At 45.4% G+C, this 138,401-nt stretch overlaps 3 protein-coding genes, 1 non-coding gene and 3 pseudogenes across 7 annotated transcripts; 3 read left to right on the forward strand and 4 right to left on the reverse strand.

Moving 5' to 3' along the window:
- Positions 1 to 591: 591 nt before the first annotated feature.
- Positions 592 to 26,596, reverse strand: Ppp1r8 (protein phosphatase 1 regulatory subunit 8). 2 transcript variants are annotated; one of them, XM_075946390.1, is made up of 7 exons: positions 26,490 to 26,596; positions 24,332 to 24,392; positions 15,458 to 15,611; positions 13,755 to 13,975; positions 11,217 to 11,361; positions 6,530 to 6,594; positions 592 to 1,927 (listed from the first exon to the last, which is right to left on the reverse strand). In XM_075946390.1, exons 1-7 carry the CDS (start codon positions 26,543 to 26,545, stop codon positions 1,574 to 1,576), a joined length of 1,056 nt encoding a protein of 351 aa, XP_075802505.1. In that variant the 5' UTR covers positions 26,546 to 26,596; the 3' UTR covers positions 592 to 1,573. The 2 variants fall into 2 exon arrangements, with proteins under 2 accessions (XP_075802505.1, XP_075802506.1); XM_075946391.1 differs by lacking the exons at positions 24,332 to 24,392; positions 26,490 to 26,596 and adding an exon at positions 20,470 to 21,654.
- LOC142834529 (small Cajal body-specific RNA 1) lies at positions 21,490 to 21,654 on the reverse strand. The gene has a single exon (XR_012907620.1).
- A 4,365-nt stretch (positions 26,597 to 30,961) lies between the features above and the next one.
- Stx12 (syntaxin 12) lies at positions 30,962 to 60,693 on the reverse strand. Its single transcript, XM_075946392.1, has 9 exons — positions 60,319 to 60,693; positions 46,318 to 46,387; positions 43,507 to 43,606; positions 39,512 to 39,649; positions 39,149 to 39,192; positions 37,257 to 37,362; positions 35,205 to 35,277; positions 34,158 to 34,240; positions 30,962 to 32,464 (listed from the first exon to the last, which is right to left on the reverse strand). The coding sequence occupies exons 1-9, from the start codon at positions 60,434 to 60,436 to the stop codon at positions 32,372 to 32,374; spliced, it is 825 nt and encodes a 274-aa protein (XP_075802507.1). The 5' UTR covers positions 60,437 to 60,693; the 3' UTR covers positions 30,962 to 32,371.
- Positions 60,694 to 60,822: 129 nt separating this feature from the next.
- On the forward strand, positions 60,823 to 61,342 carry LOC142833332 (prostaglandin G/H synthase 2 pseudogene; annotated as a pseudogene).
- Positions 61,343 to 61,352: 10 nt separating this feature from the next.
- On the forward strand, positions 61,353 to 62,137 carry LOC142833333 (prostaglandin G/H synthase 2 pseudogene; annotated as a pseudogene).
- A 12,220-nt stretch (positions 62,138 to 74,357) lies between these two features.
- Positions 74,358 to 101,669, reverse strand: Fam76a (family with sequence similarity 76 member A). 3 transcript variants are annotated; one of them, XM_075946273.1, is made up of 10 exons: positions 101,484 to 101,669; positions 100,056 to 100,120; positions 97,215 to 97,269; positions 96,122 to 96,274; positions 90,684 to 90,841; positions 87,561 to 87,647; positions 86,736 to 86,864; positions 81,521 to 81,656; positions 77,143 to 77,244; positions 74,358 to 76,395 (listed from the first exon to the last, which is right to left on the reverse strand). In XM_075946273.1, the coding sequence occupies exons 1-10, from the start codon at positions 101,562 to 101,564 to the stop codon at positions 76,309 to 76,311; spliced, it is 1,053 nt and encodes a 350-aa protein (XP_075802388.1). In that variant the 5' UTR covers positions 101,565 to 101,669; the 3' UTR covers positions 74,358 to 76,308. The 3 variants fall into 3 exon arrangements, with proteins under 3 accessions (XP_075802388.1, XP_075802389.1, XP_075802391.1); XM_075946274.1 differs by lacking the exon at positions 86,736 to 86,864; XM_075946276.1 differs by lacking the exons at positions 86,736 to 86,864; positions 87,561 to 87,647.
- Positions 85,018 to 85,117, forward strand: LOC142834561 (U6 spliceosomal RNA; annotated as a pseudogene).
- Positions 101,670 to 138,401: the final 36,732 nt, after the last annotated feature.

The raw sequence follows: 138,401 nt of genomic DNA on the forward strand, positions 1-138,401 counted from the left end.
GCCTCAGGGGATGACTAGTCGTTAGACTCTGAAAAGTATCATGAGATGAGGACTCACCTGTACAGACTGGAGACATCTGCCTTCTGCACTATGGTTTCATCTATCTCTACTCCTTCGCGGCTGCTTCTGCTGTAAGCTCAATCCTCTTAACAGGGGGTTATGTTGCTGAGGTTTGAGTTGCCCAGGCAGGCCCTAAACTCATTATGCAGCTACGGATGACTCTGAGTCCCTGGTCCTACCATCCTTGCTTCTCAAATGCTGAGTTAACCTGTGTGACTGGAATTTGGTCCCTTCCTAGAAAGCCCTGTCTCTGCAGTGAATGAGACTCCAGGACACACCAGCCTTAAGCCTTGCCCACACCCCTTGCTTGGAAGTACCTGTTCTATGTTCTGACCAAGAGCAGCAGCTACCTCTTCAACCCTGAACCCTGGGGTCTCAGTCTGGGGGTTACAATCTGTAATGAGAATTTTCACATTCTTTGGGGGCTACTTTTATTTGTGGTAATTACAGGGGGCAGAGCACCAACTCCCAGGACAACAGTCATGCCCCCTGACAAGTGTCTCCAGGCAACAAGACTCAAGACCACCCAAATGACAAAAGTTACATTTAATTTACAATGTAATAAAGGTTACAGGTAAAAAGCTACACTTAAAGCAGAAAAGGCCCTATTACACAAATGTACAAATCTGTACAAAGCTCATACAATGGTTCCTACCTTGTCTCCTGTTAGCCAGGTCTAGCCTGGAGCTCTGAATAACCACAATGCTCCACTTGGGAAGGGGGATTTCAGGGGGGAGCCTCCAAACCAAGAGCTGGGCACTGTCCTCCTGATACAAACCTGGCCTTTGCAAAGTACAGTCTTTTCCTGTTCATCGTGAGCCACCCTAACTGGTCATATTCTTAAGAAACTGCCTCATGGCACACACAAAAGTTGATGCCACAGGAGGGCAGCACAGGAACTAAATGCCAACTAGCAAGTGGAGTGTTCCGAGTGGACAAGGAAAACAGGTCAAGTCTAACAATACCGTAAAAACCCATAAACCTGTGCCCATGACACTGGCCACAAAGGGAACTCAATGGTCTCACTCCAGCAGGAAGGACAGAGGAGAAAGGCCTAACTACTGGACCTCAAAACCATGGACCTAAGAGAACACTTGAGTTTACACCTTGGTTTAATAAATGAAGAATGCCAACCAACCTGGGATCCATGGCAACCATTTTGCTACCTGGGACTCACAAGGGAAATGAATTTAAATGAGGCTACCGCCTCCTCCACAGCTCTGGATTCCACCTGGCCATGTGTGCCGAAAACGGCCCTAGGTGGAGGCGGAGGGAGAGCACCAGGGCAGTCTGCTTAGGGCCTGGGGAGCCTTTCTCCACACTTCCGTGTTCTGACTCAGGTCTCTAACTGGCACTTCAGCCCCACCCCTAGTCTCAATATTACGAATTAGGGGCCCAGGAGACTTTCTGAAAGACGATACCGCACACACAGAAAGTTTCCTCCCTAGTTCATTAGCCCCTTTGCCAGCCTCCACCCATCCCACCCATCCCACCCGCTCCATAGCCAAAAATATCAAATCAGTAAGGAAGGTGTGGGCTTCTTGCCAGGCCAAGCCTCTTTTGCGTATTTCTTCTTCTTGGGTTCGTTTACAGCTTCAGGGTTATAGACTGCAGGGTTTGGTGTGGGGTTTATGGTCACTGCCGACGGCACAACAGGAGTCAAGTCCACATCAGGGGCGAGGTTCGGGTATGGCATGGGCAAGCCACCGATGAGTGCTGTCCCATGGATGCCATGAGGTTGGGAACCTGTTTCATTATGTGTGGGAGGCAGGCCCCCGTATAGTCCTCCGCTGAAGGCAAAGTTCTGTATGCGCCTGCTTCCTGTCTCCTCCAGGCCCAGGGAGCCAGAGCCCTCCATCCGTTTCTTCTGTAGTTTGCCATAGGAGAGGGGAAAAAACAGAAAGGAGATATGAGGTGAAGCCCTAATTTCTTTCCATTCTAGCCTTAGAAAGCTAACACTTGGGAAAAGTTCCACTTTGTAGCCCATTGTTCCTGAACTCTCTCTCAGGGTCTGATGCCAGCTAAGCAATGGCTCTTTTTATGTCTTTTGAGACAAGTATCTCTCTTACACAGTCCTGGAACATTTTTTGGGTTTTTGTTTTGTTTTGTTTTGGGGACAGGGTTTCTCTGTGTAGCTTTGGCTATCCTAGAACTCACTCTGGAGACCAGGCTGGCCTTAAACTTGAGAGATCCACCTACCTCTGCCTTCCAAGTGCTGAAATTAAAGGTGCACATCACCACTACCAGCTAACAGCAATGCTTGATTATCCAAATCAAGCTGAGAGAGAGGACACTGCTGTGTTACCAAAGCCACCTTTACCTTCAGCTCTATGGAACCCCACACCTGCGACCTCCAAGGGTACACACTCACTAATGTGCACATTCCCACATAGATACATACACACAACTCACAATAAAATGAGCAAATGACTACCCCCTGTTTTGGTTTTTCAACAAAGGGTTTCTCTGTGTAGTCTTGGCTCTCCTGGAACTCACTTTATAAACCAAGCTGGCCTCAAACTCACAGAGATCCACCTGCCTCTGCCTCCCACGTGCCAGGGTGTGTACTACCAGAATTGACTAGGACCATTCTTTATTTGAAGGGCAAAACCCATCCTCTCTTAGGTTGATGCTAAGTAAGAAATTAAAGTGATAATTTGCTTATTTTGGGGGCAGGGGACATAAGAAGTGCTAAGTCCATGTTGGGTGCCCAGTTCCTTTGGAAACTTATTTCTAAGATGTAGGGCAGAGGCTCACTGTTACCGTACAGCAGAGCCTGTTCACAGTCACCCAGCTAATCAGTTCTGACTCTAACTAGGGCTGGTTTACTTCCCCTCAGGCAACGTGGTCTCTGCACCAAGGAAGACACCATGTTCACTCAACTGGCACTATGTACTATATATAGCTTTGAACTTCTGGACCAAAGCAATCCTCTTGCCTCAGCCTTCTAACTAGATGGGAACAACAAGCATGCACCACCCAGTTAGGTGCCCCCTTTTTTGTTTGTTTGCTTTGTTTTTACAAGACAGGGTTTCTCTGTATAGCTCTGTCTTGGAACTCACTCTAGACCAGGTTGGCTGCAAACTTAAGAAATCTACCTGCCTACATTTTGAGTGCTGGGATTAAAGGTGTGCACCACCACACCTGCCTGGCCTTGGGTGCCCAATTTTTAAACAGTTCGAGAGTAATCAAATTTGTGTCAAGAATGTGTGTGGTTCACTAGGGACCCAGAGCCAAGGGGAGAAGACTAGTTTTAAAGGGTTGGGGAACACCCTATCTCAAATGAGGTGGTGGTCAAACACACACATCTGGGTGTCAAAACTCAAACTACAAATACAAGCTGTTGGGATAACAGACACGCATGCGTTTTACCACAGTAACAGCGACACAGAGGCGCCTGCTGGCTTTGTATGGTAACAGAGCATACGGAAAGATGGAGAGAGGAGCTCAGGAGAGTGTCAGGGTTACGGCATCCTGCAGAGACTCTATCACACGGCATCACTTATGTGGAACAGTTGCCCTGTCCAGGACTCTTGCTTGTTGTATCTAAAAATTTATTTATTAAGCCAGGTGGTGGTAGCAGCACACCTTTAATCCCAGCACTCAGGAGGTAGAGGCCAGCCTGGTAAACAAAGTGAGTTCCAGGACAGCCAGGGCTGCAGAGAAACCCTGTCTCGTATCCCCTCCCCACATAAAGTGCACATGTGTATGTCTGTCACAATACACTTATGGGAGCAGAGGACACCCTGCAGGAGCCAGTCCTCTCCTACCCTGTGGACACTAGGGTTTGAACTCAGGTCAGCAGGCTCGGTGTCAAGGACCTTTATCCACGGGCTGTCAGCTGTTTTTGATAAAGAATCTAAATGGAGCCAGGCTGGTGTTGAATTTGATTATGCAGTTGAGATGACTTTGAACTTTTTATTTATTTATTTTTTTTTAAATATTTATTTATTATGTATACAATATTCTGTCTGTGTGTATGCCTGCAGGCCAGAAGAGGGCACCAGACCTCATTACAGATGGTTGTGAGCCACCATGTGGTTGCTGGGAATTGAACTCAGGACCTTTGGAAGAGCAGGCAATGCTCTTAACCGCTGAGCCATCTCTCCAGCCCAACTTTGAACTTTTTAAAAAAGTTTTCAAGATAAGGTTTCTCCGTATCGACCAGGCTGTCCTTGAACTCAGAGATCCACCCGCCTCTGCCTCCCGAGTGGTGGAATTGAAGGCAGGTGTTGTTACTGTCCAGCGACTTTGAACTCTTGATCATCCTGCTTCCACTTCCCAAGCACTGCAATGATAGGCACCATCAAGTCCCCACTCCTAGAGTTTTGTTATTATTAACTTAAAGATGAAGCAGGAACTCTGACATAACTTGTCAATTTACTTTAATGTAAATGGGTTCCACAAGTGTGGATTTAAAAAACCAGATGGAAGACATTTGGGGAAAAGAAATCATCTCTCCTGGGAATATGTAGTCTTTTTTCCCTTTCTGGCTCATTATTACTCATACAATAAAGTGTAACAACCATTTATTTTTGTACTGCTGGATTGAGCCTAGATGCTCTACCATTATGCTATTCCTCTCGTCTAGCCTAACAGCTCTTACCATGTAGTACGTATTAAGAGCAATTTAGCTAGATGGTGGTAGCGTACGTCTTTAATTTCAACATTCAGGAGGCAGAGGCAGATCTTTGTTGAGTTTGAGGCCAGCCTGGTCTACAGAGCGAGTTCCAGGACAGGCTATGAAAAACCCTGTCTCGAAAACAGAGTAACTTAGATATTTAAAGTGTGAAGAGCTGGGAACGGTGCCAGTCAGAGAGCTCCACCCTCAGCACCAATGCAGAGAAGTGTGCAGGAACCAGCAGATAACACATTTTCTGTACCTGACCTGGGCACCTGGCTGAGACTGTGAGTAGTCTAGAATCCATTCCTTACAGGGGTCAAAGACGACTGCCTTCTAAAGACCGAACAACTCAAACCTCCTTCAGCAATGCTGATTCACTTCTTGCCAGCACTTTGGGCACCTATGTAGCAGGTATTTTGTCAGGGTAAGGGGCAATGTGTATCCTTTAGGCAGTTCTACCCACCAAGGAGCTCAACAATCTGAGAATGAGGGCATTTTGGTAAGCTCTACCACTCCATTCCTAAACACACCGATCTGTAAACCTAACATGAGATCTAGACAGGGTCCTCAATTTGTGCCATTCCTGTGCATACCGTAAGGTCATGGCTGGGGTAGAAGAGGGAGCTCAGTAGCTATGAGCACCTGTTGCTTTTGTAAAGGACCCAGGTTCAATTTCCAGCACCAACATGACAGCTCAAATCATCCGGAACAATAGTTCCAAGGGACCAGACAGTCAGTCTCTTCTGACATCTGAAGGCATCAGGCACACACATACAAATTCATGTAGGCAAACATTTATATACATAAAAACAATAAATATATAAATCTTTAAAAAGCCATAATAACTTTTTTTGGTTCTGTTTTTCTGAGACAGGGCTTCTCTGAGTAATGGCCTTAGCTGTCCTGGAACTCACTTTGTAGACCAGGCTGGCCTCAGACTCACAGAGATTCACCTGCCTCTGCCACCCGAGTGCTGGGATTAAAGGTGCATGCCACTAGACTGGCAAAATAAGTTGGTTTTTTTTTTTTTTTTTTTTTTTTTTTTTTTTTTTTGGTTTTTCGAGACAGGGTTTCTCTGTGGTTTTGGAGCCTGTCCTGGAACTAGCTCTTGTAGACCAGGCTGGTCTTGAACTCAGAGATCCACCTGCCTCTGCCTCCCGAGTGCTGGGATTAAAGGCTTGCGCCACCACCGCCCGACCAAAACAAGTTTTAAACCACATCAATGTTTCTCTTTCAACTTGAGCAAGCAGAGAAGACAAAAGGAAGGTAGAGCCATCTGCCTGCTGAGGGAAGATGACTACCCTTCCAGAGAAAACTGTTAGTACACTATTCTGGCTGGCCACCTCAAGTCCTTGTACGGGGACTCCAGGATTTTTGAGACACAGGGTGAGGGTCTCCCTGAAAATGGGAGGAGGAGGGCTGGAGAGATGGCTTAGCAACTGAGAGCACTGGCTGCTCTTGCTGAGAGCCCAGGTTCAGTTCCCAGCATTAATATAACAGCTCACAACTGTCTTTAACTCTAGTTCCAGGGAATCCAATGCTCCCTCAGGCTTTCTAGGGCACCAGGCATGCATGTGATATATATATATAAAATAAATTAAAGAGATCTTTTTTTTAAAGGGAGAGAAGCACCAGATGTTTTAAAATTACACAGATAAACAATCATCTATATAGGACAGTCCCTCCCCCCTTTTCTCTTCCTTTCTCCTTTTTTTTTGGGGGGGGGGGGGTTGTTGCAGAGTCAGGATTCTGCTAAGCATATGCACTACAACAGAGTTCTATCCTGAAGGTGGTTTGAGCCCAGACTACTTAGTATTTCACACACTCTCAATAGGTGTTTCCTACCTTGACCGGGACCACTGCAGTCTGCACCATGTTCCGGAAGCGACCGACAGAGGGATCCACATCCTCTGCAAAAGGATATGAGAGCAGGGTTGGAAGAAAAAAGGATTCTGTACACCAAACCATCAGCTTGTTCAAACGGGAAAATACAGCTAAGCTAATACTAAGTACTAACACGTTAAACACATTAATACTAACGTGTTAAGTCTTCCCAACACCCCATGAGGCAGGGACTGCTGAACCACCTTGAGTAGGTAAGAAACAGACCAAGGTTTGGAAGAGACAATGCACTAGGTCGGTCCGGTTGCCCGAGACAGGAGGGGCCAGGACTTGAACACAAGCAAGCAGAACCAGGCCTGTGTGATGCACTGCCTTCCCAGAAGCTTTTTTCTTTCCTTTTCTATATATTTCTCTTTTGAGGGCTGATAAAACAGCAGACCATTTTAGTGACAAATGTAATGACAAGTGGCCATAACCACGTATACTGCCATGTCTGTTCACCAGCAAAGAACAGGTTTAGGAGTTCCCAACTCTCACTAGAGGGTCTGAGCAGCCTGTCAAAGCAGTTCCTTTTCTTGGCTTAAGACACACCCCACTACCCTACAGAGCTTCTGGACTCACTCAAGAGAGGTACGGAACCCACTTTCAGTCACTCTTTCAGCCTCAAGCACTGGCTACCATGCAGAGAAGAGTGTGGTACTACCCTGCCTTTGAAGAATTCATAGTACCAAACCACAGGCTACAACACATCACAGGTGGATCTCTCTGAGTTCAAGGCTGGCCTACATACACTTCCAAGCCAGCTGGGGCTACATAGTGATACCCCGTCTGAAAATGGAAAACTCTGGATTTTCAGTTTTGCACAAGTGTGGATAAGTGTGTGAGTGCATGTGTCCATGGAGTACAGTGATGTGGGAGTGTCATATATCAATCTGTTGATTTCATTGGTTAAGCAATAAAGAAACTGCTTGGCCCTCATAGGTTAAAACATAGGTGGGAGGAGTAAACAGAACAGAATGCTGGAGAAAGAAGCTGAGTCAGTGAGTCGCCATGATTCTCCCACTCCAGACAGACGCAGGTTAAGATCATTCCTGGTAAGCCAGCTCTTGGGCTACATAGTTTATTAGAAATGGGCTCATCCAGGTGCGAGAGTTAGCTGAGAAAAGGCTAGATATAATGGGCCAAGCGGTGTTTAAAAGAATACAGTTTCCGTGTAATTATTTCGGGTAAAGCTAGCCGTGCGGGCGGCCGGGTGCCGGGGACACAGCCCCGCCACTCCTACTACAACAGCACAGAAGACAACGTCAGATCCCTGGAGCTGGAGTTACAGGTGGTTTGGAGTTGCCCAAAATAGGTACTAGGAATGGAACCTGGGTCCTCTGCTGAGTCATCGTTCCAGCCCCAACACCACAGTGTCAAGTACTCTCCAAGCAGAGAGGTGGCTGGGCTGCTCCACAATGAATATAAAGGTGGCATCACCAAAGGCTGAGTGAGTAGAAGAAGGCACATAAAAACTTTAAGCAACCATTAGCTTAATATCATCACAGAAAATGAGTGCTGTTTCTCAGGTGCCACCACCTTAAACTTTTAACACATGACATTAAGTCAGGCACTGTGGCACACACACTCAGAAAGCAGAGGCAGGAGAAATCAGCAATTCAGCACTGAGTTTGGCTACATGAGATTCTGTCAGGGGCATGAAACAAGAAATAGTTCAGTCAAATCTAAGAGCACTGGCTAGAGCACCCAGACCCCATTCCTAGCACCTACATGGCGATTCATAACATAGAACAGTTGCATAGTCCCTGGCTACTGCAGGCATGCATGTGGTACAGACACATTTGCTGGCAAAACACCCACACACACATATAAGTTAACACATACATTAAATATATAAATAAATAAATAAATAGCTATACAAATTAAAATAAAGAAAACAAGGGAACTGGAGGGATGGCTCAGAGGTTAAGAGCACTGCCTGCTCTTCCAGAAGTTCTGAGTTCAATTCCCAGCACCCACATGGTGGCTCACAAGCATCTGTAATGAGATCTGTTGCCCTCTTCTGGTCTGGTGGCATACATGCAGACTGTATACATAAGATTTTAAATCTTAAAACAAAAAACAAACAAACAAACAAAACCCCACAATGGTCTTTAAAAAAAAGGAACATTTGCTGCTCTTGAAGAGGATACGGGTTAATTTCCTAGTACCTATACCAGGTAGCTCACAACCACTTTAACTCAAATTCCAGGAGATCCAATGCCCTCTTCTGGCTTCTGCAGGTACACGGTCCACATACAACACATCTGTGTGTGTATATATATATGTACACATGCATGAGAGTGCACGCACACACCAAAACCAAAACCTTGCCATGGTGGTATGTGAGCTAGGTAGCCTAGCTTAATCAGTTTCTAGGTTGGTGAGAACAAACTCCTCGGGGCTGGAGAGATGCCTCAGTAAGCAGGTAAGCACTATGATGCCTTGCCTAACTAACACACTGTGTGGTAAGGCTCCATGGTGCTGATTTCTGACTTCTTTTTTCAAGCTAGCCTAGAACATACAGCACTTTGGTTTCCGTCCCTGGTACTGAAAACTATGAGGACCCCTGAGCAAGCTTCTCAGATTGGACATCTAGTCTGCCTGAGCATTTCCTTTAACACCACTGCTCTGGGAAGGATCCACTCCATGCACTATCAACATGTACCTGCCACTGGACAGATGCCCCAGGTTCGTCACAGGTCCCCCTCTCCTAAAGGCTTTTCTTAAGCACCTATGCATGCATTAATATATGTATCTCTCTGTGTGCAGAAGTGTGTGTCTATGGAATTCTTTTCTTCTAATACAGAGGTTCTGGTGACCAAACTCAAATGCAAATGCCTTTACCTGGCAAGCTATTTTACAGACGGAGGATTTCTTTTAATTGTTTTTATGGTTTTTTGTTTGTTTGTTTGTTTGTTTTTTTCGAAACTAGCTTTGGGGCCTGTCCTGGAATTCACTCTGTAGACCAGGCTGGACTTGAGCTCACAGAGACCCGCATGCTGCCTGGTCGTCTTTCTAAACATAACCCACAGGCTCTGGTTTTGTCCTACTGGAGCTGGGCTTCCCTTTGTTCCCTTATAGCCCCAGCATCCAGAGGATTGGACAGATGACTGAGAACCAGGACTCAGGAGCTCACTAAGGACTGCACAAGGGTGACTGTCACAACCTTCTCTTACTGCAGTTCTGAATTGCACTTGATGAGTCCCAATATACCCTGAACCCAGGCTGTTCTAATTGAAGGAAAACCCCCTACGTCACTGGTCATTCCTGGCCCCACACCCCACCATGGGCTGTCAGTGAAGCAGAGGTCCCGTTTAAATAACTGATATTTTTTTTTTTTTTTTGGTTTTTCGAGATAGGGTTTCTCTGTGGCTTTGGAGCCTGTCCTGGAACTAGCTCTGTAGACCAGGCTGGTCTCGAACTCACAGAGATCCGCCTGTCTCTGCCTCCCGAGTGCTGGGATTAAAGGCGTGCGCCACCACCGCCCGGCTAAATAACTGATATTTTGAACTTGAATGTAGAACTTGCAAGTCATTCTCTCAGCATCTGAGCACACTATGCACGTGCTGCCACTCGGCACCGCCCATCTGTCAGTCACATGAGATGCAACAAACCGGCAAACTCAGGGGTCTGTGGTGGTCTGGATAAAAATTGGTCCCCATAGGCCCACAGGGAGTGGCACTAGCAGGAAGTTTGGCCTTGTTGGAGTGGGTGTGCCACTAGGGGGTGGGCTCTAAAAAGCTCAAGCCTGGTCAGTGTGTCACTGTCATTTCCTGCTGCCTACGGTGAAGATGCAGAACTCTCAGCTACCTCTCCAGCACCCACCACGTCTGCCTGCATTCTTGGCATGCTTCCCGCCATGGCTGTAAGGGAGGAAGCCTCTGAACTGTAAGCCAGCCCCAGTTAAATGTTTTCCTTTATAAGGGTTGCCCTGCCACGGTGTCTCTGCACAGCAGAAGAATCGTAAGGCAGCACCCTTCCCTACAAACTGATGCCCTCACCTTGCTGTCATCTCCACACAGACTGCAGGGGACAGAGAGGAGTTTCTAATGTAAGTCATGGTGGTAAGATGGCACTCCAACCTTAGAGCTACCAAACCCATTCAGAACCGGAGACAAGAATGCTGTTTTGAGTGAAGGTAGCAAAAGCCATACCTCACTTAAACCTTCATGTACCATGACATACTGGGTGAGTAGAGAATGAGCTTGTTTATATACTATACAGTTCATAGCCAATCCTTTAGTCCCATCTTTTAAATGGTAACTAGATAATGCCTGGATGCCCACAGTACTGCGCTAGTGAACTGCAGAGATCATCTCTCACAGGAGAGCACCTTCTAGCTAATTTCAGTCAGGAACATCCCCAATGCCCACAGACTGTGCTTGCTACTGAGACCTTAACCTTTCCATCAAAAGAAACTAGGGGGCTGCTGGAGAGATGGCTCAGCAGTTAAGAGACTGGCTGGCTACTCTTTCCAAAGGACCTGGGTTCAATTCCCAATTCCCAGCACTCACATGGCCGCTCATAACTGCCCATAACTCCAATTTCAGGGAATACGACACCTTCACACAGACATACATGCAGGCAAATCATGAATGTACATGAAATAAAATAATTACTAAAAAAAGAAATTAGGGAGCATTCTTACCTGGGTTGATAATCTCATCGTCTTCACTGAAAGTCACCCGTGAGTTCTTCCTCTTCCTCTTTGGTCTCTGAATGTCCAGATTTCCCTCCTCAATAGTGAGAGTTGAAATCCGTTTGTTGTGGGCAGTGTTGAACTCTGTCAAGTTCTAAGCCAAGGTTCACAAAGGAAAGGCTAGAATTAGCACATAGGGAGTTTTACAGAGAAAATACTAAATAAAAGGCGATAAAGCATCTGGGGCTTCCACTGACCTCCCAAGGCCAGCGAGACTGCCTTCTGCCCTCAGAGGATTCACACTGTCCTAATTACAACTATTAATAGAGAACACGGAGCATCCTCACTGACCATGGGAGAGTGCCATTTAAACGGAGGGGAAAGGCTGGGATGGTACAGGGTGCCTCTGAAATGAGGTATGGTGGTTTACTTTCCTGGTCTTGAAGGAGCGCTACCATGACTTTATGCCAAGAATTAAAACTTCAAACAATCCTCCTGCCTCACCTCTGTGTGATGAAGTGCTGAAATCACAAGAATGAGTCATCATACCTGACTTTCTTCGTTAAAATTCTTAAGGACACTGGCAGTGCATTTAATTTTTGGCATTACCATCTTGCCAGTCTTCTTCCTGCACCTGGCCTCAGCTCTACTGACAATTACCCATCCATCTATCTCATGATTAATTTGGCCGTAGCACTGCTTCCTGCTTCTTTTCACTTCACTGGACTTTCTCTAACCTGTACTGCAGCCTGAGGTATTTCAAAAATTCACGGAGGACCTAACACACTGAACTGAAAGACAGAGACACACAAGAGCCTGGAGGGGAACAGACAAGAGTGACTAGCAAGCACCAAGGCCCCTAGACATGAGGCTACTTCATAAGAAAATGACTTCTCCATTGTTATTTGCCACTGTTTTCTTCTGGAAGCTGGGAAGCTGCTGTAATGTATAGGAACAGTAAATGTACAGGGCCGGTTAAAACTGTATTTGTACCAGGCAGTGGTGGCGCACACTTTTAATCCCAGCACTCGAGAGACAGAGACAGGCGGATCTCTGTGAGTTCGAGGCCAGCTTGGTTTACAACAGCTAGTCCAGGACAGACTCCAAAGCTACAGAGAAACCCTGTCTCGAAAAACCAAAACCAACCAAACAAAAAAACCCCATGTGAACAGACAAACCACACCACTATAGTAACAGACACATGAAATCACAAATTCCTGGGGTCAGTCTCTTGAAAACAGGCTGGAGATACAGATGGTTGTAGAGTGCTTAGCATGCACCTGACCCTGAGCTTAATCCCCAGTACCAAAATAAAGTGAAAGATTGAAAGAAGAAAATTTTTATCACTTTGAAATTAAATTTTATAAAATGCTTGGCCATATAGGCATCCTTAACTATAAAAGCAAAAATAGCCTCGTCTTTAATTTTTTTAAAATTTATTTTATTGTTTATCTTTATTTTATGTATGTGGATGTTTTACCTGTATGCATGTCTATGCACCATGTGCATGCCCACAACTCTGCAACTGGAGTTACAGATGTTGTTAGACACCATGTGGGTGCTGAGAATCAACCAGGATCCTCTGGAACAATTAACAGCCTGTGAACTTAACCACTGAGCCATCTCTCCAGTCCAAAAGCAATCTAGTCCATTCATTCATTCATTTATTTATTATGTATACAATATTCTGCCTGTGTATGTATGCCTGCAGGCCAGAAGAGGGCACCAGACCTCATTACAGATGGTTGTGAGCCACCATGTGGTTGCTGGGAATTGAACTCAGGACCTTTGGAAGAGCAGGTAGTGCTCTTAACCTCTGAGCCATCTCTCCAGCCCAGCAATCTAGTTCTTAAAGATTCCTGAGCTGTCTGGTCAGTACGAAAAGGGCCAAATGAAGGCAAGTGTTGGCTTTGCTAAGCTAGTGTTGTTCAACAGAACTTTTTGTGATGACAGAGATTACAGTCTTCCATGCGTATACAAGGTGTGTTTGTCTTCCCACGGATAGCAAAACATGCAGATTCTCAGGGGTCTACGCAGGCTCCCACAAACTTTCTATCAACTCTAGATCATACTTAATGAGACCCTTCAACTTTGTATAAAGTTATGTTGTTTACAGACTCATGACAGAGTTGACTGAATTCTAAACATGTTACCCAAAAGTATGTGAAGACAGAATACATGAAATGTGGTTAGCGACTACTGCACTGGACAATGTAGCTCTATGTAGGCATAAGAACAGAGAAAACAGGGGCTGCAGATATAGCTAAGCAATTAAGAGCACTGTCTACTCTTCCAGAAGACCTGTGTTGGATTCCTAGCACTCACATGGTAGCTCTGTAATTCCAGTTCCCGGGGAGCCAACTCCATATTCTGAACTCAGTGGCATGCACACATGTGCAGAGAACCTGGTCACAGCTGGCCAAAAGCACTGTCAAGGGCTCATGACCACACTGAAAGAACCTCCTGCTACTGTCATTCTGAATTAGGAAGAATGGCTACACACTGCAAAAACAAGGGTCCCAAAGACAAAAAATAACAAGGAATTACATCAAGCTCGGTCTCCTCTTCTGGAAGTCCCAGTAAGCCCTTGAGCTCATCATCCTCTCCACCCATCTTCTCGTCTCCTTTAACAGCTGATGGCAACGTCTGAGGTTTCTCTCGCAGAGTGTATGCCCTTGTGGATGCACCAAACGAGACCGTGGAGTCAATAGGAATCTGTTGAGGCTTGTGAGGTTCCAACCGAATGTGACCCAAGAAAGTGCCATGAGCTGGGAATAACCACATCAGAAACGTAAGGAGAGAAGGAAAAAGCAGCTAGTGTTTTTGAAGGAAAGCATCATCTTTGACTTTCTTAGGAAGTCAGCCCACCACTGACCTACCACCCGGGTCCTTGTTTTTTTTTTTTTAATTGGTTTCTTTTTATTTTATATGTGTTGGTGATTTGCCTGTATATATGTCTATGTGAGGGTGTTCTGTCCCCTGGAACTAGAGTTACAGACACTTGGTAGCTGCCATGTGGGTGCTGGGGATTGAATCCACATCCTCTGGAAGAACAGCCAGGGCTCTTAACTGCTGAGCCATCTCTCCAGCCCCCAGCCCTTGGTTTTTGAGACAGGGACTCACTATGTAGTTAGGGCTAGGTTTCAACTTACTATGTAGTCAGTTTGGACTCAAGTGAATTATGTCAACCAAACTGACTTTGAATTCATAATTCTCCTGCCTCATCGAGTGCTGGGAACATAGACATGTGCCACTATGGCTGCAGAAAGAAAACCTTTTCAAGATGAAGTCATTGGGTTCACTCCATCTTGTCCTGGGTTAGGAAGCTCTGCCTCTCTTCAGTGGATCTCTCACACACCTTCAAATCTGTTCATCTCCACAATGAACACCACTGCCTGGTCTCTGATGCCAGAAAGGCTGGCTCCATTCTGGGTCCAATCTAGCAGAAGCCATGCTCAAGGCACAAGGCGAGTACTGGTGTGATCTGCCCTCTCTGGCTACAACTCTAAGAACATGAAAACTGGTGGCATCGTGAGCTTTCCCCAGCACAAGAGAGGAGCCAAATCCTACCAGAGTCTGAATTTTTCCATGGCAGCACTCTACATGCTATGAAATGGAAAGAAAAGATAAGTACTTCTAAGACAAAGCTCATGGAGTCCTTATGTAAGGAGACTGGGAGATGTTTGTCTGTGGGTGCTCGGATGGGTGGGAGGGTCAATCTGATGAGCAGAGAAGTACAACTTTGCACATTTTATTCTATTTATCATGGCAAACAAGCAGACTTTAGCAGTCTACACCAGCAAGTCTCAACTGCATCTCTGTAGACTATTTAAAGCAAAGCTTAAAATCTTATTAAATACAGTGTAATTATGAAATTAAAATTGTTTTAATTCAGTTAAAGCAAAATATACCTGGGATAAAGAACCTATTGTAAATAATAAAGGTTGCTCAAAACAAGCATTTTGTAAACATGCTACACTGCTGCATACCAGTGACACTATTCATGATTTCAGCTTCAGCTGATCAGAATTCACCATAGTCTCACAAGCACTTCAACATCACCATTCTGAGTTCCTTCATGCCATTTTTATTTTCTCCACTATCTTTTCTCCTCAGTCAATGATTTAAAAAAAAAAAACAGGAGAATCTCAGAAATAAAGAAGAGCCGGATTAAAAAAAAAGTTTTCCAGCCCAAGACCTGGAACAGCATTTCAGTCCCCACAGGGAGTGGGGAAGGGGCAAGCACTTACTGCTGTTGAGATCTATCAAGAAAACTCTCTTCAGGTGCTTGTGGTAAACCAGGGCCGCGTGGACTCGAGAGCAAGACTGGTGATCGATGGTGAAGTCACACAAATCAGGGTTTCTCCCAAATAAGTAATACTTCTTCTCATCAATAATCAGTTTCTAAATAAATATGAAATTGCATTATTACTTCAGTCTTACTGCAACTAAGTTTAGCAGAAACTTCCAAACATCTAAGTGAAGGGTCTTGAATAGGTAAAACTTCCAGCAGTTGAGAAAAGCATCTCCCATTGTTAAGTCTAGGGTCTCATGAGATCAGTGCAGGGGCTTTCCCATGCAAGCTTCTGACCATCATAAGATCCAAACTGGGAACATCTTCCACAGGCACACTAGCTCCAAACTGGCCAGCATGCATTCTTCTCTCACTTTTAGCTAATATAAAAACATACTGACTAGGCAGTGGTGGCACACGCCTTTAATCCCATCATTTGGGAGGCAGAGGCAGTGAGATTGAGGCTAGTCTGATCTACAAAGAGTTTCGGACAGCTAGGGCAGTTACAGAGAGATTCTCTGTCTTCAAAAACAAACCAAAACAAAACAAAAAAAAACCCAAATAAAACACCCAAAGGTTCAGTGGTTAAGAGTACTGGTTGTTCTTCCAGAGAATCTGGGTTCAATTCTCAGTACCCACATGGCAGCCTACAACTGCCTGTAACTCCAGGGGATCCCACATCTTCACAAAGACACTTGCAGGCAAAAGACCATTGCACAAAAAATAAAAATAAGTAAGTCATTAAAAAAAAAAAAACAACCAGCTGGGTGATGGTGGCGCACGCCTTTAATCCCAGCACTCGAGAGGCAGAGGCAGGCGGATCTCTGTGAGTTTGAGACCAGCCTGGTCTACAGAGCTAGTTCCAGGACAGGCTCCAAAGCCACAGAGAAACCCTGTCTCAAAAAACGAAAAAAAAAAACCAACCAGAAAACATATTATTCCATTAGTTCATTCTGTCCCCTGCAGACATTATTCACCCACTCCATGATTGCCACTGAATTTCCAAACAACAGGCTTCTTCCCCAAGGTAAGGGACTCATTCAAGTTCAGCAAAAATGTCTTCAGGGCAGGACTGCTAGCTGAAGAATAGGGATCTGGGCTTTTGAGCAGCAAAAATAAATGTCTTTACCTATTTCTAAATACTTCTTTCAAGTCAGTGGCACAAACTTACCTCAAGAATGTTCTATGAGCCAGGCAGTGGTGGCACGTGCCATTAATCCCAGTACTCAAGAGGCAGAGGCAGGTGGATCTCTGTGAGTTCAAGACCAGCCTGATAACTGAGCGAGTTCCAGGAGAGCTAAAGCTACAGAAAAAGCCTGTCTGGAACCCTCCACCCCCATGCTTTCTGTACAGGCCCACCTCTATGCACTCAAAGCAGTTTACTAGGCTAAGACTTTTTGACAGAGGATTACATTTCATCTTGCCAAACACAATTCTCCACAGTATAGAACTGGTATAAAAAAAAAACTGTTCTTAATTCTATTAAATGTAAGTGGCCTCTCCCTGTGAGATAAGAATTCTTGTATCCATTTTCTTTTTCAAATGTAACTCTGGGGACTGAAGAGATGGCTCAATGATTAAGAGTAGTGACCGCTCTTCCAGGTGATGTGGGATTTCCCTCTCTCTGTATGCTGTGATTACCATTAATGAATAAAGAAACTGCTTTGGACCTATAGCAGGGCAGAACTTAGCTAGGTGGGGAAAACTAAGCTGAATGCTGGGAGAAAGAAGGGCAGAATCAGAGAAGCCCCCCACCCCTACCCCACAGACAGACACTGGGAACTTTACCCGGTAAGCCTCAACCACACGGCAATATACAGATTAATAGAAATGGGTTAAAATTAATATAAGAGTTAGTCAATAAGGAGCTATAGCTAATGGGCCAAACCATTAAGTCTGTATGCCTGAAGGCCAGAAGAGGGCACCAGACCTCATTACAGATGGTTGTGAACCACCATGTGGTTGCTGGAAATTGAACTCAGGACCTTTGGAAGAGCAGGCAATGCTCTTAACCACTGAGCCATCTCTCCAGCCCCCTAAAACAAGAATTTAATTAATACAGTTTCTGTGTGATTATTTCGGGTCTAGGCTAGCTGGGTGGCCAGGAACCAACAAGCAACCTTTGTTCAACACAGAGGACCTAGGTTCAATTCCCAGCAACCACATGGCAGCTCACAGCTGGCTCTAACTCTAGTTCCAGAGGACCCAACACCCTCACAAAGACATACATGCAGTCAAAACACTAATGCTCATAAAATAAAAATAAGCCTCTACATGGACTAGGCTAGCCTCAGACTCAGAGAGATCTCCTTGCCTTTATCTCCTAAGAATTGGGATTAAAGGTTTAAAGACACCATATGTCGCTAAAACAAGAATTTTTTAATTTTTATTTATTTATTATGTATACAATATTCTGTCTGTATGCCTGAAGGCCAGAAGAGGGCACCAGACCTCATTACAGATGGTTGTGAACCACCATGTGGTTACTGGGAATTGAACTCAGGACCTTTGGAAGAGCAGGCAATGCTCTTAACCGCTGAGCCATCTCTCCAGCCCCCTAAAACAAGAATTTTACTAAGGGCCAGAGTGATAGCTGAATGCCTTTAACACCAGCAATCAGGAGGTAGACAGGGGAGATCTCAAGAGTTAGAGGCCAGCCTGGGCTATATAGTAAGCTCCAGTACAGCCAAGGTCATTATATAGTAAAACCCTGTTTCAAAGGAGTAGAAATAAATAGGGTTGAAAAGATGACACAGGGGTTGAGAACACTGGCTGCTTTTACAGAGGACCCAGATTTGGATGCCCAGAACCCACATGATGGATCCTAACTCTAACTCCACTTCCAGGGAATGTGACTTCTGGCCTCCACAGGCATCAGGCATGCACACAGTGCAAATAAATGTAGGCAAAGTACTCACATACATACAGCACAAATACCTTTTCCCTTAAAAAAAAAGATAGTTTGATCAGTAAATGAGTTGGAAGGGCAGAAAAAGGAAGTGCATCCTCTGAGCTGAATCACGCGCTACAGTCGCAGGATGAAGGACACAGGAATTACTATTGACGCATTCTTATTTCTAGCCTGACACTAGTGGTCTAGTAATGTAGAATGAGCACTGGATGACCATCATTTAATATGCTGTCTTTTTCATTTAAATACAAGGTCTCATTACGTTCTGGAGCCATTCCACCCTATGTTCCTAAAATCTCCGAGATGCCAGGATACCTATTACCTTAAAACTTCAAGCCAGGCAATGTGGGGTACACTTTTAATCCCAGCACCTGGGAGGCAGAGACAGGGGGATCCCCAAGTATGAGGCCAGCCTGGTCTACAGAGTTAGTTCCAGGTTAGTCAGGGCCACACAGAAAAACCCTGCATCAGAAAACAAAAAGAACTTCAGAGGTTAAGGCAAGTTCAAGGTCAGCCTAGGCCCTATTCTCATTCTCTCTTACACACAACAACAAAACAAACCTGAGAAAAGCCAGCAGAAAGCTTAGAAGAGATGCACAATGAGGTAGAAAGCCAGAAACCAAGATTATCTATTCACCCTTGACTAAGCCCTTGAACTCAAAGTAGGTAATGTCCCAGGAAGGGGTCTCACCATTCAGGACGCAGGCATTAGTGTCCCCACATCTCAGGCAAAAAAAGACTTCTGGCATCGTTAGCAGCAACAACTGCTATGCTCTCACCTGTCATATGTTTTATAACGTATGATCGGTGATGACAATCCCCTAGAGCTGACATCCTTTCCATTCTAGAGATGCAATATTGAGACATACCAACCCCCTTACATTTAAAAAAATAAGATAAAATAAAATAAAGAAGCTGGAGAGACAGCTCAGTGATTAAGAGCACTGGCTGCTCTTCCAGAGGACTGGGGTTCAATTCCCAGCACCTACATGGCAGCTCACAGCTGTCAGTAACTCCAGAGTCCAATACCCTCAGACAGGCATACATGCAGGCAAAACACCAATGATCATATAATAAAGAATAAATTATTAAAAAGTAAAATAAATAAATAAAATTCAAATCTACTTAATTTTACAACTTACTATTTTTTCTTTCCTTTTTAAAAAACAAGATTTCATATATTCCAGGCTGGCCTCAAACTTGCTGTATAATTCAGAATGATCTCGGCCTGGAGAGATGACTCAGTGGTTAAGAGCATTGCCTGCTCTTCCAAAGGTCCTGAGTTCGATTCCCAGCAACCACATGGTGGCTCACAACCAACTGTAATGAGGTCTGGTGCCCTCTTCTGGCCTGCAGACATACACACAGACAGAATATTGTATACATAATAAATAAATAAATATATTTAAAAAAAATCAGAATGATCTTGAACTTCCGACCCTCCTGCTTCTACCTCCTAGGTGCTAAGATTACATACATATACCACAAACCCATTTAAATTTGAGCATTTAAAAATGCCAGCCATGTGGTAAATGCCTTCACTTCTAAGTAGAGGCAAGTCTCTGCGAGTTTCAGGCCAGAGCTACATAGTGGGACCCACCTTAAAATAAGGTTATTTTTACTTTATGAGTTTGTGTGCAACATATGTCATGTGTGCAGGTGGAAGCCAGAAGAAGGCATTCATCCCCTAGATACAGATTTATAGATGGTTGCAAGCTGCCCAACCTTAATATAAGGAATTGAACTCAAGTCCTTTGAAACGACAGAGATTCTCAATGGCTTGAGCCACCTCTCCAGATCCCAGTTTGAGCATTTAAAACCTAACCTCTACATTATATAATTTCCTTAATCCATTAGTATTAAAGTATAAACCAGCTATGAATGTTTTAAAGAGTAAATAAAGCTGGGAGGGAGGGAGGCAGAGGCAGGCGGATCCTTGGGAATTCGAGGCCAAGCCTGTACCCCAGTGGAACATGATTAATAAAAACCCAGAGACAGAAATATTGGGGTTCAACCTGAAGGTCAGAAAAGCAAAACAGCCAGCCCCTGGCTCTTACCTTTACTTCGGTCCGAAAATGGCGATCCTGCCTTCAGGAATCTCAGAATGAGACTGTGTGAGAGCTGTCTCCTCCCATCCTCTCTAGTGCTGGGATTAAAGGCTTGCACCATTACCACAGGGTTTCTATGGCATGTTAGTATGGCTATTGGGATTACAGACATTGCCTGGTCTGTAAGGCTGATCAGTGCAGCTGTTTTATTCTCTGAATTTCAGGCAAGCTTTATTTATTAAAATACAAATGAAACATCACTACATCCCAGCATTAAGGAAGCAGAGGCAGTAGGATCACAATAAATCAAAGGCCAGCCTGGTCTACATAGTGAGTTCCAGGAAACTCATGGGGTAGCTCCTGGGACTTTGACTCAAAACCACACACATGCTGCCCCCTCCAGAAAAAAAAAAGTTACTATTAAGACAATGGAAGCCTGGTATAGTGGCTCCGGCCTAAACTCCCTGCAGTTTGGAGGCTGAGACAGGAGGACTACTATAGATTCAAGGTCTGCCTGGGCTACATAGTAAGTTCTAGAACTGCCTAAAAGACTCTGTCTCAAAATGGTGATTGGGGAATGCACTCATTATTCAGAGGCAGAGGCAGAGCTCTGTGAGTGTGAGGCTAGCCTGATCTACATAGCGAGTTACAAGCTGTAATGGAGAGTTCTGAAACATTAACACCGTCTTCTAAGGTAGCATTTATGAAGGTTGAATCTCACTGTATTTCTCACTCATGTTTTTATGTATGAAGATTGTGTCCTCACTAACTTGTCTGCTAATAAACCAGTGTTCACAGTGGGTTACAAGCAATGATTCTAGGCTGCAAAAGACATTAGAGATTGAGTTGGGGGGGGTTCTCATATTACAGGCACACACATTCACAATCAATAGCATACCAACCACAGAAATGTTAAAAGGGAATATTAATGAAAAACACTTCTTATAATTAAGAAAGTATGTTAAAAAGTGACTCAATCATGCAATGCTCTTGCTCTAATTTTTGGCTAGCTATGGCTGACCACTATCCAGATGTGCCTCTGAGTTATAACTCAGAGTGTGTCTTTACACACTGGGCCTAAAAGACTCATGGCTTTTACTTTAATATTGCACTTCTTCAACCCAACTACCACGATATATCACAAGCCTTGAAACAAGACTAGGATATAGATAGCTCGGTTAGTATCAAGTGCTGGTCAAATCTAAATCCTTAAAATAAATACACCTAGGCTAAGGGGTACAGTTGAGCAGTAGAACACTGCCTAGAATGCACGAGACCCTTGTCTAATCACTAACTAGCCTGGGAAAACACACACACACACATCTCAGGTCTATTCTTTTAATTGCTATCTATGGATTATAATTTCACAATAGTGTGCAACTCAGCGCATGTAGAACTGAAAGATAAGAACAATACCAGCAGCCGGGTGGTGGTGGCACACGCCTTTAATCCCAGCACTCGGGAGGCAGAGGCAGGCGGATCTCTGGGAGTTCGAGGCCAGCCTGGTCTACAAGAGCTAGTTCCGAGACAGGCACCAAAGCTACAGAGAAACCCTGTCTCGAAAAACCATAAAAAAAAAAAAAAGAACAATACCAGCAGATGGAGACCAATAATCATAGGGTGTTGAATAAGGTAAAGGCCCTTTGAAAGACTTATTCATTATGTATAGTGTTCTGCCTGCATGTATGTCTGTGTGCGTGAATTGGGCATCATATCTAACTATAGATGGTTGTGAGCCACCGTGTAGGTGCTGGGAATTGAACTCAGGACTTCTGGAAGAACCTCTGATGGTTAACCTCTGAACCATCTCTCCAGTCCCTTACATGCTTATTCTTATTGCAAACTAAAGATTTACTGAGTTTTAGTAACAAAATAAATCTTATCTTTAAATTTATTATTATTATTTCTCTGTTTCTGTGTATACTGGAGGAAACAGGCAGTGTAGGAGGTCAGAGGATAACTTTGTGTAGTTGGTTCTTTTCTTCCACATTTAGATGAGTTCCAGGGATCCAACTCAAGCTGTTGGGCTTGTATAGCAAGCCTTTTACATGTTGAGACAGCTCTCCAGCACACAAAGCAGATTTCTATGTCTTCAAATTTCACACTAGTCTACATAGCAACAAAAATTTTTCCTATGGAACCACCTGGAGTAAAAGAGGTTTCCAGATATTTTTAATTAAACTAGTTCCTAGAATATCCATTTGAGATGCCCCCTTCCATGAAAGATCTTTTCCATAAAAGAACTCAAAAGGGCTGTAGGAGACAGGCCATTTCTCCTGCTATGCCACCCCACCCCACTTCTAAGACTCCTCACTTTTCAAGCTAGCATCTGTATGTTTATTATATACACCAAGAAAAAAAGAATTACATTTAGAGCCGGGCGGTGGTGGCGCACGCCTTTAATCACAGCACTCGGGAGGCAGAGGCAGGCGGATCTCTGTGAGTTCGAGCCAACCTGGTCTATGAGAGCTAGTTCCAGGACAGGCTCCAAAGCTACAGAGAAACCCTGCCGGGGGGTGGGGGAGCAATTACTTTTAATAATAGAACTTTGAAACTAATGTCTAATTATGAAACCAGTGGACTTACCTCTCTTTCTTGGTACATAACTACATATGTTAACACAAATAAGCCTGATATGATGACTCACACAATCCCAGCACTTGGGAGACTGGGGTAGGACTGACGACCTAGGACTCTGAAACCGGCCAGGTTACACAGTGAGTTCCAGGCCACTATGGGCTATAGGAGTGGAACTTTATCTCAAATACAGAAGAATAACATCCTAGTCCTTGAGAAGCAGAGGCAGGCAGATCTCTGTAAGTTCCAGGTCAACCAGGGCTACATAGCAAGGTCTTGTCTCAACACCAATCAAACAACAAAACCCTAATACAACCTAACAGCTAATCATTGCACTTTAGAGTTTGGTGTGATAGAGACTCTAAAAACCTGTGCAGAAACTGTAATTCCAACAAAAATTTCCTTTATAGTATTTAACTATAATTGTATTTATGTGTCTCTCTCTCTCTGTGTGTGTGGGTAGAGAAAGAGAGAGAGAGAGAGATTGATTCTGTCTCTCCCGTTTTTTCCCAGTCAGGGACCCAATGTATAGTCCTTCAACTCCCAGAGACCTGCCTCTTTTGCCTCCCAAGTGCTGAGCTTAAAGGTGTCTGCCAGCGTACTTTGCTTCTACCCTTAGTTTTAAACGAACAGATTTCAGTTCCATTTCGTTTTCTTTTTTGACAAGTGTCCTACCTAACCACACCATCCCAAAGGAACTAACCCTTAATCTCATAGAAGCAGCTTCAATTTTAAACTCAATTTATATCATAAATTTCCTCAGTTATTGTAAACTATGTATCCCAGTTTGTCTGGGCCCTGCAGGCCCATGACCTGTTAAAAGCTATCTCCATTTGCAAGGTGAGAGAAATAATGAAACACTGAGTGTCGTGGGAGAGGAGAGTGTTGAGTGCTGGAGACGGAATCTAAAAAGGTTGTTCAAACGTTAGACAGCCACTCTATTACAGACACACCCCCAGTCCCATGAGCTTTTAACAGGGGGACCAAAGAATAAACCAAAAAAAAAAAAAAAAAAAAAAAAGCAAACAAACAAACCAAGCTGGTGTGGTGGCACACACTTAATTAGCACTGGATGGCAGGGACAGGCAAATCTCTGTGAGTTCAAGGCCAGCCTGGTCTACACAGGGAGCTCCAGGATAGCCAGGACTACAGAAAGACCCTGTCTTAAAACAAACAAAAAACCTTAAAAAACAAAAACAAAGAAGAAAATAGCATTGCTGAAAACAAGCAAAGGAGAAGGGTGGGAAAGTGAGTCACTGGTGAAAACCTCTAGAACGGGGGTGTATTTCAATACCTCGATTAGCTTGTCTCCTTTCACTACATCCAGATGCAAGCCAGGTGGGGGCTTGCCTGCCCTGGAAAAGAAGAGGAAAAAGAAGCATTTTTCAGGATGAGTCCATAAATGCCTTTTACAGTCCCTACCCCATTCAACATCGTGGCTTTCCTGCCAGCCTATAATTAGCTCGTGTTCGAACAGAAGTGTCACGTACTTCACTGTGAGATCTTCTTTCTATCTACCTTTGACACTTTCTTCCCAAGTGATTCAATTGTTCCAGAGGAGATTTTGGTGGATCTGAATTTAGAGCAGACCAAAAAAATAAAAATAAAAAAAAAATCGCTGCATTTTAACACTGGCTATGCACTTCAGAGAGAAAGCAGCTCAGGGTATAAGTATGTCTCTTCACCTAGAGAGGTTTCTTCTTTTTGCTTGTTTTTTTTTGAGGCAGGGTCTCATATATCCCAGGCTAGCCTCAAACCCTAGTGGGTTTGTATCTGAGAATGACCTTGAACATCTGAGCCTCCTACCTTCACCTTCTCTGTGCTGGGATTAGAGCATACACCACTCTGCCTGGTTTAACCTGGGGTTTTACTCTAAGACAGGGTACACCAGGTGTTTTGCTGGGCACAGAAGCACACATCTGAATTCCCATCAGGAGGATCACTAAGTTCAAGGCCATCCTAGTTTATATAGCAAGTTCCAGACCAGCCAGGATCTTGCCCCCAAATAAACAAATGTTAAACCAACAAAACAATAACAAAAATTAGTTTGGGGGCTGATCGATATTAGTCTCACCACAAAACTAAGCAGAATCTATTACCCCATGAACTCTTGAGACCAAATCAGATGTGTAATAGGGGAACTAGGGCAAATCAAACTCATGCCCCCTAAATCAAGTATCTTGAACAGGTCTTTCTACAAAAACACAATTAACCGAACTTTTCTCTATACTTCGCTTTATCATCCAAAGGCGATGTGTGCATGTCAAGTCACCTGACAATTAATGACAGGTGATCTCAAAGAGTCTCTTTATATTTGGCTGGCCCAAATCTGAAATCAGTGCAGCCAGGGACCGGTGTGGATAAAGAATTTGTAGGCTGAAGCAAATGCATATATATATATTTTTTTTAAAGCTTAAAGAAATCCAGAAAACAGCCAAACATTCATTTGCTTCCAGAGCCCTTACATTTGCACAGAAGAAACATACCGTATCTGTCTAATTGAAGATTCCACCGTCATCTCACGGTTCTGCTCCAACATTTTATGGCACTAGCTGAAAGGGCAGTGCATTGGACAAAAGCCCATTTTGTTGAGAAACAGGTTACAATGAACATTAAAGCCAAAATGTATTTTCTGGATATCCTATGATGTGCGTGACTCGGGCCTAGGAGCTGAGAAGGACGCGTGGGTTTTGCCCTTGAAGGTCTCAATGTAACAGAAGACCGACAAGTAACATGTTAACAACCGCGAGGAGCCGCAACAGCAGAAAGGGCTCTAACTCGGGGGACATCCTCGTGCAAAGCAATGCGTATTTATCCATCCTGCACCCTACTCAAACCACCTCACTACTCCTATCAACTTCCCGTGGGATGAAAAGGATGTATTCCAGCAACTCCTGGTGTCTTTTGTACCGAGCTTCGTGCTGGTCTGGTCACCGAGAACAAGGGGCTAGTTCCGCGCCATCCCTGCCCTCGGGGAGCTCCCCAGTCCGCGGGAGGAGGGTCAGCACCGCCTTGAGGATGCAGCAGCCACGGAGGGATGCAGCATCAGGTAGGGCCCGGCTAGGGAAGCCTGCTCGTGCGCGCCCGGGACGTTCACCACGGGGCCCAGGTATGATGCTCCCGGAGAGCACCAGGCTCTCAATGAGTTGGGGCAAGTTAGGGGCCAAGGCCTGAAGCACCTCGGCGAGCGGCTGATCTCCCAAGGGCTGCCTCAAGTGAACGCCTTCGAGCCCCCCAACCTCGGGATTCTTCGGAGCCTGGGCCCCGGTTCCTCCACACGTCGCCCGGCCCCTCGCAGCGGACAGTTTTCCCTCAATCATTCCAGGCTCCTTTGGAGCCGTTCGTTTACTTAGAAAAAAAAAAGAAACAAACGAACAAAAAAACCCAGCCTCCCTTCCTGCCCCGGTTAGCCCACGCCAAGCCGCTCCAACCCCAGCAGCCCCGGCACTCACCAAGTCGGGCAGTCGAACAGCGGGAGGCTGGAGCCGGAGTTCGCGGCTGCCGCCATCTTGCGTCTCCCCCTCCCATTTGGCGGGCCCGAAGCACGCCGGGAAACTGAGAGGCCGAAAGGGAAGAGGCGGCCTCCCAGCAGCCTGTGCGCACGCAGGCACGCACTCACGCACAACGCAAGCGCGCTCTCGGGGGCGCCTCTGGTGGTGATTTTTATTTTGAAGTGTGCGCCTTTTGCTGTGTTCTCCTTGGTCTCTGAGTCTGAAGCGGCTTGTCGGTTTCTCGCCCGCTTCTCCTCCAAAAGCTCTTGAGTTTTGTAATCTGAATTAACTCTCAGCACCCAGCCTTTCGTGCTTCCAGAAGCTAGAGATAAGCAAGTGATCGCTAGAGAGAGAAGTGATTGCTCATTCCGTTTTTGTTCCAGCCCTCCTCCGGAAAGCTGCATCCGAAAGCCGCATCCTTACTCATTTGTCCTTTCTCATCCAAGTCCGGAGTGTTATAGCTCAATGGTAAGAATGCTCAACATGCACGAATGAGATCATTGGTTCATTCTCCAGCACCAGTAGTTTCAGAGGCTTGAGGGCATGATTAGGTTACTAGGAGTCTGTGTCAGAGATTATGTAGGCTGTTTATGAAAACTTTGGACAAACTGCAGCCAGGCGCAAGCCCAAACAGAAAAAGACGTTCTAAGTTACATTGAGCATAGATCAAATGGTTAATAAAAGCCCCTTAGGATTTTTCTACTTGGGTCATAGTGACCATACTATACAAGGAAGCATTAGTGTTGCCATCTTCCTCTAAGCCCCTCCCTTGCTGGTTGTAATGGCTTTGTCTTTGGAGTGCTAACGGAAAGTATATATTTCATATGATCGTCTCACATGGTATTCCCAATATTCAAGATGCATTAATTCCAGGAGAGGCTGAGTGCGCTATCCAGCCTCACGCTAAAACAAGGATGGGATTCAAACCTGAGTCTACATAAAGTCAAAGGCCAGGCTGTCACTATTCTCATGGGTTCCTCACAGACTTACATTGCTAGTATGCAGCTGATGTCCCTTTTACACTTCCGCAGAAACCTGGCATGATGACCTGGCAGTTTTCTTTTTTAGGAAACAAATTGTGGAAGGGTGTGGTAGCACATGCCTGAAATCCCAGCACTAGGGAGGTAGAGGTAGCACGATTAGGAATTCCAGAAGACAGACTCAGCTACACAGTCTAAGCTTCTTGAGATCCTATCTCAAAAATTCTGGAAAATTATTAAGAAAAGGTCTGCTAGACAGTTAAAAAAAATTAAATAAGCCTATTTAAGAGACTTTCCTCTGGATCAGTTTCCAAGTTTCAAGATGTAACTGCAACGTTACATCAGGCTGGATTTTTTTTTTAAGATTTATTTATTATGTATACATCATTCCTTCCATGTTTGCTTGCATGCCAGAAGAGGGCACCAGATCTCATTATAGATGTCTGTGAGCCACCATGTGGTTGCTGGGAATTGAACTCAAGACCTCTGAAAGAGCAGTCAGTGCTCTTAACCTTTGAGCCATCTCTCCAGGCCCCTGGATTTAAAAAAAAAAGTTTATTTATTTTATGTATATGAGTGCTCTATCTCCATGTACGTCTTTATGCCAGAAGAGGGCATCAGATCCTATTACAGATGGCCGTGAGCCACCATGTGGTTCTTGTGAATGGAACTCAGGTCCTCTGGAAGAGCAGCCAGTGCTTGAGGTCAAGTTTGGAATTGGGATTTCCCCCCCATCAGCTCGGTCTTTGGGTCACAAAGCAGAATGGGGGTATTAATAATTTTTTTTGTATTTCATTTTGTCTTACTTTACTTTTTGAGACAGGGTCTCTCTACATAGTCCTACCTATCCTGACTTGGGGCCTGGAGAGGTGGCTCAGTGGTTAAGAGGACTGGCTGCTCTTCCAGAGGACCTGGATGCGACTTGAGCTGAACAGTCTGCACTAAGTGACCAAAAGCAGAAGCTTCGTTCCCACGACTGGGGCAGTCTCTGAAGGGAAAATAAAAGACAAACAAAATAGTGGAATGTGAGGGGCTCAGTGATTTATTTTGCCGACTGAATGGTAATTTAGCTTCTTTTCCTTCCTTAAAAAAACAAAACACGGGCTGGAGAGATGGCTCAGTGGTTAAGAGCATCGCCTGCTCTTCCAAAGGTCATGAGTTCAATTCCCAGCAACCACATGGTGGCTCACAACCATCTGTGATGAGGTCTGGTGCCCTCTTCTGGCCTGTAGACATACACACAGACAGAATATTGTATACATAATAAATAAATAAATATTTTAGAAAAAAAACACACATACACACACACACACTGACAAAACAAAAACAGGGTCTTTCTATGTAGCCCTACTGTATAGGCCAGGACGGCCTTGAATTCATGGTCATCCATCTGCTTCGGTGTCCTAGCATTCATTTCCTATATTACCATGCCTGCCTGGTAACTTCACTTTGAAGTCTCTGCCCAATGGTACAAAGCAGTACAAGTTTATCACAGACTGCACACTGAGTGGTTGGCACTCTCCAAAGTCTTATGTGCATGTGGGTATGCACACATGGACACATATGCCTGCACCCCTGCTCTGAGAGCACCAGTCTAATATTTATCAAATTCTTACTGTGAAACATTACCAATGAGGTGGCCAGAATACTTTTATTTACTCCATGTAGCACTAAGAGACTACTAGAGGGGCTGAAAAGTTGGCTCAGCAGCTAAGAGTGTTTTCTGCTTATGCAGAGAATCAAGGTTCAGTTCCTAGCACCCATATGGTGGCTCACAATCGTCTGTAATATCAGTTCCAGAGATCTGACCCTTGCTCTAAACTCTAAGGGTACCAGCATGCACATGGTACATAGCCATACATGCAGGCAAAACATTCATATACATAAGATAACATTTATTTTTCGTTTTAAGAAAGTGTCAGAGTACCCAGCAATCCTAGAACATTCCAATTTCAATACAGGAAGCTGAACAGGAGGTGCAAAATAGAAAGGAATACAGGAATAAATCTATAAATTGTATGTTCAGGCTATACATCTGTTGTCTTAGGGATTTTAGAGTGAAAAAGAAGACTGGACTGATCACTCAGTCCCCACCCAAGCCCATATCCAGTGCTTTGAATTGGCCCACCCCAACATCTACCCCATCTATGACCTGTTGAAACGCGTGAAGAGACTTGTCCTGTGGAACCATAGCCACAGGATCTCCATGACTCTGGGCAACAGCACGATGTCTGAGAGGACTTTAGGTGGGGGTCCAGTGTTGATGGTGTACCAAAAGCCAGAAGGCTTGAACCAGACCAACAACTCATTACAATGAACATTTGCAAGTAAAGCTGTTTGGACAAAAGGGTCAATAGCATGCCACATCACAGCTCTCGATGCCACTAAATGAACAAAGATGATGGAGAGACAGGAAAGACAGAGGAGTGAAGTATTTTATTGTTGCTGTTTGTTTTGAATTATTTTATCTTTTAATTTTCTTTTGGGTGGGGGACACTGTAAGGGTGATGAGTAGATATGGAGGGAATAGGAAATGAGTGGGTTTGGGGAGGTGTTGTAAAATTCCCAAAGAATCAATAAATAATTCTATTTTTTAAAAAAAAGACCAGTTGAGAAAACATGGGGCTCATGGGCTAAGCGATGTGTCTAAATACCGTCAACAAGTTACTGGTGGGGAATTCTTCAGGTCTTTCCCGCCCCACTCTAGTTTTGGACTTGCAAACAATGGTTCTCTCCCTGGCTACACACAGTACACATGTGGAGCTTTAACAGATTCCTGTGTCTAGGAAATATACCAAACTAATGAAAACGGAATCTCTGGTAGGGAGACCACAGCTTCGCCACCCTTTAACCGTGGTGCCTCCAGAGATCATCAGGCACAAAGCAGGATTCTAGGAACAGGTTTATTAGAGCTTTTTGACAACTGCCACAAACTCTAGAGCAAGTTCCTATTTGTTCCCATGGCCATCATGATAACCATCACTCAGTAGATGACACGGTATTATGAAATTACAGCCACTTCATTGTTCTCAATAGTTTGCCACAAGAGATCTCCTTTTTTATTTCTTGGATTGTCACAAATGATGTATCCAAGACCAGATTTGAGAACAGGGGCTTCTCTGCAGCTGCCATGTGGGTCACTGGTTATGCAGACAGCAGTCTTCTCTTCCTCTCCCTCTCTTTCTTAAACACAGAGCCTGATCTCAAACCTTCTAGGTACCCCAGCCTGGCCTTGAACTCACAACCTTCCTGTCTTGTCCCCTCAGGTTCTTGGATTAGAAGTATGTGCAAACCACAGTTTGCTCTCTGTCCTGGTTTTCAAAGAAAGGCAGCAATGCCTGTTCCGCTGCCGAGCCAATCCTTACCTGTTCTCCAGTCTCCTTGCTGGGCTGCGTTCTCATGGCAGCACATTACCTACATCATTAGGACGTTAACTCAAAAAATAACTACAAAAGCTTTTAAATGTTTATTTGTATGAAGTAGGCGGGATGGTGCAAAAGTGCAAAGAAACTTACGCATTTGGGCCCTTATTTCCCTACCAATCACATTAGTGTAGAACAAGATTAAGTAACATTAAGAGGAATAGAAGAAATGAACATAAATATACCAACAGTAGCCAAGTCCTCCAATGCACTGAAGGATGAGCTGACGTTTTCGGCCTCGATTCACATTTATCTGAACACCTAAACCAATTACACTCTCTCTACTGTTCTAGGCCTGTGAAAAAGGGCAGTGGACAACATTTATATTACAAGACCTTTTATTAAAACTGTTTTTGTCTAAAACTATGCAGAGTTTGTTCTCTTGTTCATAAATTAGGCTAAGTCTAACATCACTAAACCAGTATTATTTACAAAAATGAACCTTTTCTATGCTTTATCAGTAGGTTCACAGACCTAAGTTTTAAACCCCACTTCAGTCTGAATTTTAAAATCTTGCCATCAAAGCCAGGTAACACTTACCAGGCTTGGGTCAGCCTCTAACAGCAGCATTTATCACTAACCGGAATGTAAGCCACAAGTGAACGACAGGACAGAGTCATTCCAAACAATTCCCATCGGCTGCCAAAATCATGCTGTGCCTAATTCTCCCTCTCTGTGCAGACAGGCGGAAGAGGGCCCGACTGCTTATAACAGTGTTAATGAAACGAATCTTTTTACAACTGGAGTGGGTGACTTAGTGTGCGGGAATGGACTCTGTAAATGACACCAGCAGACAATGAAGTCAATTTAACTTAAACCCAGACTTTCATCCGCGCCCTGACAATGGGCCCACTCTGACAGACAGGCTCTTTCCATTTCATCTGCAGTCACAGGTGCAGGGTTCTTATTCCCCAGTTACACATAGTGCCAAAATCTTGCAAAACAGAGATCAGATCCCCCCAGAAACTCAAATCAAAATGTTAAATAAAAATTGCTGGCATATTGTACAGTTTCTCAGATCTCAATAGGCTGGCTCCAGAAAAAAAATTATCTCAAGATGCTCATAAAAAGGTAAAGTTTGTATATGTACAAAAAAAAACCCAATATTATAAGATTGTAGTGTCACCTGTCAAAAAGAACATCCACAATGGAACTGTCAATAAACACTTGGGATACAGGGCAATCAAAATACAAGAGAAAGGAAACTACACATAGTTAATTCCTTATCTGAGAAATCAATAGGATGTATGCATAAATTGATAAATACTGTCTCCATGGGTCACTAATTCCAAGGACTAGTTAGTAGTTAGTTTCTAGCTAAATTATCACAGGACACTCTGGTTCACGCTCTCTTCTGTGGTCAGTTTGTTCTGGCAAGATTCCCTCGAGCACTTGCTCTTGAAAACAACTCAGCAGGAGAAGGCTCTGAGGCAAGCACACCTCACTTAGAAGCAAACCAGATAACCACTCCCAAGACTGTAAGAATTACTGACAGGACAAGCGCGAGGATACACATCTTCTTGCGAGATTTTTTCTGAGGAAAGAAATATTTAAAGACACTCATGAAACAAGTAAAAATTTTTATACCTAAGATTCCAAGAGTGCATCATAATCTGCCTCCTTGAATTCATAATAACATTTTCCTATTTCCCTGCTAGGACTGAACCCAGGTCCTTGTACACACTAGGTATGTATGTGCTCTACTACCGAGCCACATCCCCAGCCTATAATTAACTCTTACCATGCAAAAATATGCAAACATCTTCCAAACCCCAAGCCATCAGTTCTCAACAATAAGTACAAGTTAAATTGTTCGCAGAGGAGCTACACCTCTGTTCTCGGTGTCATTGCTGATCTGCCTTGTCTCACACTGGCTAGCTTGCTCCTAGATCCCCCTCTACCGTCCATGGCTGGAATTACAAGGGTCTGAGGATTTGAAAGTCAGGACCACTGAGCCTTCTTCCTAGGCCCTTAGTATTATAGTAACTATTTTACACCTAGTACAAATAGGATGTTCACTGTAAAACATACAAGCAGTAGAAAAAAAGATTTTTTTCTTTAGATAAGACTGTTAACATGATTCTATTTCTTTCTGTTCTCTGGTGTTTTATTTGTTTTTGAGATAGGGTCTTACTATGTAGGCTTGGCTGGCTGGAGCTGTCTCTACAGGCTATGTTAACTTAATCTACAGAGATCTACTGCCTCTGCCTCTTGATGCTGGGTTAAAGGCTTGTGTTCCTTCTGGTCACTCATCCATGCACACTGTTGGTTTGTTATATGTTTGTTATAACTGGATCATACTGTACATTTGAAGTTTTTCTCATTTAACATTTAGCACAAACTCTCCTTTTCTGCTATAGCCTCACTAACCTCTCTTAATTCCCACATAACACAACACTGAGTAGAAGTGATTACTCAATTACTGCTGTAAACTAAAGTTATCGCTTTTCAAGGAAATATTATTACAAAACACAACTCCTCAAGCATATTAACAGATAAAATACAGCTGCCCCAGAATAGCCCAGGAATACAGAAATGACTAAAATGCAAACTACTTTTAAAGAGCCATGCAACACCAGATGAGAGAGAATAAGGACTTCCTTTTCTATAACTAAAACCTGAGTTGCAGACTCCAAGAAAGAGCTGTGTGCAGTGTCACATGACTTTAACCCCAGCACTTGGGAAGCTGAAGCAGGAGGATCTCTGCAAGTTCCAGGCCAGTCAGGACTACACAGTGAGACCCTAACTCATAAAACAAACAAGCAAACAAAAAACCCAAAATGATTCATGAAGTCCTAAAGACAGAAGAATCCCCTTCATGGTTAAGCCTGTTTACAAAGAGCTGCCACAGTTGATTCTAAGCCGTCCATGCTCGGAGCCAGCAGTCAGCGTAAGGTGTCTCTGAAGCTCCACTTTCCCTGTAGCTCTTACTCCCCCAACAACAGCCCAGATGTTTACAATGTAAGATTAGCATCATGCTAGATTTAGGCATCAAGCTAACTCATGAGACTAATTTTGCATTCACACAACTTCTGTATAAGTTATTCAAGCTTTGATAGTGTTGGTACAAAGATAAATACTAAAAATGGGACTGGGGCTACAAATTATGACTGCCTGCCTCCAGCTTAAACCCAGGCAAAGGGCTGCAACTGCCTGCAGTGTCAACACAGCCTAGTTGTTCACTGAGTCTACAGTACAGAGGGGCTTTCTTGGGTGTTGACTTTTACCTGATAATAAGCAGCTCTTTGCAGCTGATCAGTGGCTCTTTCCACATGCACCTCTGAGCTTTCCACATTGGCTTCTATGCTATCTGTAAAAAATACAGTGCACATTTCAGCACATTCAGAAATTTCAATACTGCAAACAAAACAATTCCCTTCTTTTTTAAAAATGTATGCAGGTGTTTTATCTGCATGTATGTCTGTGTGCTGTGTGCATGTCTGGAGCCTGGAAGAGGGCCTGAACCCCTTAGAACTGAACTTGCAGATGAGCGTGAGCTGCTGTGTAGGTGCTGGGCACAAACCTGAGTCCTCTGGAAGAGCAGCTACTGTTCTTAGCTACTGCACCATCTCTCCAGCCCCTCGGAACAGATTTGATGCCAAGATCTTAATTTCACTACTACCACCCAATCATGAAATTAAAATTTACTTCTTTTCATTTAATTTTCTGAGATAGGCTCTCATGTAGCCTAAGCTGGTCTCAACAGTCTCAGCAATATGCCACGCAGCTGGCGCTGGCCTTGAAGTCCTGACCCTCCACCTGAGTGCTGAGGTTACAGGTAACTTGATAAGAGAACATCCCCATTCTTCATAAATACTGAAATATTTAATAGCAAGAGGTTACTAAGAATGCGATTCACCTATACAGGGTTTAACCTGTCTCAAAAAACCAAAAAAAAAAAAAAAGCTTTTAAAAATTACTAACCCCGCTGGGCAGTGGTGGTACACACCTTTAATCCCATCACTCAGGAGGCAGAGGCAGGCGGATCTTTGTGAGTTTGAGGCCAGCCTGCTCTACAGAGTGAGTTCCAGGACAGGCTCCAAAGTTACAGAGAAACTCTGCCTCAAAAGTTGCTAACCCCATAATCCTGCAAGAGTTTGGAGCTAAAAGCTGGGGTGCTGACAGATCTTTGACCTATACAGTTAACTCTATAAGAAAATGAATTCAGTAACCTTAAAAAAGAGAGAGAGAGATTACTAAATTTAAGTCCATAGGTGACCCACCTTATTGACCTTTGTACTCACCCAAGGTTAGAGGGATTAATTAGTACGTACCAATCAGGTCACCTTGGTCATGGATCATCATGGCTAAATCTTTAAATATCTGATTGACATCCAAAATGTCAGCCTAAGGAAGACGAAAAAAATTAACTCACATTAAGCAACATGCTAGAAGATTTCTTTTCTTCCCTAAAGATTAACATATCAATGTGTTTACAGCTTTCCCACTAACAGAAAACTCTATTGCTGCTTAATACTGTAGAACAGATGGCATGAGACCCACCTGTCAAGCAGTATTATTGCACGCGTTACCTGAGAACTAGTAAGATCCTACTCTGGATCAAGCCTAGACTGGAGTGCTGACGTGGACACACTCTCAGTGTGACAGCTCTACATGGGGCACGCCAATGTCATGACCACTAGAGAACTCAAATGGCTTCTATAGGACCGCTGCCTGGGAACAAGTGGAAGACAAACAGTCCAGGAGCTGGTTTCCCCCAGGGCTGAAGCTGGGTCTATGTGAGGAACTACAGGATGGTCACAGCTGGGAGGGTGACAGGATGACATGGTTTGCAGGCCTGCTGTTCTGACTGAGAGTCTAATGGCAAGTCAGCTTGGTGGTCTACACTGCACACTTTCCCTGGCTGTGCTGGAAATAAGATTATTCTCCACAGTCAGGTTTTTGCTTATTCACAGGTAATACTCCATGGCCTGCCACACGTCAGGCAGAAGAGCAATGGATTAGCCTGTTAAGGGTATGCTAACTGCCGTGGTTTGAATAAGCACTGCCCCAGTTGGTGGACTATCTGGGAAGGATTAGGAGGTGTTTCACTGGGGGATGACCTTCGAAGTTTCAAATGTCCACACCAGGCCCGCTCTCTCCTTGCCTTCAACTCGTGGATCAGATATAAGCGCTCAGCTACTGTCACAACTCCATGCCTCCCTGCCTATCACCATGCTCCCGCCATGATGCTTATCGACTCACCATTTGACACTGTAACCAAGCGCCAATTAAATGCTTTCTTTTAGGGCCTGGAGAGAAGGATCAGCAATAAAGAACACTTGTTGCTCCTGCAGAGGACCCAGGTTCAGTTCCCAGCACACACATGGCAGCTCACAACCACCCAGAACTCTAATCCTGGGGATCTGACCTCTTCTTCTGATCCCTAAGAGCACTCATAAACATAAAAGGTAAACTAAATTTTAAAAATTTAAAAGTTTAAACCACATCTCCTAATCCTTCCTACACATTCCAACAACAGACAATACGCTTTCAAACCACCACTCCTTAGGAGCATACCTTTAACAGCATTTAAGAAAAATGTTTTTATATGTTGCCTTGTTCATGATGGAGTTCAAGGAGCCAAGAACAGTCTACAGAACTCTCCTCAACCACCACATCAAAAATGGCTCCAACTGTGACCCACTGAAGTGACAAGAGCTATACTTGGAAATGGAATTCTTTCTTTCTTTCTTTCTTTCTTTCTTTCTTTCTTTCTTTCTTTCTTTCTTTCCTTCCTCCCTCCCTCCCTCTCTCCCTCCTTCCTTCCCCGCACTGGTGTTTTGCCTGCATGCATGTCTGTATGAGGGTGTCAGGTACACTGGAACTGGAGTTACAGACAGTTGTAAGCTGCCATGTAGGTGCTGAGAATTGAATTTGGGTCCTCTGGAAAAACAATCAGTGTTCATAACCACTGAGCCATCTCTTCAGCCTCAGAATTGGACTTCATAATGTAAAAAACAGAGCAACAGCTTTGGCCCGCCTTTCTGTTGGGCCATTCAGACCACGGCAAGGAGTGTCCCACAGAACCCTGGTTAACTGAAAGACTGCTGCAGAGATGGGGAAAGTTCCAGGAAGTAACACAGTATTGTCTGCCTTGCTGTTTTCTATGCATGTGTCTCTCCTGGAGACCATGCATGAAGTGAAGTTTGAGGAAGCATTGAGTGCTCCTGAGAGCCCAGGCCAGCAGCACACAGCAGTAGTTCAATTTTGATAATATAAAGTACACAAAGACTCAATCCAGCCCTTTTCATACTAATCCAGCAAAAAATCTCCAAACATCTGCAGATGCCCAAGCCAAACAAAAGCCACACCCTGCCTCTTACCTCCAGCTGCCGAATCGCCGTCTCCCTCTCTTTAATAAGTTCCAGGTCTTGTTCAGTGATGGCTGCCTCATCCTCCTGGCTCTGCATCTGGTTCCACTCCTCATGGCTACAGAGAGACAAGTACTCCAGTTGGTTCCTTCTCTCTAAGGTACGAGGAGTCATAACTACATCTCTGCTGACAGCAGGACCTAGACAGACATTACCCAGGAGCCAACTCTTCTGCTAGCAATGCAAAATCTCTGAGGGCCATATTTCCTCTCCAGAGACAAGGATGCGATACAAAAGAAAATAAAATTGCCACAGAATTATGGAGGACAGGCCTCCTTGCCTTTCTCACTTAGGGGCATTTTTTGCAGTCTTGCTAGGACTTACTAGACGAGGAAAGTATCCACGGGTTTAAACTCGAGGTGCACTGACCTAGCTCTCCAGGGCACACCCAGAGCACAAGCTGAGTCCAGGGGCAGTAAATGAATGGAGGAAAAGTGGAGGACAGTAGGCTCCGCCATCAAACAGGGCTTCAGCAACTCACCTGTGAGGAGCACATCTGGCAGGAAGTTCCTTGAGACTCTTTTAGGACAGACTCTACTTCACAGAAAACCAAACTAAAGGCTAATGGAAATGTTTGCAACTTGATTTTTTCAAGTACTTAGAAGAAAAGTATGCTACTTATTAAAAATTACTTGGAAAATTCACTATTATATAGTTTCTGACTCTTTAAAAAGTATCATTATGGTCTGGAGGGATGACTCAGTGGTTAAGAGCACTGGCTGCTCTACCAGAGGACATAGGTTCAATTCCCAGCACTCACATGGCAGCTCACAAATGTCTGTAAAGGTAACTACACTTCCAAGAGATCCAACACTCTCATGCACAATACATACAGACAAAACCAAGGCACATAAAATAAAAATAAATTTTAAAAAATCATTACATGTATAGGCTGGGTGTGGTGGTACATGCCTTTAATTCCAGAACTCAGGAGGTAGAGACAGGAGGATCTCCTTGATTTAAGGGCCAGCCTGGTTTGCAAAGCAAGCTTCAGGCCAGTCTTAACCACTGAGTGGTCTCTCTAACTCTATCTATTTACTCATTTACTCCCTTGAGTGTCAAGCGCTGTAGTGTAGGCTATCCTCCAACTCTCTTGATCCTCCTGCCTCATCCCTAAAGTGCTGGGGTTATAGGAATGCATTACTGTGCCTGGCTCAACTCCCTGGCCTTTTTTTTTTTTTAAAGATTTATTTATTTATTTATACAGTATCCTGCCTGTAAGCCAGAAGAGGGCACCAGATCTCATTATAGGTAGTTGTGAGCCACCATGTGGTTGCTGGGAATTGAACTCTAGACTTCTAGAAGAGCAGCCAGTGCTCTTAACTGCTGAGCCATCTCTCTGGCCCCTCCCTGACCTTTTTAACTTTTTAATTTAATTTAATTTTATTTTGAGACAGGGTCTCACTGTGTAGCCCTAGCTGTCTTGGAACTCACCCTGTAGACCAGGCTGGCCTCAAACTCACAGAGATCCGCCTGCCTCTGCCTCCTAAGTGCTGGGATTAAAGGAGTTGTGCACCACTATGCGCAGCTCTGATTTTTTAAAAAGTGAAAACAGTCACAAAGAGGCTGGAGAGAGATGGCTCAACTGTCAAGAGCACTGGTTGCATGTGTTGAGGACCAGGTTTGACTCAGCACCTACATGGTAGCTCACAACCATCTGAAACTCCAGTTCCAAGGGATCCGAAGCTCTCTTCTGGCCTCTATAGTTACCAGGCATTCACAAGGTGCATAAAATTACATGTAAGCGATAGCTCCATAAACATAAAAAAATGATGATAATAATAATAGGTAAAAGGTGTGGACTGGCAGTAACTACCCAGCAGGCTGAATGAATGACTCTTTACCTGTCAAATGAGACGAGCTGCTCTTCTCTTTGCCTGTCTTCTGCCTAGAAAGCAGATGGCATTATTGCTGCTGTTATCCAAAACCATGCCAGAGACACAAAACACGGGGAGCCTTAGCTATAGGACCAAAGAGTGACATCCCTCCACTCTAACATCTATAAGATGACACAGGACTCTGAAAATATGTCGGGTCTTGAGTAGGAAATGGATGCATGCAAGTCTGCCTCAGTGCAGACCCAAGGACAAAGCATTCTGCTGGTGACTCTCATTTGGTACGGAGTGAACAGGGCCAGTGGTTGGAAAGGGAGAACACCTGGGGGAGACTCTGGGCTTGCAACGGCCTTCTCTTGGGAATGAACTCACAGAAAGACGAGATCCAGCTCTTGCTCTGGCGATACTTTCTTTCTCCTTCTCAGACACCCTTCTCTGCACGGCCTGGAAATTGTTCAAGGCCGACGAGAAGTCATTCATGAGACGCTCCTTCTGAAGTCTCTGCTGGCGCTGAAGAAATCAAGCAAGAACTTGAAATTTCAAACAACTTGGAATCACTTGGTTTTAATACCCATTAAAAGCGCAATTATACAGCTAAGAGATTTCAAAGTATAAAAATTATTACAAAATAGGCTCTTCCTTAAGTTAGTAAACTTGCTCCTTCCTAACCCAAATCCCGGGTTAACCCTACGGACTGGGTCAAAGCACACTGATGAACCTGAGAACAAGGTGTCATTGATCTCATAACCCAAAAGGAACTGCAGTTTGGAATACTTGTTGCCTGGAGAATCTAAATGCAAAGTAAAGGCCTTTGTACTCAGACTGGACTAAAGGGACTATTTTTTGTGAAACTCTACTCCTTTATACTGAGTTACGAGCTTTCCTGGAAACCATTGCTATTTTCTTTTACAGCTTTTCTTTTTTGAGTTTCAAATTTTTCAAGAACTTGGGGCTGGAGAGATGGCTCAGTGGTTAAGAGCATTGCCTGCTCTTTCAAAGGTCCTGAGTTCAATTCCCGGCAACCACATGGTGGCTCACAACCATCTGTAATGAGGTCTGGTGCCCTCCTCTGGCCTGCAGACATACATGCAGACAGAATATTGTATACATAATAAATAAACAAATATTTTGAAAATTTTTTTTCAAGAACTTAAAAACTACCTCATTTACCCTCAGGCGACCTTCACTAAGCATACTCATATCTCTCAAAATGTACAAATAAAGAGGCCTGCGCTGGGCCAGACCTGGACAGGGAACAGCGTCCCAGTCTTCCCCCACGGTACAAGGACACAGAAAGTTGTGGCAGTGACACGGTGCTGGGGTTAAAGGTGTGCACCGCGAGCCTGACTTAAATATTGTATTTTTAAAATAGCTTATTTTCCCACATCATAATGGTAGAAAATAGCAAAACTTAAAAAAAAAAGGTAGTTTGGTAGGATCCAAAGCTGTACAAATAAGAGAGGCTAAGACTGGAAAAGCAGGAAAGACTAACTAGCCAGTTCCAAATGTCAACCAAGTGCATTCAGGAGTCACCTCTAAGGAACAGAGCAATGGCAACTGAGCAGGGAACACAACCTAGTAACTTGGAGAAATTAGACTGTGATGGCAGCTGGAACAGGAAGAAGTAAAAAAACTTACTGCAACAATCTAGGTTTAGTGGGTAGGAGGATATAATGGCAGTAATTGGATCACAAAGAGGAATTTAAGAAACATTATGACTTAGTATCTAGAGATGGAGGAAGAGGGGTAAAATCAAGAATGACTCAGATTTCAGACCTGAGAAAGCGGTGGCAACACTTGAAAGCAAGTTTAGGTGAGGATTTTTTTCTTCTTTCTGGGATTTTAATCTTTGCATTAAAAACAGTATAACCAGCACAGTGGCCCACGCCTTTAACCCCAGCACTTGGGAGGCAGAGGCAGGTGAACCTCTGTGAGTGCAAGGCCAGTCTGGTCTACAAAGTGAGTTCCAGGTCAACTAGAGTTACATAGTGAGACTTTGTCTCAAACAAACAAACAAGTGTCCCACCCCATCCCCAAAATTCTGTGGGCTGTAATCCCAGTACTCAGGAGGCAAAGATGAGAAGACTGCTGTAAGAAGGGACGGAATATCACCCCCAACCTTACCAGCTAAAATTACTGAAGCCAGGGATGATAATACATGCCTTTGATCCCAGCACTCAGGAGGAAAAGGCAAGAGGATCTCTGTGAGTTCAAGGCCAGCCTGGTCTATACAATGAGTTTCCCAGGACACCAGGACTACACAGAGAGACCAATGAACAAACAAATAAATAAAAACTCACTGGGTCAAACACAGGGCCTTATACATACCAAGCAACCACCCTAGCACTAAGTTACCCTCAGTGCCAAACACTATTTTTAAGATATATCATAAATACCTTCTGCTTTACTATACTCTTTATAATTATAATTATTACATACATTTTATGAACTTGTTTTTAGTACATTTTATGTAAACATTCGTTCCACTGTTGCCAGTTTTAAATCACTATAAATAAAGCTAAAGTGAGTCCCATTATAATGGTAATTTATACTTGATTCTAAAACAGACACATCTTTTTCCCCTTCAGAATTTTTTTCCCTTAGGGATTAGATCAAAAGGCACATTTTTTTTTTCTTCCTGTGCTACGGATAGAACCAAAGACCGTGCACATGCCAGCTAAGTGCTCTACCACTGAGCTATATGCACCCAGTCCTTGCATGTAAACTATTTCTATGATGACAGGTAGAGCCAATCAACTCATCTCCTAGGTTTGAATGAGGAATTCAGAAGACCACTATCACCACACTTTACAGGGAGGAAGTATATTCAAGAGGAGATGCCAAGGGTTGGAGATATAGCTCAGTGGTTGATCAGGTATCTAATATACGCAAGGCTCTGGATTCCATTCCCAGTACCATACATAAGTTGGAGACAACAAAAGAGGTATTGTCAACAACAGCTGGCAATACAATCAAATGCCTGAAGGCTTTGGAGCTAAATTTGGGGAACTATCTGGGTGCCACAATTACAAAAGGCAGTACTGAAGTCTGTAAATGAGGCTCCTGAGGAAGAACGAATGGGGTGAAGAAATCAGAGTCAACAGCAGAACTTTGGAGTGTGCCAGCTTCGAGGATGAAACAGTGAAGAAGGCTGAAATCATCTTGGGCACCATTAGCGTTGGGGGACAGAACTAAAGAGTATGATGGAAGAGCAGGTTTCAGAAGAGACAGGGTGATGAGAGGACCAGAGAAAACAAAAAAGCCAGGTGCTCTTAGAAGCCAGCAATGGGAAGGCAGAGATGAAGGATTGCCACAAATTCTAGAGCAAACGGGCTACATAGTGAAATACTGACTTGAAAGAAGGGAGCTCAAAAACAAAAAACAAAACAAAACAAACAAACAAACCCAAACCAGGAGCTGGCCACTGATAGAAAGCGGGTGTATGGGCTAGCATATAGGGCACTGGGGAAAAGATGAGTGATGGGGCCGACAAAGAGAAGTCAGCACAACAGGAGAGAAACAGAATTGTATTTCACTGAGGAGAGCATGTTTGCAGCGCTATTTTGTATTCTTAATGATTCAGGCTAATGGAAGGGAGTAACAGCATTCATAATCCAAAAATATATTTGTCTTTGGCTTTGTCTTTGGAACACATTAGCTGAAGTTTTTGGTAGCAGACCTAACTTTCTATTTATACTTTTCTGGAGTACTTATAATACTCCGCCTGCACTAGGCCTTTAGACTCCTTTTGCACACACTAAGGACATGCTGAATGCCAGGCACCCTGCTACACCTCATATACATCATTGCCACAAGAGTCATGCTGCCTCTGTGTACAGGTAGTGTAGTAACTTTGATGGTCATTGTTACACAACCTGTAATTACTTGGAAAGAGTCTCAATGAGGGATTGTTTGCACTGGGTTGGCTGTCAGCATGTCTATGGGAGACTGCCTTAATTAGTGCAGGAGGATCCAGCCACGTAGGCAGCACCATTCCCTAGGCAGGAGATCATGAACTGTGTAATAGCGGTGAAACGGAGCTGAGCGCAGCATGCAGAAAAGAGCAAGCACGCATGCACTCATTTCTCTCTCCTCTGACCATGGATGAGATGCGGCTAGCTGCTTCAGGCTACCTTGATTTTCCCATAATAATAGACTGTAAGTTGGAATTGTGAACTTAAAAAAAAAAGCCTCTTCTAGGCTGCTTTTTGTTGTAGTATTTTATCACGGCAACAGAAAAGAAACTACGGCATGTGGTAAGAAAATCACGGTTCAAAACAAAAGCCCTTCTTGCTTTTGTTCCACACACAACTACTCTATCAGAGCAAAGTCCTTTTCTATCAACAAACAAAACAGAAAATACCAACCTGCTCTGATGCAGACAAGGGTAGGGGCAAGGACCCTAATTCCTTCAGCAACTCATTTGTCTCCTTGGCGAGCTGATTTGTGGAGTGCTGCAGCTGTTGCCTGAGAGAGAAAAGACAGGAGTCAGGGCGCCATGGCTTCCTCAGAGCTGTCTACTACTATTCCTTTACGCTCGGGGGGCTCCCAGTGCAAGGAGCGAAGGGCCATTCAAACAGGTGCTTCAAGGCCTGTGCTCACAAACCCACTTCAAGGCCTTCCCCATTACTGAAGCAGTTCCACTGAGCAGAAAGATGCTTAATGATACCTGCTTCAATGATACCTGGAGGAAGCACAGATAAGGAATCTCAGCATTTGGGAAGAAAAGTGTGACAGTATTCTGATACAAACATAGGAGTAATCACTACCTACACCCAAACCTAACAGCTTTAACACACTGAGCTCACTTAAAATCCCCACTGATTTCCCAGGAGCTCTGCATTGTCAGTACCTACACAGTCCACGGACTAGGGCTACCGGTTAGATGAAACATGCACCTAGAAAAAAAAATTCCAAAGATCTATTTCTAAGCTCTTGCTTAAAAGCTGATTCTTTTGCAGATTTATCCTTAGATTCCCTCCCTTGTTATGCCTGACTTTCTAGCTCTTCCCTCCAAAACATAGCCCTATGCCATTTAGAGCACTTGCCTCTTGTGCAAGATACTGGGCTCAATCTCTAGCACCATAAAAAGTAACAACCAAAATCCACCCAGAGAGAAGCTGGGTGCTGGGCACAGTGGCCTTCACCACTAGTCCCAGCTCCTCTGAGGCTGGTATAGGAGGAACATTTGAGTCCAACAGTTTGAGGCCAGCCTCTGCATAGTGGGATGGGTGGATGGAAGGAAGGAAAAAGAAATTCAAGAGGGAAGAACATGAAATGTAAAAGTGATACTATAGAAATAAAAAATAGATAAATAAAAAGTTCTTCCCTATGAAGGTTTTATGAGGTGACAGAGAAGCCACATGCTATAGTCTAAACTCATGTTGAAATCCTAGCCCCCAAGTGATGTTATTAGGAGATAGGACTAGAAAGGGATGAGCTTCTATGGGCCTTTCGTGAACGGATTAATGCCTCCTTCGCCTCCTACGAGGCACCAGAGAACTGCCGGCCTTACCGCTTCCACCAAGTGAGGACATAATGAGAAAGCATCAGTTGCCTAGCACAGGGCATACTCATTTAATCCCAGCACTCAGGTGGCAGAGGCAGGTATATCTCCAGGACAATAGCCTGACCTACACAGTAAGTTCCTGATCTACACAGGACAGCTGGGGGTATAGTGAGACCATTTCAAAAGGATAACAAACACTAAACGTTATCTGTGAAAAAGAGGGACCTCATTAGACACCATATCTGCCAGAGTCTTGATCTTCAACCCCTCAGCCTGGAGAACTATGAGAGAAACAAATTTTGCTTGTTTATGAACTATTTTGTCTATGATCTACTGCTGTAGCAGCCTTACTGACTAGGCCAGCACATCATCTTTTTCACCGCAAGCAGACAACAAGAGAGACAGAAGGAGTCCATCAGAAGCCAGACCGTCCCAGAAATGCTAGCAGATGCAGACATGTCACCTCTCCCTAGAATAGCATCCTGTGAGAGCAGTCACTCCCTCCCTCACTTCACAACATTGAGAGGAAACAAACAAGGCTGCTCAGCAGACTTTAAAGAATCTGGTGGTGCGCTCCTTTAATCCCAGCACTAAGGAGGCAAAGGGAGGCGGATCTCTGTTGAGTTTGAGGCTAGTCTGAGATCTTGTCTTGGGGGGAGTGCGAGGGGCATGTATGCATCTGTGTGTATATATATCTGTACCCACATGCACATATATACATATATATACACACACACACATGCATACACACACATATACAAGAATACCAGAACTTTTAAAAAAATGACATTTTATTTGGTGTGTGTGTGTGTGCATGTGGGTACAGGTGTGCCAAGATGCATGTGGGACAAGCTGACATTAGAAAACAACTTTCCAGAGTTAAAGAGTTCTCCTTCCACTATGTAAATAACAATCAAACTCAGATCCCCGGCTTGACGGCAAGCTCTTTTCTTTACTTGCTGAACCATCCTGTTGGCCCTAAAGAATAAAGTTTTACTTCATTATTTTATGTAAATGGGTGACTTGCCTGCATGTATACCTCTGCACTACACGCAAGCAGTGCCCACAGAGGCCAGAAAACAGAGCTGGATCCTGTGGAAATGAAGCTATAGACAGTTGTGAGCCACAATGTCAGTGCTGGGATTTGAACCGTGTCCTCTGGAAGAGCAACCAGTGCTCTTAACCACAGAGCCATCTCTCCAGCCCCAAGACTAGAAGCAAACATAAAGTCAAGAAAAATGCGATCTTTAAAAACATTCAGTTTCCCCACCAGACCATTTCTTTTCCCTTGCACAGTTTCTCGCCATCACTGAGAATGAACTTTTTTCATTTAGAGCTGGAAATCACCTAGACTAAATCATCAGGAGTCTTGTGTCAACAGAGGGTCATCAACACAGGGACACGATATGGCTCATTGAAACAACTGAAGAGTGGAGGAGTTCCTTCTCTAACTCCCTAAATAACTCTGCGAACCTGGCCAAGGGAAGAAAAGATGCAGTTCAAGGCAGGAGAAATCTGGATCCATTAATAAACTTTGGTCCCCTCTCCCAGATTCAGCTATTACCACCTGACCCACTGCCTCCTGTTCTGACCTCACAGACCTGAAGTGGGCAGACACTATGTCCTCAAAGGCCAGCACAAAACTCAGGCTTGTTGGGAAGCTACTCACAAATTTTCCTGGAGCTTGCTTGAGTCTTGCTTAGTTCCAAGTTGGCTCATCAAATTCTTTATCTGAGCAGCTAGAAAGAAGGGAGGAAATTTATTTTAAAAAATAAACACATTCATCGTGAGCATCCAACTTCTCAGAGCACTCCTCGCCCCATAACCCACACGCATGCAACTAACAGGAACCAGGCTAAGACCAGAATCCTGACAGACACAATCCTCCAGAGTGCTTCCCAGGAGCACCCTTCTCCTCCCGCGTATGACGCTAAGCAGAGGTAGTTTGGTTTGTTGTCTCCAAAGAACTGATCAATTCTTCTCAATGTCCCATGACACTAACTGTTCAACCCCCTTAGGACTGGGAAAGCAGTGGATTGGAAGTGCATGTACCAAAGCCCGGGGTTCCATCCCAGTAGCACAAGAAAGAGAAGGAAACACTCACTACCTCTGAAAGAGCCTCAGAGCTACAGCAATCTGCAACGTCTTCTGACTTGTTTTTTTGAGACAGTCTCAACCTGCAGCTTAGGCTGGCCGCAAGCTTCCTATCTTCCTGCCTTAACAGCCTATGAGTCAGACTCCTGATGATTTTGTCTAGTTGGATTTCCAACCATAAATAAAGAAAAATGATTTGCAGTGATCCAAAGGGATCATGAGGGAGAGAATACATGGTCTGGTGGGAGGACTCCTGATTCTTTTTTTTTTCAAAAATCACATTTTTCTTGACATTCCAAGTGTGAGTCACTACAGCATCCTGCAACAAGCAATTTTAATCCATGGGGCTGGGGATGTAGTTTACTTGGTAGGGAGCTTGTCTAGCTTGTATGAAGTCCTGGGTTCAATCCTCAGCACATCATTAAAAAAAAAAAACCAAGCCAAGAGTGGTGCATGACTTTAAGTTCAGAGGTACCCAAGGGTATGTAGGAAGTTCAAACACAGTCTGGAATACATCAGATCCTGGCTCAAAAACAACAACAATGAAAATGTATCTAACAATATAAACTAGCTTTTAAGAAAAAACGGAAAATGTTTCTAAGAAAGACAATGAACGTTTATTTTAGCAGCAGGTGAACACTTATTAAGTTCTTCTCGTGTCAATACTTGATCAAGTTGTGTGCACACCCTCTAACTTCTATAGCAATGGTGTGAAATAGATATACAAGGCAGGCAATACACATATCTTATCTGTGCACACACAGTACGTGACACAGTAAATTATTCAATCCCAGGCACATAGACTCCAATGGAGAGCATTCTTTCCTAGATGGCATCACAGTCAAATACACAGTTTTGCTCAGCCCCTTCCTTTTTCTAGGTATCTGGTAGCCTGGGAATGCTCATGTTTTAATCCTCCACCTCCAATCTCCTGGCCTGGCCCAGGCCTAGCAAGAGGGCCTGTGTCAGTACTGGTCTGCAGAAACCTTACTGTTCTGTCCCTCACTAGTCTCTGCAAGAGACAGAGCCCTTGATTTCTTCTTGCCTTGCTTTCTATTTTCTTTGGTTGTCACGGAAGGTCGGGGAAGATTTACTAAGTTGGAGGATAGCTGCATGTTGTGTGTGTATGTGTAGTGTGTGTGTCTGTCTGTCTGTCTCCTTGGGAACCCAGGACCTTGCACATGCTGACTCATCTAAAGAACTATCTAAAGAACAGAACTTATTAACTGACTACTCTTGTTGGTTCACGTGAAGTAGTGTTTACAACTAATTTTGTTTGTTTGGTTTTTCAAGACAGGGTTTCTCTGGTAGCTCTGGCTATCCTGGAATTCACTCTGTAGACCAGGCTGCCTTGAACTCGAGATTCACCTGCCTCTGCCTTCTAAATGCCGGGATTAAAGGCATGCACCACCACGCCAGCTGGTGTTTACAATTGATCGATCACAGATGCCTGGGACGGAACTTACGCAGATTAATAGAAATGGGTTAATTCAAAATATAAGAATTATCCAGAAATATGCTTAAGCTATTGACCTAACAGTATTGCAAATAATATGGTTTCTGAGTGATTATTTCAGGTCCAGGCGGCTGGGAAGGAACGAGCACCCTCCGCCAACAAACGCTCAAAAGTAGACTACCACTGACTTGTTCATCCAGAGGACAGCACCTGCTCCACACTGTCCTATACCCCAGACGGCACTTACTTCAGGAAGTTTAAGTTCTCAAGGGTGGATAAAAAACACACATCAGGAGGGGAGATTCCTACCAAAACAAATAAATTCAAGTGAAGGGGAAGCAGTAGGCAAGGGGAAGTCACTCACACCTGCTGGCCGGATAAGCAGACAATGATCACAGATCTAAAAAAATGCAAGAGGAAGCAAGAAGCCTATGGAGAGGAGGTATTCCAGGCAAAGAGAGTAACTAGGGCAAAGTCCTCAAAACAAGAGCCAGTGGTGTGGTATGGCCAGAGCTGAGTGAGCAAGAGATAAAAGTGTTCGCCAAAGAGGTAGTGGGAAGCCAGGTTATGGAGGACCTTGTGCAATTATGATGAGATTTTAATTAAATGGCAAGCCCCCAATGGGTTATGAACAGCATGCCGTAACCAGAATTCAAATGCAGGGCTGGTTCCGATGGCTGTATGCTTTGAGTCACACAGAGTGGCACTCAAAGAGCTGACTCCTAAAGGAAATAGAATGCAGTCACACAGGGTTGGTCTGGATTTTCTAGGGTTCCACTTTGCCCTACCCTGCTTATCTGACAGTGCCCTAACCTAACTGCAGATAGGCTGGTGTCCTTGCTCTAACCTGCTCCCCTCCCCAGTGCCCTCCCACTTCCGGGACTATGCCTCTGTACTCACTGGAGACCAGCAGAGTACCAGGCGCTTGGTGGGTACAAGGATGCCGGCTGAGTCGGTCACTTCCCTTCAACTTTATGGCATTCACATTAAGGTGGAAGATGTGAATTAAGGACTCAGGACTAAGGAGACTTGGCCATTAACCAGACGTGCAGAACTTGGCATGGTGCTTTGTTCTGCTGGGCCCCTTTCTCACCACTTCAGGTTATATCCAGATTTAACTAATTTTTATTAAATACTTACTATGTGTGTAGAGTTTCACTTTTTCTCATTAAATCTTGTAGTTTGCTCTACTTAGCCAAGACTGGCTTCCATACATAACTGAGGACAATCTTGAACTTCTGATCTTCCTGTCTCCACGTGGAGTGCTGGGGTCCTCACGGGCATGGGCCACCATGCCCAAATTTTTGTGTTGCCAGAGATTAAACCTGAGGATCTGCGCATATGGGGCAAGTACTGTGCCAGCGGAGTCACACCCTCAACCCTCCCATTAGACATTGCTACTACTGACGACTAAATGATCACCAAAGTCAGCAACAATGGAACAGCTTTAGTCCCAGAAGGACGGTGGGTAACCATGGGGTTTGTCTGCAACCCAAATATGTGGCTCAGAGATGGTCTACCTGTGCTTTGCTTATTCGAGACAGAGTTTCTCTGTGTAACCTTGGCTGTCCTAGAACTCACTCTGTAGACCAGGTTAGCCTTGAACTCCGAGACCCACCTGCCTCTGCCTTCCAAGTACGGGGATTAAAGGTGTGCGAAACCACCCAGCCCTGTGACTTTCTCAGTCTTGTCAAATGCAAGGTACAAGCTGGGCATATCGGCACAAACTTAATCTCAGGAGGCAGAGGCAGGCAGACCTCTGTGTGTTCAAGGTGAGCCTGGTCTACAGAGTGAGTTCAGGCCAGCCAGGGTCACACAATCAAGACTCTGTTTCAGAAAAACAAATAATTAAATAAAACTAAACAAAAAGTGGAGCAGCTGAGCACGGCTGTGAGCCAGCACTCAGAGGGTGGGGGAGGAGCTGAACCTCAAGGCCAATTTGGACTACAGAGTGAGATTCTGTTTAGAAAGCAAGCCAATGCCGGACAGAGGGGCTGCACACCCTTAATCCTAGCACTCAGGAGGCAGAGGCAGACAGATCTCTGAGTTCAAGGCCAGTCTCCTCTATACTGCAGTTCCTGGACAGCTAGGGCTACACCGAGAAAGTGGGGGAGGGGTAAGCTGAGAATATCTAAAAGTGTATCAAAGTATGTAACTAGGTTTTCATTACCTTTCAAAACATTAAATACTGGGCTGGAGAAATGGCTCAGAGGTTAAGAGCACTGGGTGCTCTTCTAGAGGTCCGGAGTTCAATTCCCAGCAACCACATTGGCAACTCACAACCATCTGTAATGAGATCTGGTGTCCTCTTCTGGCCTGCAGGCATACATGCAAGCAGAATACTGTATGTGTAATTAAATAAATCTTTAAAAAAAAAAAATTAAATACTTTTAAGGAAGCTGTGGAGATTTCACAGACTCTGGAAAAAGGCAATAACTAGTTGTTTTCTGTGTACTTTCAGATGACATAGAACTTTTCTTCCCATCTAGACTTTTCTGATTTCCTTTGTTGAAATCATCTGGACTTCCGAGTTTAGAAGTTTGGGGAAGCAGGGCTGGGAACTTGGAAGTCACTTGCTTAGTAAGCACCGGAATGAATGTAAGCCTTCGTTGGCTCTGTCTTTCTGAACACTAAGATACCTTCCTACAAGTTTCCATCCAGACGCATCAGATGTCCTAAAATCCAAACCATGATGGTGACAGGGTCTTCCACTTCCCAGACCAGGCAGAGTTGTTCTTGCAGACTGCCCTCTGTGAGCACAGCATGAGGAACTGTGACTAGTGACCACTGGTCCACACAGTTGACACCCAAGAGCTGCAGCCCTCCCAAAACTTAAAGCACAAAACAGGAATGTTTACACATACATTTATTTTCATTTGTGTGTGCCTAAAATATCAAAATGATACATTTTGAAAGTATTTTTAATCAAAATGAGTTCAATCTAAAAGAATCCTTTGTCATTTGGTTAACATGAACAATCCTTTCCTTTGAAAACTTTAAAATTTTTTTTATGTAAATGGGTATTTCACCTGCAGGTATGTCTGCACATCACTTGTGTGCTTGGTGCCTGAGGATGCCAGAAGAGGGCATCAGTCTCCTGGAACTGAAGTCCAGGGTCAGCCACCATGTGAGCTGTGGGAATTGAGCCCACGTCCTCTAGAAGGGCAGCAAGTGCTCTTAACCCTTGAGCTAACTCTCGAGACATGAGCACTCCTTTTCTAAGAATTCTAGCAAATCAAAGTTTTGTTTTGGGGGGAGGTGGGGTGAGCAGAATGGTGTGGGAGTGTGTGGGTCAGAGGACAACCTTGGGTGTCATTCCTCAGGGGCCACAAACCTTGGCTGGCCTTTGACCTCAAAGGCTCCATCTGCCTTGGTCTCCCTGGCACTTGAAGTAGCACATCTGGGTTCTGGAGACCAAACAGAGACGCTGAAATAAGCTAGCTCTTTACCCCTCTGTGACATGTTACTTCTAGGAATGTGGTTTAGTGGTCGGATGCTTACCTGCCATGCACTTGTATAGCCTTGAGCTCAGTCCCCAGCACATGAAGTAGGTAGACATTTATAACATTTATAATATGATTTTGCATGTGTAGACTGGCCGGGAGTGAGCCAAGGGTCTTACTGGCTGAGCATGTGCTCTACCACTGAGCTACACGCCCAGCCTTTGTTAAAATACTATGGATAAGGGTTGGACTGATGGCTCAGTAGGATACAGCATTGCTGCTCTTCAGAGGACCCAGGCTCAGTTCTCAGCACCTACATGGCAGCTCACAGCTGTCTGTAACTCCAGTTATAGGCACCCAGTACCCTGCCCTTCTTGGTCTCTTTAGGCACCAGGCGTGCACATAGCACACACATACAGACAAATGCTCATACACGTAAAATAAATAAATAAAAAATACTTTAGATAAAGACAATTAGTACCTCCTATGAAATGTTACCTAATACTAAAAACTATGTTTATGCCAAATGTAAAGGCAAACCCTTCTGTTTTGTGTAAACATTTTATAATTTTATAACAACGCCCAGGTCTAGCATGGTAACACAAGTCTGTCATCCCAACACTTGGGACACAAAGCAGAAGGATCAGTTAAAGGTCAATCTCAGATATCTATACAGTTTCTAGGGAAAAAGAAACCACTAGACCTTAACCTCTCCTATCTCTGACTTCTCATTTTTAAAAGTGTGCCCTGGGGCTGGAGAGATGGCTCAGTGGTTAAGAGCATTGCCTGCTCTTCCAGGGGTCCTGAGTTCAATTCCCAGCAACCGCATCAACCACATTGTGGTTCACAACCATCTGTAGTGAGGTCTGGTGCCCTCTTCTGGCCTGCAGACATACACACAAACAGAATATTGTATACATAATAAATAAATATTTAAAAAAAATAAAATAAAATAAAAGTGTGCCCTGGCAAAAATTATTTAAGAAACAAGGGCTGGAGAGATGGCTCAGAGGTTAAGAGCACTGACTGCTCTTCCAGAAGACCCGGGTTCAATTCCCAGGACACACATGGCAGCTCAGACCTGTCTGCAACTCCGGGGTCTAACACCCTCACACAAAATATACATTCAGGCAAAACAATGATACGAATAATAACTAATTTTAAAAAAAGAAACAAAAAAAGAATACGAAGTAAATCAATTTACTGTATATTATCGCTAACATCAACACCAAGAATTATTCTAATTTGAATACTCCTGATGTATTTTTTAGCAGATATCAGCAGAATCTAAATGTCCCCATGAACCACAATCCAAATCTATTTAATCATATTGAAAGCAACTTCCCATCACAGATGGGACAAAATTCTTCTTATTTGAGACAATCTAATGTTCTAAATCAATATACTAAAAAATATTCAGCTGTTAAAGACTAGGCTCACAACCAAAAAATAAAAAAAAAAATTCATAAGATGGAGAGATGACTCAGTTAAGTTAAGAGCATTTGTTTTTGGGTTTGTTTTTTTTTTTTGTTTTTGTTTTTGTTTTTCAAAACAGGGTTTCTCTGTAGCTTTTGGGGCCTGTCCTGGAACTTATTCTGTAGACCAGGCTGGCCTCAAACTCACAGAGATCCACCTGCCTCTGCCTCCCAAGTGCTGGGATAAAAAGTGTAAGCCATCACTGCAGGGCACATCTGTTGTTCTTGCAGAGGACCTGGATTAAATTCCTAGCACACATGTAAGCTTATAACTATCTGTAACTCCGATTCCAGGGGACCCTGACTCCCCTCTTCTAACCTATGAGTCATACACACAGGTGAACACTCATAAATAAACATATTCAACGAAAAAAAACATTACTTATACTACAACATAAAGCAAGGCCAGGTGTGATGTCACATGTGTTTAATCCCAGCACTCAAGAGGCAGAGGCAGGCAGAACTCTATCCAGACCACCCAAGATACATAGTGAAATCCTGTTTCATTTTTAAAAATAAATAAATAGGGGGCTGGAGAGATGGCTCAGTGGTTAAGAGTATTGCCTGCTCTTCCAAAGGTCCTGAGTTCAATTCCCAGCAACCACATGGTGGCTCACAACCATCTGTAATAGGGTTTGCTGCCCTCTTCCGGCCTGCAGACATACAGACAGAATATTGTATACATAATAAATAAATAAATATTTTTAAAAAAAAAATTAATAAATAAATAGAAAATAAAACAAAAGAAATCCACCAACTCAAAACCTATGAAAAGGCTTTTGTACTGGTTATGACAGTGAAGCCAACTCAGGGCTCTCTGCACAAAATGAGGCTTATCCTCTGACGTCACAGAGGCAGTAAAAACTACCTATCACACTAACACACACACACCATATACACACTCATTTATTAAGACTGAGCTACACCCTCAACCCTCCTTATAGAGACAGGGTCTTTAAAAATAGAACAAGTTATTTATTCTCAGGCGAGCTACAAACTCCTGATCCTCCGGCCTCAGCTCCTTGAAAGCTGCGATTTACCTTTTACAAAAACAGCTTGTCACGAGTGGTGGCGCACCTACAATTCTAGCACTTGAGAGGCAGAGACAAGAAAAGCAGAGATTAAAGGCTAGCCTAGGCTACACGAGACCTTGTATCTCCGCTCCCCCACACAAACCAACCAACCAAAGATCTAGTCACTAAACTAAACAGTAAATCTCTGAGGGGTGAGTGGAATGTAAAATAAAATTATAAATAAATGGGAAAAAAGTAAACATCTAAACTAAACTAAAAATTAGTACTGACAGTTACAGACATAATATTCCATTTCATAAAGGAATGGCATGTTGTTAAGACTTCCTCTTGTTTTTAAGACAGGCTCTTGATATGTAGTCCTGCATAGCCTGGAACTAGCTCTGTAGCCCAGGCTGGCCTTGCAACTCAATGTGGTGATCCTCTGGACTATGCCCCTCAAGTGACAGAATTGCAGGTATGGACCACTATGTTCAGCAAGACTGCCAATGTTTGGTTCTTGGTTCCGCCACTTCCTAGCTGAGTGGTCCAGAGGAAATGACCACAGTCTTCTGTTCCTGCTTCCTCCCCTAAGAAGCAGGGGCACCAAGAGAAGCTTCACGTGGCTGATGCGGGATGAGATAACAGAGGCTAACTTTAGAATACTGACTGGCACATAAGAACACTCAACTAAGGATTGCTATTAATATCAAACTCAAGACCAAGAAAAATGTACTTAGCAATGATAAAAATCAATTAAGTACCTACTGAATGCCAACACACCCACTGCTGAGCCAGGCACTGTCTACAGAGAAATGTATAATGCATATCCTTCATCCCACAGAAGTAGTATTGCTCTAGTGACAAGGTCAAAAAGCTTGGCTTAGTTAAGGAATACAGACTACAAGTAGATAGTGAGGGAAAATTGCTTGTTATGTCTAAGGAAAAGGAACCAAATGATAACAAACATATTAGTATTCACTAGGTGGGGAGCAGGTACTGTTTGTCATCTTGAGACAGGGTTTCATGTAGCCAGGCTGAGGTTGGCCTTGAACTCCTGACTCCAAGGGTGAGGATTATAGATGCCCACTTTGTAGGAGACACTGGTTTAGTACTTTACATGGTTGTCTCAGTCAGTCCTCAAACCCTACGAAATCAATAAGACCCTGAGTGAGGAAACCACTTACAAAAGTGGTAAGAAGGGGCTGGAGAGATGGCTCAGTGGTTAAGAGCATTGCCTGCTCTTCCAAAGGTCCTGAGTTCAATTCCCGGCAACCACATGGTGGCTCACAACCATCTGTAAAGAGGTCTGGTTCCCTCTTCCGGCCTGCAGACATACACACAGACAGAATATTGTATACATAATAAATAAATAAATATTTAAAAAAAAGTGGTAAGAAGCCAAGGGAAAAGCCAAACTTAGTGCACAAACATTTAAATACTCAAAGGTTTCTTAGTTTTTCAGTAAACAAAACAGAGCCTGGCATGGTGGCACACCCCTTTATTCCCACCACTCGGGAACAGATCTCTGAGTTCCAGGCCAGCCAGAGTTACATACCCTGCCTCAAAAAAAAGTGTCAGGCAGTCAGGCAGGGATGGCCTGTGCCTTTAATCCTAGCACTCGGGAGGCAGAGGCAGGTCAATCTCTTAGTTCAAGGCCAGCCTGTTCCACAGAGCAGGTACCAGGACAGCCAGGGCTACAAAAAGAAATTGTCTTGAAAAAAATGAAACAAAACAAAACAAAAAAGCATGTCAGAGTTGAGGTCAGTGCCTCTATCTATGATTCTCGTGCTCAGGAAGCTGACGCTGGAAGACATCCAGGAGGATAGCAGGAGCTACAAAGTGACAGGCTACCTCTAATAATAACAATGGTTTGGTTTTTTTTACAATTTCTCTTTTTAATATTTAACTATATGATTATTCTGCCTACATGTATGACTGTGTACCATCTGTGTGCTTGGTGGCTGTGGGTGCTGGGAACTGGACCCAGGTCTTCTATAAGAACAACAAATGCTCTTAACCAATGAGGCATCTTTCCAGCCCCAATTTTAATAATTTTCTTTAAAAAGTTTAGGCATGCATAAATAAATAAATAGATAATAAACAAACAAAAATACAAATAAGTAAAGTTCAGGCTGAGTGTAGTGGTGCATGACTTTAGTCCCAGCACTGGGGAGTGTCTGTGAGTTCCAGGCCAGCCTGGTCTACATAGACATTATCTTAAAACAAATAAATAAAAGAAATCAGCCACATAAGGAAAGAAATGCTGTTCTTCGAGAGTTGACTGTAAAGCTCTTTGGGTTTTTTCCTACCTTTGCCTCAGAAACATCTGTCTTGACCCTTCAGAGGAGGTGGAGTCAGGGTTCTCACCCCACACCCAGCATGTGCTGGGCGGCCATCCTGAGCTGCACCTTTATCCCACCATGCAGGCTGCCCTGTTTTAGGCTGATGTGCTCCACAACCCCAAACTCAAATCTGTGGTTGAACAGTTCAGAAAAAGAGGAACAGCCACTCTCAGGTTTCCATGGGCGAGTGGGTATGTGCTTTTGAGCACCCATTCTCAGAGAGTGCTTGGGTGTGTTGGCCGTGACTTTCACCTACATTCAGGAAGCTTCAAGATTCTATGTGGCCCAATTCCTGCCTACCTCTCTGACTTCTTTTCCTACTTTGCTCCCTCTCTTTAACCCAGCCACACCTGCCTCCTTGCTAGTCTTTGTCACATCAAAGTCCTTGGATTTGCCCTCAGCACACACGACCTTCTTCCACTGCTCACAGTGCTCTCTCCAATCTGGTTATCTGCTCACGCCAACATCTCCTCAGAGGCCGTCCTCACCAGCTTACCACCCATCCCTTCTCCCTTCTCTGCTCTTTCTTTCCTCCAAGCACCTGCTACTACTTGATATTATTTATAAGCACACACATGGATGCATGCAAGCATCCACACAGCACCGGCAGCACCTCGCTCTCTGCTCCCTCGCCAATCAACAGCAGCGCTCAAAGAATGCTTGCTGGGCCCTGAATGAACGAACCCATCCTATGTTTCCGACTGCAGTAATTAGTAGAAAAATAGAATGAATAGCCTGATTCCTACCTCAAACGAGCTAACACTCTAGCAGGGAAGAGGAACATATTACAAGAAAAGAATCCACAGCTTCAGGGTGCACACACACAACACACACACAATCCGCTGTGCAATTTTTTAACCTTTCTCAGTCTGTTTCCTAACCCATAGGCTAGGAATATTTGTAATTATTTCGCAGGATTGTCATAAATTAAGATATCATATGTATCTTCTGGGTAGTAGTGACACAAGCCTTTCATCTCCGCACTCAGGAGGCAGAGGAAGACAAATCTCTGAGTTCAAGGCCAGCCTGGTCTGCAGAGTGAGTTCCAGAACAGCTAGGGTTACTCAGAGAAACTCCGTCTTGAAGAAAAAGAAAAAAAAAGATATCACATGCAGAGTACTTTTCATGCCGACTAGTACACTACGTACTTAAACAGTAGCTACTAACATATTAATTGTTGACTCTAATGATCCCCTTGAGTCCAATGCCTAATCCACAGTAAATCAGTATCTACCACAACGACACCATTTCTATTCCCCCGACACACACCTTTTTTTGTTGTTTGGTTTTAAGACTCACTCTATAGCTCAGGCTGGCCTTGAACTCTTGGAAACCGTCACGCCTCAGCTTCCTGAGAGCTGGGATTACAGGCTTGACTCATCACACCTAAATTTTGGCTTTTCCCTGTTCCCCCTTCCCTCTCTCCCTTTTTCCTTTTGAAAAGGGTCTCACTATGTGGCCCAGGCTTGTCTTAAACTCACAATACAGTTTAGATGTGCCTCTAAGTCATGGCAATCCTCCTATCTCACCTTCTCAAATGCTATAAGTATGTACCACTAAGCAGAGCTTCAAATCTAATTTAAGTAAACACAAATTTGCTGTTAAAAGGATCTATGTCAGGGCTGGAGAGATGGCTCAGAGGTTAAGAGCACTGGATGTTCTTCCAGAGGTCCTGAGTTCAATTCCCAGCAACCACATGGTGGCTCACAACCATCTGTAATGAGATCTGGCACCCTCCTCTGGCATTTGGGCATACATGGAGGGAGAATGTTGTATACATAATAAATAAATCTTTTTTGGGGGGGCTTTTTTTTGAGACAGGGTTTCTCTGTGGCTTTGGAGCCTGTCCTGGAACTAGCTCTGTAGACCAGGCTGGTCTCGAACTCACTGAGATCCGCCTGCCTCTGCCTCCCGAGTGCTGGGATTAAAGGCATGCACCACCACCGCCCGGCCCATAATAAATAAATCTTTAAAAAAAAAAGAATCTATGCCAGTTCCTATGCCTACTACTCAGTTCAATACTCAAATACAGAATATTCCATAGAAAGACATTTAAATTAGGTTTAGTCTTTATGAGAAAACTTCAGTTTTGAAACAAATTTTCTTTCTTTTTTTTCTTTTTTTGATTTGTTTTTTGTTTGTTTTTCAAGACAAGGTTTCTCTGTGAAGCCCCGGCTGACCTGCAACTCACTCTGAAGACCAGGCTGGCCTCGAACTCAGATCTGCTTGCCTCTGCCTCCTGAGTGTTGAGATTAAAGGGTATATACCCACTACCACCTGGCACAGAATTTTCTTTGACAGTTTTATATTTATTCTTATTGTTTGTACACTATGTGGAACATACATACAAACTAATGGAAACACACACATTGTGCATGTAAGGGAAGAGTGTGTGGAGATCAGAGTACAACTTTGCCCCTTCCACCTTTCCATGCGCTCTGGGACACAAAGCAGGCCATCAGGCTCGCACAGCAAGCACGTACCCCTGAGCCTTCTTGTCTGCCCCTTGAACCAGGATTTGCTGATCTAACCTGTAGTACGGCTCCTTGACAAAAGGGAACTGGAAGACCAAGTACCACATTTTTCTAATGATCGATCACATTAATTGTGTTTCTAATATCTGGGTTTAACAAGCCAAATATTCTTCCTACCTCCAAACACCCAGTCCTAACCCTTCCCACTGAAACCCCACCTCTCAAATTCTACAATTTACATTTAGATCTAAAAGCAAAGGGACAAGCTGGATTTGGTGGTGCACATCTTTAATCCCCCGCTCTCAGAAGGCAGAAGGATCTCTGAGTTCAAGGCCAGCCTGGAACAGAGTGAGTTCCAGGACAGCCAGAGCTACAGAGAAAATTCTGTCTCAAAAACAAAATAAAATAAAAGCAAAGCGATAGCTTATGCTTTAAAGTTTAGGACATATGTAATTCAGAACTGACCCTACCTATTAACAAGGTATAGCTAAACTCACAAAAACACAATAATAACACGGATGGTCGTCACCATTTTTTAAAGCAAAAGCTGCTTCTGTTCTGTTTACGAGGCTCTAGGCCGATTCTGAGTCCCCTGAGACAGCCTGTATTTGTCTCTCAGCTACAACCTTAGGCTCCGATGGTGCAGAATGAGGTTCAAGGAAAGCAGCGCTCAGTAAGCACTTGGAGCCAAGCATCTCTGTGTACCATATCCGAGACAGAAAATGAAATCCTCATGCTCAAATTTTTAAAAACTTCTTTGCTACAAAAGACAACGTGAGTTAAAAATGTTCCCGGTGCATCCTCTGTAATAAAACAGGAGTCCTCCCACCCCTTAAATACCAGTCATTGACTCTGATTTCCAAATTAATTACAGGAAGCACAGTGTATTAAACACACGCATTCGCCACTTCCCTGAATTGAAAGTTGCTGATGTCTGACGACCCGACCGCTGAGCAGAATAGGAACCCAAAGTCTCAACCAGCAAGCAAGCCCTGATCCAAACTGTGGAAAGCGAGGTGGGTGGGGAGGTGGCGATGACAGGAAAAATTCAGCTGACCACTGCGCCAAGTCAAGACTGTTGTTCACAGTCCTGGAGATGACACACGCTCCCTCCCACCCTCGGGCTGTCAAGTCAGCTCTGTTGACCCAACACGGTGAACTCACAACGCTCAAGATAGGGGTGTGGACCTCAAGGGCCCGAGCCTGACCCACCCGAGGAAGCAGCTCGCCGTACCCGGAGTGGAGGCTCACGGCGGCCCCGGCTGTGGCCTTGGCTGCCGCCGGGACCGGGCTCCGCGTCTTGGCAACCTCACCCAGGCCTGTCCCTCTGGTCGCCACCCCCCCAACCCCCCCAGCTGGGTCCCCTCGCTCACTGGCTTGACTGATCCGCTGGATGTTGCCACTGCACGTCTGGATGATGCTGTTGAAGTCCCGGAGCTGGGGCCCCGAGGGCCCGGGATTCCGATACATGTCTAAGGGACCGTAGGACATGACAAGGAGCAGAGACCGGGTCGCGCTTCACGGCGCTCCTACCGGAAGCTGCCACTAGCCGGGCCCCGCAGCTGAGAAGAAAACCGGGAAGAGAAAGGGCGGGGGTAAGGAGCCACGACTGCGTGCGCACTGACCCCGCCCACTGACGGTGCGCACGCGCAAACTCTGCCCTTGGTGCGCGTGCGCTGCTGTCATTTGCGAGTTTTTCAAACTGCTTGCAGCGAACGTCGTCGCCGCAGGACCGAACTTCTCCAGCTGCGCAGCTAGCAGCCTGCAGACGGCTCGCCCTACGCTCTGCCGCGTGCCGGCCTCCAACTTGCCTATCCGCACCCTACTGCTCGGTGCGGCACTGGCGCTCGGCCACCCTGCAAAACCGAGGTGAATGTATGAGCGTGGGATTGGACCCGTACAAATGCGATTGTAGCCGGACAGGATTCTATGTTGAAAAATGTTCAACACCTACATTCTTTGACGAGAATAAAGTTACTGCTGAAGCCTACCGCCAGCACGGTGTACTCCATGCTCACCCACTTCAAGGGATTCTGGAACATTATCAATAGCATTCCCTTCCTGCGGAATTCAGTCAAGAGATACGTGTTGCCAACCAGATCGCATTTGATTGACAGCCCACCCACTTACAAGATACACACCGTACCTACAAAACTGGGAAGCCTTTTCCACCTCTCTTACTACACCAGAGCCCCTCCTCCTCTAGCAGATGCCTGCCCAACTCCCAAGGTGCGAAAAGGGAAAAAGGGCTTCCTGATTCAAAAGGTTCTGGGAAAAGTTCTAAGAAGAAAGTTCACCCCTGGTCCCCAGAGCATGAATATGATGTTTACATTTTTCGCCTAGCACTTCACCCACCGCTATTTCAATACAGACCAGAAATGAAGACCTCCGTTCACCAGAGGATTGCACAAAGAAGGAACACCCAGAGTGGGTTGATGAGCGGCTCTCCAGAAAAGCAGGTTCATACTGATGGGAGAGACCCTCAAGATTGTGATCGAACAGCCCTTGAGTGGCATTACTTCAAACTGAAGTTTGACCCGACTTTTCAATCAACGGTTGCACTATCAGAACCGCATCGCTGTTGAGTTCTAACACACTCTGTCCTTGGCATCCTCTGTTGCCGACACTTTTCAAATTAAAGACCAGAGGTATACCTTTGATTAGTTGCTTTACAATGACTCTATTACTCATAGAACATGGACCGAACCAGTTCACTGACTTGTTCACCTTGCTATCTGCTGGCAGGGTTCCTATCAGTAGGAATGTCCCACTCAGTAGAACTAGCCACCACAACCTCAATAAACCACAGCAGACAGGCGAAATACCAAACTCTGAACAGGCACTGCAAACGCTTCTTCCTGAAGCCCAACAAATCATCTCAAGAACTCGGGAGAGAAAGACACTGCTGGGTTGAAAGCTCATATATGGTGACATTGATATCATGGAGCTATTGCCCTACTGATAGAAAAACTTAGTCCAGATGCTGTTTCGGGGGATACCCTATTGGAAATCGGGGGCACCATTCTCCTTGGAAGGACTTATGTCTAATCTTGTCTGTTCCATACTATAGGAAGCCAAGCACTTTTGGAGGAGAAGATCATCAACACTGCCTCAATTTAATGTCTCCTCCGCAATAACGTGAGGGGCTGTCCCTTCGCTCCACTCGGTGTTCCAAGTCCGCTGCCTCCCTGAACAGCCACTGTTAGTGCAAGTTCTTTGGCATCAGACAGTGACTTAGATATCAGATCCCTCCAGATTTGGGGGAACGCTAGATGGGGCAAATGACAGCAAATAGTTGGAGACCTCATTGAATAAATTTCCCCAGCCATATTATGTCTCCCCGGAATCCACTGACAGCTTGCAAGAATTTTCGATCTGCATAAAAGTGTATGAGATTACCTCAACCCTTACTTCCTACTCTGTTCTATTCTGAGAACCCAAGCTCAAATAAGGGAGAATTAAGCAATCTTGAGATTCAGATCTGTAGCCAATCAGTGGCTCTTATGGGTTTCAAGCTATTTTTCTTTCTCCCTCCACTCATAATCTAAGCAATAAAGCAATAATATTTGTTGGGAACACACTGTGCGTGAATCCTCACTTTAGGGCACTGATTTGTAAACATTTCACAGCAAGGAAGCACCCCCGTTTTTATCTTTAAAGTAGATTTTAAAAATTAATTTTTTTATATACATTGATGTTTTGCCTGTATGTATATCTGGGTGAGGGTGTTGGATCCCCTAGAACTGGAATTACAGACAGCGGTGAGCCACCATGTGGATGCTGGAAATTGAACTCGGGTCCTCTGGAAGGGCAGTCAGTGCCCCCAATGGCTGAGCCATCTCTCTAGCCCATGAAGTAGATTTTTTTTTAGTGCAACAAAAGTTAACACAGAAAAGTAAGCATTATTTTCCCTTTTACAGGTGAGAAAATTAGGACATAGAATATTGATCACTTTGAGGTTTGATTGGAAACCCAAACACTAAACTAACTCTCTCACTGCTTCCCTAAACCCATTCCCAGGGGAGATGACTCAGCAAGCAAAGGCACGTGCTGTCAAGCCTGAAGACCTGAGTTCAAGCCCAAGGATCCCCATAGTAGAAGGAGACAGTCGGCAAATTTTCCTCTGACCTCCTATACCTTTTGTGGCAAGCAACAGACACGCACGCACGCACACACACAAATCTAGTTTCTAAATGTTTTTAAAAACCTCATTTCCCGGGACTGGAGAGATGGCTCAGAGGTTAAGAGCACTTGCTGCTCTTCCACAGGAAATGGAAATGATATTTATGCCCTGGCAATGCGGAAGCATGCGTGGGCAGCCCGTGTATGGCGGTTCTGTTGAACTTGTCCATATCGGGTTCCGTGGTCTAAGCTGATGAGGACTTCCAGGTCACTTCCTCCAGAGGGCACCAGATCTCATTAATTACAGATGATCGTGAGTCACTGTGTGGTTGCTGGAAATTGAACGCAGAACCTTTGGAAAAGCAGGCAGTGCTCTTAACTGCTGAGATATCGCTCCAGGAACTGAGTTCAATTCCCAGCACCCAGATGGTGGCTCACAAACATCTATAATGAGATCTGGTGCCCTCCATGCCAGCAGCACATTGTATGCATAATAAATAAATTTTAAAAAATCTAATCCAATTTTACAAAACTCATTATCTGTCGAAGTTTCTCCAAAGAATCTGCTTATTTCTATCAAATGTGTGTGGTCTTGGCTGGCCTGGAACTCCTTATGTAGACCAGGCTGTCCTCAGGCTCATAGATCTCTACCTGCCACTGCCTCCTAGATGCCAAACAAGAATTTCTCAGCTATTTCCTGAAAATCTGAGCACTCTGGAATCTAGCTGCAAAATGATTTTATAGAATGTTGCATTTTGTGGGCATGTGGCAAAAGGGAAAACATGGACAGGACGGGACGTTGCACTGGAGGGCTACGGATGGCCATGAAGGGAGCTGTAGTTGCCTGCATCCTACACCCCACCAACCCCAGCATTCATAACTAGGAATAAGCCTCTCTGTGTGATTTATTTGGGGGCTGGGTGGTGGACCCCCCAAAATGAGAAAAGAGTAAAACATCACTCAAAACTGGTTGTTAATATTCTAATAAAATCTGAATATGGTGGCATGTGCCTTTAATCCACCAGCACTTGGGAGGCAGAGGCAGGGAGAGCTCTGTGGGTTCAAGGCCAAGGCAAACTGGGTCTACACAGCAAGTTCTGGGCCATCCAGGAAAATACAGTGAGACCCTTTCTCAAAAAAAAAACAAAACAAAGCCAGGCGGTGATGGCGCACGCCTTTAATCCCAGCACTTGGGAGGCAGAGGCAGGCGGATCTCTGGGAGTTCGAGACCAGCCTGGTCTACAAGAGCTAGTTCCAGGACAGGCTCCAAAACCAAAGAGAAACCCTGTCTCGAAAAACCAAAAAAAAAAAAAAATAGTAAGGGGCTCACTGGGTGAGAGCCCTGAGTTTGAATACCAGTAGCACCCAGGTAAAAAGCTGAACATGGTGGCTGGGGAGACGGCCTAGCAGTCAAGAGTGATGTCCTTGGGTTCGGTTGGTTCCCAGCACCCGTTTGGTGGTTCATAACCACCCATAACTCTAGTTTCAGAAGGTCTGATGCCCTCTTCAGGTACCAAGACACACATGGTACATGGAGGCAAAACCCTCATATACGTAAAATAAATGTCTTAAAAAAAAAAGAAAAGAAAAAAACCTAGCTGGGCAGTGATGGCATATGCTTTTAATCCCAGCACTCTGGAGGCAGAGGCAGGTGGATTTCTGTAAGTTTGAGGCTAGCCTGGTCTACAGAGCAAGTTCAGGACAGTCAGGGCTACACAAAGAAACCTTGTCTCAAAAGAAAAAAAAGAAAGAAAAAGCTGGACATAGATGCACATGCCTGTAACCAATCAATGAGGAGCAGATACATATGGGTCCCCAGAATTCACTACTCAGCCAGCCTAGGCAAAGAGGGGAGATTCCAGTTCAGCGAGAGAGCCTGCCTCAAGGCATTAGCGCAGAGAACAAGAGAAGAAATCCTACATCCTCTGAATGTGCACACTCACGCTCAGGCACCTGTATATTTATGTGCACACACCATTCACACACACAGCACAACACAAAGAAAAACATCTAATAGTCCTTATGATTCACAGTTTTATGTCAAAATCTATGGTTTGTTGCACAGCTTTAATGCATTAGAGATTCCTAACATAAGGCACTGAAATGTATCAGTTTGAATGCATTAATAATAAACATAAAGTCCCCATTAACAGACTGATGTCACATTAAGGACAGAACTGAAACACTTCCTTCCTCTTTGTATCATTTAACCTACAGCAAGCTGCCTGAATTCTCTCCTTTGCTCTCCGTGTCTTCCATTGTCTGTCACAAAGGCCTTCTGCTCTGTATTTACCGAACAGCACAGAGAGCAGGGGGCAAGGAACGAGGGACACCTTACAGAAATCTTTAACAGGTTTTTACAAAGGATTAAGTCCCTGACTCCAGCTGACCCCAGCTGACCAGATAACAAACACTATCCAGCGCTCACGGTAGATAGTCGTTTTCTAAGGCCACTTTCAGCCAGTTTTTTATTTCCAGCTACTGATTATCATAACATACATGCATTCCTCTAGGCCGGGGGCATGGGGAAGTACATAATTTAGGACTGTGGCTATGCATTAGCTTACGCTGTAAAAGATGATTACATTGAAAATCCAGGACAAACAAGGTTGGCTCTTTGTTCTTAGGGAGAGGTTAAACAAATAGGCTGGAAACACCCAAGCTAGCAAGTCTTTTTTTTTTAATTTATTTATTTATTGTGTATATTCTTTCTGTGTGTATGCCTGAAGGCCAGAAGAGGGCACCAGATCTCATTACAGATGGCTGTGAGCCACCATGTGGTTGCTGGGAATTGAACTCAGGACCTTTAGTAGAGCAGGCAATGCTCTTAACCGCTGAGCCATCTCTCCAGCCCCCAGCAAGTCTTTTTTTAAATTATTGTTGTTTTTTTGAGACAGATTCTCACTATGTAGATCTGGATGTCTCGGAACTCACTATGTAGAGCAGGCTGGTCTGAAACTCACAGAGATCCACCTGCCTCTGCCTCCCAAGTGCTGTTGTTATGGCAAAACAAAAAAAAAACAAAAAAAACCCTCCATTTCACGCTAGGCATCCACCTAGGTAACCATTAGCTGTTTACCTCTAACTCCAGTCCCTGGAAAGTAAGTTCCTAGTAACCCTGACTCCGTGACCTCGCCCACCTACCCAGAAATGTACAGCCATGACCATCTCCTTGTTCTGTTTTCACTAACTGCTTTCTGGTTTCTGTAACCTGCTTACACAGACATTCAGGTTGCCTTGACTACCTAATCTTGGCAGAGCTAAATAGCTCTTGGCTTGTTTGTGCAGATACGCAAGGTCTACTTGGGGTTTTCCCCTTTCAAAAGTCTTCCCTCCCCCCCTTTGCACAGCAGTCTCAAGTCTGCCTCAGAAATTGTGGTTCTACTAGCGGTAATCAATAAATCTTTGAATTATAATTGGATTGAGTCTATGGTCTTTTCCCAGGGGTCAGGAATTCCAAAACACTGGGATCCAAGGCAGGTACCACTGTGACCAGCAACACTGTTAAAGTTTTTGGTTGTCTTTGTTATTGTTATTTTTGGTTTTTTGAGACAGAGTTTCTTCCCACCCACCCCATTCCACCTCACCTCCACTCTGAGTCAGGGTTTCTCTGTGAAACAGTCCTGGCAGTCCTGGAACTCACTCTGTAGACCAGGCTGACCTCAAACTCACAGGAATCCCTGTGCCTCTGCCTCCCAATTGCTGGAATTAAAGACTTGCGCCACCACCCCCAGCAAGACTGGGTTTCTTTATGTTGCCTGGGCTCTACTGGAACTCGCTCTGTAGACCAGGCTGGTGTCAAACTCAGAGATCCACCTGCCTCTGCCTCCCGAGTGCTGGACTAAAGGAGTGTACCATCACCACCTGGCTACTCTTAAATCCCAAGTGGGTTTTAACTTTGGTGGTGTAGTCAGTCTAGTGAAAGTTCCAGTCTCTTAGAATGAAAGAAATATTTTCATCATACTGCATTGCTACAGAAAATTTTAGTAGGTTTCATTTTTCTTTTTTCATTTTCATGTGTGTATGGATGGTGTGCATATGTGTGTACGCATGGTTGCAAGTGTGTGGGTGCACATGTGTATTCCTGCATGTGGAGGTCCAAAGCTGATGTCAGGAGTCCTCCTCAGTCACTCTTCCACCTTATTCACGGAGGCAGTCTCTTCATCAAACCCAGAACTTCCTGTTGACATCCTCGGTCTCCACGGTCACAGGCTGAAATCACAGGTGAATGAGCCACCATGCTCATGAGCATGATGGGGAACCTCCCTCAGCCAATAGCCTTTGAGAGGCTGGACTAGGTTGGGCGTGGCCTTGAATACCAAAAAGCCTGTGGGCTCATCACCACACCTGGATGTTGGATTCCGTTCCTGTTCGTTGTTGTGATCCGTGCATTCTTCTTTTATAAAGAAGACTTTATTATAACCTATTCGGAGCTAGTGTGGGATTATTTAATTTGTGTTCCTCTTCCTCTGAGGCGTTCCTCTTCATCTGGAGCCCAACATGGGGCTGACTATATCCACATAAAACCTGGAAAAGCTTAGAAAGGAACTCTAGACACAAAGGAACAGAGTTAAGCATGGGCTTCTTGGTATCCAGCATTATTTTTTTCCCCAGATGGGCTCTGTTTGCTGGTGGTGAACACGGGTGTCACAGCTCCTGTAAGAGAAGTCTTCCCAATTCAGTGGTAGCAGAAAAAAAACCAAAACAAACAAAAACCATGCAGTTTCAAAATGGTGGCTTCCTGGTTCAGGCTAGTTGCACGAATGAACAGCTCTGGCTCTTTCAGGAGGCCGAGCACTTATATGGTGTCTGTGAGCAGCGTGTTACAAATTGCTTAATGGTGACACAGACTCATTGCAATGCTGGAACTGGAGCAATATGTGTAGCCTCAAAGGCAGTGAACATGCATGAACTGGGCCACACAGTTGGTCCTAGCCATGCCTGCTTACATTTTTTTTTTTTTTAGAGAAGCGTTCCTGGTCAAAAAATAACTACGGATACACACACAATAAAGACAAATCCAGATGGAAAAGACCTCTAAATGGGTCACAGTGTTGGAAAAACGTACGTAGGCTTGGGAGAGAGAAGAAAAAGAGTATAGAGAGTTATAAAAAGAAGTAAATTGTTTAAAAATCATAATAAAACAAAGCCTTTAAAGAGACAGAGTACAGACAGTCATAGATTAAAGGAGTAAAGGAAAATAAGCTGCATAAAGATGGATAATACACAGAGAGTCTGGATTATGTATATGATTATGTTTTCTTTGAATTTTTTGACTGTGAATGAGCTAAGTTCAGAGAGATATTTCATTGTATGGGCTGTTAAGATAAATGAACATGTATACTTTAAAGGTATCTTGATTCAAACTTTGGATCTAAGGATATGTTGCTTTGTAAAAGAAGTTCTCCTTTTGTTTCCACAGATGATGGGAACCTGTGGATTCTTTCCAGGCTAATATGGTTTGATGGGCCAAGATTCTCCATAAAACCCCCAAAACACTTCACCCAACAAAAAACAGGAAGCAGTTTTGAGAAAACTACGCCCAAATACCCTAAATGATTGTTTATAAATGTTTGTTTACATTTAAAGGGAGATATGCTTTGCATTGCTATGGATCTTGGTTTATAGATACAAATTTAAGGTCAATTTTGTTGTATGTATATTTCTGCTCTTGATTAAGGTATTGTGTTAGTGTAGACCATTTAAAAATGTAATGTATAAGCCAGGCAGTGGAGGCCCAAAGAAAAATCTCTCTGCAAGTATGACTAGTAGACACTACTTATTGACTTATCGAGATTTTAATGTGAAATTTTAATTAGTGTGTTTTAAAATTTTTATGTTTTAAAAATCTATTGTTATTCTAAATAATGTGTATATATGTGTCTGTCTGTCTGTCTATCTATCTGTGGGTATGTGCACCTGAGCACAGCTGCCCTCAAAGTCCAGAAGAGGGCATCAGATGCCCTGGAGCTGGAGTTACCAGCAGTGTGAGTTGTACAACGTAGCTGCTGTCCTCTGCAAGAGTAATGCTGCTCTTACCACTGAGTTATCTCCCCGGTCCCATATATGTGTTTTACATTCATAACTGTATGGTGCACCACTTGAAATACTATATCTAATTCTTTTGGAATGATAAGAGTGTAAGAAGATTAAACAAACTCTGTTTCCGAGCCAGGTCATTTCTTGAAATATATAAATTTACCTCAATAAACTATTAACCTGTGGTTTTGTTTTACTTATTTTTATTTCATGTACATTGGTATTTTGCCTGCAGGCATGTCTGTGTGAGGGTGTCAGATCCCCTGGAACTGGAGTTACAGACAGTTCTGAGCTGCCATGTGGGTGCTGGGAGTTGAACTAGAATTGAGCACTGAGGGGCTGGAGAGATGGCTCAGTGGTTAAGAGCATTGCCTGCTCTTCCAAAGGTCCTGAGTTCAATTCCCAGCAACCACATGGTGGCTCACAACCATCTGTAAAGAGGTCTGGCGCCCTCTTCTGGCCTTCAGGCATACACACAGAATATTGTATACATAATAAATAAATAAATATTTAAAAAAAAAAAAAAGAATTGAGCACTGAGCCAACTCTCCAGCCCTTGTGTACTGTTTTGTGGGGGTGGGGGAGAGTGTTTGCGATTTGAGACAAGCAAGGTCTCACTCTGCTCAGGCTGACATCCCATCCACCACAATCCTCCTGTCACAGCCTCCCCAGGGAAGAGATTACAGATGCCCCCAAGCCTGGATAATTCTACTGTGTATGTGTGTGTTTCTGTGCGGGTATGTGTGCGTAAGTGTGCACACGCCTGTGGAGGGCAGGCCTTCAGTATCACTCCTCCAATGCTGATCATCTTGATTTCTCTAATATGTGTGTGTGTGTGCATGCGTGTGTGCATGTTTGTGAACTCACGTGTGCATGTGTGTGAGTGTGGAGACTAGAGATTGACATTATGTCTCTTCTTCAGTCACTCTCTATTTTGGGACAGGGTCTCTCACTGAACCTGGAGCCACCAACTCAGGCTAAACTAGCTGTCCAGTGAGCCCCAGGGACCCTGTCTGCTAGCACTGAGATTACAGGTAAGTGGGCCACACCCTTCCTTTATGTGGACGCTGGGGATCCCAATTCAGTTCCTCATGCTTGGGCATCAATCACGCTGGACAGTCTGCCTGGTCAGCCAAGGGATCTGCCTGTCTCTGCCTCCCCAGCTCTAGGATTGGAAGTGTGTGCTCATTACTCCTGGCTTTTTAGTACACCTGGCTTTTGTTGTTGCTGTTGTTTTTGGTTTTTTCCCCAAGACAGGGTTTCCCTGTATAGCCCTGTCACCTGGCTTTTTAAAGGAGGGCGCTAAGGCTCAAACTCCAGTCCTCCTACTAGCAAGGCAAACACTTTACCAACTGAACTATTCTCCCACCCTGGCCCTAACTTTATCATTCCTTAAGAGCTTTTTAAACCGGGCGGTGGTGGCGCATGCCTTTAATCCCAGCACTCGGGAGGCAGAGGCAGGCAGATCTCTGGGAGTTCGAGGCCAGCCTGGTCTACAAGAGCTAGTTCCGGGACAGGCACCAAAGCTACAGAGAAACCCTGTCTCAAAAAACAAAAAAAAAAAATTAAATAAAAAAAAGAGCTTTTTAGACACCAAGCATTGGAAATGCATTTTATATTCACAATCAGCGATCTCCAAGACAGCGTGCACCTGATGAAGACTACGACTACCAGCCATCTGAGAAAGGTACCTTCACTGACTAGATGTTGCAAGGGAAACCATACCCTGGAGGAACCATGGGCTATGTCACCAGATACCAGATGAAGGGAAGTTTGTGGGGGCAGAGAAACAGCCTTGGGCTTCACCTCTGTTTCTGCTTGGTTTCTGCAGTACGGAGGATTAGCCCTTAGGGTGAGCCTGCCAGGTGAGCACTGAGCCACGTCTCCCGGCCAGAAGCTGCGTTTTGATCGCTTCAGAGCGCACGGGGCTGTGTAAAGGGATTATCAGCAGGCCTGAGTTATCAAGAGGGCTCAGGATCCTGTTTCCTTGGAAACCACCACGTGAAAATAGATGTGGGATGCTGTAGTTGGAAACCTTATCTGGAGCTCTGCACCTGTCTTAGACACTAGGACATTCCCCTGTGTCCAAATACCCACACCTTTCAGTAAATGGTAAAACGTGACATTCGTACAGACATCCCAAACAGCAAAACTCCTTACAACTGGGACTCTAGAGAGTAAGATCTCCCGGCATTAGTCCTTTTGTTAATTAACAAAAAAACAATCTTCCCAGGATTCCCTTAAGAAAGATTTGCGTCTTTGTACAGATAAGAGAATTGGCGTGCTCTGAGATTCTGGGTGCTTGCTCCCCGTCACGCAGCTGTTGAGTGGCAGCCAGGATTCATACGTCCTCTGTAGCCCAGGAGTACCACCCCTGCCCAAAAGATGCATGCACGTGGTCTTAAGCCAGCTGTGCTCACAGCAGCGTCTTCTCGGACTAAGCAGCATCTCTCAGTACCTTGTTTTATTGACTTAGATGGGCTTTGCAACGGAATGCATAAAGTGTTCAGAGTTCAGTGTGTCGCGTTGCTCACTGATGTAAACACCAGACGACCCGAGACAGAATCCTCATCACCCGGGAAAGTTTCGGCTTATGTTCCTTTCAACCAATTGTCCACCACCACCAGATATCACTTTCGGATTTTTATAGCTTCGTGTTGCCATTATTGTAATACATCTGGTGGCTCACTCCAGGCAGTTTCTTTTCTATTTTGACAATTGGGTTTTTTGGTTTACGTTTTTTGTTGTTTTGAGACAGCATCTCTCTATGTAGCCCTAAAATTTGCTATGCAGACAAGATGGCTTCAAATGCAGAAGCTTCTAGAAGAGCTAGTTCCAGGACAGGCTCCAAAGCTACAGAGAAACCCTGTCTCAATGAAAAGGAAAAAAAAGAGACAATATTTTTTATACCCAATGAGGACTGAGAGTTTCCAATAGGTCCAAGGGGAAAACAGTTATAATTATTTGAAAAATTAATTGGCTATAAAGAATTAGCTAAAATGAAAAAAAAAACAGAAAGTAAAGTTCTGTTTTGTTAGATTTTATTTTATTTTTCCTTGAGACAGGGTTTCTCTGTATAGCCCTGGCTGTCCTAGAACCTGCTCTGTAGACCAGGCTGGCCTCAAACTCACAGAGATCCGCCTACCTCTGCCTCCTGAGTGCTGGGATTAAAGACATGCACCACCACATCTGGTTTAGATTATAACTTTCAACAGGAAGGTTGAACTGCAATTCGTATTTTTCTTTTTTTGAGTCAGGTCTCATTATATATTCCTGGTTATCCTAGAACTTGTAATGTAGACCAGCCTGACCTCAAACTTACCAGCCTCTGCTGGGTTATAGGCGAGTACCATCATGCCAGGCTGAAAGTCTCAGTCTTAAGCCCAGAGTAAGTTCAAATTTCACCTAGTCATGTCTCTGACTCCCAAGAGCTGGGATTACAGGCTTGAGCCACCTAGTTCAGATGGTGGTAAAAATTTAATTTACCGGAAGCAAAAAAGTGGCCAGAGCTGGAGCTGTGTCTTGATGGCAGAGCGGTGGCCTGGGAAACACAAAGCCCAGTGCAGAGGAGACAGAGGAAGGTTCATTCTAACGTGTCCATCACCTTCCCTCTCAAGTAACAAAAAGAGGCGGGGCTGGAGAGATGGCTCTGTGTTAGACCATTGGCTGCTCTCCCAGAAGACCCAGGTTCCAGTCTCGGCACCACAGGGCCTGTGATTCCAATTCTGGGGGATCTGATGCCCTCTTCTGGCCTCTCTAAGCACCACACATGCCTGTAGTGCACAGATATACATGCAGGCAAAGCATCTATATACATTAAATGCTTTTCTAAAAAAGAAATAGAAGATAGGATGTGGTGGCACACTCTTTAACTCAGTACTTGGCAAGCAGAGACGGGGGACCTCAGAGTTCCAAACCAGCCAGGGCTATACTGCGGGACCCTGAACAGAAAGCATTGCTTCTAAGGAAGCACGGATACTGACAGCTTACACCACTGCACGGACGCAGGGTAGAGCACGGGCTTACAGTTTCCATGAATGCTACTTCATCCTCACTACAACCTTAAGACAGAGACAAGAGCTGGCAGCGATGTTGCATTCCAGGAGGCAGAGGTGCCCTCAGAGGTCAGATGACGGGGTCAGGTCCCCTGGGCTGGAATTATAGATGATTGTGAACTATCATATGGATACTGGGAACTGAACCTGGGCCCTCTGGAAGAATAGCCTATGCTCTTAACCAGTGAGCCATCTCTCCACCTCAACCCTAGTGATTCTTGCTCCTGGAGTGAACATGTGGGTTTTCCTTCCCCCTGCTGGAATGTTGGTAATTTTGCCTCTGCAACCATTAGGATGGTGGAGAAATTACGGAACCGTCTTGTCTGAAGGCAGGACATAAAGTACACTGCAGCTTCTGCCTTGCTCTTGGGTCCGTTTTAGTTCCAGAAGCTACTCCGTGTGACAGATTCTAAGATCGTCATAACAGCTCCCACCCCGCATGCACTTCTACTGTCATTAAGCCAGGAGGAAAGATCTGTGTCCTCTCCTTGAGTCTGCACGGGTTTCTGACTACTTTAACGAGTATACAGTGGCCATGAGGGCATGTGACCTCTAGAGCAGGTAACAGAACACAGCTACTGCCTTATTCACGATAACATTGCTGCTTGGGGTCTCAATATACGGCCTAAGTCTGATTACCTTGAGGCCACCATGCCAGGGAAGGCTACGTTACATAGAAGGGACCCAAGTGACCCAAGTGACCAGTTAGAACTCTTCTGCTTCCACTCACACAGCCCAAGTACAGCAGTGAGGGGGCCAACTCCAGCCCCATGATCTTTCAGTCTTCCTAGCTGAGAACCTAGCTGTGGAACAGAAACCAATTCTTGTCCTTGCCCTATTGAAATTATCCAACAGAGCCTGCAGGCATTTGACAACTGTTGAGTCATTAAAATCTAGCGATTTGTCTCACAGTAATGGTAACAAGAACCCTGCTACTCTGGACAGGTTTCAAATTCCCCGTTAGTTTACAAACAGGATAATCTATCTTTAGGGTGCCAGGGAGACAGGATATGTCTACAGGTGAATCAAAAAGATATAAACACATGGGCCAGGTGCAGCTCAGTGGTGCACTGTTGGCCTCGCCTGAGCAGCCCTGGGTTCCACCCCCAGCACAGAAAAGAAAAAAAAACAGGTGAGAGCAAGGGAGGGAGAGGAGAAAGGGGAGGAAGACAGAACCCAGCAACTGAGTCAAAATGTTTATCTGAGTCAATATGAATTTTATTAACACGCATTTGCCAAAGTCTGTACAAACCAAAACATTCCTATGTTTTAAAATGTCCATTATTACAAACATACAAAGAAACGGAAGGTGTTACCAAAAGTTACTCAATTTCATGGTAAAATGCTGTCATGATTTAAAAAAAAAATCAACATTTCAAGACTGAGGTTTCCCTTTTACCTTTCAGGAGCTCATGATAGTTTAGAAACTGTGTAGGTTTGCTGAATATTAAATGCTAAGACCTTAAAAAAAGATTTAGTATAAAACTAAATGAGCGTCTGTATGCTGTCACACTTCACAGCCACAACTTCTCAGTTTGATGTTTTGTTTAAGAAACCACGACTGTCGTTCTTTTCTACCATCTTTCCCCAGCTAGCACAATCGCATCTGAAAACACTGTATGACAGACAGTAGTTATCTTTGCTTACAAGCTTCTCCTTCAGAAAGGTACGAAGTGACTCTCAGCAGTTCTCCCGCACTCTCTACCCGGTGACATGATAACACTCCGAGTCTCCTCCCGGAGGAGACGGCCCTCATGTCCTCATGTCCACAGCTGTCCATCTGTGAGGATGCAATCGCTATCTACAGAACCTGCGGGGAACAGCAAACTCCACTGCCCAACGCTGGGGATGCGGGACAAGTGTTACCTGTCTTCATGATCCGTTCTGACTCCAGCACACCTGCACTGATCCCAGGGCTGGTTCTGGGTCATGGCACACACTACCCTCCCCCTTCCCGCCTGCCTGCCTGCTGTGTGAAGACAAGAGAAGAGCCCACTCAGGGAGGCCCAGCTGCTCCCTGGAGTACTTGTTTTCTAACATCGTCATTAAGAAGGGGGGGCGCAGAGGATGGGGTGAGAGGAGGGGAGGTGCAGTGAGATTCTCCCCATCACACAGCCCACGTCTAAGCAGCCCTGCTGACCCCAGAAACACTCAAGTTCAAATCTTATCCCACTTGAATCTGCTCATGGTAAATAAAAAAAAAAAAAAAGTTCTGTTAACAGCCTGGTATGACAGCTGACACAAGCAAGAAACAGGTGTTTTTAAAAAAGAAGTGGCAGTGTGGGAATTGGAAATTATGTAAAAGGAGAGGAGGGGTAGATAGAGGAGGGAGTGTCCAGTATAACCTGGACAACCGTTCTTTCTGCCCTTACTTAAAGACAGACTGGTCAGTTCTCTGCACCCTTAAGCATCTCCTCAAATGCTCTTCCACAGAGTCCTCCGAAGGCACTTAGCTCCACACTTAGCCTCCAGCATTACCTTAGCATTGGAACTCTAAGGTAACGAGAAAGAAAAGATTGGATTCTTTTACTAAAAACTAGCAAACGAGACTGCATTATTTTTCTTTTTTTCAAAGAGGCATTGCTTTTACAAGAACTAGCTAGGCTACCATCATTCCTTTATCAAGAAAAGGTTTCCTTTTTAAAAAATAAATAAAACTCTGTCTATACATAGTACAAAGGTCATACATAATATACCTGGAAAAACCCAAGAGTATACCCTGAAGCAAAGGTTTATTGGCGAGAGAAAGCTCTCCCTGCACGAAGTCTCAAGGTGGCAGTTTTCAAGGCTGGGGGTGGCAGTGATGCACAGTGACGACAGACTACTTGCTCGTGAGGATGGCAGGTGTAACGGTGGACAGAAACTCTGCACATAACACCGAGCAGTGACCACTATAGAAACAGAGAGAGAGGAGCACAGGGGAGCAGAGGAGGAATAGGAGGAAGAGGTCTGAAACTCCAACCGCTGAGCATGCAGTCGTAACAGCACAAACCAGGTGTTTCCACTCAGCCTGCTACATTCGCACAAAGAAGGGTAACGGTAAGAAAATAGAGATTCTGTAAGAAAGCACAGTTCCCAGAGAACAGCCGGGTGGCCAACCCTGACCCAGGAGCAGCGGCTGTTGTTGTGGGAGCCTTCTCGTGGTCTTCATGGAGATGTCATGGTGCCTGACTTCTCAGACTTCTTGCTCTTGGACAAAGCAGCTGCCTGTTTCAGAAGCTCCCGGTTTTTGGCCTAAAAATAATAAAAATAAAAAGTCAGTGCAAGAAGAGTTTTCACAGGCTAGTTGGTACATGGCTTCTGTGCAGAGTGAATTTAATGGGCAATAATAACAATAGGAAGGGCAGCTGTCTGTGTAGACGTAAAGGAGGGAACACTACGAGGCAGACACTGGTCCAGAGAGGAGAAATCAACAGCAAGTTCTGGGCCTGACACCTGGCTAAGTAACAGTTTCCGGTAGAAGTGCACTTGTGAGCTTGAGCCCTTGGGGCTGCTGCACAAAAAGATGGTGTGTGTAACACAACCAACCAGGAAGCTTTAATGAGCAAGATAGGGAGATCTATAATTCAGACATCTGGACTCACATCTGGTGAATTAAAAAAATAAAAAAGCATATTTTAAAATTTCAGTTCTTGAGAGAAAAAGATGAAAACACAGGGCTGGAGAGATGGCTCAGAGGCTAAGAGCACTAGCTGCTCTTCCAGAGGAACTGGGTTCAATTTTCAGCAACCATATAGTGGCTCACAGCCATCTACAATGTGATCTGGTGTCCTGTTCTGGCCTGTGGGCAAACATGCAGACAGAACACAGATACATAAGAAATAAATCTTTTAAAAATAAAAAGATGAAAGCACGCCCAATTCAAATAAAAAATGAAAGCTGTCTGAAGGCGTTCCGCGTACTCTGTAAACACTCAGAGAGAAAGCCATCTAAGGGATGGTTATCAGACAGTCCTGAGCACACTACTCCCGACTCACTCACCTGCAATTGCTCTGTGACTTCTTTGTGGGTTTTCTCCATTTGGTTCATTTTGGCCCGAGTCTGAGACTCCTGATACTGAAAATCAGCCTTCAGCTCCGTAATCTGAAGGAAAAAGTCCGAGTGACTTAAACTCCTTTATAATGGTGAACGTTTTGGTAGCAGAGATCTAAAAGGACACTCTTCCAACTTACTGAAGCCCACTTCCACCAACAGCCACACGGCATTCTTTTTCCTTAAGGCTTCTCTGAGGATCCCCAAACTCCTGAGCTCACTACCTTTCTCCCTTCCCTTTTCCTTGCCCTCTCCCCTCCAACCTCTCCTTTCTTCCCTTTTGGGTTTTGTCACCCTGGCTATCTTCAAAGTCCTAGGGTCAAGAATTCTCCAGTCTCAGTCTCCCAAGTGGCTATGGTTACAGCTGCACACACACCCCCCACTAGTGCCGAAGGCAACCTTGAGTTCAAGGCCGGTCTAGGCTTAAGTAGTAAGACTACCTCAAAAAACAAATAAAACAAACACACACCCAAACAACAACAGCAAAAACCTTTAGATACTTAAACTACTAATCATTTTAAGATTTGATTCTCTGACAACAGAAGTAAAAGCTGACAGGGTTTGAGAGGAGTTGAGAGTAATCATTGCTTTCAATTCCAAAATAAATGGTTTTATTATTTTATTCAATCTTCACTTATAATTTAAAAATTTTTTATTCTATTATTATTTATGCATGGTATGTGTGTGCACAAAAGTCACACAGCACACATGGAGTCAGGGGACAACTATGTGGCACTGACTCTCTCCTTTCACCTACAGATGGATTCCAGGGATCCAGTTCAGGCTGTCAGGCTTCGGAAGCCAGCACTGTACCAACTGAGCCACCTCACTGTACCTATTGTTTTGTTTATTAAAAGATTTGTAAGTTACACTTGCTTATCTATTTACATGTGAGGGTCTGTATGCAACAGCGTGCATGCAGTGATCAGAGAGGGAGTCAGTTCTATCTACCATGTAAATCCTGGGGATCAAATTCAGACCACTGGGTTTGAAGGCAATCACCTGTACTTGCTGAGTCATCTAACTGGCCCTATTTGTTTTAAAAATTAACTCAGGCTGTCTGATCTTTATAGCAGCCATGAGGACCAGCAGTGTTAATGTTGTGCTGATCTCCAACTCCGGACTCATGCCTACTGGTTTAGAGGAGGGCAGCTAACAGTGATTAGCGAGCTGAGTGGAGACAAAATAACAGGCATGGAAGCAGAACAATATGGATAAAGGCACAAAGATACGCCACCAAGGGCCGTTATTTCAAGGGCTGACGACTTTACAGTCGCAGCAGACAGGACTACAGATAGGCAGGCACAACGAGGGAGACGGTGTCCTAACCAGGCAGTTGATTTTCATCCTGGAAGGAACAGGACACAAGAGCTATTTGGCTTTTTTCTTTTCAAGCCTTTAGCTCTGCAAGGAGGAAGCAAATGCTCTTCTGGTCCCTACTGTGCAGAAGTCCTGTCTGTGCCATTCTCATCTGGTCCAAGAACTGTGGGTGTCTGCCATCTGTCCATCATATGGCAGAGTGGAAAAGATACAGGTACTGGGGGCTGAGGTGAAGTGTGTTTAACGTGCACAAGGCCTTAGGATCCCCCACCCCCACAGCCAAATGCATGAAAACACAGGAACGTCTATAAAATTTAAACCATGCATGGTGGTACATGCCTGTAATCCCAGAACCAGGGAAACAGAAGATCAGAAGTTCAAAGTCATCCTGAGCAGCACATGAGCTCAAGCCCAGCCTGGGCTATATTATATATATATTAATCCTAGCATGTATCTAGAATCCCAGTACATACATACATACATACATACATACATATATATATAAATCCTAGCATGTATCTAGAATCCCAGTACTTTATTATATATATATATATATATATATATATATATTAATCCTAGCATGTATCTAGAATCCCAGTACTTGGGAAGCAAAAGCAGGACTGCCACAAGTTCAAGGATAGTTTGGTCTCTAGGGCAAGCTCCAGGAAGTGAGGACTGTACGGCACACCTGTCTCAAAAACAGGACAAGGGTCAGGGAGGTGGCTCTGTGAGTACAAATCAGCAGTTTCAATCTGTGGGCTGAGACCCCATTGGCAAACCTCTATCTCCAAAAATATTTACAACATGATTCATACTATTAGGTGTTTGTTTTGTTTTGGATACAGGGTTTCTCTATGTAACCCTGACTGTCCTGGAACTTGCTCTGTAGATCAGGCTGGTCTTGAACTCAAGAGATCCCCTGCTTCTGCCTCTGGAGTGCTGAGATTAAAGGAGTGTACCACCACCATCCAGCTACATAACACAGTTAACAAGTAGCAACAAAAATAATCTTATGGTTGAGGGTCACTACAACATGTGAATCGTATTAAGGGGTTGCAGCATTAGGAAGGTTGAGAACCACTGGTATAGAAGCTGGGTCCGATTCCCAGGATCCAGCGAGTAGGAAAGAAAGAGGACTCAAGTTGTCCCGACCCCCCCCCCACATTTATGTGCACATACCTCGCCTGCCTCAACATGCACAAATACACAGAAAAAAATAAAAAAAAAAAAAAACAAAAAAAAACAAGGGCTAGAGAGATGGCCCAGTGGTTAAGAGCACTTGTTGCTTTTGAAGAGGTTACAGGTTTGATTCCCAGCACTCACAAGGTGGCCCACAACCATCTCTAACTCCAATTCCAGAGGACTGACGCCCTCTTCTGGACTCTGTGGGCACTGCACGCACATGGTGCACAGACATGCATACAAACACCTATACACATAAACAAGCTCTGCTTCCTGGCTACAGGTACACTGGGCTTGCCTCACCTCTTGCCAGGTCTTCCCTGCACAGACAATCCCTCCAACTACAGACAAAAGTAAACTCTTCTTCTCTTTAAAACACAAGACAACACAGCTAGGCGATAGTAGTGCACACCTTTAATGCACCCAGGAGGCAGGTGCAGGAGGCTAAGTTCAATCCACCCTGGTCTATAAAATAACCACTATCAATAACAACAAAAAAACCCAGCTGGGTTGTAGTGTGTAGTGGCACATGCCTTTAATCCCAGCCTGGTCTATAGAGAGTTCCGGGACAGCCAGAGATACACAGAGAAACCATATTTTGGAAAAAAAACAAAAACAAAACAACAACAAAACAAACAAACAAAAAAATATGCAAAAGGCCAGTGAGTTGACTCAGCGGGGAAAAAAGCACTCGTTGCCTTTGCAGAGGACCCTGGTTTGGTTCCCATCACCCACATAGTGGCTCACAACCACCTGTAACTCCAGACGCAGTGGCTCTAAGGCCATCATCTGACCTCCAAGGATGCCATGCATACTGTGGTATACATATGCACATGCAGGCAAATACTCATACACGTAAGAAATAAATCTAAGATGGGCATTGATGGTACACGCCTTTAATCCCATCGCTCAGGAGGTAGGGCAGGCAGAACTCTGAGTTTGAGGACAGTCTGGTCTATAGAGTGAGTTCCAGGCTGGGTCAAAAAATTACAAAATTTAAAAAAAGAGCAATCAAATCATCCAGGAAGAAGCAAGAAATGGGCATCAGGTTGTTTTAGCCTGAGGGTATTAAACATTTCTCTTATAATGCCGTTTTATATCCCAATTCTACACTTACTCAGTACCTTCTTTCCTTTTCTCTCTCTCTTTCTTGACAGGATCCAGGCTGGTTTAGAAGACATCAACCTGTATAACTTCCTAATTGCTGGAATTACAGGTTTGTGCCAGCATACCCAGCTTTTATTCAATATAATGAGATGGCAACCTTCTATGTCAGCTCACACTAAGTAGTATGTTAGCTAAGAATGTAGCCTAGTGGCACAGCATTTCCTAACACACACAGGACCCTGGGTTTCGTACCCAGGAACCTGCCCCCTCCTCACCACCCATATGTGTGCACAAGTGAGCACACACACACACACACAGAGTGTACTGTTATATGCCCTTTGCTGGAGACTGAACTCTGGGTCTGTCTGGTGCATACTAGACAAGTACTTTGAAGCTGAGCTACAACCTCAGTCTTACACGTTATTTTTATATCCTATTGTTAGTTTCATTAACTAGTCCTGTCTGAGAAGTAGGAGTTCCTTGGAAATGCTGAAAAAATCAGATTTTTGAACCCCTCGGCTGAGGTGGCTGGCCAACCTAATGCCATCCCGAGTCAACTTGGCAAACAGATACCCTCTTCTCAGGGAATCCCAAGCTGACCACAGACTCTCTTTTAAGCCACCAATGGTAAGTACCCAACAGAGAGGAAGCATCACACCCATCGCATGGACCTTCATTTTGTCAATCTCTGGCCTGAAAGGCTTCAGTGACATCATACCTTCTTCTCTTTCTCTAAGATCATCTGATCCTTCTGATGCAGCATCTTCTTCAGAGTGGCCACCTCTTCCTTCAGCTGGGCAATGATGACGAAGTGGTCAGTGCCAGGAGAATCCAGAGCCAGGTCTGGGGAAAAGCTGGGTGGAAAATGGAGACAGAAATTCCATAACTTGAATGGAAAACTTTTCTCTACGTAAGAACATACACCAGGTCACCTGATGGTGAACTTGGGGGCTTCAGTAACTATCTAAATTCCCACCAAAAAGCACATTGCTCTGTCTACATCAGACTCACCAGGATCTGCTGGACTTGAACTAAACACAAGAAAAGTAGTCATCAGAAAATGATGCCAACCCAAACCACAACCCCACAACCTCTCATATGTGGGACCAATAGAATACGACATCCTAAAAGTCATATACTACATCATATACTACTTCAAGCTCACTGAAGGTCTCTGGGGTTTCTGGTGATACAGCCATGCTTGTGATTAGAGAACTTTTCCTAGAGTCCTGGATAGACTATCAATTATGAGCCCATGCCCAGCCCTAAGTCCTGTGATGGGTTTCAGCGCCTAAGAAACTGAAGCACCAGCTGGCTGGGGCTGGCGCACGCCTTTACTCCTAGCACTCAGGAGCCAGAGGCAGGTGGATCTCTGTGAGTTTGAGGCCAGGCTAGGCTATATAGTGAATTTCAGGGCAGTTGGAACTATAGTATGAGACCTGGTCTCAAACAACAACAAAAGAATTTGAGATGGGCAGTGGTGGTGCACGCCTGTAATCCCAGCACTCCGGAGGCAGACGCAAGCGGATCTGTGTGTTCAAGGCCAGTGTGGTCTACACGAGCTAGTTCCAGGACAGCTAGAACTGTTACTCGGAGAAACTCTGCTTAGAAGAAGAAAAAAAAAAAAGAATTTGTGTTGTGTAGTGGTAAAGGGGTCAAAGGTGAAACTCCAGTCACATCACATGCTTCCTACAACTCTCCACTTTGTCAACACCGGTGATGCTCACGTCCTTTTAGCAGACCTTCCCACTTTCTCCCATTACAGGGAATCTGTAAGGCCCTGAAATTTGCTTTTTGTCCATGCAAAATCTTTTCTGGATGAGATCCAAAGTTTTCAGTTGTATCAAAGGTACCTCAGAAAACAAGCAATCACTGCCAAACGGTCACTTCCTGTGTTTCTCCAAGGAATCCTCAAAGGAAGTTCTTTACTTTCTTGACAATCTTTAAAGCAACACACAAATCTGGACACCGATCTCAATCCTCTGCCAACAGAGCAACAGCTCACAGCCCCCTTGCATTTGCTCCTTCCTGAATCTTACATGGCAGCTAAGAAGAACCCCAACAGCCTTTCTACTGCATATGCTCCCTCACAGTTGGCAAGTCAGATACTCCTATGTGGGGGGCTGGAGGATACCAACCACTGACCCCAGCAACGCCCTCACCCCGCCCACATGAAGCATCTGAGCAGAGCACTGGAGGAAGATGAGACTGACGTTCTCCTAATTGATGAAAGTGCACAAGGGCAAGTGAGGGACAAGTAAAAGCCAATGCAAAATAACAAAATAGGGATTCAGGATAAGGGCCCATCAGTCTTCTCCAAGTTCAGTTCCGGGCATTTCCTTGTATCCCCACAGAGCCTATTTAAATTCATAACTCTAGCAAGGAAGGGCAGAGTACTTGCTGACCTAGGGTAACTTTTCATTGTCTCCAAAGTCCCGAAAGCTCAGCTCCACTCTTACCTGCTTCTTAGGGAATTATCTCTGTTGTTGCTGTTGGCACTGCTGGGGATTGAAGCTAGGGCCTCATGCACACCTGTATCAGAGCCCGATTCTCTGACTCTAGCTCCCGTCTCACTCAACGACTAGCTGCCAAGGCAGAAAGCTAGTTCCTCCAAATCCCTCCACACACAGGGAACTTACTGCTGCTCCAGGATGTTTCCTGCCTTTTCTGAAAGCTTTTAGCACAGAACAGGTTCCCTGTTAAGAGGCTGAGGCAGGGAGATAGGAGATTCAAGGCCAGCTAGTGCTGAACAGCAAAGCCCAGCCTCAAGACAAACAACTCTTTTCCTGGTTGAATCAAAACAAAGCAAAGGCCACAGGAAGCCCAATATTGCAGGCACAGCTCAAAGGCAGAGGATAAACTGAAATTTAAAAGGTTCTTTGGAGGGGCTGGAGAGATGGTTCAGTGGTTAAGAGCATTGCCTGCTCTTCCAAAGGTCCTGAGTTCAAGTCCCAGCAACCACATGGTGGCTCACAACCATCTGTAAAGAGGTCTAGCGCCCTCTTCTGGCCTTCAGGCATACAGACAAAAATATTGTATACATATTAAATAAATAAATATTTTTAAAAAAAGGTTCTTTGGAAATGACAAGCTGTAGATGCCTGGCTGCCAACCACTGCTAAGTTGATTTTGGACCACCTATGGAGCACTTCGCAGTATGACAAGAGTGACAGGTCTGCCTTCTCAAGGAAGGAACGCTGTCTAACTCATACTCCTCAAATCAGAAAGTTTGGGTCACAATTTTAACTATCGATTAGAAAATACAGAGTGGGGGCTGCGACTTTTGTAGATTACTGGAAAACAATTAAGTACACCTTCTGGGTATCAAAACATCAAAGAAAGCTAAGATAATGTGTTCTGTCTACAACATGAAAAGCCAAGGGACAATGAGTGAGAGGGGAGGCAGGGCACAGTGGTGCACACTATTAATCCTATCATTTGGGAGGCAGAGATGGATGCAGGCAGATCCCTGGTGCTAAGCTAAGAAAGTTCTGGAACTGCTTCTTAGATATTTGGCAAAGACCAGGTATAGTAATATTCTTATCAATTTAACAGAAAGTTCCAGTTCAGCCAGGTCTATATAGTGAGACCCTATCTCAAATGAGAGACACAGAGAGAATGTTAATCAACATGCCTCAATATTAAATAAGAGAATATGGCAGTATAAGATCACCATAGAACTGTCATAAAGCAACATACATACAGAAGGCATAAAGAATAAAATTTAAAGAGCAAAAGCATAAATTAAAAAAATTAGTGCTAGAGATTGAAACTAAAGGCCTAATGCTAAGGAAGCACTCAGCAGTTACTCAAAAGCTGCTCCCATCCTGAGTATATGAGTATATGTCATACGTCAGGGCTAGGGATGTACCTCAGCAGATAGTACTTGTCCAGCACGCACAAGGCTCTGGGCTGGATCCCTAGTAATACAGAAACCTGGCAAAAGTGGTCCATGCTTGTAATCCCAGTACTCAGGAGATAGAGAAGAGACCAATCAGAAGTTCAAGGTCATTCTCTACTACACAGAGAATGAGACCAGCCTGGGATACAGGAGACCCTCTCTTATTTATACACATACACATTTATATACTCCCCCATTTATACAGATACACATACTCTCTCTGTCTCTATCTATCTATCTATCTATCTATCTATCTATCTATCTATCTATCTATCTATCATCTATCTATCTACACACACATATATATGAAGAGCTTGCTTTGGCAGCACATATACTAAAATTGGAACAATACAAAGATCAGCATAGCTGCTATGTAAGGATGACAAGTAAACTCCTGAAGCATTTCATAGTTATAAATAAAGTATTTGTTAGAATATTTAAGAAGTATCAAAATTTGTAGAAATGCCTCTTTTGTTACTGTTTTTTGAAGCACTGTTTCATGTACTCCAGATTGATTTGAGTTCCTTCAACTCTTGACCTTGAACTCTTGATTCTCCTGCCTCCACCTCCTGAGTGCTGGGATGACAGGTGGGTGACACCAGCCCAGCTTCAGAATGCTTTTTTCAAAACAAAGAAAAAGAGAAGGAAAACCCCCACAAAATGTAAAAAGGACAACAAAATATAAGTTATAAAAACAAGTAGACTAAATTATTAAGAGCACTAACAACGTAGAAACACTCAAAAGAAATCTGTTTACGGATGAACATCTCTGTGGAGCAGAAATAATCACTACATTTTCAAGTTATAGGATAAACTTGGTGGCACATCCTGTAATCAGTGGGCTGGGGTAAGAGGGCTTGCCTCAAGTCTGAGGACCAAAACTGCACAGGGAGACTATCGCTAATCCTCCCCTCCCCACACAGATAAATTAAAAACAAGAACTTTTTAAATTAGTATGAGGTTAGGGATACAGCCTAGTGGTAGAGCACTTTCCTAATAGGTGGGAAGTCCTAGGTACAATTCCCAGTATCACATACACACAAAAACAGTACGGGAAAAATGATCTTTTAATGTCTTCTCTGGAGGGCATAAAAAAGACCAAGTACCTAGGCAAGGACTAGCATCATCCCGCTGAGCAAAACCATCCTTACTTGTGGCCGGATGTGATTCAACAATCTGTAGGACCAGCCTAGGTTTTAGTTTGGTGCCTCTAAGGCAACAGACAGGCTGGCGGCAACACCTCCAGACAAACAAGCTGGCAAGAGGTAAAGCCGCTAAAGACTGGGCTGGCAGAACTGCAGCTATGAACAGGCTTCCTAGGACCATTAGCACGGCCTGGGGATAAGTAAGCAGATGGGAATGGTGGGTCTGGAAGTACAGGGCTGGGCTTTAGTGGCCTGCTTCCTAGGGGTTCAAAAACTCCTTCCTTGAAGCAGTTTTCACAGGATCATGCAAAGATGATGGGCATATCTGTTTTCTTCAGAACAGCCCAACTAGGTGCTCAAAAGAATGCGGAAACATGGGCTGGAGAGATGGCTCAGGGGTTAAGAGCACTGACTGCTCTTCCAGAGGTCCTGAGTTCAATTCCCAGCAACTACATGGTAGCTCACAGCCATCATAATGAGATCTGGCGTCCTCTTCTGGAGTGCGGTTATACATGGAAGTTATGCTGTCTACATAATAAATAAATAAGTCTTTAAAAAAAAAAAGAATGCGGAAAGACTACAGAAAGTTGGCCTGCTTGGTTCTTTCCCACATACAACCTGAAAAACCTAGGCATTTCCAGAAGACTCAAGAAGTTGAAAACCAATTAAACTAATGTCAACAGGCACTACCTTGGTAGGAGCTGAAATCAAGTAAATAAAAATGCAACAGGGGAGAGGAGATCCACAGACAATTTACACCTGTGAGATAAAGCAACAGCCACCCTGAGAAGGCCCTCCCTTCGGCTGCTGGGAGAGAGAGCGGCAAAGGCGAGTTCTCAGAATGGAGAAGATTCCAAGGACTTTGGGGAAGTGTCAGGTGATCTCACTTCAGGATGCCTGGGCCTGGAGGAACAGGAAAATGGATGGCTCCAAGACTCTGTTGGGAAGCAGCCCACTGCACCAACACAGACGGGCTCTGGGTATTAGGACAAAGCAGCTCATGAGAGGAAGCATCGCTGAGAAGGAGAAAGGAAAGCGAGCAATGAAAATATGCATTTAGGCAGGCCAAAAAACGAAACAAAACCATTGAACTGTCTCTTACTCTGTCTGTCCCAGCATCTGTATTGGAAGACTCTGAAGAAGCGTATAGCATCCTGCAGACATGCAGCCCTGCCTTCAACCCCACCTCTGCTCTCTCTCTAACCAACTCTTCCTGGAGGCTACAGGCACAGACCACACAGAAAAACATTCACCTCCTCACTTCTTAGACTTTCTTAACGGACTGAAGAATTTAACTACAGTTAATATAGTTACTAGTTCTAAATAGGTATTTTTTATTTTTGAACTGGGTTTCACTATGTAGCCCTGGCTGACCTTTAACTCACAGAGATCTATCTGCCTCAGCCTCCCAAGTGCTGGGATTGCACACCCAACTATCCTGTTCTGTGGCCTGGCCTTGAACTCAAGATCACCTATCTGACTCAACCTCCCAAGTTCCAAGGCTACAAGCAGGGGCCAGCAAGCCTACTGCGTTCTTATATTCAGATGATAAACAGCTCTCAGTAGTGCTGATCTACAGCTATCAAGTGACTAGCACAGCACCCATAAAAGGTCCACTCAGGACCCGGACTAGCTCCGAGGTACACCCTCAAGTGTAGTCAAGAACTATGTATGCATTTCAAGTGCATGTACTCAAACTCCATCTGGCTCACCTGTCTCCGTTAGCTGTGATTGACTCAAACTTGGATTTTTTCTTTGGGATTTCATTTTGAATTGAAGATGTAGAAAGTGTTTTCTGGCTTTTGATGGCAAAAAGAGAGAGACACACATTAGAAATCAAAGATTAATAAAACACTCCAAGGAAAGTCTGTCAAATGAACCAACAATGTTCTGGGCAACAGCTTATTATCTGATTAGTAAAACCTACCAAGGTGGTTTATAGGGTGCTTGGATGCATGAATAGCCAGCTTCCACAGGATCAAAAACCATTTTGACCTTAATCACTTACTACCTGACTGATTAATAGGCATGAAAACAGAGCTTCTCAAACTGTAAGGAGAATGTCTCTGGTTTAGAGATTCTCTTCCATTTCCTATCCTTCTCAAACTGTAAGGAGAATGTCTCTGGTTTAGAGATTCTTTTCCATCTCCTATCCTTCTCAAACTGTAAGGAGAATGTCTCTGGTTTAGAGAGCCTTTTCCATCTCCAACCCCATGCAGCTCCCATCCTGTAGCTCTGGGAAGTACAGACAAGCTAGGCTCTGACCTAGCCAAGGACATCCAGCAGGGAAGCTGTAACAAGAGCCAAGCGGGCACATTTGAACCCCTCGCCTTCCTAATCACATCTCTATGAACTCACTCGGGACCTCAGTGCCACCATAAAACTAGCTTTAAGTCTAGTACAGTCACCCAAAACTGGCCGTAACACCAAAGCTGGGAGTATGCAGCAGGCATGAAAGCCCTTTATATTGACAGATGTCCCAATGGCACACCCAAGGGTGTTCCACGCTTTTTTAAAAAATAATTTTATCTTGTGTGGGTATTTTGTCTGCATTGTACATCTGCACACTGTGTGCATGACTAGTGTCTTCAAAGGCCAGAAGAGGACATCAGATCTCCTATAACTAGAGCTGCAGATGGCTGGGAGCCACCATGCAGGTGCTGGGAATTGATTTCAGATCCTCTGGAAGATCAATGAGTGCTCTTGACTGCTGAGCCACCTCCCCAGTCACTAGACCTCTTATTACTTGACCTCTCCTCAGTATGTGATTCCAGGGATTGCTCTATCCTAGGAACTCTTGATCACTCCGACTTCCTATTTCGGGGATGTCTTCTTCCTGATTCTTGAATACCGAATGCTTCCAACTTCTGTTCTCAGGGCCTCCTCTGAGTTCTACCATCCAAACTCACAGTTCTAACGGGATGGCCTCCATTAGAGTCACGATGCAGACTCTAGACACTATGTGACATCCGACTGAATTAAGCTCGACTGAGGCTGCAGGGCCCTTGATGTAAAATCATCTCCACACTTAGTAATTTTTTTTTTAAATGAGTTACTACTGGCTTGTGTCTGAATCTTCTCAGATCCAGGCTCGGCAGCTATAAACAATTTTGCTACAAGCATTTCAAAAACTGAACTTTTTTCTCCCCTTCCTGGTTTATGCTCCATCTGTTCATCCCCATGAGAAAGCAGAGAACTATCCTTTACTCACCCAGCAACTGCCTGTATGTATTGACTGACCCACATATCTAATTTTCTGATAATCTTCACTCCAAAGAACTTTGTCTGTCTGTCTCTATGCAGTGCCTCAGAGTGGTTCTTTGTATGTGTGTAGTAGGGGTGAGGGTGGGAGAAGCTGGGGTATGTGAAGATGAGACAGGGTTTCATGTAGCTCAGCTGGCCTAGAACTCCTTAGGAAGATGTGGCTGGCCTAGAACTCCCTATGTAGCTCAGGCTGGCCTAGAACTCCCTATTTATCTGTGGCTGGCCTAGAACTCCCTAGGTAGCTGTGGCTGGACTAGAACTCCCTATATAGCTCAGATTGTCCTTGAACTCCCGATCTTTCTGCTTCTACCTCCAGAGTGCTGGGATTACAGGCATGCACCACCACCTCCAGGCTGAGATGGAAGTTCCTGTTCTTAGCTTACCTATACTTGCATAAAGAGAGCAGCCCCAATGGGAAGAGCTAGAAACCCAAGGCCTTACAAACATTAGGCAAACACTACACTGAGCTACATTCCCAGTCCTTGGTTCCTTTTTTCCTGTGCCTTCTCTACTAGTCAGGGTAATTACTGCCAATACAAGTTAGGTCTTTCCCTTGCACAGGCCCCTCAGTGGCTGCCCACAAGCCCCTGACTATGTGTGCAGAGTCCTTTGCTCCTCCCCAGTTTCCTACAACACAAATGGGCTGATGTTTTCCGAGACTCTGTGTGACCTCATGCCCTGTGGTCCTCTGAGCACTAGTCCCTCTCCTAGGACGCCCCGCCTTGCCGTCATCTGGAAGTCCAATCCACCCAGGGGCAGTTACAGCAAGCTCTCCCCAAACCAGCCTTCCTGCCTTTCTACCTTCCTGATCTAGATGAGTTTTCAAAGTGGTGCCCATTGCATTAGACTGTGATGATTTGATTATAAGTCTGTCTTCTCTACCAGAAGGCACACTACTGAGAACAGCATGGCTTTTATTCATCTCTGTATTCCCAGCAGAGGCCCCGGCCCACGAGAGTACTTAATAATGCCTAGTGAACAAACAACCCATAATGACAGCAATAACAAAAACCAGCTAAAACCCACTGAATACTGTCATTAGAAAACAAACTGCTATTCATGTACTGCGTAATTTACCTTCACAACAACCCCATGAGGTAACACTAGTCTCTTTCTCATTGTCCATGAGAAAATTTGCTAGAGGCAGGATTAAACCTAAGCCCTAGTTCTCATCATTGTACACACTCTAAATGGAAGCTTCAGCCATCAACAAAAGGACATCTTTCAACTGGCTCCCATCCTGACAAAATCTAGAATACCTATCAACTATTTGTCCAAATATATATTTAAAATGCTCTCTCTAGCCACAAAATAAAACATCCAATCCCCAAAGGATTATGCATGATTAAAGTTGAGAATTCCACTTACAAGTTTTACACACCTTAAAGACACACACGACACAGAAACCTCCCCGGCCCTTGGAGACATAGGAACTATAAATATGTCAAGCAAGAGATTTGCAAAGGCTGATAACAAGAGGAAACTTCTGAGAGGGCACCCTCCTTGACGGCCTGAGGAGTGAGGCACTTGGACTGCCGGCCCCTGCAGTCCTCTCATGGACCTGGGGTTACCTGTTGTAATGGCTGCCACCACTCAAGCGGCTGTACTGCTCCTTCTCCTGATGGCCGGCTCGAGAAGAGCTGCTCAGGTGTTTCCTCTGTTCTTTGGTCTTCTGAAGGACACGCTTGTAGGACAGCGTGCACAGCCAGCACAGCAGCTTCCCATCTACCTAAAAGATGAGACAAAATGAAGAGGAGGTGAGATCAGTGCTTAACCCTGAGCACTAAGACCATGAGGACTGGCAACAGAACCACTTCAGCTAATCTCCAGTCCTGCTACTTGCAAGCTGGGTGAGCCTGGAGCAAGTCACAGGATTTAGTGACGATGTACATAAACCACTTAATATGGTGACACACACGTAAAAATTGATTGCTTTATAGTGTATGTCTTCAATCCCAACATTCCAGAAGCAGAGGCAGTAGATCTCTGAGTATGAGACCAGCCTGGACTACAGAATGAGCTCCAGGACAGCCAGGGCTACACAGAGAAACTTCTTTTCTTTTGGGACAGGCTCTTACCAAGTATCCTTGGCTCTCCTGGAACTCACTAGTTGTCCACAGAGATCTGTCTGACTCTTCCAAAGGCTGGGATTAAAGACATGTGCCATCACACCTGACTGAGCCAATGTCTTAAATGTTTTAGGATTATCTTCTGTGTATGGGTGTTCTGCCCAAGTGTGTGTCTGTGCACCACTCGAATGTCTGCTGCTTCCGGAGTGCAGAAGGGTGCATCTAACTCCTGGAACTGAGTACACATAGTTAGGAGCTGTCGCGTGGACTCTGGGACCTGAATCCAGGTCTGTAAGGGTAACCCAAGCCAGCTCCACAGTCCCAACAACTTTGCTTTTAAACTCTAATTTTAAACTCTAACTCTGCTTTAAGGGGAATATCCAATACAGGTGTGGTGGCTCATAAGCTTGAGGTCAGCCTGGGCTACAAACTGAGTTAGTTCCAAGCCAGGTAACTAAGTTAAGATCTTGTTTCAAAAGAAAACAAAGGGCTGGAGAGAATGGCTCAGAGGTTAAGAGCACTGGCTGCTCTTCCAGAGAACCCAGGTTCAATTCCCACCACCCACATGGCAGCTCACAACTGTCTGTAATTCCAGTTCCAGGGAATCTGACACCTTCAAACCAATGCATATAAAATAAAGTTAAACAAATTTTAAAAAGAAAACAAAAACAAGTCAAGGCGGTGGTGGCGCACGCCTTTGATGCCAGCACTCGGGAGGCAGAAGCGGGTAGATCTCTAAATTTGAGGTCAGCCTGGTCTACACAGAGAGTTCCAGGACAGCAAGGTTATGTAGAGAAATCCTCTCACGGAAAAAAATAAAATAAAATAAAAATAAATGAAACAAACAAAAAGAATTTTATCTAGACTACAGGCAACTAAGGAATGCTGAGAGTCTTTCCCTGGGATGAGTCCCCTAACTGGTTATCCAATACCAAGTAGTCAGTTCTGAAATCATATGCATACAAATAGCACTAAGTGGGCTGAGAAGGTTGCACTCACATATTTATGTGTTTATAAGTATGTAGGCTACAACAACAAAGAAGAAGAGGGCCTAAAATTTGAGAGAAAAGAGAGCAGGGAATATGGGAGAGGTTGAGGGAGGGAAGGGATATAATTATATATATATATTTTTTTTTTTTTTGATTTTTCGAGACAGGGTTTCTCTGTAGCTTTTGGTTCCTGTCCTGGAACTAGCTCTTGTAGACCAGGCTGGCCTCGAACTCACAGAGATCCGCCTGCCTCTGCCTCCCGAGTGCTGGGATTAAAGGCATGCGCCACCACCGCCCGGCTTATATTTTAGTTTAAATATTTTGTCTGTTTTTTTCTGAGACAGAATTTCTCTATGTAGCCCAGGGTGGCCTCAAACTCAGATGTCTGCCTTTGCCTCCCAAATGCTGAAAGCAAAGGTGTGTGCCACCACTGCCTAGCCTAATTTAAAATATTTTAAAATAAAAATAAAATTTGATTTAAAAAAATAATTGTATCTCAGTGTGGTTACACATGCTTATAATCTCAGCAGCACTCAGGAGATGCAGGCAAGGGGACCAGGGGTTCAGGCCAATCTTAGTACATAGTGAGTCCAAAGCTAGCTGGGTTACATGAAACTTTATCTCAAAAAACAAAAGAAAGTCAAGTGTGGTGGTACAATCTTTTAACATTAGCACTCAGGAGGCAGAAGCAGGCAGACAGCTGTTGCAAGGAGAGGGTCCTCTATTTGTCCCATTCTGTCCCACTACCCCCGCCTACCTAAGTTCTGCCCAATCAGGCCCAAAGCAGTTTATTTATTAACCAATAAAAGCAACACATGAACAGAAGAACCTCCTATACCAGATAGCTATGTGTTCAAGGCCAGCCTGAGCTACAGAGTTCCAGGTCATCCAGGGCTACACAGTGAAAGCCTGTCTCAAACAAACAAAACAAAAGTTATTTTCTGTAACTACCTCACTCAGTCTCCCTGTTTCTCTGCTGTAGCTGTTATTTCCTAAAGAAAAGATAAATAAATGGTCACATAAAGAGAATCACTTGTCCAAGATCATTCCGCTAGACCCAGGAAAGAGAAGAACTCAGGTCTAGCATACTGCAAAGCCCAAATTGTCCCCTATCCCTGGAGATGAACAGAACACTATTATTTTTCTTTACTTTTATTTATGGGTATGGGTGTTTTGTCTGTGTTTATGCACCATTTGTGTGTGGTGCATTCAGGGGCCGAAGGCAGCCTTGGATTCTCTGGGACTAGAGTTTAAGAGGCTGTTGTGAACTGCCGTGTGGGAGCTAGGACTCAAACCTGATCCTCTGGATGAGCAGCCAGTGCTCTTAAACACTGAGCCATCTCTGCAGCCCAGGGAAGCACACTACTAAAGGTATCTCCTAATTTTACTAATACAGCTTTTCTAAAATCTTGCTTATGGAAAGGTGTCCCAGCTGGCAGACAGGAATATTCTCATTAATGAAAGTTATTTCCCTCTACTATAAATTAATAAATATGGTTATCAAGAGTCAATCTTGAGAGCACAGACACCTCTGGGCATTGACAACGAGTTTCAGGACTATAATACACTCATTCCTGTTTCCTTACAACCTCCTTACTATGTCCAGGTCACTAGAACTGCAACAGAGAAAAAAGATAAAGAGTTCACAACCTAACGGGGAGAGAAACATGAAATATAGAAGATAATTTTTCATAACGTCACATTTTGAAGAAAATAAAGCAGTGATATGAATTGTAACCAATGGAATTAAAGATTGTGTCTGGCATGTGCTGTGGTATACCTCTGTAATCCAGCACTTAGGGAGGCAGAGGCAAGAGGATCAGGAATCCAAATTCTTCCTCAGCTACACAGGGAGTTGTTCAAAGCCAGCCTGGGCTATATGAGACCCTGTCTCACCTCCTCTTCTTTCCAAAAAGTCTCTGTAAAGAGGTGTCATCCAAATTAAGACAAAGAAACCAATTAAAACACTCTGGGAAAGGCTGCATAAAGCCAAGAATTGCCAGCACAAAAGCAGAGAGAAGAAAACCAGACGACTGGAGACTGAAAGGTGTTCACAGGTGAGAGGAGAGCGCAGGATGAAACCGAGTGCTGGGTAAGACCTCGCAAGCATGGAAGTTTTGATTTAAATGGAAGCCACAGCCAGGCGGTAGTGGCGCTTGCCTTTAAATCCCAGCACTTGGGAGGCAGAGACAGGCTGATCTCTGTGAATTCGAGGCCAGTGTGATTTGCGAGTGAGTTCCAGGACAGTCATAGCTACATAGAGAAACCCTGTCTCGAAAAAAATGAAAGAAAAAATAAAAAAGGAAATGGAAGCCCCCAGAGGGTTTCAAGCATAGAGAGAACAGTATGATCAAACTCCAATCCATTTTGATCCCTCAAGACACTGCAACTCCACATCTATGCGATGTCATCCTGACATCAACACACAGAAACATCTGGAGCTATATGGTAATACTGGCACCATCATTTCACTCTACTTTTTAAGACTTACCTAGACTTTTGCCAATTACCACTTACATGTAATATCGCTCACTATAATTTGAATCATTTTGAAATTTTATTACATTATTATTTATCCAAGGGAGGTGGCTTGTTTATGCATGTGGAGTTCAGAGGACAACTTACAGAAGTCAGTGTTCACTTTCCACCATGTGTGTTCTGGAGACGAACTCAGGTCATCAGACATGGTAGCAGGAACCTTTATCCACTGAGCAATCTCCCAGGCCCTAATCTGAATTCTTAAGAAATGTTAGGGAAAGATGGGTGGTGGTGGTACACGTCTTTAATCCCAGCACCTCTGAGGCAGAGGCAGGGGGAATCTCTGAGTTTGAGGCCAGCCTGGTCTACAAAGTAAGTTCCAGGGCAGCCAGGCCTACACAAAGAAACCCTGTCTTGGGGAAAAAAAAAAGTAAATAAACACAAAATGTTAGGGGCCAGCAAGACTGCTGAGCAGATAAAGGCGCCTGCTGCCAAACCTGGTGGCCTAGATCAATAGCGGGAAAGCACATGGTAAGAGAGAACCAACTCCTACAAGCTGCCCTCTAACTCCACAGGTGTGCCTGTGGGACAAGGGTGAGCGCACACATGAACACAGAAGTAAATATATAAAATGTAATTGTGATGGGAAGAAATGGACAGAGCATGGTGGCACACACCCTAATCTCAACAGTCAAGGCCAACCTGGTCTATACAGTGAGTTCCAGGCTAACCACATGCATAGAGACCTTGTCTTAAAAATCAAAAGGGAAGGGGGCTGGAGAGATGGCTCAGAGGTTAAGAGCATTGCCTGCTCTTCCAAAGGTCGTGAGTTCAATTCCCAGCAACCACATGGTGGCTCACAGCCATCTGTAATGGGGTCTGGTGCCCTCTTCGGGCCATACGCACAGACAGAATATTGTATACATATTAAATAAATAAATATTAAAAAAAAATCAAAAGGGAAGATGGACTGAAGAGATGGCTCAGTGGGTAAGAGCACTGTTATTCTTGTAGAGAACCCAGACTTGATTCCAGCATGCACGTGGTGACCTGCAACCCCACCTGGCTCCAGGTACAGGGATATGACGATGTCCACTCCTGACCCTGTCCAGCACCAAGCACACATGTGGTATGCACATATACAGCAAGCTCAATGGGTAAGGCACTTGGCACCAAGCCTGTCCACCTGAGTTTGATCCCTGTAACCCACATGGTGGAAGTTGAGAGCTTATCCACCCGCTCACCTCCCTACATACACATGCGTACACTGTGGCAACATCCCTCTCAGACACACAATAAATACATGTAACAAAAAAATTATTTAAAGAAATGCTAAAATATATTGATCTAGATTTGGTAAAGAAAACAGTCTAACCCCCCAAGGTCAACAACAGAAGCAGAACAGGAACTCAGAATTATGCCTACCTGATTTGACCCAATATAATTTAAAAAAAAGAAAACCCAGCAATTTACCTTCTTTCGATCATCTTTCCTGTCAAACGCACACTGCTGCTTGCACTGTTCACAGGAGTATGGGGGTCCATACTTCTTCTCTGAATTCGTGCAGCGCTGGCATTTATTGCCAATAAACGCTGCAATTATGTTGCAATACTGACAAGGCTTAGGCTTAAAAGAGAGAAAAAATATCAAGTAAGTATGTCATAAAATACTGGCCCATTTTTTACAGCAGCAATTCCCACACTGCAGCCCATGACACATGGTAAACACGTATTCCCAACACCATGCATCTGCCCCTACAGTGTTATGAAGCCCAATTCTCAGCATCATAAAAAATAACCCCCATAGGATTACCGATTTTATTTATTTATTTGTTTGTTTGTTTGCTTGGGGAATTTTAGAGACAGGGTTTCTCTGTGTAGCTTTGGAGGCTGTCCTGGAACTAGGTCTTGTAGACCAGGATGGCCTCAAACTCAGAGGTCCGCCTGCCTCTGCCTCCCGAGTGCTGGGATTAAAGGTGTGCGCCACTACAGCAATTATTGATTTTAAAAAAAGTAACAAATAATCAAAGCTCATAAGTGTCCATGAAGAAACTTTAACAAAAAAAATCTTATAGAACATAGTTGAGTTTGAGGCCAGCTTGGGACTCATGAGACATTGTCTCAGAAAAACAGGCCAAACATGGAGGTAAACACCTTTAATCCCAGCTCTTGAGAGGCAGGAGCAGGTGGATCTCTATGATTTTGAGGCCAGCTTGTCTACAGAGTGAGTTCCAGGACAGCCAGAGCCAGACAGTGACACCCTGATGCAAATCAACAATGGGCAAAGCTAACAAAGGTGGAGAACTCCCTCCACAAGGCTGCCCTCTGACCTTCACGCGTGAGCTGTGTCAACACACAATGACTCAGGAAGGTGGGAAAGAGGGGAGGAGGGAGGGAGAAGGGAGGGGAAAAAAGGAAAGTCAAGTGTTTTATAAATATATGGGAATGGAGTTACACATGGTTGTATTCTTCACCACTGAGTCATGGCTCCAGCCTGGAAGGCTGAGTTCTGAGAGATCTCAGTACTCACTCCTGTTGAGATTTTGGTTCAAAAAAATCCTACTCACCGTTCCATACAGCTGCACGTTCTGAGCACACTTCTTGCATATTGTATTGGTTTTACTGTTAAAGAAGACAGTGAAACAAGACTTCTCTTAGAACATCTGAAAACTATTCTGTTGAAGTTCAAAGAATTTGTCATTGCTAAGGTGCTGGGGTTAGGGAATGTATACTCTGGACATTTGATAAACTAATAATGAAATCCTAGTTCAAAGAGAGAATGAGTTACCTCAGATTATCCCCCACCCCCGGCCCCACCTCCACCCCAGTCTGGTATTTTATTCATACTGGCTTCAAACTCGTTATGTGATTAAGAACAGCTTTACCTTCCTATATGCTAGAACTACAGATGTGAGGTCCCCGTGCCAGATTTAATTATGACACCCTTTAAGTATCCTTAAGCAAAACTATCATGTATGGAAAAGGCCCTCAAAGTATGTTGTTAAACTGAAACGAAATACCAGAAAGGAAGTTCATTCTCTCTACTTCAGATAAGTAGCTGAAGTTTAAGGTGAGGAATAAAATTTGTGTCTGGGTATGAACTTGAGATCACAGTCTCCTTTGCAAGGAAGAATGTGAAAATCATACATGGGAATAGATGCTCTGGACAAATACTTATTAGTGTCTGTGATTTCCCTTATTAGGCACTGGTCAAATAAATACTTCCTTTGCTTTGTGAAGGTCTAAAGGTCATGATAGGACCAAAATGCCTGAACTAAGCAATCTGCCTACAGAAGCTCCATCTTCAAATAAAGCCAAATCGGCCAATGTGGTGGCACACGCCTTTAATCCCAATACTCAGAATCAGAGGCCAGCATAGCAAGTTCCAGGCCAGCCAGAGCTACACAGTACATCACACACACAGCCTAACCCTTTACACATACCATTTCTATAGAGAGGGCCATCAAGTTGAAAAGGAGAACAACAAGGTGGGCATGGTGGCACACATCCTTAAGCCCAGCGCTTGGGAAGCACGGGCAGATGTATCTTTGAGTTTGAGACCAGCCTGGTTTACAAAGCTAGTTCTAGGGTAGTCAGAGCTATACAGAGAAACCCGTTTTAAAAGGAAAAAAAAGAGAAAGAAAGAGAGAGAGGGGGAGAGAGAGAGAGAGAGAGAGAGACAGACAGACAGACAGACAGAAAGGAAAAGAACAAAAAGAAAAACTAAATACCTCAGAGTCAAGAACATTTAAACTGAATTGAAACTCAGGACATGGTGGTGTGGGTCTGTAGCCCCAGTGCCTGTATGGACACAGCTGACAGAGCACTTGCCTACACATGGAAGGTCCTGAGCTTGATCCCAAGCACTCCAAAAAAAAAAAAAAAGAGAAAGACAGACAGACAGACAGACAGAAAGAAAGAAAAAAAGAGATTTAACTGTTTTATGGAGGGAAGTACCTTTTTGTGTTTACCAGAATATACTTTTTTTGTTCTTATTTTTTGAGACAGGGTTTCTCTCTGTAACAGTCCTGGCCGTCCTGGAACTCACTCTGTAGACCAGGCTGGACTTGAACTCACAGAGATCCACCTGCCTCTGCCTCCCAAGTGCTGGGATTAAAGGTGTGCAGCACCACCGCCCAGCTTGTTGTTTTTTTGCACAGGTCTTACTATGTAGCTTTGATGGTTGGCCTGCAGCTCATTATGCAAACCAATGCTGCAACTAAAGGACTGCTAGTATTTCATTGTATGCGTGTGTGTATGTGTGGTGGGGGTGGTTGCTGTTTTTGTGAGACAGGGTCTCTCTCTCTCTGAGAGCTGGGATTAAAGTGTGTGTTCAACCAGCCTGCTCAAATGTTTAAAGTCATGTATTCACCTTTCAGATCCTTGATCATCTTATATGTGGTGTTTATCTGAGACGAGGTCTCAGCAGTCCCTGGGATTATACACCTGCACCATCCAGGGTTCTGTTCCCCACTTATTTTACAAAGTGGCATAAAACTGCACTCATGAAATAAAGATCCAAACAAACAATGGGTTATAGGAGATGACATGCATGTTATATGTACCCATTAATATACAGCAAACTACCTAGTCTGTGTATAATGCAATTGACTATAAATCTATATGTTCTAGCTGGCGCGGTGGTGAATGCCTTTGATTTCAGCACTATGGAGACGGAGGTAAGTGAATCTCTGAGCATAAGACCATCCTGGGACTGGAGAGATGGTTCTGGTTAGGAGCACTTTTGCTGCTTTTAGAGGACCCATGTTCAGTTTTCAGTACCCACGTAAGGTAGCTCACTACCACCTTTAAGTTCAGCTCCAGGGGCATCTACCAGAACCTGCACTCACAAACACATTTAACAACAAAAATGAAACTTTAAAAAAAAATAGAGAGAGAAACTATTACTACTCTTGTCTACATAGTAAGATCCCACCCAAAAACAAACAAAAAAAAGAATTGCTACAATTAACTACAGCCCTATGTATACATGAAATTTAAGCAGAAACTTTACAAAATCAGTCTATTTATATTTCTTTCTTTCTTTCTTTGTTGGTTTGTTTCTTGAGATGGGGCTTTTCTTTGTAGCCCTGGCCATTCTGGAACTCACTCTGTAGACCAGGCTGGCCTTGAACAGGAAGATCCACCTGCTTCTGCCTCCTGAGTACTGGGATTAAAGACCTATGCCACTATACTTGGCATATATATTTTTTTTAATGTTACTATGTTTTGAAATGTGTGTTCTGCCGGGCAATGGTGGCACACACCTTTAGTCCCAGCCCTAGAAAGGCTGTAGGTGAGAACTGCCTCAAACTGAAAGCTAGCCTGGACTACGGTCTCAAAAAAAAAATCAAAACACAAAACAGCAAGAAAAAGAAAACCTCTTTGGTGGTCACCCAGAGCCCTACCTCTCCTGCTGGTACTCAGTCCTGCAGTAGGTGCACTTCACAACAGGGTGTGCAATCCGGCATTCCTGAAACGAAAGGAGGTGATCATTGGAAAAGGCAGTGGGGAACGGAAAGAGGCTTCGGGAGGAAGCAGCAGAGCCCGGGCCACTATGCTTGAAGTGAGTCATTTACCACTCTGGACCTTACTTTTCTCCTCTGTCATATCTGCATCACATCCCTGCTGTTGGTGTGGGGCAGGAATTGTACGGACTACTCATAAACTATAAAACAAATACATGCATGAATAAGCCCCCGACTGGTAATCAGACTCTAGATTCCAGTGCTAGCTATTTGCCATTGTGGGATACCAACGAGGACTTGGGAAATGAAGGAAACAGAATAAAGCCGTTTTGTTTATAGAACTTCCTTTAAAAAAAAAAAAAAACACAGTCTTGGATTCGGCTTGGTGGCGCAGGCCTTTAATCCCAGCATTTGGGATGCAGAGGCGGCCAGATCTCTGAGTTCCAGGACAGCCAGGGCTTCAAGGGAGACCCTGTCTCGGAAACCAACAAAAAGAAAATTTTAAATCGTAGTTTTTACTGAAGCCTATCTTCCAGACACAGTAAACACGAATAGCTGAAAGAGGAAAAAATGTGAAATGTGGGCATATATTTCGGTTTTTAGTTTTTGGGTTTTTTTTGGTGAGCTACACACATCAGACACATTCTGAAATATCAGAGAATTCGTCAACGGCCACTTCACACGGGCTTGGTGACTTAACTGTTAGAGCAGTTGAACAGACTAAGTGGGATGAAGGAACAAATAAAAACGCTAGCATGTCAGGGGTTAAAAAATGGTTAGGGCAAGGCAGAAGGCTACCAACTAGGTGCTAAAAAGTCATCTGATTCGTGGGTTCCAAGGCTACGTTGGAGAACTTTTTTCATTTTCCCTAATAAAGCCTTGCCACCTCCAACTTTGAGATTGGCTGAAAAGTGCCCATGAAGTGTCCGAGTTCGAAACGTTCCTCACAGGCAGCACCAGACTCCGGGATTCAATCTCAGGCGGGGCAGGGGGGTCCCTGAGCCCTCATTCTGTACCCAGGGCGATCACAGCAGGATAAAAGGCGGTCGAAGGGGGATCTAGCCGGGGGCCAGTCGGAGACAAACAAGAGACTCTCCGTCTTACCCCCCCCCCCCGCGACCTCACCGGGTCCGAGAAGAAAACCCCGCCGTTGCTAAGCACCGGGACACGCCGCTGCCAGGGCCTGGATTCGACCCCGGGCTCCCCCACGTGCCCCGCAATCCCCGACCAGCCGGGCGCCGTTCCCCGGCGAAGCGGGCCGGCCACACCCTACCCGAGGGGACCCCGGCGGGCGTCCTCGTAGGACCGAGAATTCCGAGCCGCGCCCGGAGTGTCCCCAGCTCCCGGCCGCAGCCCCAGCCCGCGCACCTTGCACAGCTGCTGCCCCTGAGACAGCGCCTCGAAGGGGAAGCGCTGGTGGCACTTGGTGCAGGCGTAGAGCGCCGCCATGTCCGGCCCGGCCCGTGCTCACCGCCGCCCCGCCCGCCGGCCCGCCGCTTTATCTGACAGTCTCAGGCACAACCTGGCGGCGGCTGCCGGCCGCGGGCTGCGGAGGGCGGGCGGGCGAGGGCGGGCCGACGGCGCGGGGGCGGGTTCTCCGGGGCTGGGTGGCCGTTCGCTGGTTCGTCTGGACGTCGATCAAGCGGGAGGGGGCGGAACGTGGCGTTCCCGACGGCTCTGATTCGGTCTAGCTTGGACTACGCCACTGTGACGCGCGGGGCCGCGATTATGTAAAGCGCAGTCACGCGGGGGCGCCGCCTGAAGAGAGCGTCTTCCGACAGGGGAAATCGCGGAAGCTCTCTGGCTCCGCCCACTTTGCCGTTGTGGGCCTGCCTTCGCCCCGCCTCTCCTGGGCCGCGGGCGCATCCAGGCTTCTCGCGATACTCCGCGGAGTTGTGATGTTTTGGGTTGCCATGGAGCTTCCTGCTAGGTGAAAGAGGGCAGGATGGGGGCGATAGAGCTGTGAGGTCGGATTCGAACTCCGAGGCTACACTAAGCTTGAACCAGAAGGGCAGCCAAGAAGGAAACTCTATCCGCGGAGCAGGCGGGTTTGCTCAGCCCTCTAAGAGGGAAAACAGGATAATTAAGATGAGTGTCGTCTATGGGCTGGAGAGATGGCGCCAAGTGACTGCCAAAGCTTGTCCTCACCCATCACGTCTTCCTTTGTGTCTTATTTTGTCTTGAGACTGGGACTCACTATGCTCTGGCTGATCTGGAACTCGCTCTGTAGACCAGGCTGGCCTCTAAATCACAGAGATCCGCCTGCCTCCTCCTCCTCTTCCTGTGTGGTGGGACCAGAGGCTAGCACCACCATGCCCAGCCTCTCTGTGTTATTAGCAACAATGGCTTGGTGTAATTAGAGGAAACTCCCCCAGGAGTTAGAAGCGCTTGGATCCTTGTAAGTGGGAGAAGAGCCTTGGCTACACAGCAAGTTCCTGGTATCAGAATAGATGCTCCAGCTATAGAGGGGATCAGCCACCCTTAATCAGCACCTTCCTTAATCTGCTAAACTCAGAAGCCCCTCCCCTCTAAAGTGTATAAAAGTATGGGATTCTCAGTGCTCTATGGTTTGCTTTTAGATCTCCTACACCCCTCCCACCGCCCAGGTTTTCCAGCCCAAGGTCGGACATTACTAAATGATGTTTTGCCTAACTCCATCTCAGTGCATCTCTCTTCTGAACCTGGGAAAAATCAGAATTACTTAATGGCCCAATCCATCCAGGACTACATTGTTGTATGATGTTTACTCTTTAGGCTTATTTAGGGGCCCACCACCCAGATCCCAGATCTGGCTTATTCTTTGTTGTGGATGTCTGGCCTTAGCTTGACTTGTTTCTTGTCTGCTTTTCTTAAATTATCTCAACTACCTTTTCCCTCTGGGCTTTTTTCTTTTTTTACTTCTGTATATCTTATTTTTCTTCTTCCTCTGTGACTGACTGGGTAGCTGAGTGGCTGACCCCTGATGTCCTCCTCTCCTTGTTCCTTTGCTCCTCACTGGCTTTCTTTCTCCTTCTATTTATTCTGCCAGCCCCACCTACCCTTGCTTCTGCCTCACTATTGGCCGTTCATTTCTTTATTAGAACCATCAGGTGTTTTAGACAGGCACAGTAACAGCTTCACAGAGTTAAACAAATGCAGCATAAACAAAAGTCACACACCTGAAAATAATATTCCGCAACATTTCCCCTTTTCTCTTTCTAAACAAAAATGGAAAGTTTTAACTTTAACATAGTAAGACTGTACACAATAAGAACAATTATCAAATAAAGATTACACTCATAATGTACTGAATTTTAATTCATTTGTGTCTGGTAAATTTATAGAAAATACTCTATTATCTATCCTATCTTAGTAAATTCAAAATTTTATACCTAACTTACTTTCTATCATACCTAAGAAAACCTGCAGCTATAAATATACAGTCTTTAACTCCATCAAAGGCACCAGAAGGATATAATGTTATTTAGATAAACAAAAAGTGCATTGCAAACGATTTCCAAAAACTCTATAAACGACAGAGACATTTATAGACAACCACCCTAAGTTCCTTTGCAGCATTGGGGTATTCATCTTCAGCCTACAGACCCATAGTATCTGGCAGACTTTTCAATGAAGCAGAAAATTTGAAAGACTGTCTTGCCTATATTGGCCGATTGTCAATCATTTTCCTTTGTGCCCTGTAGAATGTCTGGCAGCTTCTTTTGTGAAGCAGGAACCCTGAAGGACCATCCCACCCTATTTTGGCAAAGTTTAGCAGTCATTTTCCTGTGGGTCCAGCATGTCCAATTTATACAACATACTGTCAAGCAGTCCAAGCAAGAGCAGTTTCTTGCCCAAATAGCTAATCTTGCCACAATGAAAGCAAACTCCATAAGGAGTTTCTTTAATGCCCATGTCTTCTCTGAAGTAAATTGGTGCTGCCAGGAACGGATATGTCTTGTTGCCATAAAAAATTTTAACAAAACTTTTTTTTTTTTTTTGGTTTTTCGAGACAGGGTTTCTCTGTAGCTTTGGAGCCTGTCCTGGAACTCGCTCTGTAGACCAGGCTGGTCTCGAACTCACAGAGATCCGCCTGCCTCTGCCTCCCGAGTGCTGGGATTAAAGGCTTAACAAAACATCTTAAATGTCATATTTTATAGATCTTTGAAATATTTGAAGACTTGGCCGGGCAGTGGTGGTGCACGCCTTTAATCCCAGCACTCGGGAAACAGAGGCAGGTGAATCTCTGTGAGTTCGAGGCCAGCCTGGTCTACAAGAGCTAGTTCCAGGACTGTTACACGGGGAAACCCTGTCTCAAAAAACCAAAAACCAAAAAAAAAAAAAAAAAAAAAAAAAAGACATCCACAAAATAACCAAAAGCCTCCTACAACCTAACTCTTGGGAATATGAACATTGTTTTCTCTAGACTGTTTCCTGCTGAATCTTTAAGGTCCCTGAGAAAATGACCAAGCCCTGGGAAGACCAGTTAGAACCCTTGTTGATAGATATCACCTGTCAGTTTCAGGAGGTCTCCCCTGATCAAACTAGATCTAAATCAACCTGCAACAAATCCACAGCCTCTTGCTTCCTGTGGAAAAAAAAGCAAAACTTTCTCCAAAGTGTTTTTTATTTCCATCTGATAAATACATTTTTAAACTTTTTGAAAGTTAAGGCATTCTTAAAGCATATAGGCTGGTTTGTTTTTATAGTGCCTCTTTCAACTTTAGGCAGCTGCCCTTTGTTTTATAGCAATCAAAAAATCTGAAATCAACACAATAATATACAGGATCCAGACTCCCTGTGTGTTTTTCATCTTTACATGGCTTTTTTTAACCATTACTTTTACTGTCTCTTTTTTTAAAAATATTTATTATGTATACAATATTCTGTCTGTGTGTATGCCTGCAAGCCAGAAGAGGGCACCAGACCTCATTACAGATGGTTGTGAGCCACAATGTAGTTGCTGGGAATTGAACTCAGGACCTTTGGAAGAGCAGGCAATGCTTTTAACAGCTGAGCCATCTCTCCAGCCCCTTTACTGTCTCTTTAAAGATTTTATTATCTTTAATCTATTTCTTTCTTTTTGTGACTGCCTATACCCTTTTTTTTTGTTGTTTTTTGTTTGTTTGTTTGTTTTTCGAGACATGGTTTCTCTGTGGCTTTGGAGCCTGTCCTGGAAGTAGCTCTTGTAGACCAGGCTGGTCTCGAACTCACAGAGATCCGCCTGCCTCTGCCTCCCGAGTGCTGGGATTAAAGGCGTGCACCACCACCGCTGGGCTTCTTTTTTTTTTTTTAAAAAAAGCCTAAACACATTGTAAAACACACTGGAACCTGTTTAGAGTTTTCTTTTTTTTTTTTCTTTTTTTTTTTTTTGGTCTGGACCTCTTTTACTGCGTCTTTTAGCCTCTTTTGACTGTCCTAGAAAACTTTAGACTGTTAAACTACACCTGGTCCCTGTGCTCTTAGCAGCTGACTCCGCCCTCTCAGGTTAGGTTGTGAAAGCCAAGCCGAAAGCTTACAGCCAGGAACTACATTTAACCTTTCTTATTTTTTCTTTCTTTCTTTTTAAATGCAGACCAGGCTGGCCTTACACAGTCACAGAGATGTGCCTGCCTCTTCTCCAGAGTACTGGGATTAAAGGCCTATGCCACCACTGCCAGGCGGCCAGAACTTCTGAAAGATTGCTTAGTGAATGAACAAATGTCACGAGCCTGAGCCCCTGGGCCCCAGGATGAAAGGAGAGAACCAATTTCTGCGAGTTGCCCTGACCTGCACATACTCTGCCCCCTCCCCCACCCTGAACATCCCGTCTTAAATATATGTCTAAGAAAATTTATTTTGGTGTCTGTCTGGTTGTTGCCTCTTTCTCTGTGTGGTCCCAGCCACCCCAGGACATGTCCTCCCTGGAAGGGTCTTGCCCTCATGTCCTTCTAGGCTCTGGCTCACCAGGCTGCCTGCTCTACTGTCCAGCTGAGAATTTGGCCCAACTGCCTCTCAATGGATACCTTGAGCTGCCCCGAGGGCCAACCAAATTCTTTGATCAGTCACGGGGAAAAGGAAAGATTCAGAAGCTGGGCCAGCTCGTCAGGCAAGGGACAAAGATACTATCTCCCACAGAGTCATACTCTGGTGACATTTGCCCTGCTCCATATTGTCCAAGTGGAGGGCCAAAGGTACAGAAAAGCCGCCACTAGTCCCACCTAAGTCCCATGTGACCTCTTGGATCAGGGATCAAAGATGGCTCCTCCGCCAAAGTCTGTGGACTCCTGTGAGAGAAGCAGACTGAGGATATAGCTCAGCGCCTTCCCTGGCGCGGCAAACGCCCCGGGTTTAATCCCCACTACTGCCTACCCTCCAGTTTTAAAACGAACCCTGGTAAATTGAGGGACATGTGAAGCCCTGGGCTATCCTCAGCGCCAAGAGTGCACGCGCAGGCACACACCCACACGCACACACGCGCACACACACGCACACTCGCACACTCACGCGCGCGCAAAGATAACTAGCTTCTATAGCTTGAATTCTCAGTCCACAACCCAACAAAAAAAACTTTTTTTTTCTTTTTTTGGTTTTTCATGACAGGATTTTTCTGTGTAGCCCTGGCTTGGCTAGAACTTGCTCTGTAGAACAGGCTGACCTCAAAGCAGAGATCCACCTGCCTCTGTTTCCCCTCCCGGTGCTGAGATTAAAGCCCTGCACCACCACCACCACCAGCACCACCACCATGCAAATAAAACATTCTTTAAATGCATTTTCAGTTAAAAAGATTTTTTTTGAGCTGGGCATGGGGTCATACACCTTTAATCCCAGTACTCAGGGGCCAGAGACAGTATCTTCCTGTCTGGTCTGGAACTCTGAGATTAAAGGCATGTGCCATCAGGACTGGTTTATCACTAAAACTTTTTAAAATGAATTTAAGATGGATATGGCAGCACACCCCTTAATCTCAGCACTGGAGAGGTTCAAATGAGCTACATAATTATAACTATAAAGCTATATCTAGTGTGTTCCGAAACAGCCAGAGCTATGCAGTGACACCCCGGCTTAGAAACAATGTATTTTAAAAAAAAGACAGGAAAACAGGAGAGAGATTTCTTGGAAGGAAGAAAAGCTCCAGTGGGTGTGGGAGGGGGATAAGAGATGTGTGTGTATCAATAAAATATTTTATATACGTGTATGAAATGGTTGCAGAATAAATTTAAAAATATTAAAAACAAATCCATGTTAGAAGTATCAGACAGAGTGCTAGGCCCTGGAAGTATAGCAAAGAATATAGCCAAGATGCTAACCTCAAGGAGTTCCTGTTCTGAGAGCAAGGAGATGGATGATATCAAAGAAAACGTGTGTAATACAATCTCAGATAACCCAAAGGCTGAGGCAAAAACATTAAGAATTCTCAAAAAAGACTTTGCTGAGGGGTGGGGGGGAAGCACATAAATGCGGGGCGTGGATTGGGCATTTTGAGGCAGTGCAGGGAGCCTGAGGAAGGAAGGTCAGGAGGCAGGCAAGAGACAAAAGTCTGGGGCTTTTATATATTTACGAAAAAACTTTGACCCTGTTCCTTTCCCCAGGACCCATGTAAACCACAAATGGTACTTGCTTGTGTGTAATCACTGACAGACCACACCGTAGATTCAAGGCTGGCCTGGGCTACAGAATTTATCTCCAGTCTATAAATGTGATGTGTCCAACAAACCTGATGTTAACATTTGTGTGAATTAAAGCACAATTTTGACTGTAAAAAAAAAAAAAAAAAAAAGATTGGAAGCTCTGGGGCCAGCAAGCCTGGAATATGCTGTAAAAACAGGAGAGCCACTGGGTGGCGGTGGTGGCGGCAGCGCACACCTTGGGAGGCAGAAGCAGGCGTATTTCTGTGAGTTCGAGGCCAGCCTGGTCTACAAAAGCTAGTACCAGGACAGGCTCCAAAGCCAGAGAGAAACTTTGTCTCAAAAAAAAAAAACACAAACAAACAAACAAAAAGGAGAGCCTGCCAATGGAGGGCTGGGACCCACCCTCTGAGGACTTTCCTGCTGTCTGCAGACACACACATGAACCCATAGAACTGGAGTTACAATGAGTTATTGCTGATGTGGGTGCTGGGGATTGAACTCAGGTCCTTTGCAAGATCAATAAATGCTCTTTACTATTGAGCCTTCTCTCCAGCCCCTTAAAACATTTTAATATGCTTGGCAATGGTAGCACACGTCTTTAATCCCAGTACTTGGGAGGCAAAGGCAGGTGGATCTCCATGAGTTCAAGGCCAGCCTGGTTTACAGAGCTAGTTCCAGAACAGCCAGAGCTGTTATACAGAGAAACCCTGTCTCAAAACAACAAAAAATGGGGCTGGAGAGATGGCTCAGTAGTTAAGAGCACTGACTGCTTTGCCAGAATATTGGGGTTCAATTCCCAGCACCCACAGGGCACCTCACAACTATCTGTAATTCCAGTTCCGGAGGACCTGACACCCTCACACAGACATATGTGCAGGCAAAAGACCAATGAACATAAAAATAAAATCATCTAAAAAACAAACGAAAGCAACAAGCAAACAATATTTTAATAATTCACGTACGTGTGTGTGCACATGTGCGTTTTCAAGCACACGTGCATGCTACAGCATGTATGTGAAGTTCAGAGGTCAACCTGCAGGGGTCAGGTAGGGCTGATTTAACTCAGGCCGGCATTGTGAGCCCTTACCCACTGAGCCACCGGTGAATACTGTTCCTGAATATACTGCACTTAGTTTATCTGTTGACGTTCGAGTTGTTTCTGCTTATGTTAGTCCACTTTGTGCTGCTACAACAAACTACCTAAGACTGAGGAGTTTATTAAAGAAAAACCCAGAAATTATTAAATGAAACTCAAATTTAGGTCAAAATAAACCGGATTTTTTAAAATTATAAAAATTTCCTTGGAATTACAATGTACTATCTTCTCCTTTTGGGGGGGAAAAGGCATTTTATTACAAAGAAAAACTCCAGCCCAGATTATATAAATCACATCCACTGATGATACAGTCGTTGACTTTGTATTTATCTCATAATGAAACTGGAAAAAAAGGTAGGTTTTCTGATAATCACCAATTAATGGAAACATAATGAAAATTGTGTTTGAAATAGATTTTGCAATTATAATTTCTCAAAGTAAGAGAAAAAACAAGCAAGCAGAAATTTAGCTTGGGGGGGGTGCACATCTTTAATCCTAGCACTTGGGAGGCAGAGGCAGGTGAATCTCTGAGTTTGAGGCCTGCCTGATCTACAGAGTGAGTTCCAGGGCAGCCAGGGCTACACAGAGAAACCACGTCTCGAAAAGCCAAAAACAAACAAAACAAAACAAGCAAACTGACAAAGAGAAATCAGTTTCACCAAAGGCGAAGCGTTGGCAGCTTTGGTTCTCTCATCAGGGCTGTACCCCTTGCTGCTGCGTTCTCCAGAGAGGAGGCCTACTGTGTCAACAGACAGCAGAAGAAGCCTCAAATCAGCTGAAGAGAAGGGAGCCCTCAGGGAGACCTGATGGCCTCTTAACCTTGACCAGTGTTAATACTAGCTCCTGGGTGATGGTTTTAATACCTGACTTTTGGACACATTTGACGATAGCGCCACCTTCTGGTGACTATGAGGAATGCTGCTATGTTGTGTTTAAGTCTCTGAAACCCTTTCAATTTTATTTATTTGTTTATTTGTTTGAGATACGGCCAGACTATAGAGCTCTGACTGGCCTGAAACATGCTGTGCAGACTGGCCTCAAACTCACAGAGATCCGCTTGATCCACTTGCCTCTGCCTCCTGAGTGCGAGTCACCACACCCAAACTTCAATTTTTTAAAAATACAAGTATTTCTTGAATTTGTGGGTCTTCCCTGGGCAAGGGCCATTCGAATCTTCTCTATGCTGTCCTGGAACTGTGTTGACCGGGCTGTCCCCAAACTCACAGAGTTTCGCCTGCCTCTGCCTCTCGAGAGCTGGGATTAAAGGTGTGCGCCGCCAATTTTTTTTTTGTTTGTTTGTTTGTTTTTTTCGAGACAGGGTTTCTCTGTGGCTTTGGATCCTGTCCTGGAACTAGCTCTGTAGACCAGGCTGGTCTCGAACTCACAGAGATCCACCTGCCTCTGCCTCCCGAGTGCTGGGATTAAAGGCGTGTGCCACCATCGCCCGGCGCGCCAATCTCTTTTCTTTTCTTCTTTCTTTCTTTCTTTCTTTCTTTCTTTCTTTCTTTCTTTCTTTCTTTCTTTCTTTCTTTCTTTTGGTTTTTTTTTTTTTTTGAGACAGGGTTTCTCTGTACCTTTGGAGCCTGTCCTGGAACTAGCTCTTGTAGACCAGGCTGGCCTTGAACTCACAGAGATCCGCCTGCCTCTGCCTCCCGAGTGCTGGGATTAAAGGCTCCCAATAAATCCTTTCTTCCATCCTTTGTTAGTTTTTGAGAAGAATACTTTCTGAACCTGGAGCTCCACGGTTAGTCCAGACTGACTGGCCAGTGAGTCCCAGGGGCCTTCCTGTCTCTGTCCCAACACCCGCAGTGCAGGGTTGCAGGTATGCCACCACGCCCAGCTTTTCACACAGGCACTGAGTATCTGAGCTCGTGACATACTGCTTGCAAAACAAGCACTTTACTCACAGAGCCATCTCCCTAGCTCCCATTCTCCTGCCACATTGTGAGTGCCCAAGTCAGTCCCTAGACTAAAGCAGAACTGGGTTTGTTTGTTGTGCTGTTTGTTTGAGATAGGATCTTACGACAGTTGGCCTGAATTTATTCTGGAGCCCAGACTATCCTCAAACTCTCAGCAATCCTCCTGTTTCAGCCCTCCTAGTGTCAGGATTATAGACAAGAACCACATATTTGGCTCCAACTAAGTACAGATACCTCTCAGTCCAAGACCTCACCGTCCGGGTTCGGTGCCTTGTGCTGAGCACCACAGCTGTCTCAAGTCGAGTGTTAGAATGCTGTCAAGATCTCCACTAAGCCTGTGATAATGGGGATTGAAGCTGCTCCAACACTGGAGTGTGACCCAACCAAACCTGTAAGGCTCTGGTTTCCCTAGCAACCGTCCAGCGGAATGAGTTAACAGTCCCAAAGTGCAGACTTTGGCTACCTAAAGACTGCAGCTTCCAGAAAGAATCCAGCTACACCTTTCTGCTCAGGGTCCGCTGCCTAGGGAACCAAGGCTGACGTTTAACATCAAAAGATACCTTCAGGGTGTGATTTGAGGGTTGTGAAAAGCAACTTGGAAGCAAATAATGAACTCACAACCGAAGGTAGGAATGAGACTAGAATAGCCTTGGCCTTCAGTGGGCTTCCCCCCCACTTTCCAAGACAGGGTCTCTCTGTGTAGCCCTGGTTGTCTTGGAACTCTCTCTGTAGACCAGGCTGGCCTCAAACTCACAGATCCACCTGCCTCTACCTCCTGAATGTTAGGAGTAAGGACTGGCACCACCACCACCCAGCCAGGCATCCCAATTATTGACTCTCTTGCTGCTAAAGGATCTAAGGGGTAGTGTCACAGCGGACTCTGGGTAGACTTCCTCTTCAGTCCTCCATTTCCAAGGCCACATTTTAGTAAGGAAGGAACCAGTACCCCGAGGCCAGGGATAAGGATCCCGTCATCCTCAAACCTAAGTCTCTCGGGCTCCTGGCTTCCAGGTGGCAGGGGCAGCTCCTCCCCTATTTCCTCTAACCTGAGAGTACAATGGTGTTGGGCAGAGCAGGGGCCATTTGTCTTTCTTCAGATCTATGTCTGTCACACTCAGATAACTGGGGTCTTAGCAACTCGTGAGTGGAGCAGATTAGGACCTGACCTGGAAAAGGCAAGCTGCAGGTCGAGGGCTTGGAAGAGGTAGCTGGCTGTCTTGGGGACTTGGATGTGGCGGTGAGATGACAGGAGCAGTCAGGACATATGATAAGACTTAGACAAGGTCTGGGGGACTGCACCTAGTGGGGCCTCTCTTTAGTGACTCAGCATTCTTACAAACATTCTTGCAAAGAAGCCTAGTGCAACTTTCTGTACTGCCAGCTCTCAAATAATAACACGAAGATTTATTATTAATTATGAAAGCTTAGCCTTTGCTTAGGCTTGCAGCACTAGCTCATATAACTTAAATTAACCCTTTTATTTCCATCCACATTCTGTCACATGCCTTGTTTCCTCCCCTCTCCAGACTGCCCATGCTGCTTTCTCTGAATCTGGCTGGTGACCCTGCTTTTTTTTCCTCTCCAAGTCCTCTCTGTTCCCAGAGACCTCTCTGTCCCAAGTCCCACCTGACCTCTTCCTGTCTAGTTATTAGCCATTCAGATTTTTATTAAATCAATCACAGTAGCACATCTTCACACAGTGTAAAGGAATATTCCAAAAACTATTCCCCTTTTTGTCTAAATAAAAAGGGGCTGGGCGGTGGTGGCGCACGCCTTTAATCCCAGCACTCGGGAGGCAGAGGCAGGTGGATCTCTGTGAGTTCGAGACCAGCCTGGTCTACAAGAGCTAGTTCCAGGACAGGCTCCAAAACCACAGAGAAACCTTGTCTCGAAAAACCAAAAAAATAATAATAATAATAAAAAGGGAATGTTTTAACCCTAACATAATAAAACTATAAACAATAAAAACAATTATCAGAACCAGGTGGTGGTGACACACACCTTTAATCCCAGCACTTAGGATGCAAAGACAGGTGGATCTCTGGGAGTTCTAGGCCAGCCTGGTCTACAGAGTGAGTTCCAGGAGAGGCTCCAAAGTCACAGAGAAACCCTGTCTTGAAAAACAAAAAACAAACAAACAAAGAACAATTACCAGGTAAGAATTACATTCACAATGTCCAGTCCATTTGTATTTGGCATATTCAGAGAAAATACTCTATTATCTATACTGTCTTTGTGAGTCCAAAGTTTTATTTGGACTTTCTATCTTAACTAAGCATAACTATCTAATCTTCAACCTGAGAAGGATGTAATATTACCTGAGTGATCAGGAAGTGCAGAGCAAGTAACTTCCAAAGCTAAGAAGTGACAGAGACATCTGAGTGCCTGTACAGTCCTCTGCAACATTGGGATATCCATCTTTGGCCAACGGTCCTAAAATATCTAACAGGCTTTTCTATGAAGCAGGAATTTTGAAGGACTATTCTACCTTGTCTTGGCAAAATTTGACAGTCACCTTCTTTTGTGTCCTGCTTATACAATTGGGACAGCATACCATCAGAAGTCAAGGATTTTCTTTGCCCAGTGACTAATTTTGCCACAAATAAAGCAAACTCCTTATGGAGGTTCTCCAATGCCAGCCATCCTCTTATGAAGTAAATAGTTGCTGCCAGGAACAGATGTATATCACTGTCAAGAAAAGTCTTATGTTATTAAAACATTAAAATGCCATATTCTATAGGTCTCTGAAGTGTTTGAAGACCATCTATTTAAATTATGACTCTGACCTCGAAAACATATCTAACACAGTTTTATGTTTGATTGTTATAGATGACTACTAATTTTTATTTCTTAATATCCTAACTCTCTTTTAAGGACTAGAACTTTACATATTTAAATGAACTGCATTAGTATGATACCTTAAACAAGAAATAGAAAAATATAATACTGTATAACAAAAATGCCTTAAATTTGTATCAATATACAAAAATACCTTTAACAAAAGTAGAAACATATATACAATATACAATGTAACAAAAATAGCCTTAAATTTATATCAATATAGCACATAATCCAATTAAAAAATGGACCTAAACAGAGAACTCTCAACAGAGGAATCTAAAATGGCTGAAAGACACTTAAGGAAATGTTCAACATTCTTAGTCATCAGAGAAATGCAAATCAAAACAACTCTGAGATTCCATCTTACACCTGTAAGAATGACCAAGATCAAAAACACTAATGATAACTTATGCTGGAGTGGTTGTGGGGAAAAGGGAACACTTCTGCATTGCTGGATGTCAGTGTGGCGATTTCTCAGAAAATTAGGAAACAACCTTCCTCAAGACCCAGCAATACCACTTTTGGGTATATATCCAAAGGATGTTCAATCGTGCCACAAGGACATGTGCTCAACTATGTTCATAGCAGCTTTGTTCATCATAGCCGGAACCTGGAAACAACCTAAGTGCCCCTCGACCAAAGAATGGATAAGGAAAATGTGGTACATTTACACAATGGAGTACTACATGGCAGAAAAAAATAACGACAGCTTGAATTTTGCAGGAAGAATGGATGGAGCTAGAAAACATTATTTTGAGTGAGGTAACCCAGACACAGAAAGACAATTATCACATGTACTCACTCATAGGTGGTTTTTAAACATAAAGCAAAGAAAACCAGCCTACAAACCACAATCCCAGAGAACTTAGACAACAATGCGGACACTAAGAGAGACTTAAATAGATCTAATCTACATGGGAAGTAGAAAGTAGAAAAAGACAAGTGTAGGGCCCTGGTCTCCCTTATTCCTGTGGTGCATTTGTGGGGACAGTTTATGATCTACCTACTAAGCTTCCTGTGTGTTTCTGTGCTATGCCTGCCCCGCCTGGTGGTTAGCTGCAGGGCATTTACTCCATTGTTAATATGGTAATTTCCCACCTGCCTGGGCGGAGATCCTTGTGCTGCAGTCAGGTAGATAAGGACTCCCCCAATGCTAAATAAAGTGGCATTCGGCTGATCTCCTTTCGAATGACCCTGGTCTCTCTGTGTCTTCTTTTCAATCTCCAGGCCCTTGGCCGACTCGCGTTCGGTACAGTGGCGCGCGAACTGTACCGAGGGTGTAACACCAAATCGGGTGTTACAATTGGAGGCCCCGCTGGGATGATCATCGGCAACTAGACCCATCTGCGAGATCGGGAAGTAGGGATCCCTGAGAGGTCGCCCTCGGGAAGGCTGGCCAGCAGGTAAGAAATTGTGTGGCAAGGGTGAATTGGTTATGGGTGCAAGTTATTCTGTTCCTGTGTTAAAGGGCCGGTTAACAGGCCAGTTGTTAGGTCTTTTGAAAAATAAAGGCACCGATATTAAAGTTGAGACAGCAGAAGAGATCATTAAGACAGTTTTAGAGTTTAGTCCCTGGTTCCTACATGCAGGGGGTTTTAATATTACTGATTGGGAGCAGGTAAAGGCTGATCTTCAAAATGCACTAAAAGAGCGAGGGCCACAAGAATTCCCCATGGCAATATTTTCACTATGGCGCTTGGTCAGAGATGCTCTTCTCAGTGATGATGTTAAAGTGAAAGAGCAATTAGAGTGTTTAAACAAAACCCTTGAGGAGATTCAGGAAGTAAAATCTATGAGTTCTATTAAGAGTTTTGAGGAACAGGAAGTTTTAGGAACAGGAAGTAATAAAAAGGATATAAAAAAAATTTTAAAAAAGGAGATCACACTGATAAAAAAAAAGTTAAAAAAAAAAACAAACGGAGATGTCTCCATGAGACCTCCTCCACATAATCCTTATACTACTGCTTCTGCCCCTATGGATTTAGAGGCAAAAATCCGAGAGAGAGAGAGAGAGAGCTGTATCATTTATTGTCCAGTCTATGTACAATGGGAAAGTGCAGGACTTATATGACACCTGTGAGGCTGGACCATCTCAGCTTGCAGCTTTGAAGATGTTCTGGATGCAGAATTTTGGAGAAACTGCAACAGAGACATTCTGAGAGGCTAGATCACCTGGGCTACTTGTCTTTATTGGTATCTGGTCCTTGTAGTAATAAGAGCGGCGGGCTACGTTCCTGGCACCTGACCACCCGCACAGCTAGCTTTATACCCGGAATAATTACATGGAAACTGTATTTTTTTAAACACTGCCTGGCCCATTAGTTTCAGCCTCTTATTGGCTAGCTCTTACATATTAATCTAACCCATTTCTAATAATCTGTGTAGCCCACGAGGTGGCTTACCAGGAAAGATCTTAACCTGCATCTGTCTGGAGTGGGAGAATCATGGTGACTCCTTGACTCAGCTTCTTTCTCCCAGCATTCTGTTCTGTTTACTCTGCCTATCTAATTTTATGTCCTATTAAAGGGCCAAGGCAGTCTCTTTATTTAACTAGTGAAATTAACACAAGCCAGAAGACTCTCCCCCATCAGGTCCTTTTCTATGAAAACACATAAACTTTTTATTTATTTATTTATCTATTTATTATGTATAATAATACATATATGCCTGCAGGCTAGAAGAGGGCACCAGACCTCATTATGGATGGTTGTGAGCCACCATGTGGTTGCTGGGAATTGAACTCAGGACCTTTGGAAGAGCAAGCAATGCTCTTAACCACTGAGCCATCTCTCCAGCCCTCACACACAAACTTTTTTTTTTTTTTTTGGTTTTTCGAGACAGGGTTTCTCTGTGGTTTTGGAACCTATCCTGGAACTAGCTCTTGTAGACCAGGCTGGTCTCGAACTCACAGAGATCCGCCTGCCTCTGCCTCCCGAGTGCTGGGATTAAAGGCGTGCGCCACCACCGCCCGGCTACACACAAACTTTTAAAGGTAGCATATATATCTGCATTAACACAAGTATGGGCTGGGCGATGGTAGCGCACGCCTTTAATCCCAGCACTCGGGAGGCAGAGACAGGTGGATCTCTGTGAGTTCGAGACCAGCCTGGTCTACAGAGCTAGTTCCAGGACAGGCTCCAAAGCCACAGAGAAACCCTGTCTCGATAAAAACAAAAAAAAAAAAAAAAACCAAACAAAAAAAACACAAGTTTGGAATGTGTGGTGTGTGCAAGTCAGATAAAGATTTTTGTTGTTGTTTTATGTTTGAGCAGGTAAAAGGCACCTGTCAACTTTATAAGTTTGTTTGGACTGTTTAACTAAACTGTAATATAAATCTCTATCTGTGCCATATGAAAGTCTTGAGGACTCTTTAGCCAACAAGATTTATCATGTCCTATCCAGTCTCCGAGTTGTTTCCATGTCGTGGGATCAGCTTATACGTCACCGGTCTTGTAACCTTTCTTGACTTTTCCCCTTGTGTCTGTAGCCCTGGCTGTCCTGGAACTCACACTGTAGACCAGGCTGGCCTCAAACTCAGAGGTCCACCTAATTCTGCCTCCTGAATGCTGGGATTAAAGGCATGTAATACCATGCCTGACTGTTGATAGAATTTTTTAAAAACATTTATTTTAATTTATGTGTGTGAAAGGACCATGTCCATGTATGAGTGCAGGGATTCACAGAGGCCAAAAGAGGGTGTCAGACCCCCTGGAGCTAGAGTTACAGGCAGTTGTGAGTCACCTGATACGGGTGGTGGGAATTGAACTTGAGTCCTGTGCAAGACTGGTGTGTGCTCTTAACCTCTGAGACCTCTCTCCAGCCCAGGAGACACAATGGTTACATTTTCTTTCTCCCTCATTTTATCGCGTGCCCTGCAAGGTAACAATTATGAGTGGCACCTATGTCAAGAGAGGGCTGCCTGAGAGGTTCAGACCACGAAACAGGCCAATGCCCTTGGGATTTTAAGATCCTATGGGTAGGAGCTTTCTTGGGGTCTTTATTGGGGTAACAATTCTGTGGGAAGTCTCTGGAAGTTAAGTAGGGGATCTGCCCAGGGACTCCTGGGGCTGTGAAGCATAGCCATGCTCACTGCAGCCCATTTGGACAAAGGGGGCAGATATGTCACCGGGCCCCATCTATGACTAAACATCCATGGTTCCATGCCAGATAGGTACACATCCAAGCTAGATGTCACCAGACAGGCACTGCTGCATTCTGTTTGATGGCAGTGGCACATTCCACAGCTGGCCAACCAGGTCCAGAGGGCATGAGTAAAATGAAAGGCCAGGAGGCTCAGGCTCCCTAGCATCTGTATGGATTTGACAGCTCATCTCTGACTGGCCCTGGTGGCTTCATGGAGGATTCTGATGAAGGAGGGGAAGAGTTGTGTAAGCAGAGACTGCTCGGCCGCCCAGACCCAAATAATCACACAGAAACTATATTAATTCCAACACTGTCTGGTCAATGGTTCATGCATATCCCTAGCTAGCTCTTCTTAAATTAACCCATTTCTATTAATCTGTGTTTCACCACAAGACTGTGGCCTACCCGTAAGGTTCCAACGGCGTCTTTCTCCTTCAGCAGCTACATGGCATCTCCTTGACTCCACCTACTCTCTCTATATATCTCCATTTAGATTTCCTACCTGGCTTTACTCTGCTAAGCCATTGGCCAAAACAGCTTTATTCATCAACCAATAAAAGCAACGCATATACAGAAGGACATCCCACATCAGAGTTGAATTCAGTTCATGGGTAAGACAGATGGACATGGATCATTCTAGACTGGGAGAGTCCTGTTGCATAAAGGTACTGGCCAGAGGCTATGTGCTGAGGAGACTGCACAGTCAGTCCCCGCCCACGGGTGCCAGCTAACCTCTCTGTTTTATGCCTCAGGCTTTGCAGTAGGCTTTATCAAGAAGAATAACAATGGGGGCTGGAGAGATGGCTCAGCGGTTAAGAGCATTGCCTGCTCTTCCAAAGGTCCTGAGTTCAATTCCTGGCAACCACATGGTGGCTCACAACCATCTGTAATGAGGTCTGGTGCCCTCTTCTGGCCTGCAGTCATACACACAGACAGAATATTGTATACATAATAAATAAATAATTTTTTTAAAAAAGAAGAATAACAATGGGGGGCTGTGGATGGGCTGGAAATCTTAGGCTCTGTCTTATGGAAGCTGATCTAGCAACCACCAAAAAAAAAAAAAAAGCCACATACTGCGCCCCCGTGTCTGCACTCTGTGTGCTGGCACCTAGTTCGCCAGCTTCGGGCATGGGGGCTGGAGATTAAAATACACAAACTCACACAGACAGAGAGACAGCGACACGGGTCATCCTTGAATTCCCCAAGAATGCTTTTTTATTGTGTTCAGGGGCAGATTATATAGAGATAGCCACGCCCCAGCCAAACCCACCAGAAACCACTCTCCTGCCATCAGGAACTCCTGAAGGTCTCATACTCAGAGCAGCTGTAGGCACTCAGATCAGGGGATTACAAGAAATTCGGGATCTCGAGTCTCACTGCTCCCAACAAAACCAGCCTTCCAGCTGCAGGCAGCCACACAGTCTGGATGCTCGGAGACACAGCCAGCCACCTGGGGGCATGGTGCTTACATCAGACCCTTTCTACTTTGGGGTCAGCAATAATTCTCACTTTCAGGAATTGTTATGTTCGCCAAAAAATGACCACAGTGCTTCTGTAAGTAGCACCACCCGAAGGCTTTCAAGAAAGCTCTGTCTGAACCAGAGAGATAGCTCAGTGGACAGAAGCATTTGCCACCAAGCCTGGTTCCCAAGTTCAATCCCCAGAACCACCATGATGAAAGAAACTAGACTTGCTGGTGCACCTGAATAATCTCAACAGGAAGGAAGTGGAGGCAGGAGGAGCAGAAGTTCAAGGTCATCCTCAGCTACAAAAGGAGCTCAAGGTCAGCCTTGGTGTGAGTCTCTGCCCTGCTGAGTAGATAAATAAACATTTAAATGTTTCAGCCATTCATTAAAGTCAGGGACCCGTTTCAGGGGAAATGTGTGTGTGTGTGTGTGTGTGTGTGTGTGTGTGTGTGTGTGTGTGTGTGGTGTGTGTGTGTGTGTGTGTGTGTGTATGTGTGAGATATGCATATGAATGTGGCGATGGACGTATGCACACGGGCTTGCCATTTTTACCAGACACCTATCACTCAGAAGCAGCCAGCCTGAGAGAACAATGGAAGGGAGTGACTTCATTTCCAAAGCTTTCCAGGGTTTGTAAACAGCCTATGGTACTTCATGAGACCATCGTGGAACAGGAAAGGCCTCCTATACTCCGAGCACTCCAATCCACGCAGGCCCTGTCATGCAGCAAGTGCTCAATAAAGGCTTTTAGTGTTAATTGGGGTGGCTTTTGAAAGATCTCTGTGCCCTAAGGGAAGCTGCTGGTCAGCGCCACTAAGCCCGACAGGGCGGTGGCTCCCACAGTGGCGTGACAGGCTTTGAATACTCTTGGCTGTTCCCAAGGTCCCTGGCTTGAATTACAATCTTCTGCCAGCAGGCAGGGCACAGATGCTGGGAGAGAGGAGACTAGAAAACTCTGCACCGCGCAGGAAATGGAAACTCTGGTGGGGATTGGCTGCCTGGGGCAGGGTGGAGGGGATCCAACATGATTATAAAAAGCCAGCCTTCAGCCAGCCAGAAAGTAGCTTCCTCCTGCTGCACCCATCTATCAGCAGGCTCTGGGCAGCAGCAAGGCTTTTCTTCTCTCTTCCAAGGTAAAACCAGGAGGCAGGAAGTGTGGGTGCAAAGCTGCCCCCCTCCCACAAGCTGCCTGCCTGTAAGCCTGAATGCCTATTAGGAAGGCAGAAGAAACCTTGGGTTCCTTTCATGCCCTGGGCTGTGACTAATATGAAGGTAGGGCTTTTAGCAGATGGAATGGAAAGCCGGGAGCCACAAACCCTAGCTCAGAGACGTCATTTCAGCTCTCCGAACCCTATCTCTTCACTTCAGCTTGGTTACTTCCTCTGTAAGACAGAAAAGGGCTAGTTAGGGTGATTGCTGCCACACCTGACAGCCTGGGTTCAGTTGACACCCAGAGCACACACACGGTGAACGGAGACTCCTCTCCTGCAAATTGGCCTCGAACCTCCATCTATGCGCTGTATGCGCCGTGGCGCACGCTCCCCTTCACACCCCAAAATAAATAAATATCGCCCTTGAGGACAGACGAAGCCATCTGAAATGGCTGTCGCAAGTGTGGCCACGGGCAGCAGTGAGTTGTGGGTTTAAACCCTGGCTCTTCACCGTACTTGCTGTGAAGCCTTGAACTATTTCTATCTCCAAGCCCTAGTTTTCTTACCTGTAATGCATGGTTGGTAACAATGTCATGTCATGGGTTTTTATTTATTTTATCATTTGTTTATTAGATTTATTTCAATTTATGTGTATGCGTGTTTTACCTGCATGCATATGTGTGTGTGTATGTGTGTGTGTGTGCCATGTGTGTGGCCGGTGCCCGAGGTGGTCAGAAGAGGGGGTTGGATCTCCTGGAGCTGGAGTTACAAACGGTTGTGAGCCACCATATAGGTGCTGGGAATTGAACCTTCATCCTCTGCAAGAGCAGCCAGGGCTCTTAACCAATGAGCTCTCTCTCCAGCCCCCATTATTTCCTGCTGCTGCTGCTGCTGTCGCCGTCGTCAACATCATAAGGTCTCACTTTCTAGTCCAGGCTGACCTGAAAGTCACTACGTAGTCTAAACTGTCCCGGAACTCTCAGTAATCTCCCTGCCTCTTAAGTGTAGAGACAGCAGGCTTAAGCTATCCAACCCAGCTAACGTTTATCTGTATGCAACTGCGTGTCCACCAGGTGGAGCAGAACTTAAAGGGCACGGTCTTTCCGAGGCTCCCGAGGCAGGGTTCTAGTCTCAGTTTACCGTAACATCCTGCTTTCTTTTCCTCCTCCTCCTCGCCCTCCTCCTTTTTTTTTTTTAACCAGCCTACCATCAAATTGGAAAGAGAGACAATAGACCAAAAAGGGTCTGAAGGCCCCAAGTCTCTCCCCCACGCTTTTTGCTGTCCCAGAGCAAGGTCCGTGAGAGGCGCCACCGTGCGGCAAAAGGAGGTATCGTTCTTGTACTATCCGCCTCTTCAAGTGGATAACGGGAGGTAGGTGAGGATCCGTGGGGATGGGAGGACTGCAGGTCAAAGAAGGCGAGTTCCAGGCCAGCCAGGGCCGCATGACGAGCCCCTCGTGGGATCCCCATTATAGAGACTCCGACGTGTTTCTGCAGTGGGCAGGATTATTACATACAAGAGGCAGTGCAGTTAGCCAGGGTCCCAGCTTGGCCAGTCCCAATGCTTTTTACTATGGCAATTCCCTTACTGAATCATCACTTGCCGATGAAGTCTCATGGCCACCAAGTGGGGCAGCCTCCTCAGCAGATCCCCTGGGGAAATTCCCTTTCCTTTCATGATCTGCCTCCAGATTGGAGCCACCCAACCCCACAGCTCTAGAAGCATTTGGGTGCCCTAGACACAAAGTAGGTGACCCCTGCTTTCCTCCAACACCCATGCTTTCGGCTTTGTTGGTTGGTGCCCCTTCAGGCGGAAAAAGAAACACGGTGAGCTCAGACGACAGTGCTTCGGGGTTCTGGAGTGCTGGGGTACACGGAAGAGGGGGTCAGAAGGTGCAGACTTCAGGCACTTGCGGCCCTCATCCTGTTCCTTCCTTCTATGCTGTTCCAGCTCTGGGCTGGGGGCTGGGACTCACAGGCATCCGTGTTATAGTTTGGTTTTACTTAAGTTCTTGAAGCCACTCAGAACCAGCAGCAGCATTCAAACCCAGGCAGTATCATTCAGAACTCCTCGTGGAGCCATTGGCCAAGTTACACCAAGCCTTAGTGTCCTCATCTGACAATGGGGATGGCCACTCTCAGCTTAGCTGGGCCTAGCAGACCACGGCTGCAATCCTAGCTAGCGCTTGCAAGCAGAAGCAAGTGGATTTCTATGAGTTCAAGGCCAGCCTTGCCTACATAGTGGCCAGGGCTACATAGTGAGACACTGCCTTTAAAACAAAACAAACAAAATACACTGAAGGGGAAGATGGAGGTGCCTTGGCCAGGATTGGTCTGGACAACACTGCAAATGCCCTGGTTCTGTAAGATGGTGACCTCCCGTGCAGCACAGGACTGACCATATGAAATGATGCCGTGCTTTTGAACCCCCCAGCACCACACAAGGGGATCCCCACAGAGGTAGCTGTCACTAGCATTCATTACTAATAACATGTTTTAGGAAGGCCAGGCATGGTGGCACATGCCTTTAATTCCAGCACTTGGGAGGCAGAGGCAGGCAAATCTCTGTGAGTTTGAGGCCAGCCAGTCAGAGCTACACAGAGAAACCCTGTTTCGAAAAACCAAAATGATAAAATAGTAATAACAATAACAACAACAACATGCATTAGGGCTGGGGTAGCTCAGAGGTAGAAGATTTGCCTAGAATGTTCATCTATCTGATGGTGGGGGTGGTGATGGAGGTGGAGGTGGCGGAGGTGGAGGTGGCGGAGGTGGAGCTGGCGGAGGTGGAGCTGGCGGAGGTGGAGCTGGCGGAGGTGGAGCTGGCGGCAGTGGTGGTGATGGAGGTGGTGGTGGAGGTGATGGAGGTGGTGGAGGTGGAGGTGGTGGAGGTGGTGGAGGTGGAGGTGGTGGAAGTGGAGGTGGTGGAGGTGATGGAGGTGGAGGTGGTGGAGGTGGTGGAGGTGGAGGTGGAGGTGGTGGAGGTGGTGATGGTGGTGGTGATAGTGCATAGCATTTTGTTGCAGACATAAAGCCAAGAAACCACTGGTTTTATTGCATCGTCTCTCACACCATCTCAGCTTTGGAATGGAAGCAAGGGGCAAACGAGATTCACTTCACAGAAGCTCCCTCTCTGAGCCTTGACTTCTCCATCTGGATTTCAGAGGCTTGGTTTTTTACTGGTTTTTCAGACATTTGCATTCCCAGACTGTTCCAGGGCCCCGGAGACCTGTCTGGGATGTCTAGGCTACACTGTTTCCAAGCACCTTGCAAACAAAGAGGGTGGTGATAAGAGAGAGGATTATCGGAGGCTCCCAAGAACGCTCTCCTCCTTCCCTGCCCTCCCTCTTCCAGCTGCAGTCCAGAACTTTCTCTATAGCTCTCCACAGTGACCTAGATGAGAGACTCTGTGCCCTGTGTGTTCTGTGAATCACCCATGTGATGAGAAGCCCCGAAAGACCTGGTTGGGGCTGCCCTCAGCCACACGCCCCCACCCTCATTTTCTCCTCAAGTCGACCACAGTTCCGGAACAAAACCAGCTGATTTTGTTTCTAGTCCAGAGCACGAGCTGTTCTCTGCCTGGAGTGGCCTTCTAAGTTCACCTGCCTACAGAAAACTCTTCCTTTCTGTTCCGAGATAGCGCCTCCCCTGAGAGTCCTCCTCAGCGCTGCCCTCCTACGCTGTTCGGCAGCAGCGCTCCTGTCCAGGGTCCTGGAGGTGAGGAGCCGAGCTGAGACTTCATACTGAAGCTTCTGGCTACTCATGCTCTGCTTAGGCAGAGGCGGGATAAGACAGGTCTCCAATCTCTGAGTCATTTTGGTGACTCCACTGGATGGAGTATACAAACTGCCGTGTGTGTGTGTGTGTGTGTGTGTGTGTGTGTGTGTGTGTGTGTACATGCACAAGAAGTTACTTTGTGAAGGGTTGGCAAGGCCTCCCTCGCAGAGTTCCGGGGCTAAGGAGAAGGTTTGTGTACGGAGCCCTCAGACCTTTTGAGTGGTAATGGGAAGGGAAGCATTGTCCAAGCTCTGCTGAGTGGATTTATTTAATGTTTGTCTGTTGGGGAGGACTGTCCAGGGACATCTCTGTGCCCAGACCAAGGCAGGAGAAGGTCAAAAAGACCTGATAAATCAAATGGCAACAGCAAGTCCGGGCACCATGATGCATGTCTGTAATCTCAGTCCTTGGAAGGCCGAGGCAGGAAGATCCTGAGTTCAAGGCTAGTCTATAAACTACATACCAAGACTATCTCCAAAATTATAGCAAAAATAACCAAGAGGGTCGGGGCACGGTTTCCAACCCTAAAGAGTAAGAGCCAGGTTATGGTTTTCATCTGACTGGGCACACTGTTGAGTGGGCTCAATTTTTGCCAAGTCTGCTGGGAAGAACTGGACCCCGGAAGAAGGCTATCTGTGAACAGTAGAGAGTGTGCCCCCAAGAACTATGATTTCAAGATGTCTGGAACCCTAGGACAGTACTAGTGAGGAGGGACTTGAAGCCAGGTGCCCTCAGGCCTCCTCCACCCCCTGCCTCTCATGGCTCCTGTCTCCTACCTGCCTTGCTTGCTCCTGCTTTCATTCCAGGGCCACCTCTGCAGATGGTGACTATTTGCCACCACTGGCTCGTCCCCAGAGAGGCAGGCCTGGCAGATGTAACAAGGCAGAGGCACAGCACAGAAAGGCTCACGCATAGTACCTGGCACGCAGCAAGCACTCGGCAAATGTCACTTGCCACCTGGGTAAGGGAGTGCGGGAAATAAACAAAATAGCCAAGGAATGACTGGGGGTTAGAAAATCTAACTGTGGAGCGGGCGTTGCTCTTAGGTGGTCAGGGCTCTTCCTTTCTCCCAGAGATGGGCATCAACTTGGTCCCCTCCCTCCTGGAGCGCTCCCTACCCACTATTCCCTGGGACATCATCAAAGAGAGATGGACAGTTCTGCTCTCAGAAGTCTAATTTTGAAAAAAAAAAAAAGCATATATATATGTTATGTGTGTATTTTGGTTTTTCAAGACAGGGTTTCTTTGTGTAGCCCTGGCTGTCCTGGAACTAGCTTTGTAGACCAGTCTGACCTCAAACTCACAGAGATCCACCTGCCTCTCTGCCTTCCGAGTACCAGGATTAAAGGCGTGCGCCACCAATGCCTGGCTGTAATTAATACATTTTTTAAAGATTTATTTTGTTTTGTTTTATGTGTGTGGGTGTTTTTGCCTGCATGTATGTCTGTATACTGTGTGTGTGTGTAGTGGCTGAGGAGGCCAGCAGAGTGTGGCAGATCCCCTGGAACTAGGGTCACAGACAACTGGAAGCTGCCATATGGTTTCTGGGAACTGAACCCAGCTCCGCCGGAAGCATAGCCAGTGCTCTTGACCTCTGAGGCGTCTCTCCAGTCTCATAATTAATTAGTTTTTGAGACAGGGTCTTGCTGTGTATCCCAGGCTGGTTACAAACCCGTGACTGTCCTCCTCCCTCGGGCCTCCTGAGAATTAGGGCTGCTGGTATATGTCCCCAGTTGTCTAAATCCTGGGCCCCAGCAAAATCCTCCGGCTGAATTACACTGAAAATGGCCGACCCATTCTTCACCTCACAGTATTCTCCCAGAATGCACCTTAATTCCTCACCTTCATCCCACAGGCATTTACTGAGCAATCAATCTATGCCAGGCACCGTGCCTGGTGCTGAAGACCCCACAGCAAGCGAGACCCGCTTCCTTCCTACTGTAGCTCACAAAGACTCCATGAGGCTTCCTCTCCCTTCCTCCTCACCTCTTTCTCACCCCTGTTTCGTTTCCACCCCGAACCCTTGTCAGTCTTCACAGACTTCAGTCTTTGCACGGCACCAGACAGCCTGACGACACCCAGCAGGAGGGGCGTGGGACATCTAAGGACTTTTAGACTTCTCTCTGGGAGCAGCCTTCAGACAGACCCACAGCTGAGTCCCGGCCCAGCTGCAGGGTCGGGGCCGTTACTTGCGTTCTTGAGTCCCAATTCCCCTTTTTATAAAAGCAGGTGGGCATCTTCTGCTAACGTGGTTGGGGTTTTGTTGTTTTTAAATAAGGTTACATTTTTCTTTTAATTTTTATTTTTAAGTGTGTGTGTGTGTGTGTGCGTGCAGTTCAGAAAAGGGTGTTGGATCCCCTGGAACTAAGGTTACAGGCGGTTGTTGACCCCTGATGTGGGTGCTAATAACTTGACCGGTCCTCCGGAAGAGCGTAAAGCTCTTGTGACTTAAGAGTCACCTCTCCAGACCCCTGGGCTTCCTCTTCTAGTGTCTTCTGAGCCCGAAGCACACACGCAGTAACCCCTGGCCTTCTCAGATCCTCGTGCCTTGGAGTGGAGTTTATTTTTGGGAAAAGCCACCTTGTAGTGCCAACTTTGGTGACTAAAGTGGTGACGGTTCTGGGCAAGGCCATGTTTGGTCACAAACGGGGGTGACGAGCAGAGGGTGCTCTTTGCTCTGGAACCACATCTTACCATGAGCCCCAAATTAGACTCTACAGTCTCTGGACTCAATCCCAAGCATGAAAATAAAATAAAATCTGACCCCATTTTCTGATTGCCTTGCTGTAATAGAATGCCAACCTCTTCTCCGGACCTGTTTTCCTACTCTGTCAAATGGGGTCAGAGGAGTCTCGTCTAGACCAAGGATGCCCTTCCCAAGTGCTGACTTTAGAGGGGGTATCTTTGTTATCTTAAAGATTTAGAAACTGTGTGTGTCCACAGAGGCCGGAAGAGGGAGGAACTGGAGTCGCAGGTCATCGTGAATCACTGAGTCGCTAAGCGGAACCTCCGTCTTCTGGAAGAGCGGCAACTGCTGAGCCAGCGCTCCAGCCCATTGAGTCGAGAGCTTGCTGGGCTGTCCAGGCTGGCCTTGAACTCCTCGGCTCAACAATTCAGCTTAAGCCCTCTTGGGCGCTAAACTACAGGCACACTATTTCAGCTGTTCAGACCGCTCATGAAGTCCCTTCATCTAGGAGTTTCCTTAGTCTTTAAGGGCCTTCCAGGCCACAGCAATCTGCCCCTCAAGAGGCTCCCACAATTTCGTGGTGCTGTATGCGAACATAACCACCAGGTGGCAGTATAGCCCCGGGCTAGACTCTGCTCAGCCCTCATTATCCTTGGCTGCTCCGCAATTACTAAAAGCCTTCCCCGGGGCAGTCTCCACCACCGTCTTCCTGGAATGAACCAACCGCTGCTCTGTAGCAGGAACCCAGGACGCTGGAGCGAGCATCCTCTAGATTTCTGAAGGACCTACTTCCTGCACTCCCTTCCAAACCCCCAGTCCACAGTTCAGGACCCTCTGCCATCAGGTCTATCTTTCAGGTCCACAGCCTATGCCCTAGACAGAGCCATATGCATTTAAAAGAACACGCCACACAGGCTTCTTGGCTGCAGTTAGAGGGAGATGCTAGGAACCGGGCGTCGCCAGGCCGGCCTGGAAAGGGGCCTGGACCAGCAGCAGCTGGAGGTTGCTGAAGCAGAAGAGGCCTGTGGCTTCCAGTGAAGAACTGAGGAGCCACTTCCTTCAAGCAGATGGCTGGGGGGAGGGGTGGAAGACTAGGAAACTCAGGCCTCCCGGTTAGGAGAGAAAAGGGTCCCAGAAAGGCACGTGAAGAGGCTGGGCAGAGCGTTCTCTTGCCTTTCAGCCTTTGCCATCTCCAAAGGTAGCCAGACAGGCAAGACAAACTGTCATTTATGTGAAGCCTTGAGCGATGCCGGCTACAAAGACGTCGGGGGGAGGAAACAGGTCTGCTCACCCAGACGGCAAGTCCAAGCACCTAGCCACAAAGTACCCAGATTTCAATGCCCTCAGAAACTCCGACGGAGAAACCCAGGCCCAAATACTTGGCCTCAAAGCCCCGACTGACTCCCAGTTCCGAGCTGCAAGAACGACCTTGCAAATGGACGATCTAGTGCCCTGTCAGAGGCCAGGGGAGGTGGCGGTCTGGATGGGATTCAGAAGTTCTTTATCTGTATGAACAAATCTTTATCTGTATATGAACACATGGTCCCAGAAGATTGGCCCCAATCATTCTCCTAGGTTCTGTCTACTGGACTGACTCGCCCCTGTAGCCAACACCAAGGAAATGCCCGTCCAGGCGTGTAAATAGTCACACACCCCAAACTGGGGCAAGTTCACTGCCTTTGTTCTCCACATACAGCTTGTTTGTCCAGGGTTGTGTCTTACCTCATCCTCTCGTACCTCAGCCACAGAGAAGCCAAGTTACCTAACAAGGTCAGGGACCGTGTACTCAGCTGGAATCTCCCTCATCTAGCTCCTGGGGAGGTCAGAAGTCCATCCTCTCCTTCCACGGTGTGAGACCTGGGGATGGAACTCGGGTCAGCAGGCTTGGCAGCAAATGTCTTTATCCGCTGAGCCATCCTGCCTGCCCAAGCACGAACTCTTGATGAGCCAGTGGGGCTCACCTTTCAGCACCCACAGCGGCTAGGAGCACCCCAGGCTCTGATCTGCAGAAAGAGTGGAGCATCTTCACTGAGCAATGAGTCCATAACCCGTTCTCTCGGGACCTCCCACCCCAAGCCGGTGCAGACAGGGGCCCAGGTCACATTCCTTTCCACAGCCTTGTTTCTCACTACTGTGGTGACAGCAGTCTCCACGTTCCTCTGTACCTGGAACCACCTCGGGGCATCAAATGTACTGGTATCTGTGCCTTACTAGAGGGATTGTTGTCTAATTGGCTTTGGGTTCAGCTTGGGCTTGGACAGACAAAGCATCTAGTGTGCAGACAGGTAGGGTGAGCCTTGCTTTGCTGTATCACTGTTTTTACACAGAAGAACAGTAAGGATGTAGGAGCCATGGTAATACCCAGAAGCAGGCTTAAGCACCCAGCCTTGAATACCAAGTCCAAGCCTCTAACCTCAGAACCTGTCTCCAAATCCACACATCCAGCATCTCACACACAGCCACCCTTACAGCAGAGGTTCTCAACCTGTGGGTCATGTCCTCCTTGGCAAACCTCTATCTCCAAAACAAATATTTATATTACGATCCATAACAAGAGCAAAACTACAGTTATGAACTAGCAGCAAAACCAAAATAATTTTATGGTTGGGAGGGTCACCACAAACCAAAGAACTGTGCTTAGGGCCACAGTTGAGAATCACTGTGTTACAGCAATGCTCAATGCTCTGAGATAGTCTCTTTTTGTTTGTTTGTTTGTTTTTTGAAACAGAGTTTCTCCGTGGCTTTGGAGCCTGTCCGGGAACTCACTCTATAGACCAGACTGTCCTTGAACTCACAGAGATCTGCCTCCCTCTCCCAGGTACTGGGATTAAAGGCACATGCCACCACCGCCCGGCCTGGATATTCTTAGGAGCCCCAGTTTACAGGTGAGGACATCAAAGTGCAGAGAGGGGAAGGAACTTTCCTAAAGCAGATAGCCAGCATTGGCCCCAGAAGGCCTGCCTAGAACAGGTCCTTGTGACTGGTCTTGCTCAGTGCCTGGTGACAGTAGCTTCCCTATGACTTACCCACCCTCGCCATCCACCCATCCACCGGTCAGCCTGTAGACTGTGTCTTCTAATTATATATTATTATAGTTGTTTTCAAGGGCAGGGGATAAAACCCAGCGTCTTGTCGGTGCTAGATATGCCTGCTGCCACAGTCCACCTGAGTCCTAGTGTCTTCAAAATCTACTCCAACCATATGTCTGCCCTGTCATCTTGCTGACCTCAAGCATGGAAGATAACTCGAAAGGTCCTCCTACCGGGTCCCCATTTGTCTGTTCAGTCGTGGGAGAAAGATCTGGACGGATGTAATGGCATACCTCTGCAACCCCAGCACTCAGGAGCCTAAGACAGCAGGGTTCAGAGTTTGAAGCCAGAGTGGACTACACAGTGCAACCTTGTATCAAAAAAAAAAGAGAGAGAAGAAAGTAAAAGCCAGGAGCTGGGTAGGTGACTCAGCCAGTAAAGTGTTTGCCGCACAAAGATGAGAATGTGAGTGTGAGCTGGATTTCCCAGAACCCATGTAAAACAGCCCAGAGTGGCATCATGTACCTGTAATCGCAGGACTGGGAAGGCAGACACAGACCCCTGGGGCTTGATGGCCAACTGGGCTCCTGGCCAGATGCCCTGTCTCAAAAATTAAGGTGGAGAGTGATTGAGGAGGACGCCCAGGGTCACCTCTGGCCTCTTCATGCATTTCTGTGTACACAAGCATGCATACACACAGAGCTGGGCCTGGTGATTCCAGCCAGTAATCCCACTAAGGTGGAAGCTGAAGCAAGAAGATCACAAGTTCAAGGTCTGCCTGAGCTAGATTGAGACCCTCTCTTAAACAAACAAAAGCAAAAGAAAATTAAAAAGATGGCTGGAGGTGGAGCTCAGAGGTTGAGCTTTTGTCCCATGCAGGGCCCTGGATTCAACCCCTGGGCTCTGAAGAAACAGAGCCGGGAGCCTGTTGCTTGGCTTGCATTTCTCAGGGAAGTTCTTTTCCATTTTATTTTATTTTTGAGACAGGGTCTCACTATTTCACCCTGCCTAACCCAGAGCTCTCTACATAGCCAAATCTGACTTTGAACACAGAGATCCACCTGCCTCTGCCTTCCAAGTGCTTGGATTAGAGGCATGGGCCACCATATCTGATCTAGGGCAGTTATTGTTTTAAACTTATTTTTGTTATTCTAATATTTATTTATGCATTTATTTATTTTTATGTATATGGGTGTTTTGCCTGCATGTATGTGTACTACATGTGTGCTTGGTGCCCTTGGGGGCCAGGACAGGGCGCCAGATCCCCAAGACTGGAGTTACAGATAGTAGTGAGCTAACTCAGGGTGTGTATATGCTGGGAATGGAGCCTGGATCCTTTGGAAGAGCAGCCAGTGCTCTTAATGGTTGAATCACATCTCCAGGCCCTATTTGTTATTCTTTTTCTTTTATTTCTCTCTTTTTTTTGGGGGGGGAGTGTGGGGAGGGGTTTCAGGACAGGGTTTCTCTGTGTAACCTTGGCTGTCCTGGAACTAGCTCTTGTAGACTAGGCTGACCTCGAACTCACAGAGTTTCACCTGCCTCTGCCTCTGCAGTGCTGCGACTAAAGGCGTGTGCTACCAACGCCTGGCTGTGTTATTCTTAGCTATGCATATGCTGGTACGGTATTCTTAATTATGTGTATGTTTATGAGTATATTGTGTGTCTGTTGTGGGGGGTGGGAATCGAACTCAGGTCCTCTGCAAGAGCAGGGCATGCTCTTGAGCTGTGAGCCATCTCTCCAGCCCATGGCAATTAGGATGTGCGTGATTCACATGGGAATTTTCACCCTTTGGAAGCTCACAGCGATAATCCCACCGGGGCTCTCTTCAGGCGAGGCGTAGCTTGAGGGGCTACCGGAGTGACATCAGGTCAGGGGCGTGGCCGGAAAGAACCTTTGCTTCCTGATTGGAGAGTGCGGGACAGCTTCGCTAAGCTCATCGCCCTGGCAGTGGACAGGGTGTGGCGAAGTGTCACGGCAGAGGGCTTGCTTGAACGCCCCAGCATCTCCAGGGGACAGGATCAGAGAGCTCCTGCCTCTTGGCAGGGGAAGTGACAGCTGGGAGGACGAGCGCTGCGGTGGAACCGCTCCCTGCAGCAGACAGGGCAGAGGGTGTGACCAAGTCTCAGCCGCTCATCCAGGGCAACTATTTCGAGGACTCTGATCTCAATGAGGAAAGTCCCAGAGGCAGCCACACCTATCCCCTCATCCCCTTTTACACGCTTCTCCTCGCCCCCAACCCCAAACTCAGAGTTAAAGTCGCTGCGAGAACAGAAGACCGCAGGCTGGGTCACCTCAGTTTGTCACACTGAACAAGAGTCCTGCCTTCAGGACCTGTTTGCTTGTCTGTACTGGGTTGATTGACAGGATGCCAGAAGCTCCCAGAATCCCAAGGCTTGGAAGGCAGGAGGAGGCTGGCGGCGAGTTTGAGGCGAGCCTGACCCTATCTGAAAAACAAACAACAACGAAAACTAAAACCAACCAACCAAACAACAGGACTGGGGCTGTAGTTCAGTTAGTAGAAACATGAGACCCTCCCTGGGTTGGATCCCCAGCAATGCATAAAATATGGTGGTGTCCTGGTGCTCACCTGTAATCTCAGATTCCAGTACTCCAGAGGTGGAGGCAGGAGGATTGGAAGTTCAAAGTCATCTGGGGCTACATAGCAAATCTGAGCCTGAGATGCTTGGGATCCTGGGTTTTTGTTGCTGTTTGTTTCTTTCTTTAAAAAGACCCATTTTCAAGGTTTGTATATTGAGTTGCTTCACAGATGGAGACACTAGTTTCTCCCCTGACCTTGCTCACACCACTGATTTGCCAGTGGCAGAGCAGTTTGGGTTCAGCTCTGAGAACCACTCACCTCTATAGGATGAAAAGACGGTCAGGTCCTGGGAGCTGAGACCTCTTGAGTCACTGAGGCAACAGTGAGCCGAGACCAGAGCCACATCTGGGTGTGGTCCGGTGTGGGAGGCACACATTCACCCCTTCATGGAGCTTACTCTCATCTTTCTCCACAAGCTCCCCAAACCCCATCTCTACCCCTCTGGCCTTGACACTTGATTTTGCTGTGGTTCCTCTGGCAAACGAGTTTCCCAATCTTCCTGTGAGAGCATTAATGTTTTCGTGCGAAAGAGGCTTGGGCTCCCCAAAGGGATTTGTGACGGCCACTACGTGATGGCCACTACGTGATGGCCACTACACGATGCTTTGTTTTTGTTTGGTCAGAGAATACTGGAGACTGAACTTGGCCCTCCCCCATCCTTCTTCAGAGGTTCTTTGAGATTCTAGGGTCAGTTTTAGAGACCTCCAAGATCACTGTAGGGCAGTTTTTTCCCATGTTCCAACTGAGAGAGGGCCATTTCTCTATATAAAAATCCTTTGCGGCGGACAATGAGGGCTGATGAGAAGCCAAGGACAATGGCACGGGGTTTTGATCCTACTTCATGTTCTGGCTTTGTGGGAGCCTAGCCGGTTTGGATGTTCACCTTCCTAGACCTGGATGGAGGGGGGAGGACCTTGGACTTTCCACAGGGCAGGGAACCCTGACTGCGCTTTGGACTGGAGAGGGAAGGGGAGAGGAGTGGGGGAGGGGGAGAGGGGCGGGAGGAGGGGGAGGGAAATGGGAGGCTGGGAGGAGGCGGAAATTTTTTTTTTCAATTAAAAAAAAAATCTTTTGCGGCTCCCTGTTGGCATAACAAGACCCATAAAGCTGTGTCCTGGGTCTCTACTTCTAGCCAAGCTCCCCCCCCCACCCACGCGCATCCAGGCTCCAAGCTAATTCCTTACCCTTGAGCATGTAGGGTATGGGTCCCTGGTCCCCTGAGGACTAGGAAGTGACTCGACCTTCCCCCTTTTTGCAGCCTCCCCTCTAGCCATGCTGAATTTGTAGCTCCTTGAAAATGCCTGGTAGTTTCCAGGCTCTGGGCTTTTGTCTGTTCTTCAGACCTGAACACGCTTCCCTTCCTTTATCCTACACAACTCGGATGATCGTGAAGGATGCTCTGGGACCACCAAGCCTGGTGTATGCCTTCTGGGTGTTAAGCCCAGGGCTTCATGTGTGTCAGCGTAGCTCCACCAGACAAGCCCTGCCCCATTTTCGATTGATACTTTTCCTTCAGATCCTGGAATTCACATCCTCTAGGCCTGCATGTGGAACCACACGCCTTTAATCCCAGTACTCTGTGAGCTCCAGGTCAGCCAGGGCTACGTAGAAAGACCCTGTCTCAAAGAAGAAAAAAAAAAAAGAGGCATTGTTGGGGGAAGAGGGAGAGGCACCATGGAGGGAGTGGCACCATATCCCATTCCTGCCAAGTGCGGCACTTTTTCTTCATACCTTTTCTTTCTTTCTCCCCCCCCCCTTTTTGTTTTGTTTTTTTTGCCTTTCTCAAGACAGGGTTTCTCTGTGCAGCTCCAGCTGTCTGAGAACTCACTCTGTAGACCAGGCTAGCCTCACATTCACAGAGATCCCCCTGCCTCTGCCCCTTGAGTTCTGAGACTTTTCTTTCTTCTCTTAAGACAGGGTTTGGTTTGTGACTAGCCTGGTCTGAAACTCATCATGTAGACTAGGATGTCCTGGTGCTTGCAATTCTCCTTCTGCCTCTGTCTCTGGAGTACTGAGACCACATTGTCCCCTATTTGAACTTATTGGCATCCTTTAATGGTTTTCTCTTATTCAAATACGGGTCACAGGAAGGTAAGGGTGCCCTGTCGCTGTATCCTCCTGTGATAATGTGATAATTATTATAGGATCTGACACAAAGTCAGTTCTCAGTAGGAATTCATTGGACGAATGAGTGATTTCTACTTGGTATTTCTTTAGGTCAGTAAGCCCACTATTTGAAAAAAAGGACTTGAAACTTTTTTTATTCTCACAAAATTTTTCTGAGGCAGGGTTTTACATTGGAGCCGTGGCTGGCCTGGGACTGAATATGTAGACCAGGCTGGCCTTGTACTCACCGAGATCAGTCTGCCTCTGCCCCGGGAATGCTGGAATCAAAGGCAGGCACCGATACTATGGCCCATCCTATTTTTATCGTTTTAAAGCTATATGTACATGTTAGCAGGTGGTGTTGCAGGTCGAAGGCTTTGGATCCCCTGGAGGTGGAACCACAAGCAGTGTGGGCTACTGGACATGGGTTCGGGGTGTGGAACTCAGGTGCCCTGCAAAGCAGTACAGTACCTGCTCCTGACCACTGAGCCCCCTCTCCACCCCTGAGAAGCCCACCCCCATTCGTCAAGGGGAAGGTCTCTAAGTCCTGTTCACCCCAGCCAGGTGAACAGGAGATTCCCTGTTGCTGAGGTCCAAAGGAAGCCAGTGCTTGTCTGAGCCATTTTGTTGGCCCCCTTTTCTGTGTGTTTAACTGTGTCTGTGTGGGCATGTGCGCGTGTGTGTTTACGGATGTGTACACGTGTATCTGTGCTCCTTCATAGACCAGAGGTCAACGTGAAAGTGTTTCTTCCGCCCCTCCCCACCTTGCATTTTTGAGACAGGCTCTTTCACTGAACCCAGAGTTCACCTTTCAGGCTAGACAAGGTAGCTAATAAGATCCCCAGGGACACGCCTGTCCCTGCCCCTGCAGCACCAAGGTCACAAGTAAGCCCCAACCCAGCTTTCTGACCTGCTGCTTCCACCCCCTGCTGGGATGACAGGCATGTGCCACCACAATGGTTTTATGTGGCACTGGGGACCAAACCCAGGGCTTCGTGCACGCTAGACATGCCCGCTACCAACTGAATTACATCCCCAGGCCTGCTTGCTTCTTTTGTGTGTGTGTACAAATAGGGATCTTACTGTGTAACCCAGGCTGGCCCCAAATCCATCATCCTCCTGTCTTAGCTTCCTCAATTGCAAGTATGCACCTCTCCCCGGACTCAGATATCGATGGCGGTCACAGCTTTTCAGTTGTCTGGGGCATCTTGAGCCCAGGTACAGAATAGATTCTCTTGGGTTTTGCCCCCTTTGCTTTCTATAGCCTTTACAATGGCATTCTCGAGCACTCATGCATTTTCCTGCTTCCCTTCCTCCTCTTTCATAGTCACGGGGGGGGGGGGGGCTTCTAGCACCTGAGAAGTGCCCAACACAGAGGCTGAGGTAGGGAAGATCCCAGAAGCAGCTTCCTCAGCTCCCCTCTCCCCACAAATCCAGCCCATCACCCTCCCAGTTGCCACCAGCAGCAGCGAGAGTCAGAGTCATCCCGAGGAGAGAGAGGTCAGAACTTGTAGCGGCCACCGCTGTGGTTCCACCAACTGTCCTCCTGGCTCCGGGTGTCTGAAGAAAAACCAGTGTCCTTGCTGTGACCTACAAGCCTCTGCCGCTACCTCATTGGCCTCCATCCCTAGACAGTGCCCCCCACCACCAAGCCGAAGCTGCTGTTTGCAAGCTGTTTGCAGGCTCCTGCCTGGGGCTTTTACTTCTGCCCTCCGCCCCCCTCCTGACTGCCTTCCCTGGGGAACCACAGGGCATCCTTCCCACTTCGATGTCTCCCCTTGCTGTCTGAGAGTTCCTCCCCAGCAGCCTCTGGCTGCTCCTCAGCCTCCCGGCCCCTTCACCTGCTCTATTATCGCTTCTCTGCAGAGCGACCAAATGGCATGCAATTACTTGTTTGTTCTCTGTTCGCCTACCGGACTGTAAGGCCCGGGAGAGTTCAGGAGGGAGGGAGAGAGAGTGGAGGGAAAGAGAATATGAATTAAGGAAAGGAAGGGAGGGAGGAGAGGAAGGAGAGGAGGAGGGAAGGTAGAGTAGATTATCTGGGTGTGCCGGCTGTAATCCCAACACTTGAGAGCTGAAGACGAGCAGTCAGGTGTTCAGAAATCAACCTTGGCCCTCCTCCAGCCTGGGCTGTGTGAGACCCAGTCTAAGACTCGGGGGCTAAGGGAGGGACAGCAATCCAGGCATGGCCTATAATCCTTGTTCTCTGGAGACTGGGGAATGCTGTGGCTACTGGGATATCAGAACTAGCAAGAGTCTGATCCCCTCCACTTCAACAACAACAACAAAAAGTTATTAGGGGAAGTCAACACTAACCTTTGTTTGTTTGTTTGTTTTTGAGACAGGGTTTCTCTGTGTAGCCCTGGCTGTCCTGGAACTAGCTCTTGTAGACCAGGCTGGTCTTGAACTCACAGAGATCCACCTGCCTCTGCCTCCCAAGTGCTGGAATTAAAGGAGTGTGGCACCACCACCTGACTAACACTAATTTTATCACTACTAGAAAACCCTAACCCTAATCCTAATGAGTTTGTGGGTGAGGCCCTGGGTTCAATCCCAAGCACACAGACAAAAACCTCAGCAACTGGAACAAGCGTGTGAGGGTCCAGGAAAAGACCCAGAGACCAATGGACTGGAATAGAAAGTCTGGAAATAGAGTGGAGTGCACATGGCATCCGGGAGTTGATAAAGGTGTCCTGTGCAAGTGGACAGGGAGTCTTTAATCCATGCGGCTGGGATAGCCAGGTGGCCAGCTGGGGGGCAAAAAATAGATCTGTGCTCTGAGAGAACACCAGGATGAACCCCAAAGGATCAAAGATTCAAATGTTAGAAAAACCCAAAATAAAACCATAAAAGTGGAGAGGAAAACTCGGGGAGGATTTAATCTCACAGTGGAAAAAGTCTTACGATGACCGAAAACACAGTCACGAAAAAAAAAAAGATTGATAAAAAGCAACACATAAAAACCCTAAACTCCTGCATGGGAAAACACTATAAATCAAGTTATAAGATGAATGGAAATCAGGAAGAGAGGGTGCATTGACGGCTCGGATCACAAAAGGCTGCTTTGCTAATTTATAATGAGTTCTTGGAAACTGAGGGGAATGACCAGCAGCCTGGTAGAAACCCAGGCCCAGTCTGCAGCCTGATGGTTCCCAGAAGAGCAAACACAAGCAGTTTTGCACATGGTAAGCAGTGCCCGCCTGGCTGGTAGGCACAAAGCCCAGGCTGGGTTCAATCCCCAGCACCCCTAAACTACAGAGTGAGTGTAAGACCGGCTTGGAATCCCTGAGAACCTGTCTCAAAACAAAGAAAGGCCGGTGCTGGAAAGATGGCTCAGGGGTTAACAGCAAAGGCACCCATTGCGAGACTCACTGCTATCTGTAACAGCAGTTCCGGGGGATCCGACGCCCCCTTCTGGCTTTTATGGGCACTGCACACAGGGCACTTCTACATGCTTGCAGGCAGCAAGCAAAAAAAAAAAAGACTATTTTTTGTTTTGTTAAAAAGAGAAGCAAGTCCTGTCATTCATGTGTACATAAATTGGCAAAGGCTTGAACAGGGCATTTAGGCAGAATCCATCAAAATTACAAAATGTCCAAATATCCCTATTTCTGGGAATTTTTATCCTCCAGATTTTCTTGAGTGAGAAGGGACAGAGGGAGGAAAATGTTCTCCACCATATACCAGCAAAGGCACCGTGAAAAGACTGGGAATGGACCACATGTCCGTCTGGAAGAGGATGGCGTTCATAGAGCCCAGGCTGCCCAGGCAGGGGAATACTATGAACTGACCAAAAAGAACAAGGAAGATGGCCAGGCGGTGGTGGTGTACACTTTTAATCCCAGCACTCGGGAGGTGGAGGCAGGTAGATCTCTGTGAG

Source organism: Microtus pennsylvanicus, chromosome 13 (genome assembly GCF_037038515.1).
Source record: "Microtus pennsylvanicus isolate mMicPen1 chromosome 13, mMicPen1.hap1, whole genome shotgun sequence".
Lineage (NCBI taxonomy): Eukaryota > Metazoa > Chordata > Mammalia > Rodentia > Cricetidae > Microtus > Microtus pennsylvanicus.

Excerpts from the sequence above, each read along its gene's own strand:
- Ppp1r8 (XM_075946390.1), bottom strand. The coding sequence starts at position 26,545 with ATGGCGGCAGCCGCGAACTCCGGCTCCAGCCTCCCGCTGTTCGACTGC. Across the intron at positions 15,612-24,331 it reads AAGGAGACAAGCTAATCGAG|AAACTGATTATTGATGAGAA; the intron begins GTATTGAAATAC and ends ATATTTATTTAG. Across the intron at positions 11,362-13,754 it reads AAGAGGAGACCGAGCTTGAT|AACTTGACAGAGTTCAACAC; the intron begins GTAATTCCTTGT and ends ACCTTGGCTTAG.
- Stx12 (XM_075946392.1), bottom strand. The coding sequence starts at position 60,436 with ATGTCCTACGGTCCCTTAGACATGTATCGGAATCCCGGGCCCTCGGGG. Across the intron at positions 43,607-46,317 it reads AGCAAGCTCCAGGAAAATTT|GCAACAGCTGCAGCACTCCA; the intron begins GTGAGTAGCTTC and ends TTTCTCTCTCAG. Across the intron at positions 39,650-43,506 it reads CCTTGTCTGCATCAGAGCAG|CGCCAGCAGAGACTTCAGAA; the intron begins GTTGGTATTTTC and ends TGATTTCTTCAG.
- Fam76a (XM_075946273.1), bottom strand. The coding sequence starts at position 101,564 with ATGGCGGCGCTCTACGCCTGCACCAAGTGCCACCAGCGCTTCCCCTTC. Across the intron at positions 87,648-90,683 it reads GGTGGCAGCCATTACAACAG|CCAGAAAACACTTTCTACAT; the intron begins GTAACCCCAGGT and ends TGCCATCAAAAG. Across the intron at positions 86,865-87,560 it reads ATCACAGCTAACGGAGACAG|CGATGCTTCCTCTCATGAGC; the intron begins GTGAGCCAGATG and ends TCTCCTTCTCAG.